The 144,179-nt window shown below is 35.3% G+C and overlaps 1 protein-coding gene across 1 annotated transcript; it reads right to left on the bottom strand.

Annotated features, from left to right (window-relative positions):
- Positions 1–40,712: 40,712 nt before the first annotated feature.
- cplx1 (complexin 1) lies at positions 40,713–101,045 on the bottom strand. The gene is made up of 4 exons (XM_088908501.1): positions 100,791–101,045; positions 99,772–99,887; positions 57,888–58,063; positions 40,713–46,092 (listed from the first exon to the last, which is right to left on the bottom strand). The coding sequence occupies exons 2-4, from the start codon at positions 99,800–99,802 to the stop codon at positions 45,895–45,897; spliced, it is 405 nt and encodes a 134-aa protein (XP_088764627.1). The 5' UTR covers positions 99,803–99,887; positions 100,791–101,045; the 3' UTR covers positions 40,713–45,894.
- Positions 101,046–144,179: the final 43,134 nt, after the last annotated feature.

Below are 144,179 nucleotides of genomic sequence, written 5' to 3'. Positions count from 1 at the left end.
CATTGACGTCCTTTCATTTTTTTGCCTTGTCTACTACAGTGCAGGGCTCAGTCATGCTGCAATGTCAGGTTTGTGGTCCCCACTAAACAACACCTGTTATGACTCCTCAGGCAGGGTTTTTCATAAATGTCTATAATGGGACCACAAGCTTCTTGCCTGTGATAATCACACCTTAAGCCCTGAAGGGATTAGGAAATAAAGCACACTCTGGAAAGTTCTTCATGTTTTCAAGTTATGAACTTAATTCTACATTAAATTGTTGCTACTGCTTCTAACTTTATGTGCAGTAATAAATACTTGTATTTGTCTTATTGGCTATGAGCTGGTTGGTTTCTTCCCTTGCAATGTTCTTCCTCGATAAAAGATCCTATTAGATGGCAAATGTCAATTTTAGTTAATACCTAAGCGTGTTTGGCTTGCATAATCAGATTATAAAAATAAATACATGATGACATAACTTCATGTGTATTATGTGCATCCACAGGGTTGTGAGTGTTACAGTTGTTTCACTGTAATTAAATAATAATCTCAAGAAACAAAAAATATATGTTTTAAGACAATAATGATGAACAAAAAAAAATAAAGTATGAATCTAATTTTAATGATATGACATGTAAACAGAATCTCTATATCGTTATTCAAAGGATATACAGCAGACCTCATATTGCTCTATTCAAAGTACTGTATGACCCTGAGACCATAAAAAATAAAATCAGGAAACAAAATAATTGCCTTTCTTACACTCTGTTTTTGGAAATGACCTGCAATAAAAGTTTTCCTTATTGTTTTCATTCACGGGGCACCAAAACCGAATACAAGAGCAAATATCTGCTCTATGATAATTTACAATATTGTATCTGCCTATGACAGAAATTGAATAAAAACTGTTGAGAGTTGACTTTGAAGTTGAAAATAAGAAATTCTTTTCACCTTCAAACATCAATGATAAGTGATAAGTGGTGAGTGAACTGATAACACAATATATCAACAAAAGAAAGGAAAAAGTTTGTTTTACTGCACTTTTTGTAAACTACTATTTACACATCTAAATTAATCTCAGGCACCTTTTTTAGTGTTAATGTCCTCATTTGCAAGATCTCAGCTAATGCAGAAGTTCACTATATTTTCGGTTATGAACTAAATTCTGCAAGAAATAATAATGGATGCTTAGTAATTACATTCCCATACATGTTTCCTTGTTTTTACCAATAAAGCAACTAGGATCAAACAGCAATCCATTCTAATGAAACAGTATGTGTTTTGATTATAGTGATATACAGGCAATTTGCATACTGAGCCTCAAAAGTAATCACACCATGCATACTGTACATACTATTTTTAAACTATGGGCTTCAGATAATGATTCAATATTTTTTGGGATTTTTTATTAATTTGTCTTTCATAACTGACTGTGATACACTCATGTGGCATGGCCTGTTGCTAATGACTAAATCATCTCATTAGTGAGGGATTTGAGCAGCACATATCATGAGAGAATTTAAGCTGCTGAATCTCAAGCCTTGTGAAAATGAAATAAGTTCACTGAAAGGAATAAACATGTCTTACATATCTGATCTAAATGAACTGTTTCTGATAACTTGCCATTGTGGTCAGCCATCAACCTGTTAACTGACAAGAAGCTGCAGCCAATCTGCCAATGATAGGGCAAATATTGGAAAACCAGAAGTCACAACACTTTGACAAGATCAATGGGGAAGTCCAAGTTGGGTGATCAGGACAGAACTTGTTTCTTGTGATTGTTGGCAACCTGATTTGCAACAGGTGTTATCTAGGGCACAAAAAGCAGTGAACAACCACTTACGTGTCCTATTGTTTGTGAGAGGAAAGAGACAAAATCCACAAAACACCATTTGCAGGCTGGTACAAGATTTATGTCACCAATATATAACATACTGTAGCTTGTATTTCTTCCAGTGGTGACCGAAAAATAACCTATAACTAGCCTATGACTTTTATTGAAGGCTGTTGGTTGACCCCATTTATGACAAATGTTCATCAATATAATAATTTTACTTACAGTACTGTATATCATGTCCTTTGAGTAAAAATGTCAATGCTTCTGCTACAGAAATAATTTCTGATACTAACTGCAAATATTTTAGTATTCTCAGACTGGAGCTTATCCAGGAAACTATGGTTTACTACTGTGAATGTTAACCCTTAAATGCATAATTAGAATAATTTTAGCTTTTGTAGAAAACTACATCACCTAGGAAATTTAAAGGTGCTAAGATACTGTACCCCCTGCAACAGGTTCTTTTTATCATCCAGAAACATCAGTGCACCCACAGACCAGGTTAGACTGCCATCTTACAGAATATCCCATTTTGTTACTGTCTATCAATCTACCAATCGCACATAAAGGATCCCCATAACACAACAATTTATATTACTGCCTATCTGACACACAGAACACCTGAGACAAATTATATGCAAGGGTCACACTCTCACAAACCAGCACAAAAAACTCATGGACCCCAGTTACCAAGACCAAATGTCCTTGATGAGTAGACCACCATCTTTATTCTTTAAAACTTGCTCCATCTGTGACCTGGCATGCCTCCTTCTGCCACAGAGAAAAAAAACTCTGTAGTTGTAGGCATTCTCCTTGGATCTGTCCGTCCTGAACAATGTAGTCCCTTATGTACCTTCCAGTCTGTTTTTGTCTGAGTCCAGTTTCAAGTAGGGAGGGGGAAAAGGATGCTGGAGCCTTTCTGTACTGCTCTTTGTAGAGCCGCTGGTGTCCGAGTCCTCTCTTAAGACCTGTGGTGCAATCTATGTTTTGCTTCAGTTTCTTCTGTCTCTCATGTTAGTACTTGACTGGGAGACTGCCTGGGAAAAACTAAGGTTGCTCCTGGAAGAAGTGTTAGTGGGGTCAGCAGGGGGTGCTCACCCTGCGGTCTGTGTGGGTCCTAATGACCCAGTATAGTGACGGGGACACTATACTGTAAAAAAGCGCCGTCCTTCAGATGAGACATAAAACTGAGGTCCTGACTCTGTGTGGCCATTAAAAATCCCAGGGTGTTTCTAGAAAAGAGTAGGGGTGTTCACACCCCATACTAGAACCCATCCTCATAGTTTGAGGCAAAGTTAGATGTGCAGATCCCACATGTCACCTCTGAACTGTGTGACAATCCATGTATTTTTTGGGTAAAAAGGACATTTGATCAATGGGAAGCTAAAAAGACAAGGAGAGAAATGCATAACTCTTTAAGGAGACACTGGCCATTCTATGCACTACCTACTGAACCATACCAATTTTTTCTACTCTATGACAGTACCGCATATACTCTTTTAAAGACTGCCATGGTCATCATTAAATGACCAATTAGTCAGGATGAAAAATTCCTATTATTGTTACATTTCCTGTTAGTGTGTGCCCCTTAATAAATGTTCCCACTCCTTTCTATGTCTTTTGCATTAGAAAGATTTAGGCATTGAAAAATATTTTTTTGAGACCTTAACAATATTAATATTATTTTATAATAAATATCTATATCATTAATGTATGTATCGTTTTTACATTCCTGACCAGGAAAAGACTACAATGGCAAGGTCTGCCATTACACTACTAAACAGGCCTCTAACAGTAGATTATTTCTTTGTATTCCCACTTCATCTAATATTGAGTAATTATTTAGTAAAGCTAATTTAGGAGAGTGCATTTTCTCACATTAGGATTGATTTGTGTGTTATATATACTTAAGGGAGTGTCACACAGAGTGAAAGAGATTTTGGAGTTAGTGTTAGAGATAGAGGTGTTGTGTGATTTTTCTTTGTAGCATTAGTTTATTATTAATGTACTGTATATGTGTGTGATGGGGATAGCTTTGTTTAGTTTATTCCTGACACTCTTGGATCTTGATGTACACCATACAAGAATGTATGGTCTCCTGCCACACAGCCTGCAAAACTTAATTTATTCTAGCGTTCCCCTGTGTTGTATTTTGGCCTCATAATTACAAAAGATACCAGGGCATAATTAATCGTATAAACATGGCTCTCATATACAGTAATTGTGAATAAGCGAACTCTTCTTTCTCTTCTGGAGTAAAAGAAGAAATGGGCATTCACTTGTTCCAATATTTGCAATTGTAAAATAAGCATTCTGTCTCTTTCTCTTTGTACTTATGTCTCTATTCTGCAATGTGTATCTATACTGTTCTTTGGGGAGTAAGGCTGTCTATGTGCCAGATTCAAAATGTCATTTATTTTCAGGATTTTTCCCTACACATTTTATGAAGATAATTGAAAAAAAATATTTTTTCCCCAAAGTTCTCAAACATAGCAATTTCATCATGTTTATTATTTGCCATTGTTGATATTAAGCAAACACAAACACTCATGAAGATGAAAATCACATTTAATTTGTTCCATGACAAAGTGAGATATGCAGGGGTGTAGCCTACTGCGGAAGTTTGTTTTTGAGAGAGAACTGATGACAGAATGTTAGAGATGCAAATTTAATTATGCAGCATCCTAGTTGAATGAGTGTGGTGACAGCTTTGTGGATATTGTAGAAGTGCAACATAACCTCGTTTAACAGTTCAGGTGTTCTGTGCATGTCACACTTATTAGTTTAATTTGCACTTCTTAAAAAAGCTTTCAAAATGGAATTAAGGGTGTAAGAATACTTGGAAGATATAAAAGTCTAGTTGCATAGGCTGCAAGACTTCTTCACAGTTAAAACATCTGTGCTGCTTGTATTGAGGACTGAAATATGTAAGGCTTTAGTTCTTGAGCTTTATACAGTAGTATCAGTGTTAAAATTACAACCTTAACAATAACAATGTAGAGTACTGTTGATCTTTTATACTATATATAAAAACATAAAATAATAATAATACAAGGGAAGACCATATATCCTATGTAGATGTTATCTACTGTAACTAAAATGCTTATTAATTACTTAATAGTAAAAATATTTAAATACGTTTTCAAAAACATTCTAGAATAATGCATTAGAATATAATGATTAGATAAAATGAGGGATTGTCAAAGTTGCAAAGTACAAGGCTTTGCAAATATGGTTCAGAGCACAATGTGACACTGGTTTTGTTATCCAAAGCATTCTAAAGAGAGCTCTTCCCAAGTGTTTTTCCTTCACTGTTTAAGTTTTAAGCTTTTGGATTATGAATTGCCTGTTGCAAACTTTCAGTTATCTTGAATTTAGCATTACAAATAAAAAAAATAAATAAAAATAAATAAAATAAAACATTTTATGTAATAAATTATTTAATCAGAACAGTCAGTTAAGGTCATGCTCTCATTTACATTGACATCCTGGAAAATACCAGTAGGAAATTTGACCTGAACTCTGACTGAAATGCATTGCTCAAGAGTAGAACAGTAGTATTCCATTTAAGATTAGAACCCATGACAAGCTGGTCTGGAATCCAGAGCCCTAATTACTGCTCCACATTGCTACTTTAAGTGGTGTCTTGAAACAGATCATTTTTGTTTTTCACCACTTACAGAAAATGGCCTGTCGATTGGGATTTGCTGTAGAATTTTGCAATGTTGTTAACTATTCCCAGGAGTATTTTACTGTGTGCATCATGGTTGTAATATGGACGTACAGCAAATTAATCTTAATGACTTTTTACTTTACCTTGGACGTTAACTGAAATGTCTACAGAGATTATATTTTTACTAACCTACATTAAATACAACTACAAGTAATTGAATCATTTTAAGTATTTCCCTCTTTGGGAAAATAATCATGGCACGGATATTAACAAAGAAATATGGAACATACAATTTATTGTGTGTGTATGTGGATAAAATCTATTTATGTGCTGAGATTGAGACCTTGACTACAAAGTTATCTGTTAAATATTTCCTATATCAATAAACATTGAAACAGTTCCAATTCTACCTTTATTCACATGTTATCAAAGAACATTTTTAGATATCTTTCAGATTCTATCTTTAATCTTCTCAGGAGATTTATATTAAAATATCTTTATTTATGGTTTGATTTTAAAGAACCTAAATCAATAAAAAACAGCTGCTTAAAGCCTTAATTAAATCACATACTGTAAGACTCTTCAACTTCAGTATACTCTTGTAATAGATGTTATTATCTTTTGGTTTATTTCAAATGTAACTATGGAACTCCTATGCTATATCGACATGCTTTTCCTTGCTCTAGGCTTCTAAAGGGCCATCCGAATCGCTGGGCTCGTTTTGTGGAAATTCAGCTTCATATCACTATGCCATATTTTATTAATATAACTGCAGTATATCTTGTTCAGAGTTCAAGCAGTATTCCATGGTTCCAAGAAGTGTACTACATTGCTTCAAAATTATTATTTTTAACATGATCTCTAATGTTCCAGAGGAATTACTACAGAGATTTAACCCTTTAAAAAACCTCTAGACACTTTACAAAATGTTCCTTTTAAAGTAAAATTAATCTGATAAGAAGATGATACTGTAGATACAAGGTTTTATATAGGCTGCTTATTGACAATTTAACTGCATTATAGCAAAATTTGCTAGTTAAAAAGAACTGAGATATAATGTATCCCTGAAGCAATGTAAAACTCTGTTTGACCTTCATTACTGAAGAAAAAAAATGGTGGTCTGGCACAGGAAGGAGGCAGAAACTGTGGGGACTGTTGAATAAATCTCTTCAATACAACAGATCAAAAGGGTAGCTTGTGTATCATTCCCCTTCTGCAGTGATGCATGTAGAACATTACAAAACTTCCCAGGGGACTAATTCTGATATTGTGTGGACTAAAATGTTGAGTATATTAAATATAATTAAACGTAGTGATTATTGTATTAAGGCTACTGAGCTTGTTAAGTACTGTACCTCCTACTTTTCATTTCACATGTTCATTGTTAATGCAGTTGCATGTGGTTATGAAATGTTGTTAGGGATTCAGAAAAGGTATGTCTTGCTAAATAAACTTTTTGGAATTCTTAGATAATAAATTCTGATTAATAAAGTTCTTAATCATGCCTGTATTGAAAGCTTTTAATAGACAAAAAACAGAGTACAAATAAGTGATGAATGTGATTAAATAAATGGGGTTTCATAGGGATCAGTGTCAGGACCAATTAACTCATTTTAATTAATGTCAATGATAAAGGTTCTGGTTGTTAGTTAACAAGCCACATTTTGGGGGAATCAGTAAGACAAGTAAAAAATTATATTACGATATATAGTCAAAAGCGCAGAATATAAATCTCAGGATACAATGCTAAAATTGTATAATGAAATATACTGATGTAAAAAAGAAACAACACCTCCTTCTCCACACTCTGGCCCTCCCGTCTGCATTGGGCAGGCTGGAGAGTGGCTCATCTGTGAAGAGGTCCTGATGCCACTACTGGCGAGTCCATCGCAGCCTCTGTCCAGCCCAAGCCATTCGGGTGTGGCATCTAGGAGATGTGAGCTGAGGGCCTCTGACAGGTCACCTTGCACTAAGGCCAGCAGCATGGAGCCTCACTGACCTCTCACTGATGTGGGCACTGTGTCTGCCAGCAGTGATCACTGGAGGGCGACCAAATCTTGGACGGTCATCTGTCCTGCTGGTCTGCTGAAACCTTCTCCGCAGTCGGGACACAGTGGAACGGCTTACTCCATAGTGTCTGGCAACGCTGGCACATGAAATGCCTGCCTGCAGCATGCCAATGGCCCTCTCCCTTGCTTCTGGTTACATTCGAGGCTTTATGGAATGCATAGAAAACTGTGTGGCCTTTTTCTTGCAGTGGCCTAAGCTTTGAATTACTGCCTTTTTAATGGTGACCTGATCAGGCATTATTCCACCTGGACCTCATCGGGTAAAAGTGCACCTAACAAGCTTCCATGTGACTGGCAAGTTGCAATGCTTCACTGTACAAGCTATACTGCTGGTCAGAGGGCTTAAAACAAATTGACAACTTTTTGTGAAAGTACATAAGCTATAACTATAGTATTCTCATTCCAGAAAATGTTGCATTCCTTTTTTCCGTGAGTATAGTAAGGCCTCAATTAGAAATTTGTGTATAATTGTGTATAATTTGTGTACATTTAGAATAGTTATTGTGTAAACCACATTATTTAAAAGATATTATTTGTCGGGAATCAATTCTGGAGTTTAAATGACATGGACATAGTCAAGATAATATTCTTATCCAAGACTATAGAATTAGCCAGCAAAATTTGTAAGGAAATTTATAAAAATCTTAGACAAAATTCAAGACTGGGAATTAACCCAACTAAGGACATTTAATGTACAGTAGTAATACATTGTAAAGTTCAGATTACATGTAGATATTTAAAACACACATTATCTTCATAAAACTGGAAAGAGTTTGAAGAGATTCCATATACTGTACTGTATATAGGATTTAGGTATTTTACATCTTCTAAATAATTTGGAGAATGCCATTTTATAGATGAAATAATACAGCCATGGAATTAGTCCAGAAACCAGACACATTCTCTCTAAAGCAATGCCTTATGCATACAAAGTTAAATAACTTCATTTATTTTACTTTCCACAAAAAAGACTGCAAGGTGGACTGATTCAAATTTTCAAATACTTAAACAGTCAATTTACTAGACATGTTTTTGAATAAGTAGTGAAATGCAAACAAGAGGATGCATGTGGAAACTAGCGGAAAGTACATCCAAAAATGGGAATTTATACAAAGGAACAAGCTTTCCAGCTCTGCTAGTGCCAAGCATGTTGTGGAAGCTGATACCCTTGTACCCGACTTATTCAGTGGAACAATTAGATTGATTCTCAGATCAATCAAATCATGCAAGCTCTACTCATTTGTATCCTTTCAGAAGTTCTTGTATTATGTAAAGGCCAATAATCTACGTAGACTATAATGGTTGCATGAATTACATGAATTAGGGCCTCATTCTAAGAAAAGATGCCAGAAAAAAGCTTTTATGTGTTACAGACTTAGGAGCTATTGTTAATATTGAGGTGAAAAGTATTACGTTTTCACAAGATTTCTCTGTATTTGGTTGTTACCTTTTTGCTCCTGCATCTACCAGCTTCACTTTCAATTTTAAATCTAAAAGATAACCTCTTTTGCCTTGGTTTCAATGAAAAAATAATTATGAAATGCATAGTTTTAATAAAATGTTATTTAGAGTGACAATATGTGTAATACGCTACTGCAAACCGAGTTCTATTCATTATATATCATATATACAGTATATTGAAGCTGTTGTACAAAAATTAAAAACATTTGCTTTTTATGGTTTAAACTGACAGGTGTCAAGGGTTCAAAAGCTTGTAGGAGAAAAGTAGTTTCATTATAACAAAAATGCAATGATTTGTGTCAATTTAGCTCTGCTGATCTAAAGTGCTGTAGATACCGATTAGGTGTTTTTATATGTGATGTTTTCGGTGTTGAGGTCGGTTATGAAAAATTATATTTGTCCAAAACTTCAGTCACTACAGATTATTCAAACCAGATTCAAGCTATTCTTCAGCATCTTTGGTTAATGTTTGCCCACTGAAAAGTTATATGTCCTTAGTGAGTTCTATCGCAGCTTTGATATAATTAAGAGTGCAGGGATAATACAATAGTCATGTATTGCATGACTAAACCTGAAAACAAATCATGAACAAATTGTAGAAAGCAAACAGCCTTGAGAAGGATGTGCAGAGGTAGTTGTTGTAATAAGTAGTAGTGCTGTTGTAATAATTCTGCCAAATAGCTCCAGACTTGCTCATGTGCATTTTTTTACAGAGCAGTAGATGGCAGTAAAAATAAAATCTGTAGGGATGGATATTTGTATATGATTTAACAAACACTTGAATTTTGTAAATTTATTATAATTATAATATAAATTTAAAAACGTGTTATTTAAACATTTTTAAACTCTCTATTAAATACATCGAAAATACGATATATATATATACAAATACAATATATTTTTAAAATTTGATACAGTACATCAGCCAACAGATTAGATCTTAAGCAGTCATAGATTAGACAAGAATGGATGGGAGCACTGTCCCCACCAGCATGAGTTTCTGGTTACAGTGCAGTTTCTGTCTGAGAAAAATGTATTTTAAAGTTTCAGATCAAAATTCAAGATTCAAACTGTTCTGCATATGGACAGAATTGCATCCATGTAACTTTACGAATGACCAAATAATAACTTATTAAGAATAAGAATACAAGAAAGCTTTGAATTAATCATGTTTTTAGAAATCTAGTTAAGAATCATTTCTAACTGGTTTACTTGCATCTCAGGATTTTTAGGAAGTACAGTATTTAGATATTTTGCAACAGGATTTTACAAAAAAATGTCTATCATTAGGTGAACACCTTTCTTATTAATCATCATAACCTGTTAAAACTTGACAAACTTCTTATTATCACCATTACAACATTGTAATGGTCAAATAATGGACAGTGAAATTTAAAATTAGTAAAGTATCCCAATGTAAATTACTTCTATAAAATTTGCAGTACACAGGTAAATACAATTTCTAGTTCATAAAACTTAAAATAACAATTGAAAATACAAATAGAGTGACTGGCTATTTAAATGTTGTATATCGTAAGTTACACTTGTTGTGCTGGGTATAAAAACATGTTGGATATTAGCAACAATCCATATTAACTTCATACAGTATGTCTTACAGAACAGAATTTTAAAACATTCAAGGATTAGAATGACAAAGAAGCAACATCTTTTTAACAATGAAGAGATATTTTTAGTCATAACCAATGCTACTTCAGTAATACGTGACTGAAATCTTTTAAGTCTTCATACAAATCAAACAAGGCTCATGACAAAATACTGCACATTTCCAGGTATATTCATCTAGCAGAATTCACGAACATGAATGTAGACTGAGATCTTGTCAAATGGTGTCAAATATGTGAAGATTTTTATGCAGAATATTTAATCCTTGAAAAAGTTTCTCAAAAATGTTGCTGAAACTATTGTAGCGGTGCCTAACCATAATTATCTAGGTGATTTATTAGTGTCATTTGGATTATAGGATTTAAGCAAGCTCCATAGGGATGAAAGGTTCTCATTCAAGACCACTCTTATATTTTTAATGTGTACTGAGCTTACAGTAGGAACCGTGGAATAGTGATTTACTTTACTCTGTACTGCACAGCTATTTTAAAGTTGAAATTCAGATGTCATGTTTTATAGCATTACCATAGTTATCGAATTTCTATACACCACTGGCAGTTCAATTTTGCAGCTCAACAGAGCTTAATCTTGAAAACCAGCTCTTGAGATGAAAAAACTAAATCTGAAAAAGGGTGCCTCCTTATTTAGTTGTGTCCTGTTCAATATTAATAAAGCAGCATGAAAATAATACTATTTTTAACCAATTAACATGTACTCTGGGTGATAACAGTATTTTGATCACAGGAAGAGGGAACATAAGAGACTGAGTTTCTGCTTCTGCTTAAGTAGACAAATCCCACATTAAATGAAATTAAAATTATTCATGAGTTCATCTATCAAGAACAAATTTTAAAAATGTGGTAGTACTCAGGGTATTTTTTCCAAACATTAAATGACTCTTTTAAAAGACTTTGTTGTCTTTGAATTTACAGTAAGAACAAAGATTTGTATGAAGTGGAAAATGAATGTGAAATGATATCTTCAAGAGATGGTATCCCTGAACCTTACATATGTTATTAAAGATGCTGTCATGCGGCATAACTGGAAAATAAATACTTAGAGTTAATCCAGCAGGAAGGGCTAACATTTACCCCTCCCTTCCTGATCTTCCTTTCTATATTGGATCTAACCCTCACCTCTTTGAATGCTCTCCAGGTGGTGGTTTTGCTATTTCTTAAGAGACTGGATATGTGCATGACCAGCTGTAAAACTATGCAAGCCACACATCACACTCAGAACCCCTTCAATTGAGCAATGTTATCTGTGGAGAAAGACTTGGTTATGCATGTTACTCAGTATAGATCTACTGTATATGCAATGAGATGAAGATGTACCACTACATCTACACCTTGTGGGAAACCTGAAAGATATAAAACTCCAAAATAACCTGTGTGTGACTAAGAATTTAAAATGCAGCAATTAGTTTCACCTGACATGTTTGAGAGTGCATAGTGGAATTTTACTTACTGTATGGTTGTAAAATGTAATTTATACCTGCAAAGGACATAGTGAACATGATTTGAATTTTTTTATGTTCAAGGATAATACCAGACAGGTTGTGGCATAAAAATTGTCTAAAGTATGAAGATCCAGGACAGACATCAAATCAAACATAAGCCTTTCTCCTCTTTGAGATACCAATTAACTTAAAAACAGTAATGTCTATCTAACAGACCAGGCAGCTAAACTGCTTACTGGCTTCAAAACCAAACTTCACCCTCTCCCAGAGAGGGGTTTACTCTTCATAAACTCTTCATAAAAAAACTAAAAAACAAAACTAAAATAACAGTACCACACAAGATTGTCACACACATTCAGTTCCACACAGGAAAACATCAGTCTCTCCCTTTCACACATAAACATCAAACTCTCACAACATATTAAAATTCCTCCTATTCATGGTTTGTCCTTCTCCTCTCTGGGCATTTTGTACACAGGAGCTCTAAATTCTACCTCCAGAAATTTAATTTGACCAACCATCTGACGGAGGAAGTCTCTGGTTCCCGGCTTTTAAATATTCACCTGACTAGTCATTTTTCTGATCAAGTGACTGAGGGAAGCTGCAGCTCCAAAAACTTTTTGGGTCCAGGAAGGAAGCCATTTTGTCTGGACCACTGTGCCCTCACCTCACAATAATTTTTGATATATTCACTTAAATCAATTAAACTGAATTTAATTTAATTTATTTAAGCAAATTAAAATATGATAAACACATGAATTTATTTATTTTATTTAGAACTACAGGCACAAAAGTTATTTTTTTACATATTGATTTTTGTAAGTGATTTAATATGTTGCCTGTTGACAAGTATTCACATAATTATATCAGAGAATTATTGTAGTCCTACAATATAGGACTGAACTCTTCCCTACATATGTACTCATATAATATCTCATTCTTATCTCACTGCTTTCCAGTTATCCAGCATGTCATGAACTAAACATCACAGGCACAGTCTTAAACAATGCGTGATGCAGCACAGTCTTCTTCTGTTAACAGATGTTTTTTTCTTGGTCGAATACAGACCTATTACCCCAAGCTTCCATTTGAAAACACATAATGATCAATAAGGCAGCATTGTGTCCTGTATTGGTATTAACATGCATAATGATACTGATTTATTAAAAAATACTTGGTGGCACAGAATCACTGTAAAATAATACATTACCTTCAACGAAAATTTAGAAAAAGTTAAATAAGTACTAATACAGTATGTTAGTAATCTTTAAACCTTGGAAGCTCATAACTTCTTTAAAAAAATTTCCAAGGACAATGACAGAACATACCATTGAGTGTAATTTGACCCCCTTTTTGCCCATAATGCCTTGCATTCATCAGAGAAATGCAACTGCTGTATTGTCCACCAAAACATTTTACAATGATGCAATTTGTTTTTTTGTTCTAAAGCAGAATAAATTAATTTTACACTTGTTTCAATATTTAACATTATAAAGCAAATGAACCACTGTGGCACACTGTGTCGCTGAGTGGGTTTTTCAAGTTTCTTTATACAGTATAATGTTAGCTAGTTTTACCAACAAATAAATGTCAACAAAATTATTCCTCCATATTGGTTTCATTTCTCCGATCAATCATGATGTTATATTTGCCCAAATGCACCTCAACTCTAAAAAGGCAGTGTCATCACCCTCTTTTCATTTTTTTATGATTTTTCTTTTTTCCCCTCCTTCCAGCTGTAATTCCATTCTTAGTCTCTCATTCCAGAAAAGGAAAATTTATTGAAGTCCTAAGCCCTGTACAGTACCTCCTGTATTTCCAATTCATTTTGACTGGTCTCTGTTCAAATTATATAGTGAAATATATATATATGAAATATATAGTGAAAAAAATAGTGAAAATTTGATAAGATTTTGGATTACCACAATTCTAGCAAAACATTAAAACAACCTATTTTCTATTATTTCTTAAGCACTCATTTTTACACATATTCAAGAAACCCTTTGGTAGTTATGAGAGCCTTTCTATACAGATAAGTGAAGGATTGATTTCAATATCATACCTGTGAAGATGAACTGAGGATCCAAAGGGACATTTATTAATTGGGGTCAATAGATATTTCTTATAAGGTCTTTTTTAATCTTCAGGAGGCTTTCCATCTGTCTTCTTAAATTGTGAAAATTAAAAAAATTCTCTAGGGTTTGTTGCTGAAATCAAATGTCCTATGATTCAATATTTAGTAATTGTTTGATGTTGGTTCTGGACAGAGTACCTCTTAAATGTTAGCAAAGTCTTTTTGTTCATCCATTCATTAACTCAGACCCTTGCAGCTCAAAATGGTATTTTCTGTACAGCTCTGCTTTGTACTGCCTAGCCCCGACTGAGTGTTGCCAGTATGAATATCCCTGTTACAGAGGAGCCTGTCACGAGGTACAGATAGCATGGGAAATACATATTCATACACCTTCCATTGTGCAGTTCCTAGATAAGTTCCTGAGGGTGCACACTCAGGGCTTGACTAGTAACTGCTATTACTTAATTTCATATACATTCACATACTTAAACACAGGTATGAGTGAGTACTGCAGTGTGAATGGAGAGCGCTCTCAAAATGGATGATACTCACTGTTTGTTTGGTGTCAGTAGTTCCAGGGTGTGTCAGCCTATGGTTGCCTCAGAAGGCCAAACCTAACCCCACTTCTCAAGGCTTATTTAAGGAGATGGGAAAAACCATGCATTTAATTGGATAAATGGTTTGTTCTAGAGGGGGAGGGGCTTACAAGCTATTTAAGCTGGCTCCTCAGCCTAAGAGGGGGTTGGTTGTTAGTGGTTGTTAGGTTAGGTAGTGTAACTGATAACAGGGAGAAAGCAATAAGGAGGATTTATCTTCATTTGAAGAATTAGTTTTGTTTCTTTTTGGGGTTTTTGTTTTCTGGTGTGGGGGACTGGGAGCACTGTAAATAAATGGCACTTATTTTACTTGAGTGTCTTTGCGGGTGAACCATTCTATTATAAAACGGACCTACTTTGGCCTTCCTCAGGCCATTGTGTGACAATCCCTTAAAATGGTAGAATGATAATCCTCTTACTGGTAGGAACATACTGTACTGTAGCAGTTGCCATTTCCCCACTGGACATTTGGCAGGGAGACACCTTGGGGCTGCAGTGGCTGACACCAGAAGCTACTGTTTGTTCTGGAAGAGAGAAAATGAAACCCAGAGATGGGTGTCCCTAGTATCTCCAGGGCATAGTCCATAGTTGGGGGGGGGGGGGGTAGCTTAAGTATTCAGCAGAGGAGCATTCAATTTCTTGAGAAATCATTAAACTGCAGTTGTTTTCATTCTGATGTTACAAAGTCTTAATGGAACCTCATGAAGACTCATGTTACAGTAAACTCTCCACTTTTGAAATTGCTTTTTAATAAACGGTAATACATAATTGATTTGTACTGTTCATAATCCTTGTTTTAGAACATTCTTTTAAACATACAGTACCTTCCTTTAAACTTGATTGACATTGTAGTAAGAAATGTGCAAGCTTTATTATACAGCTTTAAAGAATAGTATATTTTATTTTAAAATAATTTATTTGACTAAATAATTATTTTTTAATTCAATAATATAATTATTTCCCTTTTATTTTGCTTACTTCAGGTGTTGAGAAATGTTTCTTGTGCAGTTGAGCGTAAACACCCCCTTTAATGGCTTGAAATGGAAGCTTTTTAAAAATATATTTTTTGCCACTTTTTAAATAACAAAACTTCAATAGTTGACTAGCCTTCTCATTTGATTTATGGTCCCAACATTTTTAGATTCTTACAATCTTAAGCTCCAGTTTTGATTATTATTAAAACAATCGGGCAACAGTTCATATTTCATCAGCTATTAGCTAATTTCACATCTATATACTTGTACCATATAATTTCTTTGGCTATGCTTAAGATGTATAACTCTAGCACATTAGTTTCAGTTTCTTAATTATTGTGTTGCCTTGGAGACAAAGTTAAAAACCTAGGTTTCTTTATTACAATTCATTAAGACTGCATTATGCTTCTGTTTCTTGTTTTGTTCCTTGAGAATATAAGATTGCCTGCATTTTAACCAGCTAGCTCTGTCTGATTTATCTAAAACACAATGATAATAGCTGTAATGAAAATGTATGCATCTGAAAGTCAATTAGCAAGTGAAGACATTTTTTCTATCACTTGTTAAATAGACATATGAAGCAAAAGTAACAACTTTACTGACAACCAGAATAATTTTAAACCACACCTAAAACAAGTATTCAAATTAAATAATGTTTATTGATAATAAACATGCAAAGATGGGAACGTTGTATATACAACTATTTATTTCTAATTATTCCCATCCAATTCTGACACTTAAAGTAGGACCAAATACAGCTTGATGAAGCAAATTGTACCATGTTGCAGGATGTGTTGTCAGTGGTAATAGACATTCTGACCAGAAAAGTAGGTACTGTAAGTTAACTAGTTTGAAACTTTAAATGTATAAAATTGGCAAAATAGAGAAACATGACTACATACAAAACTCAAAACTTTTTGTCTATTTACAGATACAGAATGTCTACTATTTCCTTACGTTTTATAATCCCAAGGACACTGTACATTATGAATAAAGAAAAAGGCAAAAAAGTACAATAAAGGTAAAGAAAGAAAGATAAAACAAGAGCATACAGGTTTTTACAAATGTACGCAATCAGACGTAGACCTTGGTAAAAAGGTAAGTTTTATGCTTAGATTTGAAGAGAGTTAAGACGTTGTCTGTTGTAGAGGCAGAGAAGGGTAATTCCACAAAACTGGAGCAGCGACATAAAAAGGCAGTCACCCAAAGTACATGATTTAGTCCTGGGTACCTTGAGGAGAGGACTAGCCTCAACTGAACAGAGCCTGAACAGAGGGAGTATAAACATGGAGGAATTTGGAGATCTGATGGAGTGAGATTGTATAAAGCCTTGAAAGTCGGTAACAAGATTTTATATTGAATATGTGATTTTATAGGTAACCAATGTAGAGACTTAAGTGTAGAATTGATATGCTGCCAAGGTCTGGTGTGAGTTAGTAGTCTTTTTTTGTTTTGACCATATTGCAACTTGTTGAGAAGAGAGTTAGGGAGTCCATAGAATAAAGAGTTGGAGAAAACAAGCCTTCATATTATAAATGCATGAATCAGGCACTCAGCATTGGACATTGATAACAATTTCCTAAAAGAAAGATGTATTTTAAGGTTTGGATTCTACCGTATGCCATGAATAACAATAATACATGTGAAATACAATCCAAAATATATGAACGATGAATGAAACTGAAAAAAAAAACTTGTCATAGTTTATTTTACTTTATCCAGCCATCTGTTTTGAATATATTTCTTTATTTCAGTAATTGTAAAGGGATGCTACAGTAGTTACGCAACAGAAGAGACAGATATTATGAACTCTGAATAGTACTATGAAAATACAGTACCGCAAATGCCAAAATATATTAGTTCTTTATTATGTACTGTACCCACTATTTAATTGGCACTGACTTTGAATTTCCCCAGGAAACTAATACAAGCCATAGCAACCTGCTGTTTAAAAGGCATTTGAATAACCATGGAACAGCTGGTTATGAAATGGCTATCCCCAAGATCTCATGCTAATCATTCTTTTATTTAGGTAAATGTAATGTTGTACTGTAGAAGATGGGACAATGAACCTAATTGCACTCCTCAAAACTACAGTACATCTAACATAACAATATTTTATTTAAATTTAATATACACATCATATAGAATATGTCAGATCAAAATTCAATGTTACTATCTTTATCTCCGAATTGTGTAAAAATCCCAAAGTTGTGTATAATTGAAAAAATATTTAATTTTACCTCATCATACTGTACCTAAATTACCCATGTTTGTTTTGGTGTTTTCCTTCTTTTTACTTCCTTCTATTTGTTTCACCAAATTAGGAGCTAACTCAGTTTTAGAGCAAAAATGTTAGTAATAATAAAGTCATCCTGAGAATTTTTATAAATATGTAGAATTCTTGACTCAGATGAGTATTTGTTTTTTTTTATTGTGGACATTCACGTCCCTATACTGTACATGTCTGAGCTTCTAGAGGCTCAGTTTATTTTACTCAAGAAGATCCACTGTTCACCTGACATTGTGCAGTTTTAAGGGGAAAAGTGGCAGATTATTTATAAATTAAAAGCAAGTTGTTTTATCAGAAGATTTGGAAAACCTTATTTTTACGTGTAGAACATGTACTGTACATGACATGACCACATATGAAAACAAAACATTTTCTCTGAATTGAACTTAAAAAATGTAAATACAGTATCTCAAATGTTTTATTTTAATAAATTGCTGTATAGCTCTCGCCAGAAATTTCTATCAAATACAGTATAACAGAGGAACTAACTGCATGTAACTAGACTGACTGTAATAAAGTGCTTTTTTGTTTTCTCCAATATTTGGTCAATTGCTGAACGGGCAGTAACATCAGGGTTATATCCGGTGAGGAGTAGCAAGCATGTTTTGCCCTTGAATCAACAGTTATATTTCTATTTTGAAATCATTTGAAGTTACAATCCCAGAATACATTTTTTAAAAAATGATTACATTTTACACTTGTGGAGTATGACAGATATTTTCCATAATGATTGGGTCTACGAAACCTTTACAAGTTCAGGTCGCCATGTTAAAACTGTTGTGGATTTTCACAAGTCCTTTATCATTCTCATGTGTAAATGAAATGTACCTTATCATATTCCTAATTCTTGGAGCTTTGCTCCCAAATATTCAACAACAGAGTCACTCAATGTGACTGTTTCATTAAACAGTTCTAAACTAATTCAGGATTTTCTCAAAATCCCCGGATTGATTAAATCTGATAACTGACTTCAGGATTATTCCACGAAGGCAAACTCTGATTTAAGTTATACGGCTAAAGTGATTCAGGTTTAAACAATCCGACTAACTGAGCATTCACACAGCATTTCAGTGGGCAAGGCGAGTCATGCATCAAATCTTTCATCCACCAGAAAAACAGTGAAAGAACATGTGTCTTAATCCTGTGCCCCTGGATTTGGACATCTGATTGAAAACTATTACGATAAAATATATTGTGATGCTGAAGAGCTATACTGTGGCAGCTGCAAAAGTCGGAGAAGACACTTGGCATTGAATTGACACTAAATTGAACGTGGAAGCTAATTTTGAAAACAAATGGATATATCTGAAGATAAGACAAAACTACAAAAATTGCACAAGCATGTATTTCTATTACATTATTATTATTATTGTTGTTATTATTAATAATAATTGTGTAATTGTACAGTATTTTTTTCTGCAGCAGTAATTTGTGCCTTTACAATAACTGGTCCATAATGGGAGAACCTGTCAGCAGGTCAAGACAAAATCCAAGAATATCATCCAAGTGGTACTGACAATATAAAATAATGCAATAATAATAATAATAATAATAATAATAATAATGATACTTACACTTATATAGTGCTTTTCTGGACACTCCACTCAAAGCGCTTTACATATAATGGGGACTCCCTTGCACCACCACCAATGTGCAGCACCCACCTGGATGACGCGACGGCAGCCATAGTGCGCCAGAAATGCTCATCGCACATCAGCTACTGTATCAGTGGGGAGAAGAGCAGAGTAATGAAGCCAATTCATAGATGGGGATTATTAGGAGGCCATGATTGGTAAGGGCCAATGGGAAATTTGGCCAGGATGCCAGGGTTATGCCCCTACTCTTTTCGAGAAACGCCCTGGGATTTTAAATGACCACAGAGAGTCAGGACCTCCGTTTTACGTCTCATCCGAAGGACAGTGCCTATTTACAGTATAGTGTCCCCGTCACTATACAGGGGCATTAGGACCCACATGGACCGCAGGGTGAGCGCACCCTGCTAGCCCCACTAACACCTCTTCCAGCAGCAAGCTTAGTTTTTCCCAGGAGGTCTTACTTAAATACTTAAATTTAAGTCGTTTCCTAATTTTACCCAACATGAAGAATTTTGAGCAGACTAAGACTGGAGGAAGAGAAATCATTGTCATCAACACAATAAAGAATGTAATGGGTAGGATATTGACTTTTTCTCCACATTTTTTGGTGTGAATCAACTAATGTAGGTGAAGCTTTCCCCCATTATTACACTACAGCTTCTACCTCCTTGCAATAAGACTGCTAAATAGCCAACCTGCAGCTCCTTTAGCAAATCACCCGTAATGGCTACATGAAGATACAGTTTTCATTGTATTCATCGTACTGCACTACTTGGACATAATATATTGCATACACCATGGACACATAGCAGCTCTATTCATATTCAGTATTGTCTGAGTTTATTTTATTCAATTTCTGTTGTACTATAATGTATTATTATGTAACCTTACTGTTTAACTAGAATGATATTTAGCTATGACATCTCTTTCAGCTTTCCAACCCTGTTGATCCAGATGAATGGGAGGAAGGTTATAATAGTGTGCAGGTGGAGGGGAGGAACTCTCTCCTTCCTAAGTGTGGCAATATTATACTGCACAGCACACGAGACAATAATGTCACATGCCCTGCCTGGGGATACCCTCAGACAGAGTCACGTACATGTTGCTGATATGACACCATACCTGTACATTATAGATTACTTGATAACATAGGAATAAATGTGATGATGGAAACTATTACTATTATTATAATTACAATTGTTTTTCTTCTTATTCTCTCCGTCACTTGGTACCTTTTAGCAATGCAGTTTAAGTTCTGTATTTCTTCACCAACACATTATGCACAAGAAACAAATTCCTGAAAATGTCAACCTATCATAATCAATGAATTAAAATCTGTTGGCAGAGTCACTTCCCCAGTGACATTTAACATAATCCAAAAACCATTTCTTATTTTTAACTGGGCTGTCTTCCATCAGCTGTACCCAGTGTGCTTTGATGTTTAAGGCTGTTAGTAGTCATATCAGAGACCTAGTTATGACAAAGAGGGTTTACAAAGAGGGATGTTATTTGCATGTCTTTGATGTATCTCTGGAATTATATGAGTGCAAATTACACACTGATAGCACCACAATTACAACTTACAGTCTTCAAATGAAGTTCCAGATAACATTTAACTGTAAGTACAAACTTTTAAAATTAGGTTATAATAGAATTGGTATTACTAAGTATTATTTGTTCCATCATGAATTGACCAAATCTTTTGAATTAATTTACAACTTATTTCCATATGATATACACTTTCCATATATTGTATAATATCTAATTTAAAAGAGCCTTTATTTACATTATATAAAAAGGGCATGAAATACTCATATCACAGGTGGAATACTTAAAGTTTAACACTACACATCTTGTTAATTGTCAATAACTGAATCATTTAAACATTGCACCTACAGTGTAAATGAGAATTTTGGACAATAATAAGCCAGCAGCCATATCACCCTGTAACTCACAACTGCAACTCACTAAAGGTAAGCAGGTGTGAGCCTGGTCAGTACTTGGATAGGAGACTTTCTGGGAAAAACTAAGGTTGCTGCTGGAAGATCTGTATAGTGATGGGGACACTATACTGTAAAAAGGCGTTGTCCTTCAGATGAGATGTTAAACAGAGGTCCTGACTCTCTGTGGTCATTAAAAATGCCAGGGAGTTTCTTGAAAAGTGTAGGAGTGTACAGATGCAGCCATTCAAAACAAGCGGGCGATACCGCATTATTTTGCGGTGCGCTTGATGCAGCCTACCGCGAGTTACCGTAAATTCTCATATAGTACCTCATAATACCACGTGGTACTGCAAGTAAAATAATAGTATCCGGAATTTCCAAAAGGTGGAGCTAATAAAGCTCAACCTCTCATGTTTGAGCTGTCGCCATCAAAGTCTTTAACGATAGTATTAATAATGAATGACCTTGGACAAGCTGTAAACTCAAAGTATTGCCCTGGTCCACATTCTTTTTTTCATTGACCGTCTTTGTAAAAGTAACACCACAGCATTTCGCAATCAGGCATTGATACTGTTTAGACTTTTAATTATTTAAAACTGTATTACAGCAGCACAATGCACAATGCAACATAAATCACTATCTTTGTCTTCTGCGTAATAATGTTCACCTCTCTGTCCAGCAAATTAACAATAGTAATAATAATGAACTTTATTGTATATGGCGCCTTTAAAGGTGGTTCCTCAAAGTGCTTTACAGGATAAAAACAATAACAAAAATACTGTTAGGCTGGGCAAACAATTTTTTTTTTAAAGAAATACAAAATGAGATATAATGATGTGTTCCGGCTTAGACATTAACGAAGAGCATAACAAAGGTCATAAAGGTCATAAACGATATTAATTTTGGAGCATCAACATATTATGTAAACTGTATGTTGCTGTTATTGGTATTTTAAAGAAAAAATACTGTAAAATCCTGGGTTCGGTACAATGTTTCAGGCATTCATGTGAAGGACAACAGAGCTTTCACTGGCCGATTATCAAACTTTATTGATAAAACAAAAACAAAAACTATCCGACCAAGCCAGAAGAAGACAAAAAGAATAACGGACACAGCGCGAGCCTGCATTCTCTCCTCAGCTGTCCACACCACACTTTTCCCTGGGTCGGAGATTAAATAAAACTTCACTCGCACCAAACAAATTACCACACACTGAACACTGAACATGTTAACCCAAATATGTCTCACAATACTTTTATGGTACATTATTTTGCTAAAATGTATTTAAAAATAAAAACGATTACAAACGCCAGCAGAGAGAGAGACCCACACTGTTCTTCATTGTCAAAAAGTAATTGATTTTTACTTCGTCAGCACCCAGACAAACGCAAACGTGTTATTAATGAAATGCTTTTATTCATTCTTAATCGAACTCACAAGTTGTCATCTGCTGTTGAAGCTCTGTGAGACTAGACTCACACATGGCTAGACTTGACTATTTAACCATGAGATTATGTTTATGTTTATTAATCTTTCTTGTTATGCACTGAGAATGATAAGCACCCCAAACACGGGGGCGGCGTAGTGGTCGGCTCTGGCTTTCCCATCTATACCGATGCACTGCAAGTACAACCCCCCTCTCTGCGGGAGTGCTGGCTGTGATGAATTAAACCGGTTTCACAGGTATTTTCAAAGTAGAAGGGGGCGAGATTTCCAGCGAAAGACACCTCCCCCCCTCCAAAACCCAGTAAGTACAGTACTTACTAGTTAAGAAAGCTAGGCTCCTCAATGAAATCGCTTTAACATGCTAATGCGTTGGTGTAACAGTCCGGGCGTGGCAAGCTTCTAATGTCTCCCGACTACAGCGAAAGGAACCCTTCTTTCATTGGAAGACAATGAACATATTCTACCCGTACATGAGAATATAATGCTGGCGCGTGGGCGCGGTGGGGTGCTTTACCAGCTGTCAAAAAAAAGTTGCTTTTTTTTTAAAAGTCAATTGAGTGTCCATAATATTGCAGTAAGTGAAAAGACCACGGGCATTCTTCCTCCTCCTACATTCTCAGAGTAGAATAGAATTTATTATTAGCACAATTTATTACAGTGCTAAATTTAATATTATTGATTACTAATAATTTATGCTAACACCTAGCTTTCTTAACTAGTAAGTACTGTACTTACTGGGTTTTTGAGGGGGGGGGGGTGTCTTTTGCTGGAAATCTCGCCCCCTTCTACTTTGAAAATACCTGTGAAACTGGTTTAATTCCATATTAAATTCCATATTTAATTCCTTCACTTCTGCATAAGCTTTCTGGAGGAACAGTGGATGGGATGCGGCTCTTTCTGGGAATACTGCAAATTCACAGGTGCCTGACTTGATGGAATTCACATTATCATATTCACATATCACCCCCCTCTCTCTTTCTCTCTTTCTCTCGCTTGCCCTCCCCCCTGTGTATTGTCTGTTTAGGGCAAGCGAGAGAGAGTGTGCTGTCCTTTGACAAAACAAGGCTCGCCAGATAATGTGAATCGAAACCTGTTTTTCTAGCTTTTAAAGTCGTGCGATGTGTAAGCAGGAACACATCATTATATCTTACATATGAAAAATACATAATATAGCTCCCAAACAAACGCAAACTTGTTTTTAATAAAATGCTTTTATTCACTCATAATCTGACAATTTCAGGAAGACTAAGGAAGGACTAAGGAAATTGTCATCTGTTGTTGAAGCTCTGTGAGCTCGGTGACTTTGAGACCACTTGTTATCCCAAGTTGTTTGAATCGCCACAATTCAAATAGAGAAAAAAGAGCTGACTGACAAGATTTAAGATGTGGCTGTCAATGTTGGATTAAAAAAAAACACGTTGCCCGACATTAGTTGCGTTGCTTGAAAAATAATTTTATTTTGAGAGACTGGATAAGTAATTCAAGTGTTTTTTTAACTTCCTGAAAAACGAGTAATAATTTAACAATATGTGCAAAAGTTTTATGATATGTCGCTGTTGTGAATGTCTGTGGAGTGTGTCTTATTTGCCTTTCCTGGCTGTGCTCTCTCGCTTGCCCTCCCCCTCAATTCAATTCAATTCAATTCAAGGTGCTTTATTAGCATGACAGATGGGTACAATCAGTGTTGGGTATTTACTTTGTAATCTGTGGTCCTTTTAACTCTTTTTACATCTACTGTATTGCTTTGAGATGCCACTTTTAAAGGTGATATATAAAATCAAGGCTTTAACTCCGCAAGTCTGAGTTCTTGTGTCCATCCTATCCGAACCCGAAAGTATTACAATATGTATCTTATCTAGCAGGTGGTGTACAGCTTTTTAGTATAGATTACACTTTTCTAAAATGTATTTAAAAAATAAAAACGATTACAATCTAATCTTTCCACGTTTGATCCCAAGATCCCAAGAAAAATAAATCTAAACGGGGAGAAAGCTATGCTGAAAGTTTATTAAGATACTTAGAAGACAAAGATATCAATTTATGTTGTATTTGTCTGATTGTGAATCAAAAACACATATATTTAAACACGCGTTTGCGATTTAAATCAAAACGCGATTTAAATCAATATAAATGTTTATATTGTAACGTATAGGTGACTATTCATTGTTATTAAAATGACTTAAATTTGATCATGTTGTGATATTTAGAAATATAAATTTGTTTGGTGCGAGTGAAGTTTTATTTAATCTCTGACCCAGGGAAACGTTTTATTTTTTCAAAGAAATGTTTGTTAAAAAAAAAGTCATGTCTCCAACTGGATTGGAACACCCAACATGTGATGTGGGAGTCAGGAACCTAACCCACAGCGCCACCAGCAAGGTCACATGAGGAGTGTTGAAAAAGCCCTATAGAAACATTATCAACAGACATCATACAGCGTGCACTATTCTTGTGTTGCGGTACATGAATATAATTATATCGTTATTAATTTCTTTAGATACGCGATTCCATATTATATTCCCTTTTAATCAAATTCTAAAAGTATGCTTGTTGACTCCGGTATCACGTTAGTTAAAGACTTCGATGCTTAATGTTAGTGCGGATGACACTTTTTATTTTTAAGATAAACGCGAGATAAACAACGTTTGTTTGAAACCGCTCCAAAACTTTTCTCACATGCACGTATTCTCCAATATCACCACAACAAAACCATAAAGTTTGTTTCCACAGACATGACACTATTATGCAATAAACCAATAAATTAATGAACTAGCAGAATCCCAATAAAAACACACGGCAACCCGGCAAGCACAGCATGTCAATATCATACATTTTTACCAACAAAACCGCAAAAGCAAAAATCAGGCAAATATATATATATATATCCCATGTTTTTACCTTATTCTGGAGCATGAGATATATCCAAAATAACCCAGACTAGTTTATCTCAAGAGCTAGAGACTAGTAAACGTTATTGATTACGTAGTAAATGTTTGAAGAACGGCCGCCAGAAATAAGGCGATTTGATTGGTAAAAACCGCAGTCATTCATTGTATTTTCAGCCATTCAGAGCCCTTAGGGGGTGAGACTTCCTATAGAAGCTTCAGGCTGCATTTTTAGCTGTCAATCATTGACTCAGAAGGGGTAATCAATCAGTTTTTTATCAGTTTCTTATCAGTGCTCCTTTTTTTCCACACCAGAAGGCAACTCTGAGGTTTTTTTTTTATTGCATAACACAGATAAAGGCTCTCTAGCAGTGTCTAAAGGTTTTTATAGCAATTGCAATGGTTTTTATTCTTATTATTTTCAATATTTTAATGATTTTTTATTATAGGCGTGACATTTAATTCCAGGTCCAGTCTTCACAAAACATGATGTAAAATTTTTTCTAATTGATCAATTTGTCCCAGATTTTTATCCAAGCTAGTAGTCACCTAGAAAAAGGTTTTCAAATCATTCCCAGGCCTTTGACATGCATATAGTTGAAAAATCTGACCTCTGAAGGCCAAAAAAACATGTTTGCCAGCTGTTTTTTGGGTTTTTTTTCATATGTTTGTCTGCTGAGTGGACACATTAAGAAATATAAGAACTTTGACTATTCACACTCAAAGCCAAGGGGGTTAGCTTCAATTTAAGACCTGAACCAGGTTCCTGCTATGTTCTGCTGCAGAGATATGACAAATGTTTAAGGGGGAGGAAATTCCAGGCGGAAATTGGCATATATGTCACCGGTAGTAAACGGTTAAAATGTTTAGGGAGAAATGGAATACTGGTGTGTATTTTTTCTTTAATGTACCAAGACCAGCCATACAGTATACTGTATGTTTATGTTCATGTTCCAAAATTAATATCGTTTATGGTCTTCACACGCATTACAGTATGCTCCTATTCTTTTTATGCTCAGCTACTAAGATTTCCCTTTAGTGGTAAAATTCCATATAAATATTCAATACTAAAACGGGCACAGTAAAGACATTTAAATCTTTCTACGACCTACCAACGCACCACAAGTGCCCCTGTCGGTCAACCAATCACGTACCGCGGTATTTTGCGTCATCGCGCGTCACGATGCGCGACGCCGTAGCCAATTACCTCCGGTACGTGTCTGTGCCGCACACTTTGAATGGCTGCATCTGTAACTCTGGCGTCCTGGCCAAATTTCTCATTGGCCTTTACCAATCATAGCCTCCTAGTAATTCCATCTATGAATTGGCTTCATCACTCCATTCTCCTCCCCACTGATAGCTGATGTGTGGTGAGTGTACTGTGCGCACTATGGCTGCCATTCCTTTATCTAGGTGAGTTTGCACATTTGTGGTGGTGGAGGGGAGGTCTCTTTTACCTGAAAAGCTCTTTGAGTGGAGTGTCCAGAAAAGGGCTCTATAAGTGTCAGGAATGATTCATTATTACTATAAAAAATAGTTTAATTTCCTATTACACTTCAACATGGCATTATAAAAACAATAAATAACAAAGATTTAAGATTGAAATGATACAATCAGAATCAAACTACAGATCCTATCCTTTTCCCTGGTATAGGTTTTTAGAAGATGTAGTAATCTTTATTACATTTGTACTGTAAAAACCTCTTCTATGGTTTTGTAGATCTGCTGTATATGGAAACGTTGAAATTGGAAAATTTACAAATCTAAGCATTGTATTTGAAAGATCAATGGATGCTATGGCATGTATATGCTACTTTCACAAAAGATAGAGGTTGAGATGAGTTGTAAAGAAGATGAGTTTGGAATCTGCATTCACAGTCAGTTTAACAGTTTAACCAAAGCAAGAAATGTATTTTGTTACTACTGTATGTTCAGTATTATGATGCAAATCTGTAATGACAATTAGAAATACAAACTTGTATTAAAATACAAGGGTTTTAATTAAATTCAGTTAGCCATTAAATAAAATAGCAGTGTATTTATATACAGTACAGTAGTAGCTGTTGATATAATATACAAAGATAATACTTTATCTTAAGTATTGCCTATGTAAGCAAACATTATATACTTACTATACCCGTTAGTAAAAATCTCTGCACAAAATTAAAAAATCATTAAAGCCATACCTGCGACTTAAGGTGGAACTAAGCAGTGGCTTTGAGACATAAGTGAACCCACATGCTGGGCGAGAGAAAGATGAAACAGGGAAACTGCTGGCAGTGTGCTGGGGTAGTACTCTGAAAATACAAGTAGGACCATGTATAGACAAACACCATCCAGCTTTGTTATCCAAATTAATTAAAGTCAAAGTCTGGAAGACACTTAGCAAAGCACCAAGGGAATCTAAGCTGAGGCCCAGAAACTAGTCGAGTCTATAGCTATGACGCAAAGCACTGGGGAAATTCAAAAGCTCAGGTCAGGACAAAGTGGGTTGCGAGTCCAACAAATATCCGAGCAGGAAGTACACACTAGTGAGAATACTCCATTTCAGGGCACCATGTACTCTAAGAACAAACCTTAAATATTGTGCACCACAAGTAAGTAGTGCAACCAAGTGGACAAGTAAGTGAGTAATGATAGCCAAAAATGTGAGGCTTAAAATAAAACTATGCATTTTTGCACAAATTCTGTTTTCTTTTGCCTACATGCACAGTAACAATAGAATCTTGCTTTGAGAATTGTATTTATTTTATTTTTTAGTGCTAGGGCAGTGAGCCAGAGCCTGTAACGGTCTGATACAACTCCATATATCAAATCCCAAGAAAATTATAATTATTGACTAAATGTTGACTCGCAAGGATATTTCAAAACACAGCTGAACAAGCAGGACAAAGTCCATGTATAAATCAGGTATGAAAAATAGTTTTACTGAATGTAGTAGTATTTAGTGTTACCTGATTTTTATATTTATTGAAGCTAAAAGCAGTTGCTGTGATTTCTGTGAATAAAATAAGGATTAAAAAATTAAAAAAATATCCCATATATATATTTATTCCAGTAAATTTTTCTAATATGTATACATGAAATTAAGGTATAGGCTGTAGATATTTCTTGCCTATGGTTTATAGTGTGGATTTCAAAAAATAATTTGCTAGCTAATAATAATTTGCTATTTATAATGCTATTATTTCTTATTTGATTTGTTAACCTTGTTTTTTCAAATTTACCCAATTTCTTTAATCAACTAGCAATAATTTTCTGCTAATAATAATAATAATAATAATAATAATAATAATGTAGTTTCCAATATCACATTGTTTCCTATATTATCAAATCATCTATGATGTACAAGTATGGTGTCATTTTAACAACATGTACGTGATTCTGTCTGGGTGTCTCTGTCTCGTGTGCTGTGCTGCATAACACTGCCACACTTAGGAAAGAGAGAGTTTCCCCCCCTCCGCCTGTAACTTTCAATTCCAAAAGTGCACTATCCTTTTAGATTTCTTGTGCCATTTTGTTGTTATTAAAACTTGTCCAAACTTCTGCATATTTATAATTTTATAAATATTTATTAAAATTTTGACATGTATTATACATATTTTTGGTTTTGTGTGTTTTTTTATGAGCGAATTTTATAATTTCATATCTTATGACAAGCTTATGACAATATGCTCCCAAATTAAATTTGATTTGCAAATTACTTATAGTGGTAGTCACATTTATTTATATATTAATTATTTATTTACAACACCACATAAATCATCATAAATTTCTCTATTTTTAGGAATGTCATCTGTTCTTTTCACCTTCTCCAGAGCCAGGGGTGGACTACTACAGCTGATCTTTGCTAAGGTGGTTCTTTGTTTTACCCAATTAAATTTTCAGTCTGAATGAATTTGTAATTTTACCTATCCTAAGGCATGCCCTTATTTGCATATTCATGACTCCTGGCCCACTCTAGACTCAGCTGTTCCACTGCTCCAAATGATTCCCTTCTTTCTTCCAAGTTCATACACCCATTTGTATTCCCACCCTGGAGCACGCCCTTCAGCATCTTCCCTCCCCTCTTGTTAACTCCCCTCTAGACGGTCTTTGAAATGTTTCTACTGGCTTGTTTTCAATTCCATCTTATTCTTGTTCCATTCTTCCTTTTACTTCTGAGCCACCTTGATGCCAGCTGGGATCCGAAAGGCTTTCTCGTTGGCTCTTTCCTACAGCCTCCTCTTAGTCATACTGGATCACCCCATTTTAGTATTGCTTCTCGTAAGCTTTCCAGCAGAAAGTCTTATCACTTTAGAGATGGTTAAATTTGCAGCTCACTTTCCTCCTGACAAGCTGTCTCTATTTCCTCCCTCCTCTCTGACTTTCAGATTTCGAAATTATTGCTAAATGCGACTTCCTATCCTAGTTGCAGCATTAGAATTACACAATTTGCATTACACAGTACCTCAAGGCAAATCTTTCTCCCTTCTTTTCGCTTTCTATGTCTGTCTGTCTCAATGCCCATGTTACTTTATCATCTGATGCTTGGAAGGATAACAGAATGTGGGTCTTTTAGTCTGCCACTGTGGAACTGCCTCTCTGTTGGGGTTCTACTCTGGACTACCTGTCTCTTTTCTGCCATCAGTCTTGCAGTAATATTTAATACTCAATGGTTTATTGTAACTTCTGGCCCTCTCAAATCCAAGATCTCCCACCACTTGTATGATTGTCAGCCCTTCTGGAACTCTACTCTATTCTTGCTGCCATCCATGTCCAGGGAAACCAGAGGATGGGTAATCAATTTTTATTTTGATATCAAATCCACCTCTTCTGTTACTGAAATAGGAAGATCCTCTGCCCTCCAATTTCAAGCCTCCTTCACCATCTCGCCTGGATTTCTTTCAACTCTGGCGAGGAATACCTCTCTGACCTTTCCAATGCTGCAGCCAACGCTTTTTATGATTCACAGTTACCCAAATCCCGCATCCTGATGCCAATCACACCTTTTTTCCCCTTCAAGTTTCGGAGTTCCATAGTCTAGAATCAAATCTCCACCCAGATTTCAATGGGCACGTTACTACATGATTTAGCTCCATCTACCTACAGTATGCAACTTACTCTTCTGCCAGGACTACATGTACTACCTTCCACCCATTCCACCAGCTGCCTTCATCTCTATTTTAACCTCGCTATCCCCACTGTTTTCCAGGAGCTACAGGATTTTACCTCTGAGATTCAGTTCTACCCCACACTTCAGTCTCTTTAATGTCCTCACTACTTTCTATTCCAGCACTACATCTCGCACTTCGAGGAATCCGGCATACCCCTTGGATGCAACGTGTATGGCTGCCACAGATTCTAAAAGCTGCAATTCACCGGTTTCTCTGTATTCTGTTTTCCAGAATTGAGTGTTTGACTCTGTGACCTGTCTCGTATCCCAGTCTCTCACTTTCTTTTCTATGCTCTTCTAACCTGATCCACTTTGCTGTGAATACTTCAGTAACCAGGTAAAGTACATGTTTTCTCTTCAACTGTGAATTTTGATCTCCAATGCTGGTCTCAACCCTTCGTTTTACTCTCCTACTCTCCTCATTCCTTTAGCTGCCACTGCCTGAGCTATCTTGGATATTCATCTTATTTAAACAGTTTGCCATTTGCCCTCCTCTGCTCTCTACCTTCACATTAACACCACTCTCTCAGGCATTTCAGCTACTCATTATCTATTGCTTGTATGCCCGGAGTGGGGGTATCTGTTTCGCTGGGGCCACCAGAGGTTTTCCCCTAAATTGGCACAAAGGTGCTTTTTCCTCTCCACTGTGTGGTCAGGCTCACTCATAGCCTCATCACCCTCCTCTCCTGTTCCTTTCTCTTGTTTGTTTTAATTATGTATTGGCATGCACTTCGTTTGTCCTCACGGGTGTTGGGAGAGAAAGTGTTGGTCTGGGGGTCCATCTTTTAGGGGGTAAGTGAAGCTCACTTCCCTGACCTCAGGATGGCAGCACCACCTTGACCCTTTCTGGAGAGGCTCTCAAGTGAGAGCCAGAGGGGACCCCTGGAAACATTATTCTCGGGAAGTCTAACTTTCTAATTCTCGTTCCCAGTTGCGAGGCAGTGCCTCAAAGAGACTCTCGGTGAGTCAGGGGACTTCTTTCGCTTTCTTCTCGAGCAGCTTCCTCTTCATTCTCAACCCCTTGAGGAGCGCCTCTTAAGTGATTCCTCCAGTCAGGGGTTCTTTCTCTTCCCCTTTGAGGGATTCATTCCCAGTTGTGAGGCAGCGTCTCATGCAACTCTCAGTGAGTCAAGGACTATCTCCTCCTTTCTATCCACTGACAGCATAGCCTGGTTGTGAGGCAGCGCTTCTCAAAACGACCCTCACAGAGTCAGGGGAGTCTTCCTCTTCCCTTTCTATCCCCTGAGGGCATAGCCTGGCCATGAGGCAGCACCTCCCAAAGCGACTGTCAGCGAGTCAGGGGAGTCTTCCTCTTCCTTCCCTACCTGTGAGGGCCTAGCTCCCAGTCGTGAGGCAGCACCTCTCTACCAACTTCCAGGTTGCATGTTTCCTTGGTTAAAAGTGCCAGTGTTTTCACCATCACCTATTGTCAATAAACTGCATTCTCTGAACTTCACAAAAATGCTTCTTACTTTGGTGAATTTCCTTATATGCTGTACAGTATGTAAATGAGACCCAGTATTAATATTTCTTTCTGGGAAAGTTGGCTGCAACATCATGATGAGTAAACTAAGAATATCTGGTTTTATGTATCAAGTACAGCACTACAAACACCACAAGGAATGAAGTTTACAGTATATACTATACCTTTTTATTTGTACTGTATATACAGATGCAGCCATTCAAAGTGCGCGTTACAGACACGTACCGCAGGTGACGTCGCTCAGTATGACGCAAGATGACGCGGGGCACCGCAGTACGTGATTGGTTGACCGACAGGGGCACTCGTGGTCCGTTGGTCTGTCGTAGAAAGACAGTAAACGTCTTTGCTGTGCCCGTTGTAGGTATTGAATTTTACCACTGAAGGGAAATCTTAGTAGCTGAGCATAAAAAGAATAGGAGCATACTGTAACGCGTGTGAAGGTCATAAACGATATTAATTTTGGAACATAAACATACAGTGTATAGCTGGTCTTGGTACTTTAAAGAAAAAAATACACACCAGTATTCCATTTCTCCCTAAACATTTTAAGCTTCGAAGTCTTTAACTAACGCGATACCGGAGTCAACAAGCATACTTTTAGAATTTGATTAAAAGGGAATATAATATGGAATCGCGTATCTAAAGAATTTAATAATGGTATTCGTGTGCTGCGACAGGGCTGTGTAGGGCTGTTTCGCCTGCCTGTTCATGTGAGCTGTCTTGTAGACGTGACTACCAGCTGACAGGTTGTGTTTTCGAATCCAGCTGGTGCTGGTCTTTTCTTTTAAGAAACATTTCTTCGAAAAAATAGAATAGCGATATTATGGACAATCAATTGACTTTTATATTTCAAAATATCGCAACATGATCGATATTTGCGATATTTTGAACATATCTTCCCTTCTGACAGCGGTGCCTGCTTCTATTGTGTGTGTGTGTGCAACAGAGTAAATTTTTAATAGCGTTTTAAGCTAATAGGTAATTAGATTGCTCGTAAACCTAATCGCTTTTTCTACATAAACACAGCATGATTACTCTCTGAAAATGCTTTTCCTTTATTTTTAAAGTAGGCTCAGATTTCAACTATAGATCGTATTATTATAAACTTTCTTGGAAAAATGTATTTTATGTAAACCATGTTTGCTATTAATTCATTTAGGGCTAAAATACGTTCATTGTCTTCCAATCGAGTCGAGTTGACATTGGAAGCCTGCCACACCCGGACTGTTAAACCAACGCATTAGCACGTCAAAGCCCATTGAGGGTATTGAGCCAGTATTGGCTTTAGTATTCCCCCCCTCTCCCCTCAATTCAATTCAATTCAAGGTGTTTTATTTGCATGACAGATGGGTACAAGCAGTGTTGGGTATGTATATTGTAACGCTTACGGCAGACAGGCACTGTGTAACAGCCGGCGCACCAGAGCAGCGCACCGAGGGAGCGTCTGCATTTATAACTTGGTTTTTAAAATTAGTCAAGCAATATGAAGCATCTTCTTTTACTTTTGAGTCCCTTAAATACATTGAACACAGCTTTCTCACCACTTAAGATTGCTCTTGATACCATCCTTACACAAAGCAGAAGGGAGATTTTAGTGCCTGAGCATAAAAAGAATAGGAGCATACTGCAACGCGTGTGAAGTCCATAAACGATATTAATTTTGGAACTTAAACGTTCAGTATATGGCTGGTCTCGGTACTTTAAAGAAAACATACACACCAGTATTCCATTTCTCCCTAAACATTTTAAGCATCGAAGTCTTTAAGTAACGCGATACCGGAGTCAACAAGCATACTTTTAGAATTTGATTAAAAGGGAATATAATATGGAATCGCGTATCTCAAGAAATTAATATGCAATAACTGAGTCAAGGGACTCAGAGGATCCAAGGCTAGACTGAGTATAATAGGCTTCGGGCTTCTATTGTGACATCTACTGTAAATTACAGAAATGTTAAAAGTAAACAAAATAAAGTAACTAAAATGTGGTCTAAAATCACCCCTTTAGACACCCCTTTTACTTCACTGGTGTCAGATATGAAAGGCAATAGTCTCCCGTTCTGTCTGCTGTGTGTTGCAGCAGAGGGACTCCCTGCCGCTGAAAGGGGCAGAGTAACTTGCATGCCCTCTAGTACAGTTTACACATGCACGACTTTAAAAGCTAGCAAGACAGGTTTCGATTCACATTAGCTGGCGAGCCTTGTTAAAAAAACGAATGATAATGTAACATGCCACTGTTCATGAACAAAGTTATACTGAGATTTCCTAAGATACGCGATTAAAAAATAAATAAATAAAAATTTGAATCTCCCGCGGAACACATTCCATAAGAATCAGTGGTTTTACAGTATATATCGCCTTTAAAGGTGGCTTCTCAAAACGCTTTACGGGATAAAAACAACCAGAACAGCAGCAACAACAATATTGTATTTCGTTGCACTTTGAAAACCAAGTAATAACTTAACTATACAGTACGTGCAAACGTTTCGTATGTTGCTGTCGTGAATGCCTGCGTACCCATAAGTATCTTATTTGCCTTGAGTCTGTCTACAGTATCTCTGTCCCACTACCCCCATCTCTCCCTCAATTCAATTTAAGGTGTTTTATTTGCATGACAGATGGGTACAATTCTTGTTGGGAATGTATACTTTGATATTTACACCCGGCGCGGCACCGAGGGAGCGTCTGCATTTATAACTTGGTTTTTAAAATTAGTCACGCAATATGAAGCATCTTCTTTTACTTCTGAGTCCCTTAAATACATTGAACACAGCTTTCTCACCATCCTTACACAAAGCAGAAACTGTCCGATGACTCACAGTACAAGTGGAAAGATTACAGATTTTAATCGTCTTTAATTTTGTCTTTAATTTTGCCTGTGGAGTGTATCTTATTAAGCTCTAAATTGCATTTTGAGCGCGGTTTTTTACTTTTTTTTAATTGCATTTTGGGCGCGGACAGCACATACAAGGGTTAATGAACTGCGCCAAGAAATTTAAAATAGTATTCTTTAGGTGTGAGGGTAGGAGTGGACCGCAGCAGGCATAATCAGCAAACCAGGAAAACAAAGAACAGGACAGGTGAGATGTGTATCCAGAAAGCGAGTGATCAGAAAAAGGAAATGGAAAACGCAGAAAAAGAAAACGCTTTACAGGATAAAAACAATAACAACAGTAGTGGCTGGGCAAACGATTTTTTTTATCGAAATACAAATTGAGATACTGTACTGTATAATGATGTGCATGAACAAAGGTATACTGCAATTTTCCTTAGATACGCGATTAATGCTTCGTAGGAGGAGGCGGTCTTTTCCTCTTGTCTAACAGTTTGTCCACAAACAAAACATTCCTGTTAGACAAAAGGAATTGAAAAAAACCAATTTTGTCAATGAAAACCGGTGTGTGTGTCTCTCCCTGCTGGATGTTCCTCTCACAAACTGCTGAATGAATAAAATAATTTTATTGAAAATGCGTTTGCGATTGTCTGGTATTTAATCTGGTCCCTTTTAACTGTTTTTCGATCTACTGTATTGCTTTGAGATGCCACTTTTAAAGGCGATATGTAAAATAAAGTTTTTTTTATTATTGTTATAGAGAAACATGATCAGATTTTCCCTGGTTCAGAAAAAAGATCTAAAGTGCTACACATAACTTTCTTAATTCGATGTATTTAAAGCAGTGAACTACTGTAGGCGTCACATAACATTCAGAAATACAATCACGTATTTGACAAATAAAAACGATTATAATCTAATCCTTCCACGTTTGATCCCAAAATCCCAAGAAATATAAATCTTGACGGGTAGAAAGCTATGCTGAAAGTTTATTAAGATGCTTAGAAGACAAAGATACTGTATCAATTTATGTTGCATTAGCCTGATTATGATTAAAAAACACATATAATTAAACACGCGTTTGCGATTTAAATCAGAACACGATTTAAATCAATATCGATTCCATATTATATTAGCAGAAAAGCTTAAAACTACCACTTTTTCACACGCTATTTCACATGCTAGTTAAATACTTCGATGCTTAAAATCGTTAGGGAGAAATGGAATACCGGTGTGTATTTTTCCTTTAAAGTGCCGAATCCTGGAATCTGACTGGCTGACACCCCTCTGAAGTGGTTCCATAAAATCTGGTATACGGAAAAGAAAGCGTTGATAAATACAAGTGTCTTTTAATACACTCTTTGCTGTGCTCTTGAGGCATGACTTTTTGCATGACTCCAAGGCATGACTTTTTTATGTATAAACATCAGTATTTACTGCTATTAATTACTGTACGATTTATAGTTGAAATCTGAGCCTAGATATAAAGTTAGATATAAAGTTAAAATCTTGACAAAGCAATGTAGGAAATACAGAGAAAATAAATCCTTTCTGACATCTAAAATCAGTTTCGATCAAGGTCTCTAAAACGAACAAGAAAAAGAAGATTTTCGGAGGGCAATTACGCTGTGTTTATATAGAATAAGTGATTTATGAGCAATCTAATTTCTTGTTCGTTTAAAACAGTGAAATGTCAGCTGCAAAAGATCGCACCAGAAACAGCACTCTCTCTGCCTGTCATAGACGTTCAGGAAAGGCTGAATGAAGTCATGTCAAGTACAATAATTCGGAGATCAATAATAACAGTTGTAGGACAGTATATAAGGAGGATAAGGATTTTGAAGTTGACTCGAAATCTGATAGGTAACCAGTGCAAGGACTTGAAAACAGGTGTAATGCATCCCTGATAGGATTCTTGCTGTCATATTCTGAACATATTGAAGATTGCTCAGTGTGGATTTAATTTCCCCAGTGAACAGGATGTGCATTTATTAATTCTAGAAAAAAAGCCTTTCTTGATTTCTCTAGTTCTTAGTTTCTCTAGTTCCCTTTAAAATAAACTATTATTCCACAATGCAGAGTATTACATGGCCAGTATTTACACATGATATTTGTGATTTAAAGAAATTAACACAAGCAGCTTTTGGAGATTTAAGTGTTGGCTGAGTTATTGCAGGATAAAAGACTAGAGATGTTGGCAAGAAGAAGATAGTTTGGGGAAAGCTGAGGAATACACTTATAACAAGAACACTTCCTAATGGGGTTAGGCATACTTTTGATGAAGATGATGAAGTTAACAGACTATATGTTTACATAGATACTGAAATAAGGATTGTATTTTAGATTATGTGTAGTTGCTGGCATTGAACTGTGTGTTGGATGCACATGAATTGAAGGAATGGGCAAACATAGCTGATGCGGATCCACAGAGCCAGCATATTAAGATGTTTATAATTAGAGGCAATTTGTTTAAATAACTAGGTATGGATACTGATGTGCAAGAGAGGTGGAAAGGCTGTTTCCTTAAGCCAGCAGTAAAAAATATTTTATTCTCAGTGAGATGCTGCCATTTCATAGTGGGTTTCTAACACTGTGTATAGTTCCATCCACACAGTGCCTTTACTTCCATTTCTAATCTCTTTATCCAGTACAGAGGATTTGGAGCCTATCCCAGTAAGCAACGGACACAAGGCAGAATACACCCTGGACATAGCGCCAGTCCATCACAGGACAGACAGACACAAACACACACAGACCAGGGCCAGGTTTCCCATAAACTAATTAACTTACCAGTATGTTTTGGAGTGCGAGAGGGAGTCATATCACACATATGGAGAAAAACCATGTAACCCAGAGAGAACATGTAAACCCCACACACACAGAATGGCAGGAATTGAACCTAGGACCCCAGTGCTGCAAGATAGCAATGCTAACCACTTTGCCACCATTATAAATGGATGGATATCTTAGTTATCTTTCTAGTTCACAGGTTTGCATGCATAATTTAATTTTGAAAGCCACTGAGACATCAGGTACTACTGTTGTATTTATGAAAAAGAAACAAAACAAAAAACATACTAACAACTGTGCCATCCTACGCCTTAGCTAATACATTTTATTATTCATAAACAGTTAACATTGTTAGCAAAATATTTTGAATTATATTTAACCCTATTTTTTCTTTAGTTTTGTATTTAACTTATTATATGATAGTCAGACTTAATGTATATTTGAACAATGAAAATATATTTTTACAAGATTTTACATTAAGCACTTAAAATTAATATGGTTAATAATAGTAAACTGTAACATGCTGTAACAAGATCGGTTAAACAGCGAAGAAAATGCTTTCAGAGAAAATGTTTCAGGTGTGAAGAACATAGATCTCCAATGCAATTTCAACCAAACCTGTTCCCACACACCCCGCCCCCACTACCATTAGAATATACACAAAGCACTCAAATCTTTCGAGCTAATGATCAGGTGACCCGAGAGAGAGCGAGAGAAACACCAAGGGGTATCACCAAGGGTATTAATAATACGATCTATAGTTGAAATCTGAGCCTAAATAAAAAGAAAAAGCAAGTGATTAGGTTTATGAGCAATCTAATTACTTATTCGTTTAAAACGCTATATAAAATAAAGTTTATTATTAATTTGCTGCACAGAGCGGTGAATATTGTTATGCATAAGACAAAGATAACGATCCTGATCAGTTTAGAAATCTGTGTACGCTGTAAGGTTTTTACTTCTTAAACTTTTAAAGTACACGTTTTGAATAGAAAGAAATCCTCTTCCTGTTACAGTATGTATAGCAAACTAGCACGTCTTTTTTCTCCAATCAGAGGGGTGTCAGATGGTGTCAGCCAATCACCATTCTGCGTTGGGTAGCAACGGGTGACTGTTCTCAGGCGGAAGATGTAAACAGCTTAATGTTCGTGTTAAATAATTTTTTAAAATTCAATTAAACGGGCACAATTAAGACATTAAATATACATATACATACTGTATACAGTACAGTTTGCATACGGTAATATGTTACGCGATTAAAAAATAAATAAATAAAACTGGAAGGTTCAGCACCAGCTGGATTCGAGCACACACCCTGCCCGTTGGCAGGCACGCACCTAGACCAGTCGGCTACAGTCAGCTCGCATGAGCAGGCAGGCGAAACAGCCCTACACAGCCCTGCCGCAGTACACGGATATAATCATACCGTTATTAAATTCTTGAGATACGCGATTCCATATTATATTCCCTTTTAATCAAATTCTAAAAGTATGCTTGTTGACTCCGGTATCACGTTAGTTAAAGACTTCGAAGCTTACAATGTTTAGGGAGAAATGGAATACCGGTGTGTATTTTTCCTTGTGATATTTTAAGCTCTAGTTGAATGATAGGTGTCGCATTTTAAATCATTTTCGTAGTTAGAAATTATGAAACGCCCTGTTAAAAGCAAGGAAGTTTTTATGCCCGTTGAAGTAAAACAAAATGCCTGACAAAGTATGGCTTGGACAGATTCCAAGTGCTTGTACAAATGTGCTAAAGAAATTATACTTTGAGTATACAGCTTGTCCAAAGTCATCCATTATTAATACTATTAGTAATATCTCCGGTAAAGGCTTTGATGCATAAATATTTCTGATAAAGGTAGGTTGTGTACTTTTGTCCAACTGAGCAATCTTGCTTTCATAAAATATACCAACATTTTAATGACTGAAGATTAACATGCTGTAATACACTGTTCAAAATTAAAGGCTCAAATGCTGTACATGAGAGGTTAAGCTCCCCCTGGCGGTTTTACAAGGTGACGCCGGATAGTTTCCGGCAGAGCGTCAAATGACGCGCGATTAACACGTCACACTGCGTGACACTGCGAGATGCCGCGCCACGCCCACCGGGGTATGCCGCAAAATAACGCACGCATTTTGAATGGCTGCATCTGTAGTAGCTGTGAGCTCTGTTATCCTACATTTCTAATATTTCTGAAATGTAGCAGAACAGAAATTGGTCTACATTTCTGGAAGCCTAGGGATAGCCCTGTGTTAAAATAATAAGTGTTAATGAACAAAATAGGTGTTTTCCCTTAAACAACAAGATTTTCTGGGTTACTGTATGTGAAGCATAGCTGGGTGACATTTGTACGATAATTCTTCATTAGCCTCAAATCATTGTCCAATCTATACAAATGCAAAAAAGTAATATATTGTAACTGGTCTTAGTGATAATTGTAGTTACAAAATACTGCTCTTTTAATATAATATGGGCTATTTTTTTCATTTGCACCTTTATATTTATAGATCTACATGGTGCTAGAAACCAGAGGGGGAAAAAGTAATATGAAATCACTTTATTTTTAGTGTTCTGTGATTCCATTATGAAAGGAACAATACAGTCTAGAATATTTGACTTGATGCCATGCAATGAGAGCTAACATGGAATAGAAACACACAGGAAACACAGACGTCTCTTAAATCACTGTTGCAGAGCAAATGCATGCACACAAGTGGAAACAAAAATAAAAAAGAAAGAAAAGTATTACAATACAAAAAAATGCACCAACTATACAGAATTTTGAATACAAGCACCAGAAGACATAAGAAGAAACATCTATACACATAAAAGTACATCAGAAATAGCATATTTTTAACACATAGGATAACACGTAAAGACAATGCAGAGAAATGTTAGACAAATACAGTCGGGCCACATCTAAGGAATCATTTTTAATTAACTATTTTGATAGATTCATGGTGTTCAATTGTGTAGCAGAGTTTTTATAGGTAAAGCTTACAATTAAAGTGATGATGTAAGGATATGAAGTGACTCGGCACATACCGTATACATTTCTGAATGTTCATGTCTGAAACACAGGGACTTGGAAAAATAATATATCAATGAATGAATAGACTCACAAATCAGACAAAAACAAAATTGCAAGCCCATTTTTTATATGAGGTTTTTGATGTAGGTAGTACTTATGTGAAGACAATCCAGATTTTGTATCATTTTTTCTCCAAATAAGGTGAGATTCTGAAAATGTTAATTATGAATACATATATAGCAGATCCAGCAACCGTTTCTGGTCATATATGGAAGACAGCATTTTTGGATCAGGTTAGTGTTAATGTTGATATTAATGACTATTTCTAATATGATATGCAACTATTTATTTATACCAGAATAACCCAGGACAACACACAATCTAATGTGCTGAAACTTATTATACCTGCTTTCTCGGTCAGTGGAAGGCTTTATTGACAATATGTGCAGCAAAGTAATCAGGAAATGGGTAAATTAGATTTCTTTTCCATTGTCTCTTGCTTTATAATTGGTAATTTAGCATGACTTTTTTCCTTTGATACCAGTGTAACATAAATTACAATACTGTTCTACTATTTCAGTAGCACTACACATAAGTCTTGCTTTTAGTAAAAAGTAATAAAAAGTAAACAAGCAAGGATGAAAAATGAAAATTATAACATTTTCAGAAATTAAAAGTCCTGAAGGAAGATAATGTTATAAAATTAAATGACCAAATGAACGTCAGGCTTACAAAAACTTGTTTTAAAAATAAAACATTTAACAAATTCTTATCCTCAGGTTAATAAAATGATGGGGTATCAAATAGCATAGTTTAAGATATCAACTACTCCTATTCATTTGTTTTTACATATCCCATAAGATTTAAATTGTATTAAATAAGAAATAGAAGTATTTAGATATTTTGCTCTGCTTCCTGATATATTTTGGTTCAATAAATCAAATGTGTATATGACTGATTAAATATATAATACATATAAATAAATAATTCATACACTTACACATTGCAATAGTACTAATGTCTTTTTCTAAGCTGTAGTGAAGTTATGCATGATGATATGCAATTTATTACAAAAGGAATTCCCAAAGCTTTCCCAAAAAACTTTTATGTGACAAAATCAAATATAGTTGATTTGTTTGCTTCATTTCATGATCATTTTAATACAATATCCCAGACCAAAGTCAGTGAAATGGCAAACTCCTTACAGATGCGAAAGGAGAAAAGAAGAAGAGAACTTTCAAGGTTGGAGAAAATATGTAAAAAAAATGATATACTTCATATCTCTATGGAAGACATCCCTGTTAATTGTCCTTTTACTTCTGGGATACAAAGCTCTAAATTTGATATTGCTAACTTACCATTTTAAATTATAGGTGTACAATCTTAAGAGATGCTTAAAACATACATTGTATTACAATTAAATATTTTTTTTCTGAATACAATACTCATGGAAGATCTTTGTCATACCTCATGCATTTGTTTATTATTTTCCAAAAAATCAAAAATTGTTTTATGTACTAAATCTCCAAAAATGATTTCAGTGAGATACCTTGCATTTTGACAGGAGGGTTGACAGGAGGGTACATTTTACATTAATTTTGATTACATTTTCTCTCAATCTAAAATGTATTTGTTGTTTAGTTGCTCACAGTTTGTTTTGTACATGTACAAAATGTACAAATGTAAAAACATATTTTTTTCATTCATGAAGGGGCATCTACAAGGTCTCCACAATAGCATCATGGAAGATTATCCAGAACATCACAAACAACTCCAGAATAACAGCTAAGGGTCTGCAGGCCTCTCTTATTGTGGCTATTGTATGTGTTCATGCTTTAATCATCAGGAAAAGACTAAATTCAAGACAAACCACTTCTCTTGAAAAACAAATTTAGAGATCAATGATTTCTTCAGCCCTTCACAAGTTTTGCTGAAGATTTATTTCTGGATTACTTGCAGAATGCTCCCTGGACAGACAATCAAAAGTTTTTGATAATAAAAAAACGTCTTGTCCTCAAAAAAGGAGAAAATCAAACACTGCCTACAATAGAACAACCTTGTCCTAGCAGTTAAACGTGGTGGTGGGAGAATCGTGGCTTGGGGCTTCTATGCTACCTCAAGACCAAGATGCCTTGCCATAATGATAGAACCATGAATTCAACATTGTATCTGCAAATTCTGGAAGAGAATGTCAGACCTTGCTTTTGTCAGCAGAAGCTGTGTCAAAAATGGCATGCAGCAAGACAATGATCCTAAAGATCTGCAACAGAATGCCTGAAGAAGAAAAATAAATTTTGCATTTTTATTGGCCAAATCAAAGTCTGGACCAAATCCCCTTTGAAATATTATGCCAGGAACACTGTTCATACTATGCAATCATAAAATGTCACTGACTTGAAATACATTTTGTGTGAAGAATGGGCTAAAAGTTATAAAAAAACTGTTTATCAGAGAGAATGTCTATTTGAAGTCACTGCTGCTCAAGGAGGTGACATTGGTTACTAAATCTAAGAGATCACATACTTTTTCACACAAGCATATTTATTTAAATAATTATAATATATCTAATGTCTTTATGTCACACAGTATGTTATATTATGTTATTTTCATTTTTTTTTTAGATTTTCATACTGGTCTAATTATATTTTAGATATAAAATATTTGAGAATATTGGCCAACCTAGAGGATTCACAAACTTTTTCTTCACAATGTAAAGCACATGTCAATTATTATCTTTCCTTAAGTTTAATTTTTGTCTTCAAATCTTTAAATTTAAATTCTTGGAGAGTCCAACTTTGACTTAATCACAATTTTGTTCACAAACATGACTTTTAAGCACATGAGCACTGCTTGTCTCTTAAAAGGTAAATTGTATAATAATGTAATTGATTGCAGTTCTTTTTTCTGGTAAGTGCATTGAAAGATGAAAATAAAAAATATAAAAAAGGAAGATTGTCTCATAAATAATGGGATAACTGTATGAGGAGATGTGTAAGAAAACAGTATGATGCAGATAATGCAATCAGGACATAAGTGAGGAGCGTGGGGCTTAACAGTCATAATCATACTCTAATTTTGAGACTGTAACTATTCAATCCAATTTCAGAGGCTTCCAAGAATCTTTTGAACCTATTTACAGTATTCAGAGTACAAACACTAACATGCTGAATAGCTTTCTTAAGAAGCAAGAAAACTGTAAAGCAGATATGTCAATGTATTATAATGGGAAAATTAGCCACAGAAAGGCTTAGCGTAATATTTTGATTTGTCTGTGATTTTTTGAACTAATACAAATTCAATGGGAACTCAGTCCTGCTGGTTTCCTTAACAATTAATAAACAAGTTAGAGCACCATACAAAATATTTAACACGCATTACGTGTCAACATTTGTTAGTGTGCTTTCATAACAGGTATCGCAGCCTTTCAATGTAACTGTAATCATAAATTGCCATAACAAACAATCCATTTTTATCAGGACTTGCTTTTGTGCTGATGTCCTTGCAAAAAACAATGAATACATATCTAGGCTGAGAAGTAAATATCTTTTCTGTGGTATTGTGGTAAGTTGTATTATTTTTCCCACTGCTAGGCAGAGAAAACTACTGTATATATGAAAACTCAATTTTTATTTAATTATTTGAACACACAGCACTGAAGATTATCTGGAATTATCACTTTAGTATTGCAGGCTTCTATCTCAATATTTTTCTATAACTACAGTATATCTTTTATATCAATATTTTTAACCTGCCAGTTATTATAGTACTTCTCTGGAAAACCTGTAATGTTGTCACTGTTTACATCAAATGCATACAAAACATAAAATGATTTAGAACTGTGTATCTCTACTTACATTTTTGACTGTGGAAAAATAGCCCTCTAGACTTTAGCTTTCTGCTACTCTGATCACCATGATGTCACCCTATAATGGAGTTCCTAAGAACATTGCTGAAAAGGTTTTATAATTAAACTTTCTATATTATATACTGTATATCTATGAGTTTATTTGGCTTGTGGATTTCAAGTGTGTTGTCTAATTCGGTTGTGTGACAGAAGTATCTTAAATTGGGATAGCACTTCATTCAATGTTAGGAAGCACACACATTTATCAGATGTTAACATGATGTGATATGTAGAAAACAAAATTAAAACTGAAAGCCAGAATTATTGCCTTTAACCTTTATATAATTCACCAAAAAATTAAATCCTTGTACATATATTCACACATGATTTTATCATTGGCATGCTTGAAAATGGACTGTTTGGATTCAATTTGAAGTTATTTGCTTTTCCAGTTTACAATGTTATGGTAAATCAATACTTATGAAACAAAAGGTGTATTTTATCATAAGTATTCATCCTTTCAGACTAAGGAAGGATATATACATACATGTATGTACTGTATATATTTATATATACTGTATACATATATATATAAATATTATAAATAACAAAACAAACAACAACATATGACTGAGATTTTCCTCAAAGGTAAAGTATGGCTTATACTCTTAGAGTTTTTTATTATTATTTTTGTTTCATATATATAATTATATACTTCAGTGAAACCAGAGGCTATTTACAAATAAAATAGGTGGCACATGATTAACTTGGAACTATTTCCTAAGTCTCTGAGGGAGAATGTATTTGCCATATAAACTAAAGGGTAACAATGAAATATCACTAAAGCTGTTACTTTTTAAACATGTCTTGAAGGGGGCCAGGAAGGTATTTCATGACAGTATCTATGATGCTCTCTTCCTCCTCTTCTGCTTCATCACCACAGCCAGCAGGTATGGCCTTCTTTGGGCGAGTAAGACTGCCTTCTGCAGCAACCTCCAAAGCAGCTTGAGCTTCCGCCTCCCGCTCCTCCTTCTTCTTTATGCCGTACTGAAAAAGCAACAGAAAAAAAACAAGGTACAACTTTGCAAGTTAAAAGAGCTGGATTTTTAGTTCTCAAAAGCAATGACTCTGTTGTCACAATTTATGAAGACCAACCGTCCATATCAGCTTAGACTCAGAGTTTACTCAGGAGTTAAATGTTTATTAGTGAAAGTGGAAGAAAACATGTTGATGAAGCCAATAGAACTTACAATCTTGTCATCTGCTCAATAAAATCCAAAGATGGGATTCTGATTGCTCTGTAAGTTTATTTTTAAAGCAAAGTGAGAAAGGGGAAGAGAGATTTATTTTATTCATTCATCAACTCTAAGGCATATTGAAAAAGAAGTCTCAATGCTTAGACCTGCTGCCTGTGAAAATTCACATAACAGTCAAAGTCTGAGGTAAATACTGTAGTTTGTATCAAGCTTTTAGAAAATGCTGTTTTATATGTGCAGTGCCTTGCAAAAGTATTCAGAACCTTCCTAGGGTGTTCTGTTCTGTGAAAGAGCAAAATAATGCACTAGCAATTTCACTAACTGAAGACTTCTAAGGGCAAGATAAGTAACAGCAATTATCAGCAAAAACTAATGAGGAAAAAATGAAATATGTTGATTGCATATGTATTCAGATCCATGAGCTCAATATTTTGTAAGAAACACTTTTGGCAGCAATAAGTATTTTTTAGTAAGGCTCAACCAATGTTATACAATGGCTTGGAGAAATTTTTGCCAATTCTTCTAGGCAGATTTACTCTTGGTTTCTCAAGTTATTTGCGGATCACTTATGGACAGGAGTTTTCAAAGTCTTTCCACTGAATCAAAATCAGAATTGTGATTGGGTCACTCAAGGGTATTCACTTTCTTAGTGTTATGCCACTCCAGGATAGCTTAAGCCATGTGCTTTGGATCAGTTTCAAGCTGAAGGATTAATTTTTGTCCTAGTATTAGTTCTGAGACAACTTTTCAACAATTTGCCTGTGCTTTCTTCCAGCTCTGTTCTCACAAATCTTGACAAGTTTCAAATCACTGCTGATGAATAGCAGTGATATTGCATAATTCTTCCACCACCATGCTTCACAGTAGGAATAGTGTTAACTGAGTTATCCATGATGTTGGTTTTGTGTGAGACCATGTAATGTTTTGCATTTAGATAATAAAATTTTCATTTTTACCACATTTACAATAACACTTACTGTAAATGGATCTTAAATTCTTAAATGTATCTTATGGATGTCAAATTCTATTTGAAATTTGAGATTTTCTACTCTGTCATATCAGCCAGCTTTGTAGAATGACTGGGATATTGTTGACATTTTCTCCCATCTCTGCCACTGAACTCAGTAAGTCTTTCAGGGGTCAATGCTTACTTAAAAAGGTTACTGTACCTCCTTGCCTGGTTTCTCCTTGGAGGGATAGTCTGATCTACAGTATGCAATTTCTGGGTGCTTTCCACCTCTTAATTTTTGTTTCCCCATGCTCAAATAAATATTAAATGTCTTTGAAATGTTGTAATACCTTTCTCCAGATCTGTGCTTTTATACAACTTTTTCCGTTCATTGGATCTTGGTCTTCATGGTGGGATCTTTGCTTCAAATTCACTACCTTGCTTAGAGAGATGAATGTATTTATTCTGAAATAATGTGAACCACTATTATTGCACACAGAGAGAGGCCACTTAATTAATTGTGTGGTTTGTTAAGGTTACTGTGTGCACCTATATTTATTTAGGTTTGCCATGACAAAGGATTTGAATACCTATTTAATCATGACCTATCCAATTTTCTTTCATATTATCTACTGTACTTCTTTCATTTTGTGTTTTACTTTGAATATATGGAATAAGTTGTGTATATGCCGTTCATTGCTTTTCAGGCAACATAACTGCATGCTTAAAAGCAATAAATATGAAAACAGTGGAAGGGCCTGGTCAAGACAATGTACAGTATGTAAGGTATAGTAGACTAGGTCATCTAGTTTTTATTTGATATAAATGAAGAAAGTCTTAAAAAAATTAAACTAATCAGGAGATCCTTAGAAATACAAACAGTATAGATGTTTAAATCATATGATTATGAGGGAGGCAAAATTGCATGTTACTTAGTGTTCCTGTCTCATAGGTCCTTGGGTGTTGGGGTCAGTTTTGGACTGGGATACATTACACGTGGTGTTTTCAAGTTGATTTTTGCTATTTTGTGCTTCAGATTCCTTGAACCTTCCAAAACATGCTCACTAGGCTGTCTTGTGTTTCGACTATCCCTTTATTATTGTGTACTTTATGTGTATGCCCTGCAATAATCTTATCAAGTATAGTCCCTATGGGTTGTCACAAACCTTACCAGGAAAAAGCGTCTTTCTGATACTGGATAGATGAGTGCATTTTAATATGGATAAATATGAATGTGAAATGAAGAAGATGAAAGTGTACAGTAGTTTCAGCAGTATCAAAGCAAAGCAGAAAAAAAATGTGCTGAAGCCGACATCATTTGTGAACAATTCTGCATTATTGTCCCCAGCTGTTGCTCATAGACTGACCTACTTTCAATATCAGCTGAGTCCTCATCACATGTGTCATAGCAAGGGTAATCTAGAAATAGTTTCTCTCTACTTCTCTTAAATTTGTATTTTAATGACAAAGTCCTGAAATAGAAACAATATTTTAACATTTTTTTTTTTAATTGCCAGCAATACTGTAATGGACTTCCACTTCTTTTCCTTTCTTTAATTCACTCCTAATAGTCACTAAAATACTTTGTATAATAACAGTTTTATTAAAACTTTAAAATGATGCCCAACTCTCTATAATCAATACTGATTGAACTGCCCATTATTTTAAAGTCTGACCACAATTCTCAGAGGGTGTCAACAGCTTTTATCATTATATTACTCATTAAGAAACTTCTTGGTATTTTTTTAATTTATATTTTTCTATATTCTTCTAAATACAAATAGTATAAATGAACGTTGGATATATAGGATATGATTAATTAAACAAATATGCTAATATTTTTTTTGTTTGCACTCACATTTCCTTCCTACATGTGCTCTGCAATGAACTATTCTAATTATTCTAATGTTTTCCTTCATTAAAGGGAATTTAAAGTAGATTTTGAAATTTAAGACGAGGTAAGGTGATAGATGTAGAAGAGTGTGGCTTTTAGTTGTAGCCTTACGCCAAGTAGATGGATATTTTTTTATTTTTCCATACTGGAAACCTATCCTTGAGCCTATTCGTGATTCTTTGACCCCAAAACCTAACAGAATGTTAACTATCACTGATATTCTGATGTGATAAAACAATGTAGACACATGGTAACTCAGGGTTCTATGTCAACCATCACTGATGCAAACTCCCTTCCTGAGCTACGCATCTGTCACCTAGATCATGCTTATGCGGCATGACTAGGCACCATCAGGAAATGCAAAGTGATAAAGAAAAAAAGCACTGTGACAGTGCTGCAGATAGAAAGCAATGACATCCTGTCCTGCGTGATGTCTGACACTGATGCATTCAAGTAGAAAATAAAAGTCAGCCTTTCTAGCAAAAAATGCTTTCCTTTCCATAAATGGATTGTTGCCATCTGTGTACTGCTAAATATGTGTGTGTTTGAAGGAGGCAGGCTTTTTCAGCAGGAGTGCATTGACCTCCCATTGTGCATTTTAAGCATAAAGACCCAGGAAGCCAGGTTTTAAGGGCAACTGTTTTTTTTCTTAAATAGCCCTGAATGTTAATGACATACTCTAGGCTTTTGCCAAAGTAATTGAGAAGTGACACTTAATGTAACACAGGCTGGAAACAACGTACAAAACCTTCTTGTGAATTGGATTCACAGGTTTCCTGTTTAATAAAAAATAAACATTTACTCTGTTCTCATTTTCTTTCTTAAAATCCCCATTCAATTTAACAGTGTTATCCTGCAATAAATGATAAACCATTATCTAGATAAAGCACAATTTAAAAAGGCAAAATCTGAGGAAGCCTTTGTTTGGAACACGTTGTACCATGAATACAATATGTACATAATACCATTCTCTTTCAATACCCTTGAAAATATTTCCAATAATAGCATGATACAGTACATAATTACAGTATATTGTATGAAGAAGTTGAAGTAACGTCTGAGCTGTAAAGTATAAAGTAAAGGGAGCAATATCAGCAATAGCAATATTGTATCTTTTTCAGAGAGTATCCTACTGGTATACTGTTAAAACAGAAATAGACCGCCCAACAAAGTCAAGGAGCATGTCAGACCAATAAGGATCAAAGATCTATCCAAACTAACAGTTCCGTATTTTACCTCTAGGTGTAATTACACTGACCTTTCTATATGTGTCCTTTCACAATGAATCAAGGACCTAGTTAATCTTCCTCCAAATAGATATCAGAAGTCAAAATTATCCTTAAACTAGGCTGACATCTTCCTCATGTTATCATTGGATAATACCTTTCTAAGTTTCTCTATTCATTCACAGATTCTGGCCTGTTACAATTTCCCAGAAAGTTTTCTCCTAGGTTCCCATCACATTAAACCCCCTTTCTCAACTCCTGTATCTATTCTTACATTTTCTTTTCTTTGTCCTTCTTATTCATACTTTTCTTAACATTCCTGTTCTCTCCTTCATTCTCCCACACACCTGAAGAAGGTTTTTTTTTTACTTTTTTCATTCCATTTTTAAGTGTTGAATTAAATACACTTATTCATTTTCAGCTTGCATACTGACACAGTTCCTCACTTCATTTCTTAATATAGACATAATTCATATGTTTTTTCCTGTTCTAAATATTCAGCCCTGAAAGTAAAAAGGATAATGACTTTGAAACTATTGTTACAAATGGGGGGGGGGGGTACAAAATGAAGAAAATCAGAAATGACCGAGTGGATTAATCAATACATAAATTAAATAACTCCTAACTTGTAAAAAAATTATGCCAAGCTGCTGGTATAGTTAGAGGCACATGGATTCTTTGTTCTCCGGCACTGCGTATGTGAAAAGAGTTACAGGCACATTGAGTTAAACAAATATTTTTTAACAATGACAATACATACACTAAACAAAAAACAACACAAACATACAAAGCACAAGTTTTGCTATTTACAAACATTCAAATAGGACATCCCAGAGGCCTAATGTTATAACCACTCAGAAAAAAAACAGACTGTTACCAGGTATTTAACTCTTAAATAATGCCTACAAAGTCCAAAAGACAAGATAAGCTTTATTTTAAACTAAATAGAATACAACCTGCGATTAAATCTCTCTCTCTCTCTGTGCCTAATCCAAAAATGCACTCAATCATCAGGAGAGCCCGTTCTTAACTCATGGATTCTTTACACAGGAAATCAGATTTCTACAGAAAACCACAGAAAGCTCTCATAACCCTAACAGGGTTTAAATGCATAGCTTCAATCTGGTCTTCTTGGGTGATGTGGAACAAGTAGCCCTCTCCCTCTCTCTGTACTGTTCGTGCATTGATAAATAAATCTTGATTGATTGATTGATTGATTGCTTGTCCAGGCAGTATAAATCAGAAGGCTTACATATTAAATGCTTCTCTCTTTTGTTTCTTGTCTTTCTTTTGTTTTCTCCCCTTTACTGTGCACCTTTGTTCTACTTTGTACTTTGTTCCTGGACTGTTGAATGACACATAATCATTTACCTAGAACTTAATTAACTAAGATAAAACAAGGTAAACTGTAGGACTGTCTTGATCACTGAATCTGGGACACTTACATCTCAGCAAAGATCGCCTTGTTGACACTAATGTTGACACTAGCCAGGTGCTCCCCATTGTATCTAGATTCACTTTAAAATAGTATTAAAACATAATATCATAAAAGTATTAAAACAATATCATAAAAATGTGTGATACCTCTAAGGGCATCATCTTTGAAGGATTGTACTTTTCCTGAGAAATCATTCAGTTTATGAGTACTATTGCCTGCACTAAAATGGCCGCAAGAGAATGCCAAGACATCAGATGCATCAACTGCTTGCTGGAACAGGGAACAGCTGTGCGTCCTTTTCCTGCTTATAAAAATGTACAAAAGAGATAGAAGGTTGCCACACTCCAAATGGTGCTGTAGTGGATACACTGTTTTGAGTGTGATAGTTGAAAACAGATCATGGTAAGACTTGAGGCTAAGAGAAAAGGATAGAAATCATGACTAGACCTGAGGTTGGAAGAGAGCAATATAGCAACTGGAAGACCTATGATGAGAGAAAAGCCGTAAGAAAGAAAACCTAAAGATCCACGGGAGAGGATTTAAACTGAAACAAGACTAAGGACCAGAGAGGGATGCTGAATGGAAACAAACAAACCTGACAAGGACATTGATAAACTGTGTTTTTTATTGCAAGATAAACAAACTAGTGGCAGGTTAACTGTCCTAAGTACTTAGACAGACAACTTTAAATTAGTCAGGAGATCAAACTATGATCTAGGCATTCTTTTAGTTTTTATTTTTATTTTTACATTATTTTTGACACAAATAACAAACACTCTTAAATTGCATGGTCAGCGCTGGATATATCTCTCTACTTGGCCCTCCTATATTGGTGCCCTTGTGGTGTCCATGCCCCCAATTGCATCACAATTGATAAATTGATGATAACATGATAAATTGATGATAATTGATATCAAATTGATAACAAACTGTTTCCTTCCAAAGTGACACATCTCAAAAAGTCAAAGAGCAACTTGAGAGTTAACTCAAAAAGTTAATATTAATAATATTATCATTATGCAAGTAAATTTTGCAAAACCCATATATAAAAAAGAATTAAGACAGAAAATATGATATAATCTGCTTTTTAAAATTCTTAATGTCCCCCCAAATGTTGAATACCTTACAGTTTGTGTTTGTTGTGAAGTTCTGTAGAATCCCTTTTTGTATACAGGGGCATATTAGGCTTTAAAACTCTATCTTTGGAAAATAATAGCAAAAACACATTAGTAGCATTCAACCTTCATTCCTGTATCAGAGCTTGTTACTTCTTTCTGGCCAGACACATGACATAGTTTTTAATTTTGTCAAAAAAAATCAAATGTAATCTTTTGATGTACAGTACCACTGCAATATAAAGTGTTTGAAATAATTGGGTAAAGTATACAATGCAAAGTACACATGGTATAATATTTTTTATGCCAAAATAAAATGTTGCCTGAGAACTAATTTAATTCTGACAAATTGCACAAGTGCAATATATTAATACTGAAGAAACTCTTCAAAGTGGTGAATACAATCACTCATTGTAAGGAAATCACACATAACAATCATATAAAAGTCAAAAGTTTAGCTATAAGACATTACTCCTTTTACCATATTGCAGTAAAGCTTTACATTTCACCCAGTGCTATTTGCAAACCCATGAAGAAACTACTGGTAATTGGAACTGCTGACAATATGAATGAGAGATGATGACAATAGCAGTAAAGGAAAAAAACTAAAAAGAACTATCCGAAAGTCATGTCAAATTTCTCACAGTAATTTGACAGTTTTGACAGGTAAGTTGCTATTTGGAAATCTTTGTTGAGAGATAACATTACAAAGACTGAAATGGACAACAGAAATTAAACCATGGTGTAATCAACCATAGAAAAAAGTGCTCTTCACAAATGAGTGTGATTGCCCTTTAGCAATAATCATTGGCAGTTTGTACACTACAAAATCTGTAGTAAAATATTGGGTGGATCGACAAAAGTGTTGAGCTTTATCTCAGACATATGTATTGGAGGGCTTGCATACATCTGGTAATAATTTATGCCATTAGATAATTTCCTGAGGAACGTTCCCCATTGATCATCTTTCAACATCCAAATTACCCCAAATACACAGACTATGTAGAGAAAACATCATCGTGATATATATTTCTTTTAGAACTTGATTTTCCCACTCCATTGTAGGCAATATGTGTAAACAAAAATGTTATGAGAAAGGATTCTCTGATGAGGGAAATACAGACATTTCATGATGCTTTAAGAACAACAGAGTAATAAGTAAACATATGAAAAAGGTGAAACCAAAGTTTCCATAAAATGTAACTCTGTTGGGTAAATGGTAGTTTATTATTATTTATTTATTCATTAAAGATACTTTACAATTACAGTAAATCAACTGATAAACCAAATATATTCCATGGTTCGTGTTGTACAAAGTTACATTATGTTTACAGTGGGGAATTTTCCAATTCCTTTGTGTATTTTTGGCTTGTAAACAGTTAATGTTCTGTGTGTTTTAATCTTTTCTTTCTGATCAGAAAAACTCATTATTTTATTCAATATGTCATTTTTTCACTGTCAAAACTGTAGTAACACTGACAAGTTGATTTGTTACATTGAATGATGCTTCTCCTAGTGTATGGAGTTTCAGATATTTTATCTGTGTTGCAGAGATGCTTTCTTAACTTTGATCTTCAGTATTGAGTTTGCTTATGAGTACAGCAAAAATGTTACAGACAGAATAATTCTATGACCTAACTAGGTTGTACTATACAGAGCAACATGGAGAAAAAAAAACCTCTATGACATTAACCTAAGCACAGATTCCACTGGTCCCAAGTTGATAAATAGCAAAGAAGGTTCTGCTCTTTCACACTAGGTGTTAATTTACTGCAGAGTATATGGGAGCAGTGTTATTCTAGAAAGAATTTCACAATAACACCACTCCCAGAATAACCTTGTTATGCTGCAGCAATGACATCACTGTATTCATGTGGTGCATTTCTTACCTCACTACTGCAGTACAACCATATAAAATGCTTTCTCATGCTGAATAAGTATTGCTGGCTGGTTGTTGTTAACCCTGTTTCTTGCAGTTCATTTTGTTAAGTAATGAGCCAAAAATAGATGTTATTTTAAGTATTAATAATTCTTACAGCATACAGTAATGCTGTATGCTGTACTGTTCGTGTATTGATAAATAAATCTTGATTGATTGATTGATTGATTGTCCAGGCAGTATAAATCAGAAGGCTTACATATTAAATGCTTCACTTAGAAGAACAAGGATTATCTCTGATGTGAGACCATATTAAGTTACAGTATGAATTTTGTTGTACTATACATGCCTACTTGGAATATGCCATGTGCATTCACTGTTACATTGTTTTCATTTCAATACATTTTACATAGGTCTAAAATACACTTCATACTGTACATTTTCATACATATCAAAGGTAAAATCATAGTTGGAATATATTTACATAATAGATACAGTATGCATAATTCATACAAGATGCAAAATAATATGTATACTGTACTTCCTGTGTGGGGCAAAAAAAAAGTCAATATTACATTAAAATTCACAGTGTCATTGCAGTATTCACTACATATGTGTCCATGAATCATATAGGCTGGTTAAAAACATTATTTTTCATATAGATATGTATACAGAAGACTATGTAACTACTTTACGAAATTTTATATATATTACATGTTTTAATATTTTAATTTTAAGTTGTAATTATATGAACTATGATCTGTTAAGAAGAAAAGATAGCTTGCTTTAGTTTTAAGCTACTGAAATTAAACTCTGCTTGCTACTGAAACAAAAAAGGTCAATAGAAAGAGGCATATAAAACTGTTCTCCCAAGTGAACCGTGGAGATTGATGTGCCATTAGAACTGCAGTCTACAATTGACTGAAAAGGTCAGCATTACCTTAGTGTACCATACACTCATTTTTGACAAAAAGAAAGCACATCTACTATTAAATTAATTCAAGACAGAAGCCTTTCTGTACATTTGCAATACACTCATTGAGATGGAATTAACCTGTCTGCTAGACAGTAGTATTCAATTTCAAAGATGTACTCTCTTAGAAAGAGCTAAGCTAAAAAAGAAACAGAAAATGCACATAATAACAAATTGTCACAGAAGTGGTCTTATTTCTGTGTAATTATCAAACTGTTATCCTTGATGATAGTAAAGGGAGCAAACCCATCAAAACTAATCAAAGCCATCAGTTTAAACTGTATTTAAAATATAACTTTTATAACTATGTTTTCAAAATTTGCACTTCTGCTTAACTGGTTTAAGTGTTGTGCTTTTCTACTGTTCAAGGACTTCTGTAAGGTTGATTTTTAAAAGTTATTTTTTAGAAAAAATAAAAATAAAAAAAGTGTTGCATAGTGGAAGAAGTTCCCAGCTGTATTGGATTACATAGAAAAGAAAAAATAATGAATGTGTTAGTAATTTTTATTTTTCAATAATAAAGGGATTGGTAGCCCTGTAGTGTGCTAAGGCTATGGTGAGAACAGCATGGACAGAGAGCACTTTCCGAGAGAGGATCAAGCTAAAGAGACTAAAGGAAGCTCTTGTTGCTCTCAGGATATGAGGAGTAAACAGGCTGGTAAGAGCTATTTGATACAATAATAGGAACAAGTATTTGCTTTGGTTTTCTTTGCTTTGGGTTCAAGACTGAGTATAGTTAGAAGTAGAATACAAGTTTACCTTTAGTTTCTGTATTTTTATTAGATCATTATGTAGTTCTTCGAATTAGTGTCTCTAAATTGTGAGTGTGCCTTTTGAAGGACTGTATACCCATCCAGTGTGTAGTCTCACCTTGTTACCTCTGCTTCCAAAATAGATTCCAGGTTGCTGTGAACCATACAAGGCTCATATCATAGTTTTGACTACAGAAAAACATTTTATTTTCGCACTGAAGAAATTTTAGAAACAAAATATGCACTACAGTACAACACTGCCCTGAAGAAAAGAAATAAGCATAAACTTATTTTTTACTGGGGGAAGTGCATGAAAATATTTGGGGATTTGCAAGACCTACTTTTGGATTGAAAAAAAAATTCAAATTGTTTCCAAAGGTGAAATAATCATTCAGACAATTTATTTGAATTAAATGAAATTACCATAAATTAATATTTTTACCACTTGTCTTTGCAGCATCAGTATTGTAAAACATTTTAAATGTACAATTATAGTTTGTATACTATGGATCTTAGATATTAGTTTGCTGATTTGACTTTCTAATTTGGAAACTTTCATAGGTCACTCTTTAGAAGAAGTATCACTCTAAAATGAAGACAGGCTGAGTTATTTCCCCCTTACAGCACCTGGAATCAAAATCCTGCCAATAACACTGTCACTGATATTAATTTATTTTAGAACCAGTGCCCACGGGATATTTTTAGTTATCTGCCAGTCAAAGTTTCCCAAGGTTCCACAAATTCACACATTACAACTCACAACTCATAGATTAGGCTAATCACATAGAATCAGTGTTCCATTGTCTAGTCTGGATGCAGAACAGAGCACTGATGATCATCACTGTATGTTGAAAGAATTCAGAAATAACTTACATTTATCTCTGGGGAGTTTGCAAAAATGAAAATGCAGTTAGTGCTACCAGGCTAAATTGTTATTAGATTTCCTTTGTCTTAGACCTTATACAGTATATCTTAGAAAGAAATCACTTCCTAATAACTCTTGTTTCATGCTCATTTTAATAATTTGACCCAATCTCATCTGCCTGATTCTGATAATATACTTAGTTATTTAAATTAAAATGAGGAATTCAATTACATTCATGTAACCTTAAACATTGTTGCCTGTGGCTTAACGTAAAATTAAACTAAAAGTCCAGTTTTACCTATTCTACTGCCATCCGCTACATGAAATTATGGCAGCTCTCAAACTTAAATGCCTGACAGCAGAACATGAATGCAAATGAAATTAGACCTGCAAATTTTCTATTTAGAATCCCACATAACTGATATTGATCAGTAGTTTATGAGAAATGACAACACATAATAACATTTGTTATACTGTAGTTATGAGGTTTCTTACCTTATCCCTGATGCCCTGCCGCATTGTTTCTCTTTCAGCCTCCATTTTTGCATATTTTGCCTTCCTCTCCTCCTCCTGTTGCCGAAGAGCTTCTTGTCTTTCTTCTTCCTTCTTTTCTGCATCAGGGTCCTTTTCCTCATCTCCACCAAGCATCTTCCCCATGTCTTTGGTGGCCCCTTTACAAGACAAGAGACAAGAGGCTGTTATTAAAGGAACTGTGATTCACTTAAGAGAACTCACTTAAGGAAAAGTTAAAACAATTCTCTTCTGATGCATCCTTAGCAATAAAACGGTATATTGAAGTTCTGCTTCACCAATTGTCATTCACTGAACCTGCTGGCATGATTTTTATGGGAGTAAAGGACATGCATTGAGGCAGAATAGCTCTATTCTCTATAGAGTGAAATCTATAAGAAGGAGATTGAAAGGAATAAGATGCGGAAGATCAGGTTGTGTTTTTAAAAGGTTAATTTGTAATGTTCTTAAAAGCTATTTTATGGTTTCTAGATGTTATTGTCTTTTACTAATGTTCTTATATATTGGTTAAAAATTAGAATGTATGTAACAGACTGTAGAGGAGCTGATTACTTATCTTTTTTTTTGGATAAATAGCAAGGTGGTTGGGTGTTGGTTGTTGTTTGCTATGCATTTAACCTGGGACAAAGATCCACAGTGAAATTCAAAAACAAAGGAATATATACAGGGAGCAGAATAAAAAAGAGAACCCAAGTGAAAAGCAAATATGTACATTCAGGTAAAGAAATGCTTACACCTACATTCCCGGAGCATTTTTGCATTTCATGCAAACGTAACATAATTAGAATCACTGAAATGGTGAATACAGTATTGTAATGATGGATACAACATTTCTGAATACACAACATCTGGAAGAGAGAGACATGATGAGAGTGGGAGATGTAGCAGTACACATGAAAAAGAGCAGCAAACAAGATGAATCAAGGGTCACAGAATCTGAAAGTCAGATTAAATAAGAACTAAAAACTCATATCTAAGATTATGCAATAGACCACAAAATTCAGATATTAATTTTAATGTACAGTAATCTTATATAATGAAGTCAGGAATGTATGTGTAAAGGAAGAAGTGGTTGTCATGGGAGATTTCAATTATTCTCACACTGAGTGGGAAAACTTGTCAAGGATGTCAGCAGCCTAGTTGTCACTTGTATTTTGTGGGACAACTTAAGGAAGAGAGGCTATGGCAGGGGTGTTGGATGGTAACATCCATCAAGGAATTATTAATAGCCACTCAGAAGAAATCAAAATTTTGTACTACTTTTATAACCAAATGTGGGATGTACAGCAGAAAAGAACCTATCATCCCAAAGTAGTCAAAACAGATGCCAGAATCCATCAAACTTTTAAAGAGCTGCAGATTTCAGCTTTACAGCTTTATTGCCCGTTGTTTCAACAGGGAAAATCATAAATCCATGACTGACTCCTTCGAAAAGGGAATTAAAAGTCCATGTCAGATATAGCTGATTGAAGACTATTGCAAATAAAGGAAAGAAGGGCAAGCCAGTGAATCCAGAAAAAAATGTTAAAAAAAGTCCATCCAATTTATAACAGACAAAGAAAGCTAAATTCAGCCATGAGCTCTGGTATACTGACAGTTATGGACCAGAATTTCACTCATTCATTACATACAAGTCACATGGACAGACAATGGGACAGGACCGTGGGCCTGATGGCAATAGCTGCAAATATGCAGGATGAGTATGTGCAAACCTTGGTATTAAGGAAACTGCCAAGGACACCCAATGTGGAATGAAAGGAGGAGTTGCAAATATTAAAGGCAAGCACTTGCTGTCCCACAGGATGATGTTAGCAGAAGGCAGTGTCAAGCTCCTCCAGTAAATCAAATGATTATACTGTCAAGCAAAAGCCTTGGGAATTTGTAATGTTTATAAAAATGAAAACTACTTTAAAAAGTTTGACAAGTGCAGAATTCAAGTCATGTAGTTATTCAATTAATGGTGATTCTCAGTGAAGATAGAACAGAGAATATCTTTATGAAAAGAAAACAACCAATGGCATTTAGATAAGTTAAAGCTTTAAATACACGGGGTAAGAGGACTTGAGGGAGATAGTAAATGAGACACAATCAACTGTATGTTTGCCCTCAGAACATGCTTCAGAAGAGAACCCATGTTAATATGATTAAATTGGAAAATGTGTTTAAGTAAAAACAGAATTTTCAGAAGAAGTTTGAATAGCAGTGCATTGATTGGAGACAGAAGTGGCAAGAGTCAATTCCTTGTTTTGGAAAGGGTAAAGAGAGTAGACCTAAGACAATGGATAAGTGAGTAAGGAAGATAATGAGTTATCTGGAGTGAAATCACAAGAAACAAATACAGAAGGTAAACAGGATGAACAGGTTAACAGACAGCAGTGGCAGGGACCATGATGTAGTAGTGGAATTCAGTTGTTTAAATATTAGAGTATCAATGAATCACATCTGAGCAGAGGGAGGGAGAATCCTAGTCAACCTGAGACAGCAATAAGCTGTTGAGGGCTTGCAACATCCAACTCCTCCCTAATTACGTGTTCAAGACAAATGTGTTCAGAAAAGATGATAAATGGAGATCAAAGCACTAGAAAGTGTAGTCCAGGATGGGTTGCAGCAGGAAAAGAAGGGAGCAAAGGTCACTTGGGGACACCAGAAAGATTATCTGTAAGGGCTACCTCTGGAAAATCTGAGTTTGGAACAAATAATGAATAGCAGGTGAGAGGTGTAGAACAAAAAGCCAATAGGCATAGTACTGCCAAGCAGAAGGTCATTTATAAGGAGGAAGGATCAGGTGATTGGTTAAATCAAGGTTTTGTCCTCCAGCTAAACCTTCATTGTAAACTTCATTTAGATATCCAGGCAGATCTTCATAAAAGATTGATTCTCAAAGCATTCATGGTAATGTACATTTTTTTTAAATTGCTCAATGGACTGGATTCAGAGAGTACAGACAAGGGGTGAATGCTGAAAATGGAGTGGTGTCATTAGTACCACAAAAAAGTCCATCCAGTTTTACCAGCACCACTGCTCTTCTTAATTTATATCAAATTGTGATATAGTTAGTAATTTAAATTTACAGATGACATCAAAATATCTAAACAAAGACTGTGAAAGTTGCAAAGGAAATTTAGAAAGATGTTGGCCAACACCTGGCAGATAACTTTTTTTCAAGGTACTTATTAAAAAAGCAATAAGGTGTCTATGAAGAGACATTATTCTCATCAGAGACAATGTGGGGAAGCATGATGGATGTTAAGACATTGAGTTAACAAGGTAGAATTTAAATAAAAATATACACAAAAGATTAATTTGCTCAGGCTTATATGAAAATGTTGCTCTAACAGGCTAAAAGACTTACTTTAGTTTTCAACAGAAAAGACTATGAGGGAACATTATTCAAGCACTAAAAATCCTCAAAAGCATTAAAAAAGTTGAAACAAAGAAGTCTTAAGGATCAACAGAGGCCACTAATGGAAACTAAGGAGCAGGAGAAGTGTATCTAAAACTGAGAACAGGAGGCATTTTTTCACAATGAATGCATGGAATCCATAGTTTAATGTTATAAAACTAGTTAGATTGGCAGAAAGACCTATTGTATTGTATTCTCTTCTCTCTTATATAATTCTCTCTTATATAATTTTAATTGATTTTAATAAACTATGGTGAATATCTTTGCTGTTGTACTACAATGTTGTACCACGAGATACAACATTAATTTGCTTCACCTGATTTCTTATTCCATTAGGATAAGGATGGGGCACATTTTAACCAGACAGAATAGATCTCATGTACTGTATGCTGCAATAACTAAAAAAAGTGGTCAAAGAAAAGGAAAATAAAAGTGATATTGTTTCAGAAATTGTATAATAATGGTAATACAAGTGAAGTTCTTGATTTCTATATTAAAAAGAGTTCATGCCTAAACAATTACTTTATATATTGAGATGTACATAAAGTACCATAAAATCAGAAACCAGTTTCACAAAAGATAATGATTTTTTTTAGAATGAAAACAAAACTATCAATACCTAAAAAACTCTCCTTTAAATTTTCAGTTTGCAATCAGGTTTATTCTCATCTTTTTCAAAACCTCTAATTTGCATAAATGAACATTAATAATTCATAAAAACAGCAGTATCACCTTTTTGCAGAAACTACTCATTGTACCACTTAAAACAGAAGGAGTAAGGTATATTCTCAAGAGAGCTTCTTGGCAAGGCTCTAATAAGTCCTTTCTTATAAATGAAATATTTGTACACCTCTTCATGATTTAAATTATAATGCAATCTGTAGGGGTTATCAGACATCAATATACCAGTGACTTGTAGGTCATTCATCTGGAAATTTAATTCAGGTAACAGAAAATGTCTGCCACAAGAGAGTTCCCAACTGGCCCTGGTATTCCCAAAAGTCTAAAGAGGGGAGATGGAGTAAATGAGGACTAACAGTAATTTATGACATCTCTGTAGAGCAAATGCCCCACCTGAGATCTGTTATCCAGGATTCAACAGCAAGGCAAAACTTGTTGGTAATATGAATCAGGTGAAAAAAGGTGTTGTTAAACGATGCGATATGAGGACATAAATCATTTTACAATATAATCCAAATGTTGCCATCACAGTTGCAGTAATGGAATAGGATATTCCAAGCAAAGCAGGAAATGAGCAAATTTAAGCGTAAATAACAATTTAAAAAAGATATAAATTTGGCTGCTATGGAGATAGATAAGTGCATAAGCACAAAATCGGTTTAGATCTAGACTAAGGAGACAAAAGTAATTTGAGAAAGATTCTATTTTTCTTATTTTGTGTATTCTTCATCATGGTAAAATTGCCTTTGTTTCAATAGGAGATTGTGTCATGTATAGTAAATTATGGTTTCATTGCAATGGATTAGAGTAACAATGAAAATAGGTCTCCTAAAGGCAGAGTGCATAAATATCTCAGGTAAATTTTATTCTGCATTCAATCACAACATCTGCCATGTGAAGCAATTAAAAAATGAAATTGCTTTTTTGCTTTGAATGACTTGAGATTTTTTTCAAATGCTGCAAATCATTATTGTAGAAGGTTTCTGTGGAAAGAATGACCTCAAACATTAAAGGTGCAGGTCCCAATCTGTGGTATCAGGAGCTTTAGGAGGGGAGATAAGGAAGAGGTCAAGCGTGTACAGAGGGAGCTAAAGCAGAAGTTAAGAGAGAGCAAGGACGCATACAGAAAGAAGATAGAGGACAAGCTGCAAAGGAATAGGGTGAGAGATGTATGGAGCAGCATGAGAGAGATCACTGGCTTCAAACAGGCTGGGGGTGCAACAGAAGGGAACCTGGAGATGGCCAACGAGTTGAACCAGTTCTTTAACAGGTTTGATTCTGGGTCCTCTGTGGCGCAACACCCATCCCCCCACAGCCACACGCTCCCTAACCCTTCACAGCTGCGACTGCCCAATACCTCCTCCATCCCCCCACAAACATGGCCGCCTACAGCCACAACCCCCGACGGCTACTCACCCACCCATCCCCCACAGCTGCCACTCTCCAACACCTCCGCCATTAACACCTGCAGCACTGAAAGCACTATGAGCACCATCCCCCAGGCCAGGCTGACCATCACAGCTGACCAGGTGAAGAAGGAGCTGAAGAGGCTGCACGAGGGTAAGGCCACAGGACCAGATAACATCTGCCCCAGAGTTCTGAGGGCCTGTGCTGATCAGCTGAGCGGAGTGCTCCAGCGACTGTTCAACCTGAGCCTGCGCTTGGAAAGAGTCCCGGTGCTCTGGAAGACATCATGCCTGGTCCCGGTACCAAAGAAAGGGCGCCCCTCTGTCTTCAACGACTACAGACCAGTTGCACTGACTTCTCACATCATGAAGACACTGGAGAGGCTGGTCTTATCCCACCTGAGACCCCTGGTCAGCTCATCACTGGACACCCTACAGTTTGCCTACCAGCCCAGTGTTAGTGTGGAGGATGCAATCATCTACATGCTGCAAAGGGCCTACTCACACCTGGACAGGGCTGGCAACACTGTAAGGATCATGTTTTTTGACTTCTCCAGTGCCTTCAATACCATCCAGCCCTTACTTCTAAGGAGGAAGCTGGAGGAGATGCAAGTCGATGCCTCCACGACCTCGTGGATCACTGACTACCTGACAGGCAGACCACAGTCTGTGAGACTTCAGAACTGTGTGTCTGAACAGGTAGTGAGTAACACAGGGGCACCTCAAGGGACAGTTCTTTCTCCATTCCTCTTCACCCTCTATACTTCGGACTTTAAGTACAACTCAAAGTCATGCCACCTGCAGAAGTTCTCAGATGACTCTGCAATTGTGGGATGTATCAAGGGTGAACAGGAGGAGGAGTACAGAGGACTGGTCAGCAGCTTTGTGGAGTGGTGTGGGGTGAACCACTTGGAACTGAATGTTACAAAGACAAAGGAACTGGTGGTAGATTTCAGGAGGAAAAAGGTCAAACCTACTCCTGTCTACATCCATGGGAGTGGCGTGGAGATGGTGGACTCGTACAAGTACCTGGGAGTGCACATCGACGATAGACTGGAATGGTCTAAGAACATCGAGGCCATCTATAAGAAGGGACAGAGCCGACTCTACTTCTTGAGGAGGCTCAGGTCCTTCAATGTGTGTAGTAAGATGCTACACATGTTCTATCAGTCGGTGGTAGCGAGTGCCATTTTCTACGCAGTGGTGTGCTGGGGCTCTGGGATTAGAGCAGTAGATTCCAAAAGGCTGAACAAGCTCATCAAGCTCTGTCATTGGGTTTGACCTGGACTCCTTGGAGGTAGTGGCTGAGAGGAGAATGATGTCCAAACTAGAGGCCATCATGGACAACTTCTCCCATCCCCTCTATGACAGGCTTGCAGGAATGAAGAGCACATTCAGCAATAGACTGATTCATCCACGGTGCGACAGGGAGCGCTACAGGAGGTCATTCTTGCCGTCTGCCATAAGACTGTACAATGCATCCACCTTGCGTCTTGGCAGAGGCAACATCGACAGTGACCTGTTTCTGGACTAAACGCATCTACACATCTACTGCTACATCTGTTCTCTTTCTTTTTCTTTTTCTTTTTCCCGTTTACAACCACTTTTTGTGCAATATATGCCAGGGACCTGTGCAATACATTTATATTTATATCTATAGTTACATCTATATTTATATTCATATGTGTGATATGAGTGTGATACGATTTTCTGTGTACTGTTCTGTTCTAGTTTGTTCTTGTGCGTCCGGACTGTGAGTAACTCTTGTATGGTATTGTATGTATTGTACTATTATTATATAATTCGTTACACTGTGGCTGTGTTGTGTGTGTTAAGCTGCTGTTGCACTGCAATTTCCCTCACGGGATCAATAAAGTATCTATCTATCTATCTATCTATCTATCTATGTCACAATTATATCACTATTAATATAATCAATTTGGTTGAAGTATCATATATTAGTCTGGAAATATGTAAATTCTGGATATAACAGTATATAAATATCAATAATATATAAATATAAATGATCTAAAGTTAAAAGCTTGCACAACATTTGAATATAATGAGGTGATAATAATTGTCACGACAAGAATTTACAAGAATGAGTGTGATTATATGAAAATTTAACACAAAAAGAAAATAAAAGTTAAACAAATTCATACAGTTTACAACATTTATTAATTTAAACACTTATTTATTTAATTGTCTGTACTAACTGTACTAACATTAGTGTACCTCTAGATAATGTTTCACTGTTCATTCTAAACATGTCCACTGTGTTAAGTTCATTAGTGCAATTAAACATTTTGAATTCTTGTAATCAAGGCTAAAAAGTTATTTAAATCTATTAGACTATTTAGGGTATTCACATTAGCCTCAGATTGCATGCAATGTTTTATTTTTTCTGGACATCAACAATATTTCTTTGTAACATGATGACCAAAATTTTACAATATTCTTAATGAGCTCTAATACTGTACGTTGTCCAGTTTTAACATACTGTAATATGACTTTATTTTACTTCTACACTTTTAATTATAGAGCTGTTTCTGTTTCTACCACCTGCACGTAAATCCCTGCACTAAACTACGTTAACCACTCTTCTACCAGGTGTTTGCCCTGTCCTGAATTTTAGCTATATCTGTTTGAATTTAATTTGCTTCTCCAGCAATATTCACTAATCCTCCTAATTTTATATCATTGGCAAATTTTAAAAACTATACCAGAATCTAGGTCATTGATATAAATTAGGAGCAGAAGTAGTCTAAGTACAGATTCCTGTGGTACTCCATTAATTACATCACCCCAATTTGAACATTCACTTCTTATCTGTACTATTTTCCATTTATTAACCAATTCTCCATTCAAATACACACAATTCCCTGAATGTGTGTATTTTCATACTCTAAAATTAAAAATCTACAGTCACTTCTGTGATTTATTAATCCTGCACAGCAGCCTAAGTTCAATAAAAATGTTGTTCAGACATTTATATTGAATTACTTGAATAGAAATTTAAGAAACAAACCAAAAAATCATAGTACAAATGTTATGAATACTATTATAAAGTACAGCAAATATATTTTTACAGTATGTACATTTCATGAATGCTGTAAAAGTTTTACATTACCTTATGTTGACTTTATTTAAATAACACCAGATATTGATTTGACCTGCTGCCTGTGTGGTAAAAACCTCAAAAATAAGGTGCTAAAAAGGAATGAAGGAAATACTTAGGTATAGTGAATGCAGCTTGGAATGTGAGAATGGTTTTAGTTCAGCCCCTAGTGGACAGGTGTTATTATTGCATATATACATTTAGTTTAGATTCCCTAGATTGAATATTTATTGTAACTGATTTAAAACAAAGTATGCATTGCTGAATTTAAGAGTAAGACATTCCAGTAACAACAGAATGTAGCCTGAGCAGAGGACGTCAAATATTGACAAAATGATCAAAAGCAGATCTTATGACTTGACTTTGGGCTTGTTTTTCAAGCACATTTTTGGAGTAACTCACATCGTCACCATAAATGTTACTCCAGAGTTATTAGGTGATAATTAAGTTGGAATTTTCAGCTAATGTTTTAGTGTTGCCATGAATGCTTTCTTTAAATGCAGCTGATTCTCTTCAACACAAATTAATGAAAAAACTATACAACCAAATAGTGAATAAATTAATATAGAGCAAAAATCACGAGTTTAACCTTCTCTTATCGAAAGATGATTATTACCAATGAGAGATGCAGTAGCCCAGAGCTTACCCCAGAAGCACAGGATGCATGTCAGCATACACCCTGGACAGGACACCAGTCAGTTACTGATATCATGAGTTATGCTGATGAAAACCCAGGGTTATATACAGTATGGTAGTTATCTCCTTGTATGATTGGTAAAAAGACAGTGCTATTCAGATGAATGGTCAAGAATGGGTTTTTGGAGCTTCCGTATATACAGTACTATACTGTTTCTATTGGTCTTATTGTAAACAACCGCTTCTACTGTATAATTTTTTACATTTGAAAATACAAAGATGCCTGGTGAAAATCCTACCCTACATTCCTCTATTGATATATTAATATATTATTATATAACACTAATATGGTAATAATACAATAAGTAGTTTTATTTATTAGCCAAGTTTGTTAACTCAATGTGCTGCACACATATATTACACAACAGAAGCAAAAAGAAGATGAAGCACAAAAAGGCACATCAGATTGGCAATTCTAGTTGATACTTGAGCTGACAATACCTCTTCAGAAATGTTGTGGGAAAAGACACATTTGAAATAGGTGTAGTGGGTAAACATATGCCTTGCATGTGTCCAGACACTTGTGTGTTCCTGTGGTTGATGAAATGAGTCACCTATCCAGACAACACTTTGGAGTCATCTGAGATGAGAAGCAAGATATAAATGCATTTCATTACATATTGTTTCAGGAAGAATATCTTGGGCAGAATTCTGCACTTTACTGACTCACGCTCTTGGCCTGGCTTCTTGAAGAAAAGTTTAAATCCTGACTTGGACTGCTTGCAGTTACGTGGTCGTAAAAGTCAGTTTGCCAGTTTAGAGAGAGATTGAGAGAGCCGGTGGTTAACCAGAGAAAAAAGACTTGTGTTGCAGTTTATATGGGGTGACATCACATACCTACGATGTAACAACTGCATCAGGGCAACTGGAATCCATCAATGCTGGCTGATTATTGTTGGACATTGATCAGAGAAGCATGAGATACTGAGTACAAATGAAAATCATCCGCAAAACATTTTTAGCTCAGTTGAATTAGTGCAAGGCTCAGCACCATAATGCGATTAAACTTATTATATTGTATAAAAGTTAATTTATTTTTTCTCAATAATGTTAAGTGATACAGTATGAAATTATATTTGTGTTCAATGTGAAGAGGTCTATCATAATCACCCAAAAATTCTGGGGAAAGAGTTCTTTTGAAAAAACTTGTAGTCCTGTGTTATTAGAAATCTTTAATATAACTTAATTCTAAGTGTAACAATAGGCCTTGTCCCTACTTATTGAGAGTGAGAGTATATACCGTAGGACAAAAGTTAAGTAATAAACAGAACAACAGGGAAGAATAAATTATTTAAAAAGCTCACCTTAATTATTTATAGATCCACAGAGGATAATATTTTACTCTGCACTTATTGCTAGGACTTTTTCATTTATTTTTGTTCATTATTCTTTATTAATTTAAAATGCTATAGAAAAACGCTCAAGCTTCTTAAAGTACTTATCTTCCTGGAGTGTAATTTTGATATTCTTATTAACAATTCACTTTCTTATTTATGCATTTTTTTTAACTTGTGTGTTTATTGCCACATCTGATTAGACATAATTCACAAGTTTCCACTTGTTGAAGTAATCTGTGATTTTTCTGTCACAACACAGCTAGCTGAAGCTGACAGACTCAGTTGCAGACAGGAAGAAATGCAGCTGCAGGACTTGACGATTTTCAGTGGCTAGCAAACAAAAGCCTAGGTGGAGGGTGATCGGAGGTTGCCAGGGACAGCTGAGGGAGAGCAGAGATGTTGTGGAAAAATGGCTGACGAAATGAAGTTGAATGGAATACGTTAGTTTCCTGTAGCAGAGAAGTAGGGGAAGTAGATGTGGCTGGAACAATGCTGGACTGACTTTGGTGTCCCTGGAAGAAGTCAGGCCTGGGTGGTTCCACCAGCTGTACAAGAGTTATAAAAGGATGTTTAAATGGGGCATTGTTTGGATGATTGGTGGGCTATTTGGAAAAACAAGGGAGGAAAGGATAAATGGCCTGAGTGTGTTCTGAGATCCCCAGGACGAATGTGATTACTCCTACACATGTTACCATTTCCTGGGGCAACCAAGGACTGTGAGCTTCTAAGTCCCCTCTCATTATAAGTGAACCTGCTAGTTTGCATTATTGAACATATTTGAGTGGGAATCTGCATCAGTGTGCATTGACTGTAAAGGAACAAGTAAGGAGAGGAGAAATACAATGTTTCAGCTGTACAACCTTCTTCAAGTGTTCCTTCTCAAAACTGAACATACGGTAGCCCTAAAGGACTAAATCATTAGTTTAGGAGAAATATTTAAAAACACTTCACTGGGTAACTTAAAGTAAGCTAAACCTAATTGTGTTAGATTTTGTTCCAAAACATCCCCCTTTCTAAATTTTAAAAACAAAAATCATGCTAAATGTCCATCTGTAGTCATAGGTCCTGTTCAATGTGTTGGGATTCAAGTGATTTGTTAGTAGTGAGGTAAATTTGTCAAACCCTTTCAGGATTTTTAGAATTCAGCCGAGACCTGTACTAGTCTTCTTTCTTCTGGGTCACAGAAATCATGTTCATCTGTCTGCATTTGAAATACATCAGTCTTGGATAATTCTGGTTGCTTTTCTATGGATTCTTTCCAATACATCAAAATTCTACAGTGTAACAACTAACTCTAGGTGCAATACTTTAAATTATATCAATGTAAGGGATATTATCATTTTATTAAATCTCTGTAATCTTTGCCAGCTTTGTTCTTTAAATATTTTCTCACACAGCCAGGGTGACAACTTTGATTTGTTACATTTGATTAAAGACCTTTTCACAGTTTGCAAGTTCAAGCTTTCTAGCACCCAGTTGTTATGATTTATTAAATTATTTCAAGCTATTTTGTATTCAGATGTGTTTGTGTCATGTCACAAATTACTAAATGTTCTCTACTTTTCAACAGGAGGTTTCAATAGATAAAAATTAAAACTAATATTCACAAAGTACACTCTATTAATTTTACTATAATCTGCCTCCAGACACTCAATCTAGGTAACTAAATCCCTATTGTCCATAAAAGGATATAGTTGGCAGAGTGTTTTGAATGTAGGACCCATTAAGTTAATAAGCATTTTACTAATAAGTACAGTGTATGTGTCCAAATTACAGGATTTAAACAATATTTTAATTACCAGGATATACAGCAAACTACTGGTATTTTCAAATGTAATTCTGAAATCATAAACTTTCAGGATATTCCTCTGTTAATTTTAACAATTGAGGAAGAGCAATATTAACTACAATGTCGTTGTATGTAATGGGTATGAATATGACAGAAATTGAGCCTATATGATACACGTTATAGCATGTTACATAAAGTACCGGAATAGCAAGGTGACCATATCACAGGATTTTTTGTTACATAGTGTATTTCACTCTAAACACAGAAATTAAAATAACTAAAAGACAGATATGCGATTAGAGGCAGAGATACATTTTTAATTTAAAAGCTATGGTTTTCAAGGATTTTCAAGATAGCGAAGTTTAAATGAAATGGTCCTTATTAAGGAACCTCTTCAGTGCTTCGAAGGTAGTTCATGCTTCTGAGGCAGATCTTACATTTTTCTAACTTCAATGAAATTGAAAGTTATATTTTTCTGCATTTATAACTTTAAGCTCTTTTGGATTTAAAGTATGAATAAAAATTAACACAAGCTCTGAGATTTTACTATTTTTAGATGAAAAAACATTAATTATGTAAGTTTAATGACCAAATAAACTGTTCAGAAAAGCTACAGTAATTAAGTGATGTTGCTGGAGTTAATAACTTTGGTGACATCAAGAACAAATAAGCAGTGAAAAAAAATATTTGGAATTTTTGTCTTTATCTCTAGTATTTGATTCATAGTGTCTATATACAAACGAGTGCAATTAAGACTCATCATAAAACTTTTCTTTTTTACTTAACTGAAATATAGATTTTACATGATTTACAAGATTCTGATTGTTGTAAGAAACATTATGCAATATCGGTGGATTCACAATGCATAGAATACAAATGAAGGAAGATGGGTCAACTGGTAAAGGCACTCACTCCAAACTCAAGATGAGCTCAATGATCCAAATGTCATAAGTTAAAAGGTGAGACATTTCATTAGCAGACCAGGATTCCCCCAGGGGGAGCATACAGTTGGTTATGTAACCAAATACAGTGTGTGGAGTTGTGAGGTTGCTGTCCAGAGACCTCTGCAACTTGCTGGCCATCTGCGGTTTTCTGGTCAGTGAGGAATGTCACTGTGGAAAACCTGACTCACTTCACTTTTAAATGATTTGTCTAGTTGGTTACAAGTCAAGCTTTTTATGATTATTTCCACCACAAATTTCTAAGAATCTCCGCCTTTAATGGCTGGAGTCTTTTTGTAAAGCAGCTATTTTTTCAACTAGCAATAATTATGTCTTGGCTAAACAAAATAGACTATGATACTACAGTATTTTCATATATGTAGACTTGTCATACAACTATTCTTTCTCTCATTATCTTAACTTTTTCTACTTTCCCCAAATGCATAAACTAGATCTTAATCCATGGCAGATGTCAATGTTATATCCATTAACTATTTTTTATCACTAAGTGCCAAAAGGTGAACATAAGGACATAAATAATTTGTAAATGAGAGGAGGACATTTGGCCCATGTAATTAGTTTGATAAGAAGTAAACAGTCTACCTTAAGATACCATCCAGCCATTTCTTGAAATAAGCAATAGTAGTGACTTCAACATGTCTGTTTTGCTTGTTCCAGATTTCCCTTACACTTTATGTAAAGAATGCCTCCTGTTCTCAGATTTAAAAGTCCTTTAAAAGTCCTAACTTTGTGTCCTCTAGCTCATGTTTCAGTGTTCAATTTAAAAATGTTCATTGGGATTTCATTAAATGTAAATGGGGATTTTGAATGCTTCTTATTTTTTCTCCATATTTTTAAGAAGATGTAAATGATACCAGCAAAAACAATTGCTGTATCAAACCCAGTGTTCCCCATTTTGTATGTGTAGTTTGTGTTTACTACGTATGTGTTACATTCTACATTTGTCTACATTAAATGTCATATGTCAGAAGTTTGCTCAGTTTTGAATTTTATCTAACTCCTTTTTGAATTTCCTTTGCTACTTCTATAGTGTCTGCTAATGTTCAGCATTTGCTATTATCTGTACATTTAACCAGCATCACAATGTCAGAATCATGTCATTGATATACTGTAAAACTAGAAGAGCTGTCTTTACACAGGTCTCTTTGGAACTCCACAAATTACACCAACATGAGCATTCACCATGTAGCTATACTTTCTGTTCACTGTAACTTAATCCCAGTTCTTAATTCAAGTGCATGAAGTGCCTTGAGAGACGGCCACCTGTATGTTGAGAATGAATCTTTTATGAGCAAAATTATTAAGTGCCTTATGAAATTCTAAATATACCATAGAATGCTGGTATATCTTTAATTTTCATTTCTTTTACTGCTGGTGCTTGTTCAAAGAACTCTGTCAAATTAGCTTAGGATCACCCACCTTTTCTTAGTGCTCTGCCATTCTTACCTTCAATATAAGACCATTCCCCTGGAATTTCTGTCATACAGAAGATCCTCTGATTAAGGTCATACTGACTAATTATTGTTTTCACAACTTTAAGTAAGCCGTACTTGGTTCGGTTTTGTCAACATTTTAATAGATGAGTGCTACATTAGTTTTTGTCCAGTCAATGGATACTATACTTGTCTTAAGTGACTATTGGAGGTGTTTTGCTAACAGCCTAAGAATAACAGACCATGTTTCTAGTATCTTTAATTTTGAGACACATTGTTATTTCTTCCTGAGTGATTTAGCCATTTAATACAGTATATCAGACATTTCACTTTCGTCATGTAAAAGCTTCCCATTGTTATCCACGGATCCCTCTGACTCACATGTTGGAACAGACTCACTATTGGTACGTATAGTGTGTAACTAATGAAGGCAGCAGCAAAATGAAGTTTGAAGATTACAGAGACATTTTGTCTAGTTATGCTTCTATACTTATAGAGTGACACTTCCCCATGTAGGCATGATAACCCAAAATATACAACTAATGCAGCCAAGATGTTTTTCGGGGGAAAAGGTAGAAAATCTTGAACTGCCCAAGTCAATTTTTAAATTTTTGCAAGCTGCAGTAATTAAAAAACTGAAGAACACCCAAAGTATAGGAAAAAATTTCAAAGTGGCTGCAGCACAGCATCTTAAATTATTACAAAAAGAGTTTTGTGAACTCAACCAAATTGTGGCATCTTCATTTGAAATAGCTGGTTTGAACACAAAGTTTGGGTTTTGTTATAATATGATCAAAATAACATACATTATACTCATCATTTATATTAACCTCATGATCACAAATACAAACAGCTTCACTGCAAAGCAAAAGTAAGAGTTTTAGCTTTGCTGTTTCATAATTTTGAGGGACCTTACAAGGAGCACCTTTCAGATTAATGGCAATTCTCCAATAGGGTATTGTGGTATAATTGGTACAGTATAACATGGTATTGGTATAATTCTCCAAAGTGGGTACAGTGAGGGCTGAAATATCCTATACAAAGATCTATGAATAATATCTATTTCCTTCAATACATATAGGAAATACTGTTGGGCCCCAGTGATTTATTAGTTTTAAGTTATCTTTTTCTGTAAACCTTAGGTTACATATTTGAAATATAACCATGTGTCTTCAATTAAATCTTTAACCTTCTGTGTCCAATTCCATGTTTACAAGATCTTCATTTATATTATGCATATGAAATATACATCAAAGGTTACCATTTTGCTGCCACAATTTCCCAATGGTTTTATCATATAGATGTACTGTTATCACTTTATTCTATTTGAAACCACTAATTCAATAATAGTACAGTTCTTAGCAGGTGCCTTTACACAAACTGGGTTAAAAAATCACTTAAACCATATCAGTTTAAAAGCCTATATTCCCTATGGCAAAAATCCAGTAATGTTAGGAATTTAAAATGGCAAATACTACCACATCATCTTTGCTACTTACTTTCCTGATCTCGGTATACACTCATATTTCCACCAATGTATTTACGTTATCTGTACGTAGTCTGCACAAAGTATTCTCAAGCACAGAATTTTTTATCAGTTTCAATTTTTTTTGTTAATATTATGGTATTTGTAAGCCATTACTATTACAGTAGTTAGCATTACAGTGGTGTAATTTATCTGAAAAAATAGTTTTAAGTATAATTTTCCTTTCAGGGAAAACACAGTCTTTTCCTCCTGGGGAAATGCAACATCAATACCTCTCAATTCAGAAAACACCATTTCATAGATTTTTTTATGCTGTTCCCTAACAGCATACCTTTTGCTTTAGTGAGCTGGTTTTGAATTTCATGGACCTCTCTCAAAATTCATTTGAATTATGGTCTTATCGGACCCACAGCAAATCATATTCTTTTTGCAAGAGAGCTAGCCTGTATTTGTGTTTTCCTGTATAAAACATAAAAAAGCGACTCTTTCAGGGCACTAGATAATACCTTATTATGTTTTTTTCCCTTGGACTGCCTTTGTAGCATTCTACTGCTGAGCAGCCTGTGACCACAAACATCTAGACAATGATGGACTAGAGCAGTGCCTTTGGTGTTTAGGCCTAGACCCAACATGAATCACCCTAGAAGGTCACAACATACTGTATATGCTGCCTTCTCAGAATACATATTGTAAAATGGAGCCAGGCAAACAAACATCACCACACCTGTGACCTCATACAGAATACGCCAATGCTCCTCAGAACTCTGGGGATTTAACCCACAGCTATGGACTTACAGGCCCTAAAGTAAGTGTGGTGACACCACAAGGTCACTCCTGTATCACCAGATATGGGATCACCAGATCTGGGTGACCAGAACACAGAACATGTGTATCTCCTCCCATCTCTCCTCTTCCACTTCATCAAGTATAACCCTCCTTTGCCACAGGCAACTGTAACCTTACTTTTATGAAATGATCCCTTTAGTCACTGGGGAAGAAGTAGTGTGCATTCACCTGATCTGGACAGATAAGTCACCTTGAGACAGTTTATAGACCCACAAGTTAGGATATTTTCATTCTGTAGGTTAAAATATTTCAATGGAAGAAACGACAAATTGAACATACCTTTTGTCCATTTTTCCTTGTGCTTTTTATTAGTCATGACATTTTAAATGTTTAAAAATACAATAGATAAAAGGGTGAATTTATAAATTGCAGTGGCACAGTTACTGTACAGTAGGTACTTAATTGTTAATGATACTGTATAGAGGCAGACATTGTGTCATTTGTGGAAGTCTGCTTGTGATGTGAGGTGACTTCAAATGGGTGCTATTAACAGTACATCACTCAGATGTGATCTCATAAATAGATCTGGAGATAAAACTTGAATATGCATGTTAACACTATACCAGTCTGCCTTTAAGACTTTTGCATGGGGCATGTCTTTGATCAGGGCCCCGTCTGTTGTGAACCACCACATATAGCATTACAATGTTTTGTATACCATAGCTATAGAATAAAAATCTAATATCTGCTTATATCAAGTACCTGTGTCCCCTGTAAAAAATAGCAAATGATGCAGGAATAAATTAAGATTAGTTTTATATTAGGAAATCACTATCAGTTTTAGGAAGTGGTTAGTGAAGTAAAATTATCTGGATACTTATTTAATCAATATATTTTTTGTTGAATTATTCTACATCTTTATTCTGTAAAACGTCAGTGGCAGTGTAATTCCTTCAAAACTAATCATTTGCCATGCTTTAAATTTCCTCTGTTTTCTTTGCACGTGGTTTTATTTTTTTCCTCCTACATTCACTATATTGACTTTAGATCAGCTAAATTTAATTTGCCATTCATACTTTCTTTTAAAGATAGCTTTAGAATTGTGTTTTAGGTCTTTGTATGTCTTTTTCAATCCACATATAACGTGCTTCAGACCACAAGATTACCTATATTAATTTTTCTTGCAACCGTCAACTTGTAACATCAACCACTACCCAGGGGCAACTATACAGATAATATATTTGATCATGTAGATGTTCAACCAATTCATTAAGATGGACCAGACAATGTACTTGCAATATTTTTCAAAAATAGGTTACACAGTACAATTGAAATAAGGGCCAATTTTACAGAAGAATACACTTTTTAGTGAGAGACTAAAATTCAGTCTTATTAACATACAGTATACTGTAGTCTGGCAAAACTAACCATTTATTTAGTTCTTTTTAATCTTTCCTTCACTCTCTATGATATATTCTGGAACACTATACCACTGCAATGTTTTACTGCAAATTCACCATTAACAGTATTGTGTTGTTCAATGTGTTTCTATGTCATGACGACATATTTTTTTAGGATGTCTGTTGAACTGCAGCCAGCCTGAAACATAGTTTTCACCTGAATTCCTTCAGTCATGATTACAATACATAGACTGAAGTTTTATTTTTATTAAATTCATTCATGCTTACTCATTATACTCTACTTGAGGAACGTATTACAATTAAATGAGGCTATTTGTGAAATAATAATAAGCATTGTAGCATTCAGCAGTGTTTGATTTTTGCAGCAGTACCAAACATTTTATACTATAATTAAAGGTTTTACCAGATTAAAAGTGTACAGATACTTTCTGTGGAGGGAGGAGACAGAGACTACATATACATATACAGGAACAAGTAAAGGTTTAAGGTTTTTTTAAGTTGGTCTAAAATATTTAGTAGACCAAATAGTTTAAATCAAACACTGAAATGATATATACGACATAATTGCTGTCAAGAATATGGAACACTTTGTTTTGTAGGTTTCATTTAATACCAAAGTTTTTGTGTTATGATCTTCTGTTATTCATCCGAACATTCTCCCTGAAGTCCAATACATCAAAGTTTGTGATCAGTAAAGTTACGATGCTCTCATTTGTATTATATACCAAAATATATGATTTATATGCCATTGAAGTCTATAAATATACATACAGTTTTACAAAACAAACAAGAGTTTTAGTAAATTAATGTTCACAACTAATTACTATAGTACCAGCTGCTTATCTACTGTCATTTCTTTAAAGATGACAAAGAAATATATAGCATAAACTTACTGTTACGTCCCAGTGTGTGGTCTGTGTGTGTTTTTTGTTATGTTTCACACTGCTGACCTTTGATTGTTCTCCCTCCCCCATTGGCCACCATTACACCAGTGTTCTGTATGACATCATCATCAATCAGCCTCTCAGCCAATCAAACTGCATCTTATTCAGTATATAACATGGAGGTTTTCAGGACGAAGAGGCCTTTCGTTTGACTTTGGTCCTGTTTGGTTTTGCTTTGCTTCATTTCGCTTTGGTTATCGTTTTGCTTTTGCTTTGTAGGTTTGTTGTTTTGTTTTGTGTGTGTGTATATTTTTGTATAGCTTCAGCTTTGTTGTTTTGTTGATTTCTGTTGATTTCTTGTACTTTTGTTTGTTTGTGTTTATCATTGTTTTGCCATTACCTTGCCCTAACGTGTTACATGTTCAGCCTTTGTTTTCTTTTGTACCCTGTTCCTGTTGATTACTCTCATTTTCCCTTATTTGTATTCCTAGTTCACTTGTGTTTTTGTGTGAACTTTTGTGTATAAGGTTAGTTTAGGTTGTTGGGTACATTCTACACACTTAGTTGATTTTGTATTAGTAACACAAGTTTAGTACGGGTGTTACGACCCCAAGTGTCTAGGGGTAAAGGGGTGTAACATTTAGGATAACTCTTTTGGAAGCAGGGGGGTTTTGGTGAGGGACTAGGAAGCGTGATAAGAAGGGTAAGGAACTAGAGTGGTGCCAAAGGAAAGAAAATAACAAACAAAATGGAGCTGGCTAGGACAGTGAGGGAAAGCTAATCTGACTACAAAAGAAAACCCGAAACACACGGTCTTCGGTGTCTTCAACACCCTAGCTAACCTGCACTGACTACCCAAAACCATACAAGACAAATGGCACTCACCCGTACTAAATTAGTGTACTAATACAAAATCAACTAAGTGTGTAAGTGTACCCAACAACCTAAACTAACCTTATATACAAAGGTTCACACAAAAACACAAGTGAACCAGGAATACAAATAAGGGAAAACAAGAGTAATCAACAGGAGCAGGGTACAAAAGAACAGAAAAGTTGAACATGTAACACTGGGGCAAGGTAATGACAAAACAAGGATGAACACATAAACAAACGAAAGTACAAAGAAACTAACAAAAAACCAACAAAACAACAAAGCCGAAGCTATACGAAAATACACACACACAAAGCAAAACAAACCAACAAACGAAGCCGAAGCAATAACCAGAAGCGAAGCGATAACCAAACGGGACCAAAGTCAAACGAAAGGCCTCTCCTTGCTGAAAACCTCCAGGTTATATACTGAATAAGATGCACTCTGATTGGCTGAGAGGCTGATTGATGATGATGTCATACTGAGAGTGTGGTGTAATGGTGGGCCAATGGGGAAGGGAGAACAATCAAGGGTACGCAGTGTGGACATAACAGAAAAACACACACAGAACACACACTGGGACGTAACAACGGGTGAGTGCTGTTTGTCTTGTATGGTTTTGGGTAGTCAGTGGAGGTTAGCTAGGGTGTTGAAGACGCCAAAGACCGTGTGTTTCGGATTTTCTTTTGTAGTCAGGTTAGCTTTCTCTCACTTTCCTAGCCAGCTCTATTTTGTTTGTTATTTTATTTTCTTTGGCACCACTCTAGTTCCTTACCCTGTGTGTTATTGTGTCTTATTTCATACCAGTCACTTATTCACCTTAAAATTATTGCTTTTTGCACCAACCCCTTAATATCACGCTTCCTATTCCCTCACCAGAAACCACCTGCTTCCAAAAATTATCCTAAATGTTACACCCCTTTACCCCTAGACACTTGGGGTCGTAACACTTACATTTTTACTCACAGTGGCTGGATAGATTTCTTTCAACTATTTAAAATGGTCTAGAAGTTATCTTTGTCACATGCAGAGAATTGAGGCCACCAAAATATTGTGTAACAGTTGCTGTCGCTGGGAGGTGTTCCTGCTCTAAATAATAAGAATTCCCTAAGTGAAGAGAATAATAAAAAAGAGTAGGTTGAAAAAGAAGATCAGAGGGGGACGAGAACAAGCTGCTCCTGCCTCCAGTGCTGACTCACTGCAAGGGAAGCAGCAGGGCTCAAAGACTACTTTTGCAGAACAAGAGTCAGTATTTATCCTCTAGATTCTTTAGTTATTTATAATATTAAAAACAATTTCAGCAGGACATATACAGTACCACATCTTTAAAATTACTGTAACAGATGTATTAAGTGCCCCAAAGATAAAGATTATTTTACCATTTTTTTTCAGTTCAGAAAGATTGACTTTGGAATATTCTTGCTTAAGGACACAGTTTACATCATCTACATTTTTTAATTGCTCACATAATACTTAGTTTGCACTGTATTTTTTTATGAAAGTAATCTGGTTGCAATAATTCCAGAAGACCAATTGATAAAAGTGAATCAAATCACTAAAATAGTATTGTTTAAAATATGAAAATGAATTTTCTACTGTAGAGTCAGAAACACATAACAGAAAAAATGTAAGAAAGCATTCATAAAAGAAGTAATTAAATCCATCCTTTAAGTTTGAATCTTATTTAGATAGATAGATAATACTTTATTAATCCCGTAGGGAAACTGATAATTTTTAATAATTGATAATTATTTGTCAATTTCTGAAGTATCTCAAGTATATTTTGTTCAAGACACTTCTTTTTTTTAAAATAGGTGTCTGCTATCTTCAGTTATGAATGCACTCTCATTACTGTCACTTCTGCCTTTGTTTCTGAAGGGAAAGGAGTCCATTGAGTTGATTTTCTTAATGCCTTCCTTTTTTTGTAATTTTTTGTAAGTCCTCCCATCATCATTTTTCATAGTGTAAAGGGTTTATTCAACAGATTTACAAAAGTGGTTACAGAGGGAAAAAAAGATTTTAACAGAAACAGAGGAGTCTGAAGAGTCACAAAATAATGTTCCAGTCATTCTCATCATGGAACAACAACCAATATATTATCAATATTGTTTGACAGATCTCATTTCAATGGCATTTTCTCTCTTTGACAAATGTTATTAGCGCACACCAAAGCTCAAGATAATAGTGATGACACCTGGCAATATTAATCTGTGACTAGAATATCTCTGCATTATGGCTCAATTTCATATTGCAAGTTTCTGTTGATTATGTCAGATGTTTACTATGACAGGAGAAGATGTACAGGTAAGAAATTTGTGACATGACAAAGTATTGTACTTTTTCACAAAAAAATTAGATTGGACTATGTTTCTACATTTTTCCATGTTTCTGTGTGAAAAATGTAAAAAAATATATTGCTGGTTTTTAAGGCATTAAGTCAGTTCTTGTCAAGTTATAATTATTATTAACACCTGCTGTGCAGAGCTGTGAAATGTAGGAGTTGACAGGACAATTCGAGCATGGGCAGTAGAGGTTGACATTCTTATGTAGTTATACTCCTACAGGTATCATATGTTGGATGAGTAATAGCAGTTGGGTTGAGAACAAACTGAGAGAAAGTTTTTTCTGTAATGAGGGGCTATTGATTGTAAAGATATACTGCAATTCCAGGACTATAGTATTGCAGGTTAATTATAACAAAGGGAAATTTTTTCATCAACTTCTCTTCAGGATCAATAAAGTCTTAAAGTCTTATCTGTAACAGCATAATCTCCATGTGCACTATTATCAAGATGGTTTAATGGCATTGGTTTTAGCCACTTGCTGACTTGAGTCTTCTTCTCTCTTTCTTTTCGACTCATTTACATTCTGTTACATTTTAGCAGAATTCAGTAAATAGCAAGTGAATCCCAATGCTGTCAAAAATATTCTGATGATCCTATTTTCAAGGTTATGATTATTAAATTTAATTAGAAACTGTAATGCCATTGCACTCACTAATAGAGGTGCAATGGCTTTAGTACAGGGGGCTGAAGTGATGACTAAGTACTGAATCAGCTAGCGAACAGGCAGATGAAACCAAAAGTAAAACACTGTAAGCACGGTCTAACAGGCGGGGGTTGAAGGCAGTGAATCACATGGAAACTTTATAGAGGGAGATCTGAAAAGAGTTGTCTGTGAAACAAAGTTTAGTACGCAACACCAGCAGGGTCAAGCATAAAAAAGAGGCAAAGCAGAATTCAAGGGAAATCCAAGAATGAGATCCAATAAACTAAGCAAAGTAGTAAAATCCAGGGAAAAACAAACTTGGAGAGATTCACTGGAGAACGGAGAGCACTGGTGGAACTCTATGGCTGAGTAAGACTTAAGACACTGGTGGACAAGGAAATTAATAGATTAATTACATTCTGGTGGTATTGATCTCTGTCCTGATCTTGTTACTTTAGTAACTAGTGGAGTAACAAGCTAAAAGGATGGTTGCCTGGAAATGGAGGAAATGCAGTTGTGTGCACTGGTGAAATTTCGGTTGTGCACATGATAGAAATATAAATAATTATGTAAGGTGCAGTTTTTCATCATATTCTGTTAGTGTGTTATATGAATCAGGATTTTTACATGAGCAAAAATGAATCAAGAAATCAGTTTTTTTTTCAGAAAATCTGTTAAGGACTTTTGACCTTTATGAGGAGATGCATTTTTATTTTTTTAAGTTGACACCATATTTTATAAAGTGTCAGGAAGTAAATTATCTGATGTTAGCCTCTATACATTAAAGCTGACGTGTTCATGATAAAAAGTATACATCTTTGAGATGCTCCAGGTACTTTTTCTGCAGAAGGCTGTCTATGGATGTACTACTGAGGATAAGGTTATACCGTAGTCTGATTGGTGTGATAAACTCAGAAGTCAGTAAATAAAGTCAAATCATACTGAAAAAGATAGTTAACATTACTATTGTAATTTTAAAAAATCTATATTTTCTTCTCAATTTAAGAATATTTTATTTTTCAGTCTTACTCCAAAGAAGAGCCATAGATGAGCAAATCTATTTCATACCACGTTGCTGGAGCTTATTTGCCTGGTGAACCTCATTAGCGCATCTCACCAATCTACTGAAATGTGAGAGACTGGGCGTAGCTTGACTAATTTCCTCATGTCCTCAATGGGATTTTGCTGAACCTTTCCTGTAGTGAAATAAAATAAACAGCCAGCTTGAGCAATAAGGTTTCTCTGATTAATGATATAATTATTATATAGGTGTGTATTTGGTCTCTAGGCATTGTTCTTTTCTATTTCCTCTCCTTCTGTGGAATTCATTTGATTATTAGTGACTTATCATTGCAACATTTTATTTTATTCATTTGAGATTATTAGATATCCATTGCTTCTGACAGAATTAAAAGCAGTTTATTGTACTTTGGACAAGGACATTGATACAAATATATTCATGTGAAGTCCCATCACATTACATGATTAAACATTTTAAAATCTAATTTTAGCTTAGCTCTGTATTAGAGTTAAACAATGACTTTCTTAAGCCTTTCAGCTCTTCTCAGGTCTTTTAGTGCTAATTTGGTATTAGAGTGGGACTGTGTGTTCTTTAGCTTTAGATTTCACTCCTACAGAATGTTGACAGCTCAAGCTTTAAACAAGATGAAAGCATTACCAGTTTACTGACTTTCAACACTACTCCACTGAATTTCAATTACTTAATGGATTTATTTTAAGTTTAATTGACAATAGATATGTCCGAATAGTGCATCACCAGCATTTTGCTGCAGCATTTAGTTATAGAACTTTTCCTTGGAAATTCCCCAGAAAATTATGCTCAGGGGCTCCTGTGTGGTAAATTCATTTACTTTATGCTCTGGCTGGTCTATATGATTCAGATTCTGCAAGTTCAGACCTGGGTCATGTCACTAGCTGACTGAGACCACAAATTCCCCAAGTGTCATTGAATTATTGGCTCAGAACTGCAGAGGTTAAAGCTGGGACTAGTTGGTCAGGGCTCACACAGCTCCTGACAAAACAGGGACTCTGCTGTTTAACTCAAGCATCTGCAGGCTAACAATGACATCATTTCCACTACCTCATTCTCCCCGTTTTCATGTTGTGAGGTTGCTACTGTGAGCCAATACATAATGATGATTCAAAAGGGATATTTTCAAATGATGATTCAAAATTGGGATATTTTGTATTAAGAAAAACAATTAGTCGTAATCATCACATCACTTTCAATAACCACTCAACCAATTAAGGGTCAGGGTGCTCCAAGGCGTACCCAGGAAGCCCTGGGTGCAAGATGAGATACACCCTGGACTGGACATGAGTCCATTGCAGGGCATACATATGTAGACACAAACACACACACTCACACCTGGACCAGTTTGTTCTCAGTTGGAGAACATGTCAACTCCTCACAGGTATTACCCTAGGAATTAAACCCAGGACACCAGCGTTGCAAGGTACAGTAGTATTGCTAATCACTGTGCCACAATGTCACCCATTAGTCTTAATAATATAAAAAATAAAAAAGACATTGTTACCTACAGTAGCTTATTTAAAGAATGTGCTCAGTTTGAGTATTGACAATTAATTTCATAATGTACAGTAGATTACGTTTGAATCAGCCATTTATGAAATGCCATGCTATAGTGCTAATACCATGAGAGGTGACACTAAGCATATGAAGTGGAAAATGCAATCAAGTTGGGATGGCAGCGATTATATGGAACAGGAATTAAAAAGTGAAGCACAGTGTTATAAAAAAACTGTAATTAAAACATATGATTTTCTGAAGGATAACATAGAACAATTTCAGAGAACCAGAATTTTAAAAAATCTAAATTTAAAATCCAGTATGGGGCTCAAAGCATTTGAACTGCTGATATACTTTTGACTTGGAGACAACGTTCTATACAGTAAGTCTTAACAGTATTGCCAGGGTTTGGATTTAAATGCATTTGAAAATAACAGTGTAAGAAATTATTTTTTTAAATTAGATAAATTATTAAATTATTGATGATACAGTAGGAGAAGTTTTTCTATAAGCACACTGTTTTTGTACTGTAGTATAAATTATGTACAGAAAAGCTTCATAACAGCCATATCTTATGAACTGTACATACAGTACATCTCACAGAGTAACTTTAGTAGTTATATACATGTTTACATACAGTACATATACTGTACAAAAACAAATTTAAATACATAAAACATCTGAAAACATGTTCTTACTCTAAGAGTTACTGTAATTCTCCAATCATTTATATAATGTTTGTACTGTAGCTGGCTGTTGATTACTGTGGTGGATTCACACTAACCTGTTCATATCAGAGAACCTGGAACTTGGATAACTATATAACTATATGGAAATTATAATTTCACTACAAAATTCATACAAACGTAAGACCCTTTTTCCACTTGTTTTTTTAAATTGAGGAATGTATCTTTGAGTCCAGAAGAAGGTATGCAATAACTTATACAATATTGCTGGTGTTTCACAGGACAAAACCTTTTTCAGCTCCATCTGTCCATATTCTGTCAATACAGCAGATGCTGCAGTGCATTGCTGTCACCTTGCTTTTTCCGATGTCACACTGATTTACAATACAGACGCAGGTGGGATTTTAAATCCAATTGGCTATATTTCAACACCAATAGAAATATTGATTGGATTTTTCTTCCCAAATAACAGTGCACCAGCTTGACTTTTAGTGAGGTCAAACTGACGATAAACATGAAGGGCAGCCTCTATGAATTGATGGTATTTGATAAATGGGCTGAATCTGCACTGGTCTGAAATGCCCTGTACAAAATGTGACCTTTCCATCTAGTCGATTTTCCCCAGCCATGTTAACGGTAGCTGGTGCATGCTGTTGGATTTTATAGGGACTGAATAAAAGATAACAGATTTATACAGACTTATATATATATGTGTGTGTGTGTGATACAGTGCCTGCTTTTGTGATTTCCCAAAGGTGAGGCAATGATTCTTTGATATAGTCACTGACATAGCTCAAAAACCAAAAGAAAAGAGACAGCAAAAGAATGGGTTGAGTAAGTGACAGGCAACAGTTATACACTGCATGGTATAAATATTTTATGATAAAATTTACCATAGTTTAAAGGCAATATTCCATTAACATTTACCATAGTAAACTTCTGCATATTAAAAAACACTATACATTAGTTAATTCCTCATTTTTAAATGGTGACAAATAAAGGAATGGAAGGCCATGTACTGTAAATTAAATGCATGTACCAGGAAGTATATACTGTACTGTAAGGAATAGTTATTTTTTATGTTAGGGTATCCTGTATATCTCCTTCATATTTGTAGATTTTAACAGTTGCACCTCAAAGAGGAATCAAGAGACATTTTTTAACATTTTTTTTCAAAACAAAGAATAAAAAAATTAAAATACAACTGCCAACAAAAACAAACAAAAACGCATCTGACAATGAAGTAACACTTTGCATCAAACACATGTGATCTAGTCACATTTCTTTCTGGAAATGAGACCAGCCAAGTATGATATACAGTAAAGGTATCTCAGTCTGCAACCAACTAACAGAAACGAATTTCTTAGTTGTGTGTCTGCATTGTGAATCAGACTGAAAAGTGAATATATAAAGTTATTATACGGAAATTTACTCCTCTCGCAAGTGGTATTTTGACCTTCAGAGAGTTAGAGGAAGAGGAAGTATTATCCCATACTACTGTACTGTACATCTCAATCAGGACTGCATCCAGTATGCCTAATTCTCTATAACATACAGTATAAAGGTAACTACGAAAGTGATTTTAAATTAGATTAGCAGTATTTTAATCAGTTTTAGATTCCACATAATAATTATGTATAGAAGATAAGTATAGAACATATAACTGTATATTCTGTTTTGCATATATATATAAAAGTGTTCATTTATATTTTAATTAAAAATCTAATATTTAAATGGTCCCCTACCTCTTAAATTTTATACTGTAGAATGACAATACTCTTAATATTTCAATTAAACAAGAATAAGCAAGAATGATTGTGAGAGATGGACACTAAGAAAAGCAGATTGTCAGAAAATTAAAGCTTTAGAGATGAAGACATATTGAAGGTTCCTAAGCTTTCCAGTGGAGAGCTAATGCAAAAACAAGAACACACCTGACACAAAAGTACATAAAGTACCTCGGTCACATTATGTGAAACCTAGGTGATTGTTTTGAAAAACAATTAGTTATTAAAGGCACAGCTGCCGTCCTTAAATTTAAGGAGACTGCAGGCCTAAACACAAGGGGATCACTGATGACACTGAATTTACAGCAAAGCCACTTAGCAATCTGCTCATATTGATAGAAGACACAGTCTCATGAATAAGAACACTCCGGCAATTAATTAGCCTTTAAATGAAGATGACCAAAACCAAACAAGAATGAATTTGCAAGCATTTCTTTTGCAATGATTGCAAAAGTGTTACAAAGATTGGTAATTTTTGTGTCCTTTGTGCACATGGTGGCAAAACTACAAACTGTTTTAGCAAGAAGTGTGGCGGAAAGCATGACACAGCATGGCCTTTACTCTTATGGTAATTGTTCCATCAATTAGCTCAGTGGGGATACTGGTGTTGAATCAAATCTTTAAACTATTTGGTCTTTATCCAGTTTTTCAAACCTTCTAAGGTTTGGATAAAAACAGCTATGCAAATATAACAATCATTCTACAATAAGGTCAAACCAGTCAGTTAATCGGAATTCTAGTAAACAGTGCATAGAATGACTACAGCAGATTCATCAAATGTCCAAAAACATACTTGATAAAAAACAGTAAATATTCTACTTTTTTCCACCTAGAAGATGTACTGTACTTACAGTATTTGGACAATACGGTAGAATATGCCATAGGTCTATCAACAAAAAAGTGACTTTAATTGTATGTGGAAAAGCTGATTAGTACTAAGAAAAACTGACTTTGTAATATGCAAGCTTATGATAACTGTTCTTTATTTTTGTACACTTAAAGTTATGATTGCAATTTATCAAGAACACACTGTAATTTTATTCTTAATTTTAAATGTGAATGAATGATGCCATTTTATAATTGAAGTCTCACATTTGTTATCATATTTTATCCAGAGTATATAAACTGACAGATATTTATGAGTATTTTTTCAAAGGTGTGTCAGTGGAAATGTTTATTTTACAGCCATATACTATGCCTGTAGTCCTCAATTGTCTATTAGATTTTTATTTTCTAACATTTATTAGCTAATGCGAAATTTGACATAAGCCCAAATATGAAAAAAAATGTTGCCATAAGAAGTAATGAATGAAGACGTACTATACATATGTTCACAATAAACTAAAAAAAGATCAGTTTAAACAAATGATTCCCCTTTCAATTGTGTGTCTTCGCTTGTTTGTATTTATTCTGAGTCTCTTCTAATTTCTGAGTGTCTAGGTAATTGAGACAATACATAATATACAATATTCTAATCTAAACTAATTGTATCTTACCTCATTTCAGCTACAACCATTTCAAATGGTACTATACTGTAACTTTTCACTTAATCTTAGAATGATAAGATTCAAATGTTTAAATACACAGCTCTGTCACATAAAGCACAAAGTATAGCTTTAAATCAAACGTTAAAACAACAATACCACTAATTTTGGTTTAACAGATTTTGTAAATCCTAGAATTAATAATAATACTATGACCATTAATAAAAATCACATTGATAGTTAATTGTCCCTCAAAGGCACATAGTTTGCTGTTTTGAATATATATATTTTTTCGAATACACAGTAGAACATTTTTCCAAAAACACCTTAAAAATATAAATATAAAAAAATCAGAAAACTGTGCATCTGTGAAAATGATACCAAGGCACAAATGAAAAAATGGAAGAAATTATATTGTACTAACGTGAAATTATCGATCCAAAGTTATAAAATCATTTCTATGAAAATGCTTTTTAATACTGTCTTCTTAGATATATATTTATTTTTTTATCAGTCAGTAGTGAAGCAGAATGCTAAAAATAACTAAGATATACCCCAGACTAAAATGATCAAGTAATAGGTTTATTCCATGCTGAAAAAAAGAAGAAAGAGAACACAACGTTTCGGCCGTGGAGCCTTCTTCAGGTGTCAACAGACTAAAATGATGCCTGATAATCAAAGGCTCAGCAGTTATAACTTCATATTTCATCATCATCATAAGGACAGAAATGGTTGAATACCAACTTTGTTTTTTGCATGATATAAAACCAAAATGTTTTAATGTTTTAATAATTTAATGCTGCAATTGTGTGTTATTGAGGAAAAAACATAAATGAATATCAACAACTAAAAATGTATAACTCTGCAAGACAGCATAGCAACAGTGAAGAAAACTCTCTGAACCAGCAATTGTTACCAACACCAACTCCTCTAAATGCTATTTGCATATCCATTAAAAACACAGTTGAAAGAAGTAGCATATGATACAATACAATAAATTGTTCAGGAGGAATCTCTCAGTGGCAGATGGTAACTGAAGCTGCCTCTGAAATTACTGCAGCTTCAATGTAGTCACGAGTCATTCTGCTCCCTGCTAGTTTTAAGATGCACTAAGCAGTGCAATTCTTGCAGTGCATTCCAAGCATAAATTGAAATATCCTGCCAAAATGACGCAGTTGGTGTCTTTCCTGTGCTCCTTGAGAAGAATTAAAAAAACATGGCAAAAATGTGCAGTAGAAAAGACAACAGAAGACGCTGAAAATCATACTATAAGGTGCAATGGTTTCAGTAGCCCTGTGGGTAACAGACTTTCAACCACAAGCAAAGAAATGTTTTGTGTTTTCTAAGGTTTAAAAGTGAGCTTTTATCATCTTTTAGTTCTCTGTAGCACCTAAGACACAAAATGTGACTCTTCCCAAACAATGAATCCCTATTGGTATTAATATTTTCATGGGCATTTCTAAATGAAAACTGACAGAAATTATCAGTGTCTGTAAAGCTTTGTTTTACATTGTTTTTCAGGTTGACTATCCTGTGAATGGTTAAAGAGAGAGGCAATGTGGTTTCTGATGACATTTTTAGGGGTTGGTCGAACACTGAACTCCCTTAAAAATTATCTGCCATTGAGGCAAAGATGCTTTAGACATTCAACAAAAAGACATACTCATGCACCCTGCTGTATACTAATAGGCTTCTTTGTGTTCACACATAATTCATGGGTTTTATATGCATTTAATTATTTCTAAATAGAAAATTGTTATTTTCTAAAGTAAACTGCCTTCACAGAACCAGTAAGTACTTAAAGAATGTATCACGAACACATCATTCTCTTTCCACTCACTAAAAGAAGAGTATGGAATTTAGGATAAATTGCTTTCTTCTCCTAAAAAATGCTTTAAAATACCATGTTAAATACAAGCTTATAACTCTTCAAGAGGAAAATCACATTTGAGTCTCACATAATTTTGTCACTCAAGGTCCCATTTGCTTAATATGCATTATTCTATGCATTATTCCCGAGAATAACAGCCACAGCCAACCAGAGAAAAAAAAAACAACAGTACCAATAATCATAAACAAATACTGCAATAATAAGTTGACATTTTCATTTGTTAACCAACATTATTTATGGATATATGTATATGTGTTTGTATGAATATATTCTCATGTATGTATGCAAATATAACTTTGTATGAATCATAAGTTGTCTAACATGGACATCTTAAGGGTGGGAGAACATAATTCAATAATCTTAAATTAGCATTTGACTAAGGTCAGAAATAAGCAACACATACATGTTACAAATGCAAGATGACAACTACTGAATTGTTATTGAATCAATGCATGACGTGTTCCATAAACAATCATTTTTTTGTCAGACATGGACATTTTAATATCAGCTCTCAGATATCTGTATGAAAATTTGTATTGGCACATGCTACTTCTCTTCATAAAACAGAACTGTATAGCAATTCATTTCTTGAAAAAGTGGAGAGAAACGTTCAGAGGAAATATCAGCAAGACATTTATGTTTGAGAGTGTGTAAAACTGATATAAAAGATTAAAAACATTTCAAATATTCTTCAGTAGAATTTATCTGTTGCAGTCTTGGTTCAGACTCCTTAACTAAGACACAGCAGTCTGGCCATGCCATGAGCATGATTATCTCAATTCCCTTTAGGAATCCAGTGAAGCTGAAGCAGTGATGGCAGAGCCACAGGAATGAAAGCAGTGCCAAATAAACAAAGGTTTCTTGTTGTTGCTTCTCCAGTATTTATATCAGAACGTGGAAGCTAAGTAAATATTTTGAGACATGGGATCTGTGCCTAAGCTTTAATGTTAATAATGCCTCAAATTATATAGTGTGTTCCATCCCAAAACATCTCAAAGTGTTTCACATATAAGAGGTTACCCACTTCATCTAATACTGAAAGGGCAGCATCCACCAGGCGGACATGTGGTGCTCATTATGCACATGCAGTGTCATAGATTGCGAAAAATGATTTCACCATTTGAATTTAGGGGGAACCTTTAGGTAGGCCAGGTTGTCATCTATGACTATCGCCCCATCGCACTTACCCCAATCATTATGAAGTGCTTCGAGAGACTAGTCATGTCACACATCAAGGCCTCTATCTCACACACATTAGACTCACACCAGTATGCCTATCGCTACAACAGATCCACCGGAGATGCCATTGCCGCTGCAGTACATCTGGCCCTGACCTATCTGGAGGGTAAAGACTGTTATGTCAGAATGCTGTTCATAGACTTCAGTTCAGCATTCAATACCATCATCTCCCAACAACTGATACACAAGCTGTCCTCCCTGGGTCTGAACACTCCACTGTGCAACTGGATCCTGGACTTCCTGACCAACAGGCCCCAGGCTGTGAGGATCCATGGTAACACTTCCCACGCAAATCATTGCACCACAAGACTGTATGCTTAGCACACTGCTGTATACCCTGCTGACCCACGACTGTGTTGCCAAATACAGCAGTAATCATATCAACAAGTATGCTGATGACACAACAGTTGTGGGCTTTATCACTAACAGCGATGAATCAGCCTACATGGATGAAGTGGAGCGGCTTGCAGCCTGGTGTAAGGCCAACAATCTGTCTCTCAATGTCAACAAGACCAGGGAGATGTTGACCTCAGAAGAACTCGGGCCGTCCACACTCCCCTATGTATCGATGGTTCAGCAGTGGAGTTAGTGTACAGCTTCAAGTTTCTGGGGGTGCATATCACTAAAAACCTCTCTTGGACCCACAATAAATCAAACTTAGTCAAAAAAGCACAACAGCATCTCCACTTCTTGAGGAGACTGAAATGAGCTAGTCTTCCTCCTCCTGTCCTCATCAGTTTCTATAGGTGCGCCATTGAGAGCATCCTGACATGCTGCCTCACCATCTGGTATGGGAACTGCACTGTCTCTGACCAGGGAGCTCTGCAGCGTGTGGTGAAAACAGCCCAGTCCAACTCCAGGACTTCACTGCCCACCATCCAGAGCATCAACAACAAGCGGTGTGTCAGGAGAGCATGTAGCATCATCAAAGACCCCTCTCACCCTTTTCACAGTCTCTTTACACCCCTGCCTTCTGGAAGACGGTATCACAGCCTGCGAGCCAGCACCACCAGGCTCAGGAATAGCTTTTTACTGCAGGCTGTTAGATTACTGAATTGAAAACAGCACACAGACTGATCACCACCTGCTGAAAAATCACACACTGCTGTGCCATCACCACCGTCTCACTGTTGTTTCGTGTTATGACTATGTCGTGCACTATTGTCTGCACTTGTTTCTCCCCCACTACCACCTCTGTATTTCAGAATGCTTATTTGCACATTACTACTTGCACTACTGTAAATACCCATTTATTTATTTATCTACCTACTCTTTCTTGGTCCCCCAATCGTGTGTGTTCTTTTGTGCTGTACTGTAACATTATGCTAATTGTTTCTAGTGTATTGTGCACATCGGGCCAGGATAAACTATATTTCGTTCTCTCTTGTACATCTGTATAAGCGTAGAATGACAATAAAGTGAACTGAACTGATCTTTAATGGTCACATAGTCAGGACCTCAGTTTCATTTCTCATAAGGATGGCAGATAATCCTTTGTTTGGAGGACTGCTTGAAATGAATTTTAATATGATAAAGAATAAGGTGCAGATAGAGCCTTCTGGCTTAATTTTGGTTTATTTATACCTTACTTGCATTTTCTGTTATATATAACAGAGTACTGGAAGGTACTTTGGAAGGTACCAGGCTTTGGTGGCATCTATTGCTTTACCTCTGTGCTGGACAGTTCCTTCCCTTCCTCTATAGAACCACACAATGGAGAGATCCAGAAGTACACAAGAAAGAAAATAATACAGTGGCTGCCATTGTCTTAGAAACAATAATGCTAGACAATGGTATCGGCACAGATAAATGAACCACTATTCAACATAAGAGACAGTAGATAAAGTTTCCTGGTGGCCATACCATTGAATTGTTTCTACAGCTGGTCTGAGTTATTATGATTTAGTCAGAGCCCAGTGGTATTTGGGCTCAGACTTTTCTCTCCCATATTGCCCAAGTTAGCGTGTACCAATGAGTGCTTCTTGAATATTAGGATAATTAGCTGATCGTCTTAGTGGAGTCCTTTCGGTTTTGATGTGGATATGGATGTGAATTCTCTCTTTTTCCTCTCCTGGTAAGAAGAGAGCTAGTTTGATCTTCTTTAGACCCTCTGGTGAGACCCCCCTTCCTCTGTTCCTTTTTGTACCTCAACACTATGTCAAGACAGTTGTTCTTTTTTTCTCTCAGAACAACTTTGGCATGGCAGTCTCTCTTTTCCCACTCTGAGTCATCTCACATACGAGATACCTCTTCTATGACCAGATTGTCTGAAATTATCTTTTTTGCATTCCTTGAAATTACACTAATTTCAGGAGTGTTGTTCCTACATCATATCTTCATTGGATAGTGAAGCCCTCATACATGTAGGTCTCTCTAGTAATCCCTCTTCTATAACTTTATTCCTTGGAATTCCATACTTCTTAGGGACTTCCTCTCCTGAGGACCCTTCTTGGGTAACTAGAAATTCAGGACTTCCAGCTGAGGATCTCCTTAGTGCACACTTGCTACCCACATCTTGTGTTCAGTGGAGTTTATGCCTGAAGTACCATCTCTATCACTTGCAGAGAGGTAAGGAATGGACTCCCTTTCTGCCTGGTTAATATCCTGATTGATCTTCCCTGATGATGGGTGATGGGTCTTCAGGCACATGTCTAATGTCTCTTCTCTGTGGGTGGTCTTTCTGTGTTCTCCTAAGGCTGTTAGGTTGCTGCAGTTCTGACTAAATGTGGCACTTTCTCCCAGAACAGGTTTCTGCTGTCTTGGTGTATTTATTTCTATTGGCTTAAAGGAGGCCTTAATGGAGGCCTGAAGCAACTGAAGTCCAGGAGCAGACTGAAGGCTACAGTGCACTTATTCCAAGAACAGACGTATCTCTTTCTTTCTCTCGATCAATGCTCATCACTTTGATCATTTACTTGTGGAATTCTTCCTATTAAATTAAAACAGGTTGCTTCTCTTACAAAATGGTTTTCAAACTATGTTTTTGTCTCTTTACAGACTTCACAAAGACAAAGTACTGAACAAAAAAAGACATATGCACAGTATATATACAGTAGAACATTAATACTTAGTTGTATACATGACATTATCCATTATTTCTGTTAATCTCTTTACATCTGCCAATATATAAAGATTAAAAAAGCAACAATAGATTCCTTTTAGATTATTGCAGGCATTTGATTTATCATTTGCCTTTTGCTCCATCCTTAGAAAGACAAATACAATATACAATATAAGCATTCTTTTGAGAATTACTACACTCTCCTATTGCCACCTAGTCCTCTACGTATCCAGCCAAGAAAGTTTCTTGACTTCTTTAGGACCTTTTTGTGTACTCCAAACATAAATGTATTACGAAGCATGTACTGTACTTGGCTAGTAATAGTATAAAACACACAGAACATTTGTTTAGAATAAACAACAACCAGGAAAGAAATAAAAGCATGATATGCACTGCAACAATTATGTGTTTCAAAATAACTTTTTAATGTGCAATCTCTAAAGTTTTTTAAATATTATTTTCTTACTGTAATTTGAGTTCTTAACTATTTGGAAACAACACATGTACTAGCATGTAGGTATATAAACCCTTATAGTGGCATATTTAGACAACATCTGGTTTAACAGAGTATATACTGTATGAAGTATATTGTTTATACACAACAATAGCATCTTCAAAACACAAAGAAAACTAAGGTAAAATCCCAAAAAGACCAACAAGACTCAGGGGTAAAAATATTAAGACAAAGGAAGCTTAATCTGTTTCAGGTTTAATAAAAGACAGGATTAATACAGTAGATGCATTTAGAAGTCATACAGTATGTGGGCTCTAGACTGGCTCAACCAGTAAAGGAGCTTATTCTGAGTGCAGGTTTGGTTCAGCAAAGCAGATTTTGGAAGTTTAAGCCTAAACCATGTCACTAGCTGAATGTTACTGGGACCTCCGAAACCATGAAGCTTAATCTGCTTAGTGCCTCCAGGTAGAAGAAGGATTAGTCAGCCAAAGTTACTTCAGGTTTCAGTTTAAGTGAACCCTGCAACTTCTCAGACACCAGCAGGCTTACATTGAAGTCAGACACGAGGAGTACCTTCAGTACCTTCAAGGCAAGGACTGAAATGGCTGTTGCAAAGCATCTTACATGATTATACAAAGGGTTTGATGAGCTCTGTAAGTCTCAGATGTTATGTGCTTTGTGCATCAAAGTGCCATGCAATCAAACAATGACTTTTACACTCTAAAATGTACTTAAAGTTGATGTATCCTAATACTTGTGTTCCCTTAACAAATTTGAACACAAAGTATGCTTCTGTTTCTTTTATTGATCAAATATATCCATTATATTACCCAAAAATAGAATATATATTATATTGTGCTTATTATTCATATTAATCTCACAAACACAAATACAAATTGACTGAATGTAAAGAAAAGTTTTAACTTTGCTCACCCAGTACCTATGATGGGCACTTAAGTATAAACAAGATTCACAATCAAACTCTTCTCTGCTGATCTGAATTTTTTTTCTGTCCATAACATCTTTGATAAAAAAAAATGTATTGTGTATTGTGTTTGGTCCTTTCAGTCTCCTGAGTGTGTTTATGCTTGGCCACTGACATCACAGTTTACAAATGCATTTCATGGTTTCCTAATAATGAGATTCAACATTATACAGTTTTGACTTCTTACAGCAGATGAAGGGACTACTTAACATTGTTAACTGTTTATATTTTTCCTCTCTTCAGATTCACAATAATTACTTTTTAATGCATTGTGCTGTATCAGTAAAAAAAAACTATGATTCAGTTCTGGGAATGGAAAGATAAATATCAAAGAGGACATTCAAATTTTTAATTATTTAATGGTGGTTATCATGCTTCCAGTACGTTTTGTGCAATCATCTCTGTCTTCCTTCAGCAAATACCACAGCAAAGCATTCCTTTTTAACTAATTGCTAATATTTGTTATGGGAGTCTAACCATGGTACTGTGTGAATTTAATAAATTATCAAGTCATCTATAACATAGTTCTTGTTAATGCATAAGTGCTCCGCTGTAGTTCCCATCACATGCTCTTTCTTCTAATTACACAGCTAAAACTGTGCATGCTCAGCAAAAAGAGATGACTGTTTTTAGGTCAGTAGATAAATCAATAAGCATCAGTGAACATGCAGTACAACACTTCTTTTTCCCCTCAAGTCAGAGGTGAGCTGTTTTTAGTACCATACTTATTAAAAATTACAAAATGTGGTAAGTATGCTACAAAAGACAATTATTTTACATTATAGTGGTTACTTAACAAAGCAGAAAAAGTAAACTGGAAACAAATAGGAAAATAATGCTCAGTAACTGATCCATCTAGGAGCTGTGGTAGCTCAGACAGCAAAGGTGTCTAGTTCTTGACTGAAAGGTCCCCGGTTCAATCGCAAGTAGGGGCAAGTGATGTAGCTTGCTCTAATCCCTTCCAGATTTCTCTAAGGTCTACTCAGCCTGCTTTTCAAATGAGTACCAGGGGTTAACAGGTCGGCAAGATGACACCTCCATCTCCAGTGTCAGATGGTTGAGGAAAAATAGTGACCTATTCCCCCCATGGGCCTATAAGGCCTGAAACGGGACCTATCTACTGATCCATCTAATTCATTCTATTACTGAACTTTGTTAAAACCATCCCCTCGATTGTTCTTTTGAAAATTGTTACAGTTAGATACCTAAGTTGATGGTGGCAGTGTAAATATTTAAATATATCTATGCATGTCACTGCATATTCAATTTAAAGACTGAATTAATTTGGACTTGGACTTGAACAGTTATATATTGAATTTCAAGTCACCTCCCCCTTAGCAATATGACAAACCAACCACGAAGACCTCAGTGTTTTCAAATCAAATCAGTGAAGCCATAGAGATACGCTGATCAAGAGAAGGTTACAAAATAAATTAGAAGTATCATATAATTAAAAAGTGGAATGTGTTTTAAACCATACACATTACCGAAATTAGGCTTTCCTTCTAAAATGAGCAGCTGAGCAAGAAGGAAATTTGTTACCTGTGCCATTGTGATGCTAACAATGACATTAAAAATTTAAAGTCATGGTTCATTGTCTGATATGGGATTCAATGTGCTTTCACTGAGAATATCCTGGCCCCTATATAAACCTGCCTGTTTGGGCAAGTGGAATGAAATTAACCTTTACTGAAAAAGACACAGATACTGCAGACAGTATCTGGCAGAAGACTTTGTATACATCTTTCTGTTATAAACCTTCAGAAAAAGATTTAGTATGAAACATACAGTAACTCTTTTTCATCCAAAACATTAAATGCTATCTTTTGTGTGTTTATCCAGTCTTGAATTTTATCTTTATTTCAATTGCTGCTTATATAGTGTTTGCAAATACTACTATTTTGTTAGCTGCAAACATGTTTGGTTTACTAACTTTACCAGGATCAAAATCATTGATGTAATTAGGAAGATCAGTGGTCTTAGTACAGATCCATGAGGTACAGTACAACACCCCAATTTGTGAATTCACCCCTCATCTGTACACTGTTTTTTATAAACTAATTCTCAGTTCAAGAACACTCATTTCACTAAATGCCTGTTGTTTGATCTTTTTATATGGATTTTATCAGAAACATTCTGGAAGTTCTACTCCTGCTCCTTATAGAAAGAGCAATTTTACACTGACAAACAAATTGAAACTGTTAATACTATGTATTAATGACAAGTTAATTCCACAAAGAGTGCTCCCCAGCAAAATATAAAATGATAGACTTTGTAACTATAATATACCAAAATTATAGAATTTAATTTCTACATTTCTAATTACAAGCCAAATTTGTAAAGACCTCTTTAATCCTGTTTCAATTATGTTCAAGTTAATCTGTTATCATAATTTAGATACAGTGTCTCTCAACTTCCATTTCTGGGAATGTCATGCGAATGTTGGAAGATTGAGTTTAATGATAGACATTCATTTTGCATGTTGCCTATCTATTCTTAAGTGGTTTCTTGCCAGGATTGGTTCTGGCATCCCCCTTGATGCATTGCTGGATAAAGCAGTTTAGAAAATGAATGGATGGACAGTGTCAGTTTACATTAAACACATGTTAAGCCAAGGGTTTAGATTTGGAAAACCATTTGAATGCTGGCTGAATATTGATTTATGTGAAGTCAAATGGTGCAGATGAACTGGCAGAAAAAACACAAAGTGCTTTAAATATATATATAAATATATAGTAAGGATAATGCCAGGCCTATATGAGAGGACTGTCTGATTAAAAGCTGCAAAGGATTTTATTTCAAAGTTCTTATATTTCAGTAATATTTAGAAAATGTCATTGTTAAACTCAAAGTATCATGTTGCTCATGAAAAAGAAATTACAATTCAACCACAGCACATGGTGAAGTGAAAGAAGCTGCACAATGTGAAAAGAAAACCCAGATTTTTGCAGTAGCTGTAAAAGGCTCATGTTCAGCCCACGGAGAAAAAAAAATCAACATGACCATGAAAGCCTTGACATATCTCAATTCTCTCAAGAGTAAAATTATTTTGCGCACAGTTCAGTAGATTTTAGTCATTTTCGTTATCGATGTAGCTGTGTACTGGACCATGGACCTGACAAATGGTCTTATCTAAAGGCTGTTTAATGGAATGAATCCCATTTCACCTCTTTGCAGAATATTCCCTTCAATCAGCAGATCTGTGCCTGGAAATTCATCATGTCAGTAGGTTCATGCATTGCCACACATGATTAAATAAACATGAGAACAGTAGAATAAACTGTTTCTTAAAAGAAAACATACAATTGGTAAAACATCCATGAATGCATGTCTCAATATGTTACTCCTTCATACAATGCACTTACCCTACAACCTGTGGTATGGATTTATGAAATATGGATTCCCATATTTTGTTGTACATATTAAAACAAGGTCATGAAAAGCATTTAAGAGACGTACTTGTGAAATATATCCCATAAGTTAGAGCAACCAAATTTTGTTTGTGCTTTTGTTAGTTTCTCATACTAAGATTTGGATTTGCAGTCATCCTGGAAAAATGAAAACGTATTTTTATGTCTGCAATAGTAATCGATTGGGAAACAATGGTCTGAAGGACATACGTCCAAATGTCAGATTGTTTACCAATGACTGATGTCATTGCAATAGGCTAAAATGTATAATACTATTGAAATTAACAACACCTTGAACAGTTAGCAAAATGTGGTAAACTGAAGTAAGAAATAAGCAAGGGCAAGGATCACTGTGAGGTTCTGACTTGTGGGAATCCTAGTTTGGGGAATAAAGTATATTACATTTTAAAATGCAGATATAACTCATTAAATCATTTACTTGTCAACATATATGTTTTCCACTCACACGACAATTTGACATGTTGCGCTATGTTGTTTCAAGTAAAAAGAAATATGTTCTGCACAACAAACAGTGTACAGGAGACCTTAGTTGTTGAGTAGGCTTTTATTATTCCCTGCAGAATAAAATTCCTGCAGTTCTATCTAAATGCTGAATCACAACTGGATGAAAGCCAATACACGCATCCATGAGAAAAATCCTAATCCTCTATTGAGTAGTTGTAAGGCTGAGATATTCCATAAAGCTCTGTAAATGCAAAATGCAGAATTACTTTTGAACTTAAATTTAAAAAAATGCTGAACATTATAAAAAGAAAGTGTTGCCATTTAGCAAGCGTTCTACCCAAGACACTTCACAAATTCAAAGCTAAAAAACTACTTTTCAATGAGTTATCCAAGGTATAATGATAGAGACCATAAAAATATAGTGCACATTGTGCAAATTAATAATAAAACATCCCCTTTAAACTATGTACTGTATATGTTATCTGGAACTTTTCAAGGTCCATTCTTTGTGGTACTGTGCAGTTTTAAGGTTTCTGAAACTACTTGAAGAAAAAGCATGATCAAGAACTTACCTCCTAATGCTTGCTTCATAACAAAGTCCATGGTGATGGCTTTTAATTCCTTCCTTCTTCTGCTTTACAATCTTACATTCAGAGTAGACAGTTAAAGTAGTCCTTTCTTGCCAGATCTAAAATTTACAACACATAACATAACTTCATTTTTATCATTAGCAAAAAACACTGTTTCCTTCCATTGTGTTAAAGACAGTATGATAATACTTCTAAGGAGGTTAAATATCCTGAATAGATTGCTTTCAAAGGTCATTCTAACCTTGTCTTTCATCTAACTACAAGAGCAGAAAACATAACGTATTTTTAATTAAAACGTTTTAAAATATATACTTTGTTGCTTAAAACGAAAATAAAATCATTTAATCGGTTATTGCAGCGTTTCACCTTAGCATGATTAAAATAAACACAAAATTGCAGTGTTCCTTTCACCTTGAATGAAAAATATACATATACCTGTCTTAAAGTTGTGGAATTTAAGTGCATCAGTATTTAAAATAAACGTGAATACGCTTAAAATATCGTATTCTCGGGACAGCCGAGGAGAGGAAACTGCAACTTAAAATGTCTCATGTGGGAATTGTATATGGATTCAATGTCAGTATATGTTCCTCTCGTTTGCCTCTGATTTTCAAGTTCTCCGTGAGGTTAGGAAATAGTAATTGGCTTCCGGTGTGGGATAATCCGTTTCTAAACAGGAAACTTTCTATCCTGCAGTTATGAAAGATATTATCTCTGTAACCTCTAGTGTTTACTGAATGCATTACGGTTTTACTGATTTATTCTTGTGACCCGAATTGTTTTATGTTATGAAGACGATACCGTTTTAGGAATCCTTGTTTAATGTTCGTTCAGGAATCTTAGCTGAACCTTCCTTGCATACTGTATGTCATATATCCACAAAGAACGAACGGTGCACACTTCCCTTACACTGATTTCAGCACCATAGTAAACGGAGAGCTCCCCTTTTGTCCCGCAAACGGCATCAACTAACTAGGTTTCAAAGCAAACGTAATAATTACCTGTCCCGGCGACTTGTTTCTTTGAAAAAAAAAAACGATGACTTAACTCTCCGAAATGAAGTTCCCTTTCAATAGAAGATAGGGATATTTAATTGCTCAATTCGCACATCCCTGTTTGCCAACCTAAAGGACGTCCTTGTTTCCTCTTGCACACTGACTGTACGAGTGTTTGTGAAAGGAACTGCAGCTGCTGATGAAGGAACTCAGTGAATCACATGGAGTTCTACCTTCTGAAACGTCCCACGTCCTGACACTGAGAAAAGAGAACAATCAATTATTAATGCTGCTGATTCGCTCCCTCCCTTTTCCTGCAATGGAATTTCCTGACTTGCTCACTTCCACAATAAACAATCCTCTCAGCGTATTTTGTGACCTACCTTCCAAACCCCCTTTTCTTTGATTATTGTGGCTGTATTTTATACCTGTTCATCATTCCTTATGGATCTTTTCCTTTTTCCCCACAAAAGGTGGGGAAAAAGGTGAGGTTTAATATATTTTTATAATATCTTTTTTGTGTTGTTCTTGTCACATTATAACACATCCTTTTTTTTGCCGCAAAGATTCAAGGAGTGTGCGTAAACCACAGTTGAGATGCTCAGAATGAGTTTAACAGCCACTGGTCGTTCATCTTTCAGTAATCGCTTCTGCAGCACGCGTTCACCTCTTTTTGTCCTTGGGGTATTTAAAGCGCTATTACCACTGTAAGAAAGGCGTTATATTTCTCTAATTTAAGTTTATATTAAAATAATTTCCAATATTTTGGATGCAGTTTGTGAGATTATTAAATTAGCATGCTCAGATATCTCACCTATGTAAACGGAACCTGCATAGAGATATGGAAATACCGTACTCATACTGTGAGTGGATAGCTGTTAAGATGGGGGTAGCATCCGCACAAGAATATAGAAGTATATGAAATATTACAGCCATTTTACATACATGTATATGTATTACAATATATTTACAACTTGCCTGTTTAGTTTTTCTTTCACTGTTCTGTATTTCTCTCATTTGGGTATGTAAGGGGATTGCTATTCTTGTTAAATAAGAAATGGGTGTTTCATAGAAATGACCTAGGTGATGCCACATCAAGGTCACAGGATAAAAGGATCGGAAGCTGCAGAAAAAAAATGTCCTACGGGACTTTTATTCAGTTTTAATTTTTAATTTTTACTGATTCAAAACGTAAATAATGCACGCTCTTTGTAAAGATATGTAAGGGAAATGTAAATGCTGCTTTAGGAATCTTTTTGAAATAATAAGTATATATTTTGCTTAACACATATCTAATACAGTATATATAATAAATATAGAAGTAATACTTCTAATGGAAATAATAATGCCATTATCATATTAAGTCCAATAATCATGTACATGTACTGTACTGTACTGTAGCTCTGTAAACTGGAAACATAATTCGATATATGATAGAATGCTTATTTCTGCTTCTTTTTTGTGTGTTCGACGGGGGTGGAGTCATGTATATACATACAGCATAAGTTCAAAGCTTACAAAAAGACAGACATCCTCAGAGAAGTATCCGGGAGAACCCTCATGTACTGTAGTTGATAATTGTAGCTATTTTCCGTCATCCGTCATCCGTTACGTCAGGAAAGTATAGTGTTTTTACTACTGGAAATAAAAAGAAACGTTAACGTCCGTCTGACATGTTTCTTACTATTTTTATTTTCCGATGGATAAGCGCGTAGATAATACAGATTGCTGCTTAATTATCGCTTTTGACACCATGTCCAAAAGGCGGCCTTCTCTCATGGAGATGATAGACTAGCGTTCTGTGAGATTGCAGGCAACTGTATATCAAACTCTATATGGATATGCAATGTTATATTTCATTCCGCACAAATACCGAAGGTGCATGGAAGAAAATCGAAATAGCAAATTTAGAAAATACACTAATTTGAATGGATTGTTTGCGTTATTTTGCTCTGTTCGTTTAAAACATTTTGATAAAATGAGCGTAGCCAAAATGCATTTACAACTCAGTGCAGTTATTAGGACTTAGACTACGTAGTGTAAAGAAGCTTTTATATAAAAAGTAATCCTTTTTCATGTCGAATGTGCTATTTATCTTTGTCGAGTACAACAAATTTCCTGGAAAAAAAAGGTTGTATTAAAAAAATGCTGTATCCTAGTATTTGTAACAAACACTTCATTTACAGTATTATATTACAGTATTATATTTCAATTTGTAAAATGTATTCAAACCTTTGTAAAATGTATTTCATACGTTTTTTCCTTAGTTTACATATTTTAGCATACACCAGTTCATTTTTAAGTGGGTCATAATGTTTTTTTTTTTATTTTACCTACAGTATAACACATTTTTGCTAAAATGTTACTTCAAGCAGTTTTGAAAACAGCTACGCTGCCAGTGCTAATAAAGAGTGGCTTGTGCCCTGAACTCCCATTGGAAAAAAGACTGAAAATATAATGGGGTAGTGAACCTAAATGTAATCCCCTGGATTCATAAGGACAAAAAATCACCAATGTCAGAAGAACAGTCTTTTGATATATAAATGGTTTGATGCTATCTAGAACTGAGCTACCCTTTTGGATTTTTAAATGAAAATCTTATTACTGTATGTTCATCTATGGTGCAGTAGCTGTACCGATTGCTAATTGAGATGGGAAGCTAAACAAATTACCTTGTTTGCTTTAACTCAAAGCATGTGCCTCATAAAGGATGTATGAGCTACACTTACACATGTGGTGATCCCTACTAAAGCAATGCAATAATCCTATATCTTGAAAAGCCATATAAAGGTTTATCAGGAAGAAGCTGCAATCATACAAAAAGGGACAATTGATGGCATCCACACAGTTTGTACTGTACTGTATGTTTCAGCCTTGCATAATGCCACAAATGTGTTTTTCAGAGCCTGTATGATTCCAGAATAACAATAGGTCATTTATTTTTACACAGTGTTCTTTTACAGATGCTTTGGTGAATAAAAAAGATGTACTGTAACTAGAAACATAACTTGCAATTAGAACCAACAGCTTAATTTAAATGCTGCTTTCATTCTCACTGAACCTGTGATGATCAATGAACAATTGATTTATTCTTCAACATATTGGACAGGCTTAGCAGTGATGGAGCTTGTGCAACATCTTTTAGACTCCAAAAATGGTCATTTCAGTCCAACAGTGCTCATACTTTGATAATCACAGAAAGTGAAGTGAATTTCCTAAGGCAAAGGACACAGCAACTCTGGTGTATTAGCTTAACGTAAGAACAACCAAGGCACACTGTCCCTTCAGTGTTATGCTCAAGTTGCCCTGCTTCACAGTATTGAAAGCACATCCCTGCAAAGGTGAAGATTCTAGCCTCCCCATGTCAGAAGTCCTTTTTTTAGCCTACTACATACTGTAGTCTCCTTCTATGTATATGTATTGATCTATAATTTCTACAGTAAAGGTAAACATGATATAGGGTAAATTGAGAACTAAACAGAAACGTTATATAAGCAAAGTACACAGGGTAAGGGGAATCATTTTCCATGCATGGCAGGTTATACCTTTTCTCATAGTGCTGCTATTGCTGTTGAAGTAATTGGAAAGCAGAGATTCAAGTTATAGAGGCAAACATCTATTTCAAGTAATTCAGATTGAATTAACCCAGAAGTCTATTTCAAAAATCTCATTTTATTCCATTACTACATTTGTGATGTGATAACAGTTTTAATTTTGCATTTCATTTTAGTTGTGAGGGCTTTATCTTATACAAACACAAGGAAATAAAGGTTATAAACCATGGGGGATTATTCAGAACATTGTCATTTCACTGACATATTGATTCACAATCTCACCAGGCCTTTTCTTGGAGGATCCAAGGGACTGCATTTCAACAATACACTGAGGTGCATATTCCAGAGACCAACCCTAGTTAAAAGCCTATTGTTTTCAACTCTAAAAGACCATCCTATTAATTTACATTTGTTTCTTTAGATTTATGTTTCAAATTTGGTTGTGAAGTATTCCTCTATGTAGACTTTGCCAAGTGCCCTTTCAGGATTTTAATTTCTAGTATCAGGTACAGTACCTTTGTAGTCCCCTCTGTTTAATACATATATTATTTCTTTATATCTAGGAATTACACTTGACACTGTTATTCATGTGATGAATCTACAGTATGTCAGTTTTAAAGTAGAACATATTCAGACCTTTAAGTTTTGTTGTACAAAATTCTATTGCATTTTTCACTTAACCTTCCCTGGATTTCAAGCATTTTAGTATTTCTACCATTTACTTTCAGAGATCAATTTATACTGCTTCTTGAAATGATCATGTTAAAACTTGCTTTATTCACCAAGCTGTCTTGGTACTATTCAATATTTTTATTACAAATGAAGAAAAGTAATAAAAGAATATACTATATTAATGTGATTGTCTCTGTTTTAAGTAATAACAGCAAGCTGAAATTTAGATAGAGAATTGATGATTGTCCATATTTACCTGTCACGGAAGGAATTTCATGACATAGTTAATATTTCAATTGGTGCAATTGCATATCCTTTTGTCTTGTTTAGTTGTTTTCACATTCTACACTAACTTAGATACACATGAATACATATTTACGTGCTTTGATTGCAGAAACCCTTGATGAAAGGGGAGTGGAATCATAATATTTACAGTCTTATGGGTCTATGTCTATGCTTCAGCTATGTGATGTTGATGCACAAACAAATATCCAGCAATCTTTCTTGCTTGCACTTTATTTTAATACATAACATTCACACTTCCTCACACCCTGTAAATGTATTGAAATATACAGTAGCATATCAGTGTATTTTCTCAAAGATACTAGTTACCTCTATGAGTAATCTCAAGCATGGCTGCAAAATGGACTGTCCAATAGTTTCCAAATTCCAACAGTAAAACAGCCTAAAAAATCCCTCCAAATCTACTCACAAAGATATAAAACAGCATAAAATCGACATTGTCCATAATGATCTTCAGACTTTAGTCCAATACAACTTTTATGGTACTAACCTAAAACAGTCCACATGGATAAGCTACATAAAAGACTGTATTTAATACAGAACCTTGGCCTTCTGCTTCGTGATACATGTTGTTGACTTCTTACTTAGTGAACATCTGAGTGAATTGCTCATTTAGTACATACAGTAAGCCATTTCACTTGCATTGTCTAGAAGCTGTCTGCTATTGTCCCTGATATGTTTTACATCATGCTTTACAGTTCATGTGTTGTTGTAGTAATTAAATATATTTTTTTATTATTTATGTTTTAACCTCTATTGCAATATTTCTTTCCATTTCACTTGAATTCAGTGCCACCGAACAGCTGCGTGTGCACAATGCATTATGGTAAAGGATGCCATGAGGCAGCAGTGCTTTCTTTACGCTCACAGCAAAAGCTTTTGCTCTCATTTGTGTTTTTTGTGTTTGTTTTGTAGTTGCTGTTCATTATGGGGAGGAAGAGTAAAAGATTCTCTAGCGTAATAGTCGACAACAGTATGCACACTGTCCTAGCCGATCGCTTGGATAATGATCTATTATGAAAGAATGAAAAAGTGTAAATATGATATCATTAATTATTTTACAGCTATAGATGGCTTATTTGACTAAAACTGTGTTGTTCACTATGCTTGCTATAATGGTCTGTAAGGTATTATACATTTAGGGTGTTTGAGTGAACTTGTCTTCAGTTCGGAATGGGGTGGAATCTTCCCCATACAAAAATAATAGAATTTTTGTTTTCGATTTATGATCTCCTGCCTCCCGAACAGATTTTCAGGAATGAATTGAGTTTGGATACCGGGCTATGAGTGTACTCTTTTTCTTTAACTGCATCTTGCTATTATTTTTTTTTATCTTTTCACAAATATAGTATATCTTAAGTAGCTTGTTGAAGAATTTGAGATATGATATTTTAGCTTTTGACTTGCTCTTTTGATTTTTGGGATAAATCTGTTCTGTGCTTTATTGTTATCAATTATCAGAAACTGTTGTTATTAATTTTTCACTGATTTAATATCTATTCTTTTCCATTTTACATCTCTTAACCTTTGTCTCACTCCTTTAAATTATGCATTCTGGACGTTTACAGTTTTTGCTTTCTGTACAGTTTCAAAATCCAACAATCCATCCATTTTTGAATAGTTTTTCCAATTCTGGGTCACAGGGGAGCCAGACACTACCCCAGAAAATAAAGGGCACAAGGCAGGATACAGCCTGTATAGGAAGCCAGTCAATCACAGTGCAGTTTAAGATATAATCCTTAAAATAATCAATATCATAGAAACCGCACTGTCAAACATTAGGCAACCCATTTTCCATGTAGCTATTCTACCAAATAAAAATAGAAGAACAGATGCAAGTCCCATTGCAATTATGGAGATCTAACAGAAGTTCAAGAGGAAGGTTAGATCACAATCTCAATCACTTCTGCTTGTGTATATGCAGTCTGTACATGTCTCTAAAAAAGATTTAACTATCATGTCATATTTTGTAGCAATGTCAATATTTTTAAGACCAAAAAAGTTTTTCTTCATTGTATCCCTTTAAATGAAATATGCAATTTAACAGACACTTAAAGTTTAAACCAATCTTTGAGCTATATATTTAATGAGCACCTTCCTGCAAAGATCAGTGTTGTATGTTTTTGTGCAATGCACAAACATGGAAAAGCACCAGGAAATTGAATTATATGTTTTGTTATGGGCACTATGTACTAAGTTTACTAAGTAATAATTGTTAATAACAAATCTGAAAAACAACATTGGACATTCTACTTTATCACAGACTCCAATAATACAGGTATTTGAAAATATTTTTATTTGTTAACTACATCGTTTGAAAGATGGGTTCATCTTGAGGTTAAATTTGAAGAAAGACAAAAATCAGATGTTAAATCTTGATAAACTGGGCATTAATATAGATCTAAACATTTTCTGGAGCCAGAAATACAAACAGAAAAAAATGCTTTCATCTAGATCCACTTTTTACACCACTGTTTTGCAAGCAACCATTAAAATAATATTAAAATGTTTTGAGTGTTTATACCTCAACAATATACAGTAACTCCTTGTCACAGATGTTGGAGAGGACGAACCGTGGAATGGCAGGAGAGCAAAAATAGACCCTATGCGTAGCTGCGAGATGGGGGTTAGCCCGGGCTCAGCTGTTCAGGAAATGCCTATAGAAACCTATGCCCTCAGGCCATGGACAGGAGTGACCTGGTGCTAGGCAGGTCTCAGGACATCTGAACCTCAATGCTGAGCGAGGAGCAGAGCAGAAGCAGGAAGTAAATAGGCTACACAACAAGACACACCAGAAAGACATGAATAATCACAAGGAACTAGGAACAGGACAGAAGTAGAGTGCCCTCTAGGTGTACTGGGTATGACAGTACCCCCCCCCCCCCCCCTTCAAGGGCGGCTCCTGACGAACAAAAAAGTGCTGCATAGCACTGGGGCGAGGAAAAACCTCATTTAACTGAAAGAAAACCTCCAGGAGTCCACGGCTGAGAGCTACCCTCTCCTCTGGGGTAAAAAAACCTTTACTGAGTAGAGGGGGGGGGGGGGGGGGCGGACTGGGCTCCGGAGGAGCAAGACAAAAAAACAGACTGAACAAGCAAAAAAAAATCACGAACAACAAAAATAAACCCTGACAGAACAGGGGAACAGACCACTCATAACATAAATAACCCACAAGAGATAGGGAAGAGCTGGGGGCATGGAAGCCCAGAACCAGGAGTAAAGAAAATAATTCCAAAAGCCAGGAAACAAAAAGGAAAAAAAATGCTTGTGGGGTCTAGAGTAGGCTCAGCATTGTGTCACGGATGTCAGAGAGGATGAACCGAGGAATGGCAGGAGAGAGAAAATAGACCCTATACATAGCGGCGAGACGGGGGTTAGTCCGGGCTCAGCTGTTCAGGAAATGCTATATAGAAACCTATGCTCTCAGGCCATGGACAGGAGTGACCTGGTGCTAGGCGGATCTCAGGACATCTGAACCTCAATGCTGAGCCAGGAGCAGAGTAGAAGCAGGAAGTAAATAGGCTACCCAACAAGACACACTGGAAAGACATGAATAATCACAGGGAACTAGGCACAGGAGAGTGCCCTCTAGGTGTACTGGGCGTGACACTCCAAATAGCAAAATTAACAACTTTAGTTGTTTTGTTTACTTTATAGTCCACAAAATTCCTTGTTTTCTGAGAATTCTTGTTAAACCAGGTGTATTATAAAACTAATGTACGATTCAGGTTCCATTGATGGCATGTAATCCCCTTTTCAGAAAAAAATACTGTATAGCCATGTCACATTTAAATCCGGTAGCTAGGCTATATATTTTATATGTATACGTAGCATATAACATATGATTATTAGACTAAGAAAAAAGCAGATTAAATGAAGCTTCCTTTTTAGTAACATCTAACCCAGCACAAGTGCCATCTATCAATCTGGTATGAAGAACTGAAAGCAGTATGTTGGATAGGACTGTGGATTACCGCAGAGTGCTTTCCTCTGACATTAGTTTTGACACATATTTTAGATGGCTGTACATGTGTCCTGATTACACATGTATGACCCAAAGGTGACTCTTTATTAATATTGATTATTTGGCTGTGACTGTTGTCATTGTGCCCCCTCCTGCTTCTCCTTAGTGATTATTCTCCATTTTCTATCAGTCTTCAGATAAAACATCTTCTCTTCATGAAACTGCAGCCAAAAATATTTATATTTACAAAGCTAGGTATAGACTGAGATAACCTTAAATCTCACCTAGCAGCATTTTCAAAATTCTTCTTTAAAGAAGTGTATTTAGATTTTAATAAGTGAGTGATAAATTGTGAGAATGATCAAATACTGTATTTATCTTTAATGTGTTTATATCCCTGTTAAAGGCTGTCTATTGTCTGGACAATGAAGAAAAAGATTTCTGGAAGTCAGCTGTTGTTAGAAGAGGTGAAAAAAGAATGCAAACATTATCAAATCAGGACATATTCACAAAAATTGTGAATAAAAATGCCAGCAGCAAAAATACAACAGCACAGAAATTAATTCACAATACAACCTTTCTTTCTGACTCTTTCACTGGAATTTCATTGTCATTCTCACCTGCTTCTCCAGTCAAAGCAGTTCTCCCGATTGCTCATTGGGTTAGATAAGCAGCAAATTCTATCAAGTATCTGCATTTCCACCTTAAGATCACACTTTTACACATTCACTGAATTAAATAAGAAGCTTAATTTACAGAATATAAAATTATACCTTACAGTTAAAAAAAGATAATTATTATAATATTGCCATACGCTGATCAGTTTTAATCAACTATTTAAGGTCAAAATGGAGATCACAATCTGCAATCAATGAATTCTAGTGGTACTGTATGACCATGATTATGAGATGCCATTAGTATTAAATTAAATTATATTAGTGCAGTACACACATATAGTACTATATACGGTATAAACACATTTTTGCACAGCTTTCCTTTTTTTACATTAAAAACATTACCATCTTTTCATATGTTTTAAGTCGTATTTTGGGATGTTATATTCTTGAAAATTGGGAAGAAAAGGTTTTTGGAGAATTGTTCCAGTGAAGGTTTAGCTTGACACCCCCTTTTCCACATTTTCCTTTTTTGCCAACTTCCATTCTGCCTTTTAATTTATCTGATGTATTTTGTTCTTTTGTCTTGTTTTTTAAAAGAAATATTTAATAGTTGAAGTAAGACAGGGCACAGTGAAATATTTTCCTGATTAAGGAATCAATAAAAAAAAATAAAATAAAAAATAAAATACATCAGATATACTGTACAGCAGTTTAGTATACATACATGCATCCATTAAACTGCTGTATTTTACTACCAATGGTGTATTTATGCTATATAACACATATTTTATGATGAATCTAAGCTTTCTTAGTAATACATATAGCCTGCTCTGCTGTACATACAGTACTTTATTCTGAACCATGCTTATTAGCACATTCTGACATCTGGGAAATGAAGGAAGACAAATAGACACCTTCACAATAGCGATACTGCTCAGGAAATGCAGTAATACCCTCAAGTGAACCAGGGTAAATAGGCCATCAAGAGCAGACACAGACCAATATCTCTAATATAATGATTACAGTATGAAATAGTCTGTGAGTTCTAAGAAACACAAAAACACAAAATTAAATGTGACACATCGTTTCAGTATGCCAGCGGATGTGCAGCTCTCCAAAGCTGCTACTGAAATACCAACTTAAGTGTGACAAAGGAATTTACACACTTGCCATCAGCAATAATAATATAATCTAACTTTTGTTTTAGGTCACAAGATAGAAAACTGGCAACTATAGAGAGGGACCCACTCAAAGAGAAGAGCTGTGGGTGTGTACAAATGGCTCACATAGAATGAATATCATTACAAATATAAAAAAGCGGAAATGATTTCCAGCGAATACATAAGCAGAAAGTATATAAAAAGACCATAAAGCTGAGCAAAGCCCTGAAAAAAAGATAAGGATGATATTGGTCTGTTTTTAAGAATCTGTTGACAATACGGGCAACACACTATCTTTTAAAATATAATAACTCCTTTTTTAAAAACATTTTACTGCACTTCTCACTGACTGTACTTACTGTATTGTATTGTTGTATCATTTCATTACACTGTGCTGTGTTGACTGTGCCAGGCCGCTGTGGCACTGCAATTTCCCTCACAGGATTAATAAAGTGTTTATCGATCTTAAAACAGAAGTGAATATATAAAAGGCATTACATTTAGATATGGATAGGTGTTGCACCACACAATTATTTTGTATATATTTTGTGATGATATGTGTTCTTAAAATATTAACCATAATGATACTACAAATATTTGTAATGGTCTTTGGAACACATTTAACATTATATATATATACTGTATATATATCTCTAACCCTCTCTGTTCATTTGCAGGTTTTGACTTCACACCTCTCTTGACCTCTATCGACTTCACACCACCTAAGTGTCAATTCAGCTTCTCACCTGCTCCTGCCTCCTCTCCACTCCCAGCTTTTGTTCTCCCATGCTTTATCAACCACCGATTTCACTCTCTCTCACACCTGAACAAGGCTCCACAGCCGAAATGTTGTGTTTCATTTTTTATTTTTTCAGCATGGAATAAACCTTTACCTGTTCCTTTGCATCCTACGCATGCTGACGCAACTGCCTACTTGAACTAATTATAATATTTCAGGTGGGTAGCTGCGTCAGCATGCGTAGGCTGCAAAGGAACAAGTAATAGGTTTATTCCATGCTGAAAAAAAGAAGAAATAGAACTCAACGTTTCGGCCGTGGAGCCTTCTTCAGGTGTCAATTATAATATACTGTTTTTGTATAGCTGGTAGTGGTAGCAGAACATAAAAATAAGGTAACTACATTTCCCATGAACACTTGCAAGTTTCAAATTACAAACTATAAACAACATAATAACTAATATTTACATTTACTATATCTCCTGCAAAAAAATGTCCAGCTATCTATGTTGTGGAAACCAGAAGGAGACTAGGAGACCGGTTCAGAGAACATGTTCAGGCTATGAAGATTAAAGATTTCTCCAAGACATAGTTTCTCATTTCATCTCAGATGGCCATGATCACACTGATCTCTCGGTCTCTGTTCTCAAAGAAGGGTTTCTCAATTCCCATAGCAGAAAACCAACAGAAACTAAACTCATCCTGAAACTAAGTTCACACCACCCCCCTTCTCTCAGTGACCGACTTGTTTTCATGTAATTGTCTTTATTCTCATGCAGGTTTTGACCTCACACCTTTCTTCACCCTTCTGCACTCTCTGCCTCTCTGCCCCTCCTGCCTCCTCCCCTCTACCAGCTTTTGTTGTTCTGTGCTATTTAATCTTTTCTGTCTGCCCTGTCTTTCTAACACTGGAAAATGGCTTCACAGCTGAAACGTTGTGTTTTCTCTGTTCTCTTTTCAGCATGGAATAAAACTATTACTTGTTCCTTTAATAACTAATATACCATGCAGTGAGTTACAGTACATAAGCATTTATAAACTTACTGACACTTATACTTTGCAAAGACAGTCATCGTATTCATGGCCACTTCGATATACATGGTTATTGCATATTAGAAAATGTTTAACTGAAATTAATCAGTGTCACTGATTAAAAATAATTATTATAAAGAGTTATTTGCATCTCCAGGAATTCACAAAAATACTTGTGATTATTCGTCATGATTCATCATATCATTTAATAAATTATGGCTCATGAAAACATTTAAGATAGAATCCTTAAAACAACCAACATCATAGCACTGTATTAGTTTAGGCAATTTTCCACTTAGCCATTCTCCCAAAATAAAAGCCACCAGAGAAGATGTGTCAATTATGAGTTATATTGTACTTTTACAATCACAGTGCTCATCCTACACTTACAATTAAATAGATACTCTTTCTTACTGTGAAGTTTTGAGTCATTTACCTATGCATTTTCATGCTTTCATGCTTTTCATCTTTGATGATAAATGCTTGTGCACATTTTAGTATCTGAGAGGGGCTTATTCATTCCCTGGACTTTTCTATTTCATGTATCTTAGACTCTGCCCAGCCCTTTGCACTTATGGGGTGCCAGACGATACTGCTTTATTTTCTCACCAAATGGCTGATCTAATTGTTTCAATCTACAATTCTAGCCCTTTGCTTCTTGTAGTCTAATCGTTCTTGACTTAAACTAATATGTCACCTGTCACCTTTATATGAGATAAAGAACTAGATAGGCTACAGTAGCTAGTAGCTCTGTTTGAATGCTTTCAACCACTTCAAACATACAGTACATACTGTAGTAATCAAACAGGACATGACAAAATTATACCTAAATTAATCAACTCTATTACACACATCAATATTATTGATTAATACCCTTTCTAATTATTATGCAAACAGTATTCTTGTCATTTCAAACTTTCATTGACAGAACTACATCCTATTAACAAAAAATAAATACATTTTTAATTTAAATTGTTTGAATATCATTCTGTATAATTCTTGGATTAAAGTGTTTTAGTTTTCTATGAAGGTTTGGCATTGTTGTGGGTAATATGATCTTTAGTTATATTAGTCAGGAGCCATACAATGAAGACATTCAATATAATTACATAAAATGAATTGCTGTTAAGTATTTAATTTAAACTAAGTTTCTTTTAAATTTTGATTTAAAATATTCTTAAAATCTACATACCAGTAGATTATTTGCATTCTGGGAAAATTGACCCTGATGTGAATATGTGCATGTCTGTGTGTGCCCTGCGATGGGCTGGCATCCAAATGGATGGATGTTCTTAAAGTAAAACAGGTAAAGTAGGTATTCATATTCTCAGGAAAATCACATTGTGTCTTAGTATGATTATTATTTGGTGATCTCTATTTTTATTTAAAAAATGAACAGTGGTTAATCCTTTCTATCTCACTTTTCCCTGTTGTGCTACTGCATTATTCTTCTCAGTTCAAAGTATATCTTCTGAACAGCAGCTAAAGCCATGGGTTCTGTAAGAGTTACAACTTTAAATTAGACCATTCCTTTTCTTTTTTTAAAAAAAAGTATATTTAGTTTGTTTGGTTTTGGTTTCTTTTTCCAATTATTTCTCTGCAGTTTGAAATGCCATCAATTTGAGATCAGAGCAGGGCTGAAGTTGAAAGAATGTCCTCTGATCTCAACATCAAGTCAGTCCTACCCCAGAGGACTTTAATCAGATGAATGCTGCCATGATACTGAACCCCGGTTGATGAAGAGCTCCATTTCTCAAAACCGAGCTCGAGCTTTGGAGTTGCTTTAGCATACTAAGGGTAACAAATGTCATGAAACTTTCTTGAAAAGTTAACAAAAATTACATATTTTCCTGCCCCCTCTTCATTTATGTACTGTATACATCTAACAGAAAAAAAGAACAAATGACCACATAGCCTGCAAGAAAATAAGCACAAGTGTAAAAGTGAAGTGGGCCAAGGTTACTCTTGGTTCTTAAAGTTTACATTTATTCTTGTAGCTTGGCATCTTTCCACTTCAAATGGCTATAGTCTTCTTGTAACTGTTCTATTTTTCACTCTAGCAATGTATTGTTTTTGTTTTACACATTATATTTTGATATTTGTATTGTATTATTTGTTAAAAAACAATATTTGTAAGGTATTATTTTTACTGTTTCCTCCTTCCATGGCTATTACATACATATAGAGTGTATACATTATAAATATTGTATAAAATACAATATTTTTTTGTTATACTTATGTTTGTTACAATAAGGTGTGATGGCTCAATAGCAACATAAATATGCTGTGTGAATGATATTTTTAATATAATTATAATATAATACCTTTTTTTAATGTCTGATACTGTTGAACACATCACTGTGGGAGATCTAGAAGACCATTCCCAGCCACTCTCAAGTAGGGTACTGACCCCCTTTCCACCCTTGGAGCACAACAACTAATATGTGTTGGGGGTCAACTTTGTGGTTTTGTGCAAGCTGTCTACCAAGGTCACTCAACAGAAAGGTAAGCATACACTTCACAGCTTGGTGTCTAGTGCGTTAATCTATTTTATAATTCGATTATTTTTTTTTTAGAAGTAGTAAAAGTAGTAACGTAAGAATAATAAAAAATGAAAGGGTGTAATTTGCTCTTATTTTTGTCATTAATTTGCTCTTAATTAGTCAGGAGATCTTATTCAGCCATTTATTGAAGGGAGTTAGGGTATGAGCTTCAACAAGGTGCATGATAGCTTGTTCTAATTTAGCACTTCCAATTGTCCTTCTACTGAAAAGAAGTGCTTTCTGCTCTGAATTTGAAATGCATTTCCCTGTAGTCCTAAAAGCAATGCAGAACTGGGTTCCCTCCATTTCTTTCTTAGTTAGAGTCTAAAATCTCCAGTATCTGTAGTAGTCTTTTTGAAAACTGATGGTCCTTTGTATAAACAAGATATGGGACCTATTTATTATAGATAATATAAAATTGTTCTCACCTCTTTAGTAATTCATGATTGACTTGATATCCCGTTACAGAAATGATTTCTATAATACCACTCTGTAAAAAAATGTAGGTTAAAAAAGTACAGAAGAAAATCTCTTTTGATGAATATACAGTACGTCATGCAGAAATTCCCTATGATGGTGAGAGTGAGAGTTTCTTTGAATGAAAGGCCTTCGGTTCTTATGGGAGGAATTTTGTGCAGATAGGTGCTCATTTTAAAACATAAATAAACAATAACTTAACCATATATGAATCCCAGAAGCTCTGCTTTAACTAAAAGTACAGTATTTTTTTGTTGACAAATGTGCTACATACTTAGTCATTCATATAGATCTTCTTTTCAAAAGGCATTGTACTGTACAGTATAATAAAACACAAAAGAAGGTGACTACAAAACATTATGCATATCTAAAATAATCAGTATAATAGAATTTATATTTATGTCTACACTTAAGATGAATAATTGTGTGTATAAACACACTGAAGTGTGGGAATGGAAGTGCTCTTATTAAATAGAATGGCATAGTTTTGCTATCCTTTTATAAACAAAATAAACTTTATTTCACAATATACTTCTCACAACAAGTACACACTCTAACAAAATATACAATCTCTACTACCTATTGTGACAGTCTCGGTAGAGTTAGGAGGCTGCCTGAGCACCGGCAGAGCGCGTGTTGTCTTCCCTGCGGTGTGCCGATGTGTAATCGTCTGCAGAGATTTCGGTTCTCTGGTACACAAGAGAAATCTTTCTCTAAGCAGAGAAATTAGTTTATGTCGCCAGTGAGGGGAAACACAATCGATTCTTCCGTGAACGCCATCTGCGGGCGCGTCGGGATCTTAAATCGCAGTGCTGATTGGCGTCAGGTGTGGAAGCTGCACATTCCTATGCACCGCTGAGTAGGAAGTGCAGTGGGAGGTGTGTTCCACTGACACACTATCTAAAAGTTATTAAAAAGATGATTGTCCTTTTCCAATCCATGCAAGTCGTTGTTGGGGCTGCATTTGCACAATAAAAGTGTCCCTCCAAGCCCTACCACTCGTTCATGCCATTTTCATGTTGTAGCTCTAAAACTGCAGTTATCCAGTCCTCTGCAGGAGCTCAAAAGAACATGTTTTCCTTCCTTAGTTCCTGTACAGACTGCTCTGGTGAAAGGACAGTTCCAGAACACATGCTCCTGTGTCTCCTCAATGAAACATGTGTCCTGGGGGCATTGCAGGTTCCTGGTGAGCAAAGTGTCTGTAGAGGACTTGTCTGGTAAACAGCCTCTGGTGCACAGCTATTCAGTTGAGTTCCTTTGATTTCATCCTTTTCCAGACTCATCTCCCAGACTCACCACAGCTTATTCAGCAACCAGTTGCCCTCTCACTATCCTTAAAAGTACTGCTCTCTCCAGCCAACAGGAAGAGAGCCATTCATAACAAACAGTGAAGGTGGGGTCACAGACCCAGATAGGGAAACATGGGACAGCCCCACACATATACTTGCATACCATGTACACAAACCCCTGTCCTTTTCTCTGAGTCCCAGGAGTTCCTAAATATCCCAGAAAAGCTCCCATCTATCCCAGCATGCTTTCCTGGGGCTGACATCACCAACCCTACTGCTTGTCTGCTTGGTGCCCTAAGGGTACTACATTATGTAATATGTAGACATTTTATTGTCATTAATCATGTAGAATTATATGAAAGTTAAGTAGCCTGTTAATCAAATATGGCTTTTCAAGTGATAGCACTGTTTAATAAAATGCATGACAGAAAAAAAGACACACTAACTGTATGACAATTAATGAAATTATTTGTTCTTTCAGATTTGACCTTTTTGGAACTGGGAGTATGGAACAAACTATACAGCCATGTTGATGCCCTGCCTTTTTTTGAAGAAATGGCTGGATGACATCCTTGGATTTATCAGCTACTAACTAGGAAATATGCTGGATATATGCCGATCGAAACAAGTAAAGGTTTATTCCATGCTGAAAAGAGAAGAAAAGAAATACAACATTTTGGCTGTGGAGCCTTCTTCGGATGACTACTTGAACTACTAAGTGCCAATAGGCCTCCTTTTGTTTGTAAATGTTGTGATGATAACAGTGCAGTGTTGCTTTTGTGTTATTATTTTAATCATATAATCAAGAGCAAAGCTATAGTTTTTGTATGGTGATTCAATATCCAGGAATTTTTGTACTTTGCCTCCAGCTCTATTGTCCTTCTTAATATTTGTAAAGGAGGTCAACAATATGGGCATGTGTGAAATCTCATGGACATATCCATAAGAGAGAATGACCAAAAATGAGTAATATTTTACATTTGAAAATGTACAGTTCTTGATGGATGAATGAGTCTTGTTTTGTTCTAGCTAAGCCCTTGATCACCAGTGCTAACCGGAACGTGGAATTGGTCTTTTTGCTTGTTTAGTCTTTTTTCCACACACCTCAGTTTGAAATATACCTTAGCTAAGGTATATTATTTCCAAAAATATTTTACATAATGTAATGCATTATCTTCTGAACGTGCTTATTAAGAACTTGTGGCTTTATTTGTGACTAAAAAGCATTTAATATGTGATGAATTTATGATGAACAGGCAGGGGGGAATGATAATGTATCACAATAAGTGTTTTTGCCTTCTGTTTAAGTCAAATTAGTTACATTTCATTTCAAGTCTCGTAAAACAGGGAAGTTATGAAACTCATGAATTGATACATGCTTGTTGCCAATTACAACCCTCAAAACCTTGTTAAGAACTGAAAACATATACTGTGACAGTGCACTGGAGTGTGTAGTAACACGATATTTAAAATAGGTGGGTCCAGGAAAACAGGTGGGACCAGAGGTGTCATTCACAGCTGTAAGGAAAAAAAAACACCACCTCAACCTAAACTTCAAAACAAAAGTATGCTCCTTTTTGAGATCCTGAGTGAACTTCCTCACAAAGTCCGTATCTTTCATAGCCTGGCAGTTAATAAACTTACTAGCTTCAAAACAAACAACTCCAAACACTCAATCTCATCTGAGACTCTTCAAAGCTTTCAAACTTTCTAAATTCACCAATTTACCTTCACAAAACTCTCAAATTCCTTAGGTACATAGTCAGTCCATCTTCCTACAGTGAATGCAGCACTTAGGGGCCTCTAGAAGGCAGACAGCACTCCAATTCTGGAGTGGTGTCTGTCTTCATTTACTCGTTTTTAAGCTGTCTCCTGACCATCTGTTTTCCCGCCACTAGTCAGGTGACTGAAAGCTCATTGCTTTCCTGTACTATTAATTCCAAAGCTCCCTGGGGAATATGGTCCAGATAAGTCTGCCATCTTGTCTTGACTGGCTGCACTTTTAATCGCAAACTTGTCTGGAGTAAGAATCAGAAGACACAGTGGTCTCCAAGTTCAGGACTGAGTTACATTAGGACTTAAGACACATGTTAAATCCTAGTGGATAAGGTAATGTAGGGCTGAGTGATTGGGAGTGAATAAATACTGGGATGCTGCTTGCATCTGAATGGCTAGATTTAGTCTTTCAATGTCTTGAGTTGCAGCAGAAACTTCTAGGACTTGGTGAGAACCTGCAGGACTGCAGTGAGTTCAGTGATATACTGTATGCTCCAATCCTACAGTTAAGCTAAAGATCTCAAAGAATATCTGTGAAGTATAACCCTAATAATAGTTGGAGGATATGGAATAAAATAAGTGCTAAGTTATCATGAAAGAAAAACACAAAAATAAAGCAAAAACAACCTTTTGTTTTCTGCTTATACTGTACATATACAAAATTTACCATGCTAAACTCTAAATAGCCTGGAGCTCAACATATATTATTAAAGGCTCACCAGAAATAGTATCCCTGAGGTACAAATTCTAATACTATGAAGGAATAAAGGTAGCACTATGTTGAAAAGTAGAAAGAAGAAATACAGCATTTTGGCTGTTGAGTTATTCCATTCATCATCTAACAAATGTATTTAATACAGGGTCACAAGGGAGCAAGAACCTGTCCTTGCAAGCAACAGATGCAAGGCAGAATACACACTCGGCAGGAAACCAGTCCTTCACACAGACACAGACACGAACACACACACTCAGACCAGAGCCACCTACCAGTATTTCGTTGGACTGTAAGAGGTTTTTTCAGCACCCAGATGAAACCCACACAAACACAGGGAGAGCATACAAACTCAACAAAGATAGCACCCTAGGAATTGACCCCAGGACCCTTGCACTGTGTGGCAGCAATGCTTACCATTGCTCCACTGTGCTGCCCTTGAGTAATTCCACTGTCGATTAATTTCAAATAGAAGAAACACAATACAGTATTTGAGCTGTCAAGACATCTTCAGTTTTGACACCTGAAGAAGTCTTAACAGCCAAAACATTGTGTTTCTTCTTTTTGATTTGTATCACAGAATTACCCATTTACTTCTTCCTTTCAATTCAGTTAGAATATTGACAGATTTTCTGAAATTATCAATTTTAATTTACTGAAATATTTGTAATTACTTTAAAATGAAATATTTAATAACAAACATTTATGTTCTACAGTACGAGACTTGACAGAATAAAGAAAAACCGTTTCACAGAAAAATATGTTTACTGAAAACAATAAAGATAAAAACAGGCAAAATGTCTGGCAAGTAATAACATACACTGGAAATTTACTACATTATTTAAAAAAATAGTCAAATAACAAATTAATCAGTTTTAGGACTAATGGATAATTATGCCTTTGGTTATTTTATTAGATTTCCTAGAAATTAATGTGCACATATACTTTTACATAGACTTGAAATAGCTATACACTGCATATGATTTTAAGATTATTCTGCTGACAGGCAATGACTCATTGTTTGTTAACAAGAAAGGTGAAAAGACAGATACTCAGATTAGTAAGACCAATTACACTTTTCTGCCCTAAGACAAACTTGCTGTCTGAGGATGTTACATTCCACACATTCCTGCTATTTCTACACTCTTGTGAGTCATATACCTTCTCATTTTAAGGTATTACATGGATTAGAAAGCCTACGTTCTGTATAATGTGATAGTCACATTTTCTGAGTTACATATTGAAAATGGCAAGGAAAGCAAAGAATTCAAGAGCTGTATGTTTGTCAACAAAGTTGTCAGTTGTTGTCCATGGATGGATGTACAGTCTGACTTAAAAAATTGACTTCATTAAATCACTTTGCAGTAATTACTGTATTGTGTTGCTGCTGGAAATGGTAGAAAATCCACATTTTCATTAAATAAACCCAAGAACATGTAGATAAACAAAGGCAAGCGTTATGGGAGCCGGTTCTGATAAAACAATTAATTGTTCCAAGTATCCCGATCGCCTGTTTCTTAAAAGAAGCTAGGGTTCTGTTAAAGACCCTATGCTGGACAGTGTAATCCAGAAAAGACTGGAGAAGGACATCAGGGGAAGATACTGCAGGGTTAGGACAGGTTGACAGACAGGGGGCGGTGACTGTAGTGATCCGGGAAATGCGGAAGCAACCAAGTCCAGGGAAGTCCAAAACGGGAAGTCATGGCGCAGTCCGTAATCCAAAGACCGGGAGATCCATCCAAGATGAAGACACTTTTAATCCCCGGGAAGGGGCACTGAGACTGGGAACACAAAGAACTAAAAGCATAAGGGGACCAGGTGCTCCAAACCCAGATGGTCAGAATGTCAGGGAATAAGGCCTACCCTCGGGCTACCTGTGAGCCCGGGAAATAGGCAAGCCTTCCATCTTCCAATAATGAGCCAGGAACTGCAGAGACGCTAGGCCTTTAACCAAAATACAAACAAGACACACCAGGAAATAAGAAAAACTAATCATAACAGAAAAGGGTAGGAGTGCCCTCTAGAGGAGGGATGTGAAACGTAACAGCAAGCGGGCTAGAGCGGCGTGAGAAGACAGCACATGGTTTGCAGCGAGGAGGCCGGCAAACACAATCCAGAGCCATGATCAGGAAAAGCAAAGTTCAACACCAAGAGACAAAGCATCAGAGGAGAATCCAGAGAATGAAGTCAGGGAGAGGCAGGGTCAAGAAATCAAGTAGCAAACACAGAGAGAATTCAGGAGCTCAGGGTAAAGCTTGAAATATAGCAAACATTGAAGCAACTCTGTGAGTTCCCAAGTACTGCTAGATCACAGCTTATATAGTCTTGAACCATCTGAGGCGGGCACGGTGGATATTTGCCTACAGGAGGTTCAAGACTCCTGCTGAATTATTTAATGCAGTAACAGGCACTAAATAACCGGTGGCCGGCTTCCATTTAAATATTAGCTTGCCCTTCCACTCATCTGCAACAACAAGAATAACACTTCCTACATTATGCTAGAAAGTTAATTAAATGCAGACAGAAATCTCAATCAGTGAAGTTGGTTAAGAAGTAATTTACTATTGCTGTCATCAAAGCTTAGTATTTGGTCTTTAAATACACTGGAATTTTTCCATCTAAGATATTTAATAATTATGAATTAAAGTAATAGTCACAGTTTAAATTTTATCAACACCAGTTTTGGAATCTGTCCCTCTGAATATTTCTGAAGGTACAGTGGATTAATGCATACAAATGTGTTGTCATTTCTATACGCCATATGGAACCCTTTTTACCTTCCTGATTGGACCGCACTCTAGAATTAAACAGACCACCACATGACATCTATTTTTCATTTTAAGATTGAGGCAGTGAGGAAATGTTGTTATGCTGGAAAAGGCAAAATAATAGATACCCACTCTGTTAAAAGAAACAAAAAACCTATTATTACACAATTTTGTAATAACAAAGACAGAATCACAATCAAAAAACAAATCTCTCCACTAAAACGTGGTTGCAGTTTTCCTTGCCTTGTGGAAAATACTGTATGAGAAGAAAACAATGACAATCTAATCTGTATTCCAGTACAGTCTCAGTCTGTGCTGTCCTTCAACTTCTCGATGACATTGCAATGTGCACTCAGGAAGGTTCATGACTGTGTAAAACACTTCTATTTTATTTGTTCCTCTGTTAACCTGCTGTAACTGAAAGCAGCTGCAATCCAAATAAACTGAAAACTGCAGATTTTCAGTGTGGCCTGAACTATAGTTCTTTCATGTTATAACTGTCTAATCATACACATTAATTGATATAGCAATTTCAAATTTAAGTATGCTTATCTTGCTTATACCACTGTATCAATTAGACACTTTCAGGTGGCAACTGTCACGTTTTTCTCAAAATATTTTTTTGTTAATCTATCCAGCATGTTTTTTGATTGTTTCTGTTTTTTATTCCTTGACAGTTGTATTATGTTTTAATTTTGAGTTTCTTTTCTTATTACACCAATATGGTTTTAGATGTTAATACCTAGTGTCATGCTATTCAAAACATATTAAATAAGTTCTCAAAGAGTGTATGGTTAAGTGGGTTTGGTAAATATCATGTCAGATATGGATAGAACTGTTTACCAGAGTGTAGCAACAAGATTACATTACCATTCATGCTTGAAGCATCATGGCATTTCCACTGGAAATTAAATGGACCATGCTCCTACACATTCTGTTTGGCTTGCCTTTGGCGTTATAATGTCAGAGTATCCCATCTTGTGGGTAAGTTTAATCATATTGAATTAAATTTTGAACTTTGCATACAATAGTGCTTTCAGCAGAGAACAATTTTACATCTACGTTAGAACTGTGGAATTTGGAATTAATGAACAAGACAAATTAAACAATATGATCAATGAAGCAAAGAAAGGTTAACTAAGAAATGAACCTAGACTTTCTTATAGTTGAATGAATGCTGGTATGGTTAAATTCTGAAAGCTTTCTTTATTCATTAAGCTCTTATTTGGATATGTCTTCTTTTATAGTCTTCTCAGTCACTTCAATATCTGGTAAGGCAATTAATTTGCCTATAAATCAACCATTTGTATTATATATGTTTTATTTTTACTTTTTGTCAACAATATTTGTTTTAATTCCATGGAAATTGCCAAGTTCATTTAATGTCCTCACCTGATGCTGTTTTAATAGAATCTTTGCACCATCAAACCTTTATTAGTCCATTAGTTTTTGTGCTATTAATACATTTGACAAGTTTATTGTATATATGGTAATAAATTTGATTTCTCCTTAATCAAACAGACAAAGGAGCCAACACAGAACCCTGTCAAACTGCTTCTAATGTTACTGTGAGTAGACAGTGCTGCCCTTAAAGTCTCTCAATCCATCCTGATTTAAATTATTCTGCATCTATCCATTGTAAATTTTAATTCACTAATTAAATTAGACGCTCAAGGAATAAGCACAGCACATTGAAGGTAAGAAAATTGTTTTTTGTAAATGGTTCCTTATGAACAACAAAAACTGTTGTTTTAAATTATTAAAACTATAACACTAAATGCAATACTAAAAGGGTTGATTTGTGATGTGACGGAAGACTTTGTGTTTCACCAATGAATGACTACTGCCGGAAAAACTCACATTAAAAAAATTTACATTGACAGTGATGTAACAGGAAATACTACAGACTGTTTGACATGTTTGACTGTTTATCATGGCATCAGAAGAGTGGGCAAAGCTGTTTTAATCATTGTACAGGAACTAAAATTACATTTAACAAAGTACCATACCAACTTTTAAGATACTAATTAGGATTTCTGTAAGGTTTTGCATGCCCTACTTTGTGTGTTATTTAGGCTTGAAAGATAATTTCCAGAAGAAGGGAGTTCTTATTTTCTCTTTGTGTATTTAAATGAACATGAGAATATTAGAAAGCAAAGCCTTGTGTTAATTATTCTGTTCTCTAATGTACAAACTGTTTTATAGTATGCTGTAAATCTCTTTGTTTGGGTATATCCAGGGCAGTATTTTCACACATTGTGAGTTTTATCTATCATGATTAATTCAATGGGCAATTTTGTTTCTTACTTCTCTACTTGATGTACTGTGTAGTGTGACTTTTGGTGTAGAATTCTTGCCATGCATCACACAGATGGGGGATTGGATACTTTCTTGTCACCATTGTAAGTGGCATGAAAACTTTCCCCCTGCCATTCACAGCCTGCAACTCCTGGTTTACCAACTTTACAAATTTGTGGCATTGTCCTCAAGGACTTCACTGCTCTCAGAGATTGCAACTCATAACTGAAACCCAGAGCCCCCCGAAATCCAGAAATTGACTCCCAGCCTTTGGTGTAACCTTGAGCTTCATTGGATCCTAGGGGAAGCTATGTTCTTTCTCTAACCATAAGTCAGTTTATAACCATAACCTGTAATCCATAACCTTCTCATAAGCCACAAACCATAAATTAATTTCTGTTTCAAACCACTAGAACTGCTTTCTCTGTATACTGTATAGCTTCCTCTGTAATTATAGTTAACCGTTTCCCCTAGTTAGGAAACCTTTAAATCCCACTTTTTTCACCAGGCTTCCACCTCCATGCAACCTTAAGACTTATGAATCTCAGAGTTACTGAACACCCAACCTGCAGACTTACAGAATATTCAAAGGATCTCTCACAGCTGCCTCTATTACATTTCTATACTTCTTTGTGATGTACAGTATGATGAAGCAGATCCTCTCCTAGAGAAAGCAATAAGGGATTCTTTGAGATGAAAAGATTCAAACAATAACTCTCTGACCAACTGATTCTACAAATTGAAAAAGACTGGAATTTGTTCGAACTTAATACATGTTCATTTTTAGAAATATTTTAAGTCAAAGGGAAGCATGGTAGAGAAGATTGCATTCGTTACACATTGTTTTGGTACCATTGGTGACAGCTAAGACATTTGATGATTCACCACAGTTTTTCAGTCTTTCTCTGTGAACTTCTTACATTTTGTCTGAACTTATGTTGTACTGGCCATGATTTACTTTCCATGATTCCTGTACGGAATGTCCTTGAATTCTTCTTTCTTTTCTTGAATCTGATATTCTTTTATACAATTTACTACCAAGTACAGTGAAAATTATGTTCAACACCAAATCAGCTAGATAGCTAATATGCTTATTGAGGACATTCCTTGTACTGTAAACATCTTGTCTGCAATGGCGAGAATTTACATACTACAATGGTTGTCACCACCTGGCTAGTTTTTCTTGTCCTTGTATAAAGTACAGTAAGTGAACTACCAATGCATCCTTATACTCTTGAGATAGAATATTCTGATCCCAGATTTTAATAAAAAGGGCTAGTGAGTTTGCAATAATGTGGGCTCTACACTTACTGAATTCATTGAACTTTAGTTAGTGAATACAAATTGGTTCACTGCCTGCACTGTGATGTTATTTAAGCATGAAATGTAAAACTAATTTTGTAATATTGTACAAAACAGGATATTTTTATTAAATATTCTCACAATCACCAATCACCAATCACCAATACATTGATTTGACAGTTAAGATGTCATCTTATTTAATCTGTTTTGAAATGGGCATTTTTTTTTTAAATAGTGTTCTTCATCCTTCTTAATCTCTTAATAGACTATGTCATTTTGACCACTTTAATTGTTATAGTTCCCTTGTGCAAGCCATCAACAGTGTCATAATTTAGAATTTTTGGTATCAATTACACTAATTACGTCTTACAAAGGCTTGTAAAGCAATGACTGTTAAGTCCCAAGAAATGTAATGTCAGGACTGGTGCAAAAATAAGACATGAATTAGTTTCAAATCATTTATGCCGACAGAAACTTTGTGGGTACTTTTTTGCTATAGCACAAATCACTTGAAGTATCAGAGAATAAAAAAGCACAGTATCAGATAGCTTTTTCTTCTTTTGGTTCATGTATTTACTGATGTCTGATTTTACAAGCGATAACAATTGCATTTCATCACTAGCCTGCTGTATGTGCAGCATGAGGAAGTCTAACTGGTTGAGATGTTGAAAAAGAAACTGAACTTGCAAAAATTAAATGGTGAAACACCAAACTTTATTCAACAATGGTGTCAAAGTTGTGTGCATGGCAAACTTGTTCCATATAATAAGTGACTATAAAAATTACATATTACATATTTTATTATTTTACCAGTATTATATTAGTAGTGCTTTTTAAAGAAAATGTTTATCGTCCCCAATTTTAACCTCGATTTGATTTTGATTTAATAACTAAAATAAGTTATAGATAACCTAAACCATACCTAAATCAATTTAAATTTTACAAGTGATAAACATTGGAGTTGTATACAGGCTTGAAACACACCATAGCCACAAGAAGATGTAAACTTCAGCTAGCAGACAGAATAATGGATATACTAGTTTTAATGGCTTTAAAATCCGAACAAATGTTAAAACAATAATTACTTCCAAACCTCCAACTTCCAAAAACAGGTGTACAAAAATACGTTATATAATTATTGAGGAAAATTGGTATTCTTAGAGTATACAAGTATATTAAATAAGCAATGCTAGCAATAGTTTCTATAAATTTATAATGGAAAATTTATAAAAGTATATGCAAAACTTGCCACTGTGAAAACTCTTTCATCTCTCATTCTTCACAATAAATGGCTGTAGGCCAATGAATGGTAAGATAATTAAAAGTCTGCAGTACTGTATATTATTAAAAGAACTTTAGTACAAAGCATCCTGGGAAATTGCCATTTGATATTGGAAACCACCCCCCCCCCTAGCTGGCATGCTTTTCTTTTTTTCTTATTGTCTATAATTGCTGCTTGCAAGGCTATTGATTACAAAGTTATGTCATTCACCACCCACTAAACTGCAGTAATGGAAAAGCTGGCACATGCCTTTGTGACTGGGTGTGGAGAGCTGCTTTCAAACAGACTAATAGTTTAATATACAAGAAAAATATAAATATCAAAAGATTTAGGAAGTAAATGACTTCATCTCACAGATGACAAAAGTAGATATGGGAAAGTGTTCAGTCTCATTAAATGTCTATGAGAATTATAAAATGATTCCAGAATGTTTTCTTTCAGTTATAATATATACACTTGCTCTGCATCATTGGGTTTACCAAACAACAGCAAAAGAAGAACTTTCCTATTACATTTTTTCCTTAAGCAATCATGTTTCATTTGTGTGCTTTCTCAACTGCTACAGTACATATGGAATGCTATTCTATTCAGTACAGTACCCAAAAAGTGAAAGTCTTGTTTACTAAAAAATGGAAACATAATAAGAAACAATTCTGTTAACTAATTATGAAGAACATAGTCACTGATCTATGTAATACTTTTTGAATTGCTGGCTACTGCATGCACTCATGTTATAGTGTAGGTAATGGAATCTATGCCGTAGGTTTTCAAATGCTTTAAGAAAAAAAATCTAAAGAACTGAATTACATTGTACTCACTTCTTCATTAGAGAAATACTTTTTATCTTCAGTTAGGCTTGATTTAATTAAATATTATGCCTCTACCTCTCTGAAGTTATCTGACATAGAAGCCTAATAAAAAAAAACAGTAAATATATTGGTTTTATTTTACATTTATTTGTTACCATGGATACATTTTTATTCAAAGCAAACTCAACAAACAATAACATAAGCAATGAAAAGATTTTAGTCTGTAGTCTTTGTTATGGTAACAGTGCCCACTACATTTGAAAAGGGCTGACTTGATTTTCAGATTTGATAAAGCAATTTGAGTTCATAAAGCACCTGCGACCACTTCATATGAGCCATTCACATATTACAACTATTTCAGTCACATTGAGAGACTGCAGAATAATGTAAAAAGGGTATTTTAAATGTGTTTAAAATCTTTTCTTCCAACTATTTTAGCTTTACATCATTTGCAAATGTTTGAACATACTAATTACAAAAATAATTTTAAAGTTTAAAGTAAAGTTTAAAGTAAAAAAAATAAAGTTTTTCCTTTAAAGTACATGCAGAGGAAATAGAAAAGAGGCACAGTGCCAAAACCCACACAGCGGCTTTGTCATATACTGCATTGTATAGATATATCATTCATACTTCAGGAAATTAGTTGTTGTTCACAGACACCTAGGATATTTCAACTCTCACTTAGAAAGGAGAACCAGTACCAGTACTCAGTTTCTAGAATTAGACCAATCAATCTTAATTTTGCCACTTGCAAAGTTATCAAAATGATTGTTAAAACTAAAAGAATATCTACTGTGATAGAGTCGGATCTGATGGGGGGCTGACTGAGCACCGGCAGAGTGCTGCTTAATCCTTTGCGGTGTGCCGTGTGTAGTCGTCTGCAGAAGTTTCTGTTCTCTAGTATAGAAGAGAATACTTTCTTAGTTTGGAGTAATTGTTTGTGTTGCCGGTGAGGGGAACACATTCGGTCCTAAACTGAACGCTATCTGCGGGCGCATGGGGATCTTAAAGCGCAGCCCTGATTGGTGTCAGGTGTGGAAGCTGCGCATTCCCATGCGCCGTGGATTGGGGAGTGCAGTGGGAGGTGTGTTCCACTGTCATACTACTAAAATATACCAATTTGAGAAACAGTCAACATAGATTTAGAAATGGAAGAGCTTGTTTAGCTAACTAGAATTCTTTAAACAAGTAGCAAGAGCAATTCCTAATGCAAAAAATACAATGTGAAATATTTAGATTTTGAGAAAGCTTTTGATAAGATCCCTCATAAAAGGTCATTTTCATATTAAAAGCTATTTGAATCCCATATCATGAATGAATTTGGATTCAGAAATGGTTAATAACAGGAATCAGTAGAAATGTGAGGGTTTTAATTCGCTATAACAATTAAATATTGGAACAGTGTACTGTGAGAGTACGTTGATGACTGTGAGAAATCAAACATAATAACTTACAGTCTCACACACGGATTCTAAATATACAATATACAATTGATTAATTATCAATTAACACCAAAAATGTACAACAAACAACAAAAGTAATAGAACATATCTGTAACGATCTGCTGTGATACAAAAGTCTGATTGTTCACACATGGTTTACAATATCAATAACCTCACAGTTAAAATACATTGACTTTATCGGGACTATATCGGGATAGTCTACATCATAATTAATATTCTCAGATACAAATATAGCAAATACACACTCACTAAAATGAACTATCAAATGTGTTTGGAATAATAGTTCTCCTCTCGAGAATTATACTGTGAATAAATAAGTTTTATATTTAAAGTTCTTGATTAGTTTAAACTTTCAGCTAAAAAGATGGAGCTGGCTGAGTTGTTCTGTGGTCTGACTTGGCAGATGCCTGTTCTGATCAGGGAGTGTCCCCGTGCAAAGAGAAGATAGAAAGCTTTGTCTAGCGTTGCTGAGGACAGTTCTGCCAGAAGTTATCGATTAACTTATGTGTATAAAAACAGTCTATGCATGGGCATCTGCTGCTTGGAAGTGAGATGGTGAGAGACTAGGTTCATCGCAGCTATAACTTACTTAATATTTTTGGATTTTCAGGATATCGACAACAAGGAGTCTATCTTATTTAATTGATCAGGCGAAAATAATAGTGGATTCACTTATATAAGATTTCTTGTGTTTCAGGAAGAATATCTTGGACAGAAGTCTGTACTTACTGTCTCGCTCTCTCTGCATGTCATCTTGGAGAAATGTTTAAAATCTGACTTGGACTGCTTGCACTCATGTGGTTGGAAAAGTCAGAGTTGCCAGGTTAGTTGGAGAGAGATACTGTAAGAAACCTGTACATTAACCAACAAAAACTGAATTGGTGCCAAATAAATTTATGATTGGTTAAGCTGATCAGGTATAATCCTAGTACCCACGGTTACAATGCTTTACGAGGTCTATGGAAATCTCTGAACTCTTCCATATCAAATGAGGGCTCAAGCTGCTTGGTCAAGGCACAGAAAGATTATTAGGATCTTTACTAACACTTAATTCGAAGTGAAATAAATTGTCTTGTTGCTACACTGTTAAATATTGGCATGTAGAGTATTTTAAATAATATGGTTCAAGGCTATATAGTATTTTCATAACTAAGGCTTGAATTAAATAAAATGATCAACACCAATCAATCATTACACACAAATACTTGATGGGTTCTCCTCATTTTTTAAAAGGCAATGTTACCCCCTGTGGTACTTTCAATTGAAAATTAACATAGTTCAGTAAATATTAAAACAAAACCAATCCCAAGGTTAAGTTAGAAAGAAATTGTGTTAAGATTATACTAATTCTGTGTATGTCATGTAAGATGCTATATACATATTATATTTGTAGGCAGAGACAGAGGAGAGGCATAATTTGTAACAGTTGCTTTTTTGTCTTAGCTCAACTGACTAAGGCAAGAACAACGAGACCTTAGGGATAAGACTAATGGAACCATCTTTCATTTTAAAGAATGTGCCAGGAAGTTTCTGCAAGGTAAAGATGGTATGGAAGGAGGATTGCAAATGATGATGTACCTAATTGAATTTAATGAAATTATTAAGTGGAGTTTCTGCCTGGGTTGTAGGTTAAAATCCTGCTTGCACAAATCTAAATTAGTGGAATCTAAATTAGCACTTTTTAAATATGCAATAAAAAGCTTTTCTCTATAACAACTATAACTATTATAATTACATATTACTAGGATGTGTAGAAGATATTTCTTGAACATGTTGAACCAATTGTTAAGAAAGAATTACAGATAACAGTATACAGTATTTATATATATATGCCTTTTCAAATTGCACTGCTCACTTAAAAAAAGAATAATGTTGAAAAGTACCATTCCATAGCAACCAAGGGAAATTTGTATGTTTTTTAACATGCTATTCTGAGACTTTGTGCAAGGCTATACTACTAAAACAGAAATTCAATATCATCATAGGTTCTTGCTAAATGTTAATTAAATTTTTTGACAGAGAGGTCCATCATTTTAATGTGAGCGGAATAGTGTGGTCAATGACCTGTGACCATATTAAACTGGAGCTGTGCAGATGAGATCATCAAACAAAGAAAAGCAATTACAATCCCAGTCACCGAGCCAAAAATCTACAAATTCTCTGTAAAAATCTTCTAAGAATGAAACTGAATAAGATAAGAATAGCTAAGTGCTAAATGTCCTGCTAATGGTATATTTTCAAATTCTTGTCTACTGACTTTGTTTTCTATTTTAACTGCCCTCTGGTGTGGTTTACATCATAAATGCTATGTGAAAGTAGCTTAAACAAAATCATATCCCAATTTAATCTGAAGAAGCTTGGTATTTGTTTAGATAGCTATATCTACAGTGCAGTGATTTGTAACTAAAAAAGCAGAGTATTTACAGATTAATGTTATTAAGCCAATCCTTCAGGGAAACAACAGCAAGGAAATCTAAGAACTATGGCTTAAAAACTTACAAAGTAACATTAATTAGACCAACGTATAGAGCATTCTGGATAGTCTGGATGGACTGGCCTACTTAATGTATTTTAAAGGTAAGATAAAAATTCCCAGCAACAGCTTTAAGCAAAATAGTGCGGATTGGAACATGCATAGAAAATACAAATACTGTATACAAACATCTTTCTGTTGTTTGGTCAAATTCCAGTCAAGGCAGAGAAAAGATATGATTCACATACAGGAATTTATTGTGGTAACGCGACTGTGTGAGAAGAACTACAACGGAACCTGTCAAACACCCCCTGTAATGATGTGCCAGGGAGTTGCTGCAAGAATGAAGATGCAGTGGAGGAAGGGGTGTGAAAGTCAAATGCGCAGGAGAGTTAGCTAAAAGCATGACATATGTAGGTAGGCATCCAAGGCTGAAACTACAGTGTGAACTTCTCTCGAACCTTTGTTTTAAACATCACAATCAGTAAGATGCTCCAAGTACAGTTATCGTAAGTGATTTTGAATTTACAATCTTTCTTTCAATTGCAAAGCTGTTCACTGATTCTTATGTAGAATATACTTTATATGGCAAGGGGAAAAGTTGTATACACAAATTTAATTTGTGTCCTTGAAAAGCACTGAACACCATTGTAAACTGGAGATACAGTAGCATTAAAACACCTTCTGCTCTAACTTGCTGTGGCCCTCACAAAGAAAATGCATACTGAAAATGATCTAGCTCTGGAAGGATTATGCCTACATAAAAGGCTTGACAATACAAAAAATAACTTCCTAAAAATACTCTGTAGGTTTTTTTTAAATAAAAAATCAATATAGTATAAATTACTGTATTTATATGGGGTACAGTAGCAGAATAATAATAATAATAATAGCTTACACTTGTATAGCACTTTTCTGGACCCTCCACTCCACTCAAAGCTCTTTTACAGGTAATGGGGACTCCCCTACACCACCACCAATGTGCAGCATCCACCTGGATGATGTGATGGCAGCCAAAGTGCGCCTGAACACTCACCACACATCAGCTATCAGTGGGGAGTAGAGCAGAGTAATGAAGCCAATTCATACAGGGGGATTATTAGGAGGCCATGATTGGTAAGGGCCAATGGGAAATTTGGCCAGGACGCCAGGGTAACACCCCTACTCTTTTCGAGAAATGCCCTGGGATTTTAAATGACTACAGAGAGTCAGGACCTCGGTTTTACATCTCATCCAAAGGACAGCTTGTCCCCATCACTATACTGGGGCATTAGGACCCGCATGGATCGCAGGGTGAGCACCCCCTGCTAGCCCCACTAACACCTCTTCCAGCAGCAACCTTAGTTTTTCCCAGGAGGTCTCCCATCCAGGTATTGACCAAGCTCACACCTGCTTAACTTCAGTAGGTTGCCAGTTGTGAGTTGCAGGGTGATATGGCTGCTGAACAATTCATTATTAGCTTCCCAGCTGCTTTCATTCCTGAAATAAAGCACCTTCTTTTTTGGGGTTGTGAGTAGAATGCTACATTATGTTTGATTGATTCCAAAAAAAACATCAAGATAGCCATCAATTCTATTGTTCTAATTTCTAATTGTTACGGTAAAGTAAAACCCTTGCATCACTACAAATGGAAATGGTTTTAGGTTCTTATCTTTTAGATTTTTGTATCACTATTTTGAGAGAAAAATATAATCTATGAGATTGAAGATGATACAGAGCCATGACGACTTAAATTTGACTAGTATTTTACACAGAGCACTGTATGTTTTATTGAACAGTACCTAATTCCTTGTGTTTGTGTTCCTTCTCTTTCCCCTTGTCTATTTGTGTCTGAGGTGTGCTATCAGCATATGAGCCCTGGAACTGTGGGCATGTTGTGGTTACACAGTACCAGAAGGGGAAAAAGAGCATATGCGTAGAGGGACCCTTGGTGGGCTGATGAGGCTTTGATGAATGCAGGTGTCTCCCATGTGTGGGAGGCTTTTTCTCCCCCAGAGTCACCTCTGCTGTAGCGAGATAAATAGGCCCAGACTTCCTGCTTTCAGGGGAGTTAAGCTTCTGCAGGGACGAAGTGTTTCCAGATGATGTTTCTATCTGAGCAGTAATATCCATCATTCTCAGTCTTGCTGTAGAAGAAGCACAATTGTGCTAATTCTATTATTGAGGTTTTTGTTACAACTGTTATTCACTCCTTGTTTTGTATGCATTTTATATTAATGCAGTGGCTATAAAGTTGATATACTATTATTTAAACATTTGAAATGTACATTATTTTGTTAAGGATGTCTTCCTTGGAAGGTACAAAATAAAATAAAGGTTACGTAATATATTGCTTTTTTCTATGGCATTAGGGGATTTTCCTATATTTTTACATATTCCATAACTTGCATTTCCATACCAAGGTTTGAAAAAAAAAAAACATTCTCAAATTTTGTATTTTATCTGTTTTTTATCCTTAAAACATGTACTGTACACTTCTAATCCCCTACACTAAGTTAAGCAAATAGAGATGGTGCTCATAAACCACAATAAAAAGAAAAACTATCCATTGCAAGAACAAATTCTTAAAGCAAAAACCTAAAACCCTAAAGTATTGTATACTCTCTAGTATATACAAACAAGGCACATAAACAGTTGTTTGATTGATTGTCACTGTTCTTACCAACACTGTAATATTTGCAAACTTACGGTACACTTACCTGAGCATATCTATTTTGTGTGACAGTGGACCACACCTCCCACTGCACTCCCACACCGGAGGCTAATCAGGGCTGTGCTTTAAGATCCCCACGGGCCCACAGACGGGGGTCAGTTTAGAACCAAATGTGTTCCCAAGCCGGATACCAAACAATTGTGCTGATCTAAAAGAGGATCTATTCTCCTCATTCAAAAAGGATTCTCTCCTATACTGGAGAACAGAAACCTCCACAGACGACTACACACCGGCACACCGCACAGAAATAAGAAGTGCTCTGCCAGTACTCAGGCAGCACCCTATCAGATCCGACATGATCACAATTGGTATGCTTTCACTAATTCTTCATCACTTTGAAAATACACTAAGCATATCTGCTTTATTGTTATTTGGTGATATTTCCAAATATGTCCAATTGTGGTTGTTGCAAATGGCTTCAACTCCTGTTGGTATATGTTGTCTGTCATGATTTTGTACTGGATGTCCTCAGCACCTTTTCAACAATGGCCACCTCTTCTTCTATAAGTAAGTGTCATGCCACCCCCGCCACTTTCAGTTCTGAAATACAGGATAATGTAACCATAGCAATTTCACCACCAATATAACCTTACAAGAACGTTTCTTGGAAATACCTGTAATACTACACATACAATTAAAAAATCTAGTTGTATATTTGACTTAATTTTCTGTGCAAAATATTTTAGGAATTGAGTCTTCTGGTGACCTCTTCTTATTAATTTGGGCAATATATCCAGTTGGTCAAATTGTAAGACCTCTATTTGTGACATGGTTAGTTACTATTTTGTCATTTCTTTTGAGATAATAGAATGTGTTGACCACATAATATAATCATGTTCATATCTGCCAACTGAAAGTTGTCAAAAACTGCTGGTCTTTCCAGCATGATGTGAAGTGATGTAATGATCATTAGTTTTGCTTGTGTTCTCTCACAGTCAAGGCCATTTTCAATAATCAGCCATAATTGTTACCAAATGATAAAATAATTGAGCGTTTTGCATGGATAGGAATTAAAATCTGAAATAAGTCCTTATGTGAAACAATAGTATTCACATACTGCAATACACAGTACTGGAAATTAATTGAGTAGACGATTAAGAGTTTTTTTTGTACATGTATGTAAACATTATTTACTTGTCTTATGCTTAGAATTTCACAATTCAGTTTGATTGAATGTGTTCAGAGTTTAACACTTTGGCACAAAGAAATTTTAGAAAAAATTATAACATTTTAGAAAACTGAAGCTATTGAAACAATTTAATTATTGGTTAGTAAGCAACCTTCTATTATTATCTAATATATCAAGGGCTTCGTTATGAGTGCTACTACTTTGACTCTTACATTATCCTGTATGTGCAAAATTAAAGAATGAGAACTTAAATTAGCACTTCTAAAAGAATGCTCATCCTCTTTAACCTAGGCAGAAGCTTCGTGAGATACTGATGGTTTCAAAACGTCTTCAGTTGATAGTAACTAGGGAGTAAGCAAGCTCTTCTTGTTGCTCCAAATTCTAAGACTTAGTTAATAGAGGCAATGCAGACTATACTAAGGTATGTGTTGTGCAAGTCCTCAGTACAGTGTCCTCTTCTCTACTTCTAAACTTTCTACGCCCTCCTACAAACCCCCATGCACTCTGCTCCCTGCTCTGAAACTCCCTCTTCCATCCTACAAAACTCTATGTGTTGTGTTCTCTGCTCCTAAAAAGTGAAAAAGTTACACAATCACAAAAGTCTGCTTAGTCTCAATCACACACTGCTTATATTATTATAACAATTATTATTATATTGTCTATTTTGTCATTGAATGGAAACTTGCTTTTCATTATTTCTTTGGAGAAGGGAAAATGAAGACGTAGAGAGCTGTACATATAAAAGTGTATTTTTTACAGTTTGAAATGTATTTGAAAGTATGAAAAAATGCAGGGATGAAGTTGTTCAAGTAGGTTAGATAGCTGCATTAGCATGTGTATGTTGCAAAGGAACAAGTAAGGTTTATTCCACGCTGAAAAGAGAAGAAAGGAAACACAATGTTTTGGGTGTGGAGCCTTTTAGCTGTGTTTTGATACCCAAAGAAGGTTCCACAGCCAAAACCTTGTTTCATTTCTTCTTTACAAAATACAGGAGTACTGCACACAGATGACAATATTCCTGATACACATTTTTAATTTTTGTTGAAGTCAATGAAGTGACAGTCAAACTCTTTTTTAAAGGGGAATGTTATTTTTTTTAAAACAAAAAGGCAAAAGACATCAAATTTTCATAACAGTTAAAAAGGCAGAAAATGCAGACCATTGATCTCATCCATTCATTTCTTAAACGGAGCCAAGGTATCGGCTTCACCCACATGGTCGGGTAACTTGCCCTACTGTTCATCCCTGCAGTGTGTAAAGAAGTGTGCCCAGTTTTTGGTTTTAAATGCACTTCCACATAGTTTCCACATGTGCTGTCTGGATTGTGTTTCACAGTTCATTCTGAAGAAATCCACTGTGTTAACTTTGCACTGCCTTTGAGAATTTTGAACACAAATATCCTCCTTGTCATCTCTGCTCAAAGTTTCTGAATAAAGTGATACAAATGGATAACTTCAATTCTGCAACATAATTCTTACTCAAAAATTCATAAATTAAATGTTTTTCCTTTAATAGTCAACTTCAATTGTACTGTAAAATAGTGTAAACAGTAGGGAAACCCACCCCTAGGAGTGGGTTTATTTGGAGTTTTGGAGGAAAGAGAAGAAGGGTTTTAGCATTTGGATGCTAACCTGTAAGTCAAAATGCATACATAAACTTCAGATTGATGCATCATTATCAAATAGGAAATATCAGAACCCAGCTGGCAGCAGATAATGTTCAACATCTTCTTCACAACATTCATGTTATCACTGATGCCAATCTCAATATTCAGTCCTTTCTTTAGATGTTGAAATGGCCTTAGTCATGTTGAATGGAACAGTCTCTGGCTGTTGTTAGTACATATTGATTTGGGGATTATGAATTTATCATCTTCACTGATGGGATTCTCAGTAAGCAAGTGTTCTCCACGGTTTTCTATCCCTAGAGGCACCTATCAGGGATGTCCTCTCTTCCATATAACCATTTCAGTAGAGTCTTTTGCACAAGGACTCCTCCAATCTGACACTTTTGACATACTGGATAGATGGATTGGTTTTTAAGAAATATATTATAATATAAAACATGGACACTACTGTTTTAGGGGAATGAAGAATAGTCAAAAAGACACAAATTACACCCACAAAATAATTATAGCAGTGGTTCCCAACTCTGGTCCCAGGGGACCCAATGTGACTATTGGCTTTTATTCAAACTAAACTTGTAATCAGTAGTGCTGATCCATACCTTTAATCAATCACTTTGCTTGTTTAAACTAATTTATTTTATGGTTCAGCACAGAGGTATTGATTTCAGAGATACTCACTTCAACTGTATTGTTCCAGCAGCTTTTGCATACAGAATTTTATGCGGTCTTCCTGCATATCCTATATTTTTTTCTTTACAACTAATAGTTGAACATTTCATGGTGAAAAGGCACAAGTTGGATGGAAATGTTTTAACACCCCCACAATTGTAATAATGACACATTCCTTTTTTTGGTACAGGAATCATTTCAATGTCAGAACATTTAGGCAAGCCTGGGGTGTCAAATAATCTGCCTTTTGGGATTTTGACTTCTGAAAAGGCAGGAATATTTGAAAACTGCAAGATAATTAATTATATGGTAATGCATTTCAATGAATTAATTTTTTTACCCAGATTTAATAACCAGTCTGAGAAATTGGTTACTGCAATTCCCCTTTAACGAAATTAGGATTTATTGGACAAAATCTCCTAAAGGAGAATTTGGGCTGTAAAATAAAAAATACAGGGCTTTCCCAGCAATAACTATGAAATTTACAAATAATAAAACACAGTAAAAATAAATGTTATATAAGTTTAAAATTCAGGAATATCAATTGTGCCCCATAGGGGTATGTCAGTTGCTTATGATGGGTGTTGTTTGTGTTTTGAATGCTTTAGCAAATTGTATACAGTATATGCATGTTACACAGTTATACATCTTTATGAAACAATCTCTTTATTTCATGTATATTATCATAAATAAATATTATTTCTCATGTAATAGTATGTTTTTAGTTTGTAAAAATGTCATTCCTGCTTGAATTGATTTTTGGCAATAACTGACATCCCCCTATTAGTCCATGTAACTGGATACTCTGTTTCTAGATCACCTGGTACTCATGAGGTATCCAAAGGGTACAGTGCACACATACAGATGCAGCCATTCAAAATGCTCGGGCGTTACTGCATTATTTTCCGGTGCGCTGTACGCAGTCTACCGCGAGTTACCGGTAAATACCGCTAGTTACCGTAAATTCTCCTATAATACTGCAAGCAAAATAATAGTATCCGGAATTTCCGCAAGGTGGAGCTAATTAAGCTCAACCTCTCATGTTTGAGCTGTCGCCATCAAAGTCTTTAACGAAGATATTACTAATAGTATTAATAATGAATGACCTTGGACAAGCTGTAAGTGTAAACTCAAAGTATTGCCCTGGTCCACATTCTTTTTTTCATTGACCGTCTTTGTAAAAGTAACACCACAGCATTTTGCAATCACGCATTTGTTTCCAATCATGCAAAGTACAGTAATTTTTGAGAATCGATTCGCCATACCTTTCACATGCTCATAAAAGAGATTGATTTAGGAACATAAAAATATTACCGTATGCAAACTGTACTGTATACAGTATGTATATGTATATTTAATGTCTTAACTGTGCCCGTTTAAGTATTGAATATATATTTGGTATTTTACCACTGAAGGGAAATATTAGTGGCTGAGCATAAAAAGAATAGGAGCATACTGCAACGCGTGTGAAGGCCATAAACGATATTAATTTTGGAACTTAAACATACAGTATATGGCTGGTCTCGGTACTTTAAAGAAAACATACACACCAGTATTCCATTTCTCCCTAAACATTTTAAGCATCGAAGTCTTTAACTAACGTGGTACCGGAGTCAACAAGCATACTTTTAGAATTTGATTAAAAGGGAATATAATATGGAATCGCGTATCTAAAGAAATTAATAACGATATAATTATATTCATGTTGCAAAAAAACTGCAATGGACATAAAAACTCCCTTGCTTTTAACAGAGCGTTCCATAATTTCTAACTACGAAAATTATTTAAACTGCGACACTTATCATTCAACCAGAGCTCGAAATATCACAAGGATCCTCTAGAGCACAGCAAAGACTGTATTAAAAGAATCGCGTATCTAAAGAAATTAATAAGATATAATTATATTCGTGTACTGCGACAGGGCTGTGTACGGCTGTTTCACCTCCCTCTTCATGTGACTCTATTCAAAAGCCATTTAGCAAAGAGGGGATGAGAAGAGTGACAAACTAGTATACAGTACAGTACTCTATGATCAGATTTTCCCTGGTTCAGAAAAAAGACGATTAAAATCTGTAATCTTTCCACTTGTATGTCATCGGAAAATTCAAGAAGTTTCTGCTTTGTGCTAAGACATTAACGAGTACAACCCCCCTCTCTGCGGGAGTGCTGGCTGTGACGAATTAAACTGGTTTCACAGGTATTTTCAAAGTAGGAAGTACAGTACTTACTAGTTAAGAAAGCTAGGCTCCTCAATGAAATCGCTTTAACATGCTAATGCGTTGGTGTAACAGTCCGGGCGTGGCAAGCTTCTAATGTCAACTCGACTCGATTGGAAGACAATGAACATATTCTAGCGCTAAATGAATTAATAGCAAACATGGTTTACATAAAATACATTTTTCCAAGAAAGTTTATAATAATACGATCTATAGTTGAAATCTGAGCCTAAATAAAAAGAAAAAGCATTTTCAGAGAGCAATCACGCTGTGTTTATGTAGAAAAAGCGATTAGGTTTATGAGCAATCTAATTACTTATTCGTTTAAAACGCTATATAAAATAAAGTTTATTATTAATTTGCTGGACAGAGCGGTGAACATTATTATGGATAAGACAAAGATAACGATCCTGATCAGTTTAGAAATCTGTGTACGCTGTAAGGTTTTTACTTCTTAAACTTTTAAAATACACGTTTCGAATAGAAAGAAATCATCTTCCTGGTACAGTATGTATAGCAAACCAGCATGTCTTTTTTCTCCAATCAGAGGGGTTAGACGCTCGGTTAAAAGCAAAGGAGATTCGTCTGTTATAGTGGACATAAAAACAAGAGTTCGCTGGCATTATATCCTAGAAGACACAGATCGGCGCCAGACCAGGAGAATGCCTGCAGCGTAAAAGAAAATGCCTGATGAACTAGGGATTGGACAGTTTCCAAGTGCTTGGACAATCGATGGAAATGTTCAAATAAATGTGCAAAAGAAATAAAATAATCATTTATTTCTTTATCATATTGGCTAGCTAATGTCCTCTCTTTGCTAGTTAGTGGCTGTGTTTCTGCGTTGGGTAGCAACGGGTGACTGTTCTCAGGCGGAAGATGTAAACAGCTTAATTTTCGTGTTAAATAATTTTTTAAAATTACAATTCATTTCATACAGCAATCGCATATTTGGGCACCGTTTCATAAAACTTTCATGCTTAAAATGTTTAGGGAGAAATGGAAGACTGATAATGGAATGGAATGGAATGAATGATAAGTGTCGCAGTTTAAATAATTTTCGTAGTTAGAAATTATGAAACGCTCTGTTAAAAGCAAGGGAGTTTTTATGTCCGTTGCAGTAAAAGAAAATGCCTGACAAGTAGGGCTTGGACAGATTCCAAGTGCATTTTTGCAATTTACGTTGCATTGTCCATTGTGCTGCTGTAATACAGTTTAAAATAAGTCTAAACTGTATCAGCTTTATTTACGGGTTGCAATTTAGAAAAAGTCAAAAACCGCACTCAAAATGCAATTTAGAGCTTTCTGGCAAGAGGAGACACCCAAATTAATAATGTAACATGCCACTGTTTGTGCATGAACAAAGATATCAATTTATGTTGCATTTGTCTGATTGTGAATCAAAAAACACATATATTTAAACCCCCGTTTGCGATTTAAATCAAAACGCGATTTAAATCAATATAAATGTTTATATTGTAACGCCTAGGTGACTATTCATTGTTATTAAAATGACTTAAATTCGATCATGTTGTGATATTTAGAAATATGAATTTGTTCGGTGCGAGTGAGGTTTTATTTAATCTCTGACCAAGGGAAACGTTTCATTTTTTCAAAGAAATGTTTGTTAAAAAAAAAAGTCATGGTTCCACAGTGGGATTTGATCACAGACCATGTGACATGGGAGTCAGGAACCTAACCCACAGCGCCACCGGCAAGGTCACATGCAGAATGCTGAAAAAGCACTACAGAAACATTATCAACAGACAATGTACAGCATGTACTATTCTTGTGTTGCGGTACATGAATATAATTATATCGTTATTAATTTCTTTAGATACGCGATTCCATATTATATTCCCTTTTAATCAAATTCTAAAAGTATGCTTGTTGACTCCGGTATCTCGTTAGTTAAAGACTTCGATGCTTAAAATGTTTAGGGAGAAATGGAATACTGGTGTGTATGTTTTCTTTAAAGTACCGAGACCAGCCATATACTGTATGTTTAAGTTCCAAAATTAATATCGTTTATGGCCTTCACATGCGTTACAGTATGCTCCTATTCTTTTTATGCTCAGCTACTAAGATTTCCCTTCAGTGGTAAAATTCCATATACATATTCAATACTACAACGGGCACAGTAAAGACGTTTACTGTAAATCTTTCTACGACAGACCAACGGACCACGAGTGCCCCTGTCGGTCAACCAATCACGTACCGCGCGTCATCGTGCGTCACAATGCGCGGCACCGTAGCCAATTACCTCCGGTACGTGTCTGTACCGCTCACTTTGAATGGCTGCATCTGTACGCAAACACTTCACTCTCCAAACGAGGGCAATAAAACTGGTTTGAAACACAAACTTTACCTAGTTTGGAATTCTGGGGATAGCTTTGCTTGCTTTGTGGGTGCAAACACAGAGCAAAGGTCATTCAAATGCGGTCAAAATTAACTCAAACAATACACCTGGATCCTTTGTTTTTATAAGTGAAATGAAAATACAAATATAGCCACATACATTTAGTTAACTCATATGTTACTAATAAACACCTCATTTTTTTTCTCACCGGCAACATGGTTTCTCCCAAAAACCTGTAAAACCCAATCCATAACTTAGCAACAGAGACTTTGTAATGCCTGTTCCAGCTTGTGTGCTTCACTGTGTGAAAAGATACCATTATTTGGAGGTAGTATTTTCATTAAAAAATGTATGTACTTAAAAGGATTAGTTACATTTTATTTGTATCAATAATATATTTATTGTTAACTGTATATTTATTGGGGAAAAGGTTATATCAGAATTCTGCTCATTATTTTGCATAATTCCTTATTGCTTTATAGTGCAGCCTTCTGGGGGGGAGTTTTAGCAAGAAAGGAATGGAAAGGGAAAAAAGATAGGAGGAAGCTTGTGGTGGATTTGTGCTAGATAGGAGCTGTCTTTCATTCCATTCTGTCTCTTTGGTTGTTTAGTTTAAATGTTTTGTTTTATTCAATTGTAAGGAGCATATGTTGAATTATGCAGTTCACTGTGACAAATTATGTGCATTAAAGACAAACTGTGGGACACATAGAGTGTATATACAGTATATACATTTCTTTGTTTTTAGTTGTTTGGAGAACAGGCAATGTTTACATAAATATTGCATGAAGGAAATGCAAGACATAGAATATTTCTTTTGCATTCCATCTTTTTCTTTCCTTCTTTGTTGATTGAGGCTCAGTCTATGACAAAGAATGTGTGAGAATGTGAGATGAGTAGAATATTTTTCTTTTTTCCTCCTGTTGTTTTGTGTTACTTGAAGGTAGTTCAAGAGTTGACAAATCAATGCATGAAACAAAATGCAAAAAGAAATACATACATACAAAATGCATAGAAAAAGCTGGTAATGATTATGACTGAAAATTGGCTTTGTCTGCTATGATCCCTCTCAACCATCAGATGAGAACTTCCATTGAATATCAGCAGGATTTAAAGACAAATAATTGACATGTGTTGACTGCATAAACAGTCAGACCTATGAAATCCATAAGAGGTGGTAGTACCTTTGTCAGCAATTACAGTCACAAGACTTTTGGGTAAATCTTACCTACTTTGCACATTGAATTGGTGAAATGTTTGCCCATGAAGAGATGAAAGAGAGATTTGCTCAAGAATTCACTGATTTATTGAAGATTGTTTATGGACAGCAGAATTCAATAAGATTTAAGTCATAACTTTGACTTGGCACTCAGGTATATTTACTTCCGTGTACAATATAAATAATATCATACTAGCTCTGTGGAATGACCACTATTTCCTATGTCATCAATTGAG

Source organism: Atractosteus spatula, chromosome 1 (genome assembly GCF_055471065.1).
Source record: "Atractosteus spatula isolate fAtrSpa1 chromosome 1, fAtrSpa1.hap1, whole genome shotgun sequence".
NCBI classification, from domain to species: Eukaryota; Metazoa; Chordata; class Actinopteri; order Semionotiformes; family Lepisosteidae; genus Atractosteus; species Atractosteus spatula.
This window is presented reverse-complemented; position numbering and strand designations above follow the sequence as displayed.

Excerpts from the sequence above, each read along its gene's own strand:
- cplx1 (XM_088908501.1), bottom strand. The coding sequence starts at position 99,802 with ATGGACTTTGTTATGAAGCAAGCATTAGGAG. Across the intron at positions 58,064-99,771 it reads TATGAAGCAAGCATTAGGAG|GGGCCACCAAAGACATGGGG; the intron begins GTAAGTTCTTGA and ends TGTCTTGTAAAG. Across the intron at positions 46,093-57,887 it reads GGCAGGGCATCAGGGATAAG|TACGGCATAAAGAAGAAGGA; the intron begins GTAAGAAACCTC and ends TTGCTTTTTCAG.